Raw genomic sequence first — 144,179 nt, forward strand, 5'->3', positions numbered from 1 at the left:
ATTGAGTGTTGAATATGTAAATTGTGTAAGTGTCATATATGTGTATGTAATTGATCTCATAACTGAAAATCCATAATAAATAAATAAGTTTCGTTTGGATAATGAGATTCGATGGATACAGGTTCTGTTTCCCGAAATGGTAGTGTTTCTGCATATGTTGTGGATGTACTGTAGCTTGAAAGAGCGTCCCGTTACAAGTCCTCTCAAGCTTCCCGTTATAGTGTTCTTGCGAGCTTCTCGTTAAATACTCTTCAGAGCATCCCGATCGGTTGTGACCCTACATGTGTTGTGGGCACACCGCAGCTCTTATGAGCGTCCCATTATATAACTCTTCATGAGCTTCCAGATTAAAAACTCTTTGTGAGCTTCCCACTAGTACTCTCTTGAACTTCTCGTTATATGGTTATCCGATGCTTCCCGTTAATTGCTCTTCGGAGCTACTCGTTGTAAGCTCTTTATGAGCTTCACGTTATATTGCCCGGATAAGTTTCCTGTACAAGGCTCAATGAGCTTCTTGTTATAGTGCTTGAGAGAGCGATTTCTGTTTAAGTTCTCATAAAAGCACTTTCGGATATGAATTGACAGGTTTATAGTATTGTACACTTCAGGTCTACTACCCAAGTATCCATTGAGATTTCAAATGATTCAACAGGTGAAATTCTGACATGAGAACATGTGAAATCAAAATGAAACTATTATATGTATATGTATATGTATGAAATACTTGGAAACCTAATACTTGATAAGCTCACCCTTGTTCTTGTTATTCACATGAAATACATGACTAACATATTTGTTTAGGTTATATGTGTTAGGCTAATTACCAAATTGCTTTGAATGTATTATGCATGTTTATTATATAAGTAAATGAATGGTAAGTTAATTTCCCGTTATACGAACTTACTAAGTATTAAGTGCTTACTCTGTCTTATTTCTTCTATTTTATAGTACTCGGAGGCTCGTAAAGGTTGGATGCTAGTCGAAGCTACATCACACTGTCCCCCAAACTTTTTGGTATATATATAAATAGTAAACTAATTTTGGTAATAATGGCATGTATAGGTTAAATTTTACCATTGATGGCAATGTAATGTTGGTTGAAATTAGCCATTGGAATGACTATTAAATGGTATGTTTTGATGTGTAAATAGTCTTAATATACTTGATGTATGTTTGAAATGGTCAAATGATGGTAAGCACATGGATGAATGAATTAAGATAGCATATTTGGTAAAATATGCATCTATGTAAATTTGATCAATTTGGTAAGATTGAGTATATGAATACATGTGATGCAAATATCATGTATATGACTTGGTTTTAGCTTGGTTTAAATGGCTTGTATTAGATTGGGAATGTGTTTAAGTGTTAATGTAGGTGGAAGACAAGATTGGGTGAGAAATAAGGCTTAGAAATGGTCTTATTTTGTCCATACGGCTAGAGACGCAGGCGTGTGTCTCAGCCGTGTGTGACACATGGCCTAGTACATGGGCGTGTGACATGGCAGTGTGTCTCCTGCATTTTAAAATTTCAAACAGAATACTCAGAGTTGATCACACGGCTTGGCACAAGGGCGTGTGGCTTGGTTGTGTGACTCATGCATTTAAAAGAATTGCAAGTCAGAGAGTTACACGGGCTGGGGACACGACCGTGTATTGAACTTCAAACGCCACACGGCCTGAGACATGGGTGTGTCACTTGGCCGTGTGGCTTGGCCACACGGGCGTGTGTCCCCTGTACCTTAGAAAAATTTTGAGATTTTGCGAAAAATTCTCTGAGTTTTCGATTTAGTCCCAACTTATTTCTAATGTATGTTTTGGGCCTCGAGGGCTCATATAAGGGACGATATGATAAATTTATGACTAATTTCTGATATGAATGTGAAGTAATATGAAATATTTGAGTCTAATCGGTAAACCTTGGTAATGCTTCTAAACCCTGTTCCGGGGACGAATACGGGTTAGGGGTGTTACAACTACTATTAAGCCAATTACTGGAAATAATTACTAATCTACTTGAGTCACAAATCAGTAGTGTTAATTTGAAAGAAAGATGATAATAATAAACTAATTAAATTTAACTAAACCTATATCTACTCTTAGGTTAATGTATCGACTTTTCCTATTCCTTGTTTCAACTACACAAGCTCCTTCAGCCTAAATCCAATTGCTCTACCTAATTAACTATTGATGTAGGGCTCTATTCAACCAGCTAGTCATTAACCTAGTTAGGTCTCTCAACATTCAACTAACCTAATGAGTCGGTAAAAACTACTTATCTCTTGATGTCACATCCCAGACCAGATTGGGGTAAGGTTTTCATGGATAGGCAATACAGATTTCAAGTTCATTCACACCTATATGACTTCCTAAAGTCGTCAAGCCTAGGTTTTAGGTTATTCCTTTCCCAACCAACTGATCTGCTAAGAAACTCTACATTTCAATCAATTAATTAGGTTAATATAATTGAAACATGTGAAATATGTATAAAGCATAAATTGGTTCTAATATTTATACAAGCATTCAATTAACAATGTTAAATAAAGAGATATAAAGAATAGAATAAAGGAAAGAGATGCTCATGGATTTCGTCAATCTAAAAGTGCGGCTCCAACCCGCTTACGATCATCTAACATTGGAATAGGATCTTCCGGTTACATGAACATAAAATAAACTAAGTAAAAACTAAGAACGAAATAAAAACCTAAGATTAATTTATGTCTCCCTAAAATTGTGTGTTTAATCTGATTACAATGGCCTATAGGCTAAACTCGAAATATTAAAGTGCCTAAACTATCCTTGAAGTATTTAAAGTTCGATTAGGAAAAATACTCTTAATTTTCCTAAAAAATGCAGTTGTCATGTGCAGGGATTTTCGGGCCGTGTAGAAGCCATGTTGCAACATAAGTTGGTGTCGTGACACAACAGGGGCGTGCTGTGACACAGCAGGTAGTTTTGCTCCAGGACTTGTTTTTGCTTTTGTCTTCAGTGTTGCAATATCGATGTATTGGTATTGTGACATAGGTAGCAGTTTTGGCCCAAATATGCATCTGTAGCTCCCGATTTGTCCTAAAAGACCATGTAACTTTTTTTAAGTATCTAAAGTATAATAAAAATGATTGAAAAGCATAAATTACGACTTCAAGCATGAAAACATAAATATATACTAAGATGCTTTGATTCAACTATCAAATAAGCTAAAGTTATGTGTAAAAAGAGATGTAAATAATAGTGTAATTTGTGACAGATCAAACTCCACCACAATTAACTTGTTGCTTGTCCTTAGGCAACCAAAACACTATATGGGAAAAAGAGAAGAAAAAAATTAATACAAAAATGACTTGATTTCTTTCTTTAAACAAGCTAGAGTTAGTGAATATGAATGTAAATAAGAATCTAGATCATGGCAGATCACCACTCCCACGCTTAACTTTTTGCTTGTCCTAAGCAAACCAAGTCTAGACACATAACATGCAGTAAGAAGACATTCCTTGGATTTTATGACTACTACGAACATGATTGTCAAATATTAAAGGTATAACGATTCTTATCACACATGCAACTTAATCTTCATAGTTTGATGCCTGAAAACTTTTTAAAGTAAATTAAGATTATTTTACAAAGTTACATTACTAACAACTTAGAAGTAATTCTCATTACCAAATGTTTAACAATATCACTATTAACATAAATCAAATAGATATGTAGCAGACACAATCATGTGAATAAAAAAAATATTCATTAAGTAGAATTGTTAGCAATTCCGGAAGATTATGCACAAGGAACGCTTAAGTCACATTGGTCTTCTAGGCTTGTAACATAGGTTGGTGGCGTGTCGCGACGCAGCAGGTAGTTTCGCTCCAAGACTTATTTTTGCTTCTGTCTTTGGTGTTGCGACATCAGTGTCTTGGTGTCGCAACATAGGTAGCAAATTTGACCCGAATATGCATCTTTAGCTCCCGATTTGTCCTACAAGACCATGTAACTTTATTTAAGTATCTAAAGTATAATAAAAACGACTGAAAAATATAAATTATGACTTCAAGCATGAAAACATAAATATATACTAAGATGCTTTGATTTAACTATTAAACAAGCTAAGGTTATGTGTAAAAAGGAATGTAAATAATAGTGTAACTCGTGGTAGATCACGACGTCGAATGTTGATGTCATGACACAACCGTTGTTCCTAGCATACTTAAGCCCAAATTGATACCCTACATACTCAAATAACTCATTAGTCATGCCCGAGGCCCGAGTTAGCCTTAGAAGTCGTCAAAGCACTAAAAACTGTGTAAAAATACTTATTTTACAATAAAATAAATCTAAGCTAATAAAATTAAAAACGCGATACATAAACATAAAACGACTAAAAAAATAAACTTGTTAAGCACCAAAAAGATTTTAATTTGCCACAATAAATTGTGACAAATTAAATATCTAACGTATATTAGTAATCGAGTTAGTATCATAAATCAACAGAACACCATTTAAAAATAACTAAAAACTTATTACTTCTATAAAATATCAAATCTTAATATAATTGAACAGAAGTGACTATCATCTTTGGAGTTTTAACCCAATTATTTTAACTAAATCCTTATGTAATTTTCATTTAATGTTTCATAAATATATTTGCACATATTTTTTTATCATAAATATTGTGTCATAATATAGTTTAATATTTAATTAATTGTGAGTGTCATTTCAGCTTCTAACCACAGCAAGCACAAGGGCGCACGTGTGAAGTACAAAGTGCATGGTACGGATGGGTCCACAGTGGAAGTTAGGGACACGCGCGGGAATGGTGGTGGGTGCAAAGCCCAAGGGGCCAGATAGAAACGTGAAAACAAAAATTACTATTTCCAGATGGAAGGTGATTGCGCTCAGGAGGCGGTAATGGGTGCGGAGACAAAGGTAACATGCGAGGGAGGCACTTTGGATATAGAAATTTGGGCAAAGGCCGACGTGGTGTATAAACACTGGTGACACGCGCGGCGTCTTTCCCTTTACTCTCCTGTGCTTTTCATTCTTGATTTTCCTATCTTCTTTTAATATATGCATAAATAATATCTCTTTCTTTTCAAAACTATAATAAATTCCTTTTGCCGTCTGTCTGCCCATGCAATTTAAAATTTATTTCTTAAATCTTCTCTAATTTATAAAAAAATATAATTGTTTTTAATGCTTTAATTTGAATATGAAAAATGAAATATAACTGAAGAAAATACTATAAAACGAGATTATGCTCTTCCCTATACTTTAAAAATTAAATTAAATGAAATATAACTCGATTGATATCGGTACTATTATTAGTGTAGGAGGGCATAAATTTAAATATCTGAAATGTATTATCCTCCTATTTAAGACTATGGATAATTCTAAATATTGTATCAAGAAAAGTAAATATGGTAAAAATATAATAAAACTAATATATAAAACAAATTAAATGTACCAAAATCACATCATACAAATCATTATTAGAGTTGGCAAATAGATGGGCTCAGGTGAGTATATTTCAGTCTTGAATTTTTTCAAACTAGGTTGGAGCTGACGGATTCAAATAATTTTAAATTTTATAAGTTATAAATATTTTAATTTTGAATGTAATAATTCATTTTACTTTTATACGATGGCAACACAATTGAATTTACTTTATAAAAGCATAAATTATATATATAATAAAATTATTTTTATAATATAATTAAAGTGCTTATTATAGGTAAATTTTATTGTTTTATGATATTATATGAATTAGTGAAAATAATTTTTATTGTTCGTTATTACATTATACTGACAATTGAATAACTTGTTAATAGAATTTGATGTATATTAAGGTAATAATTGACATTCATGTACCCAAAATAATATTTGATATATTTTAATGTATAAGTTTATATACGAATAATAAATTAAAGATAGTAATTTATTAATAGAATTTTAAAAATAAATACATAATTTTTTTATTTTTAATAAGATAATATTAAGGTTGCTTGAATTTGACCGGATCAATGGTCGGACCGGTTAGATAGGGAATTGACTAGAGTACTAGTTTGGAGAAGGGCATTGAACTGATAGACTCAAAAATCGGTATGGACGAATTGAACTAGGTAAAAAAAGATCGATTTTACCAGATTTTTAATAATTTATTTAATCGAACCAAATAAACTGATTAGAACGACAAATCGATAAACTGATCAATGAACCACTGATCCGATTACAAAAATCTTGAATTATATCATCAAATTTATTAATTATTTAAATTAATAATTTTCAATGCATCAAATAAATATAAACTTTGCATTGATTTCCATTAAATTATGAAACCACCTAGTTTTAATAATTTGAATATTACTTTAGTTTTGAATAATTAACTAGATTTATTTTATAATATAAAATAATATTATGAATTAAAACTTTATGTTATTTATATAAATAAATTTTAGTCTAATTAATTAATATTAATAAGAAAATTATAGCACTCCAAAATTTTAAAATAAAAAGAATTTAATTAGATTTGAAATAAATAAATTTAAAATCAAAAGTTATAAATTGATTTTAAATCATAGAAGATAAAGCAAAAATGATAAATTTAAAATATTGATGAATTCACATCCTCATTTAGCCTTTTAGGTTGATACTTATCCCACTACCCCTTCTGATCTTCATTGCTCATAGTTTCACCATCATATTGAAAATCCCAACGCCTTTTTGGAAACACATTCCATCATTAAACCACTTGCACGCCTTTTGATTTTCATATTTCAGCTTTGGTCTTTTCATGCATATGTGATTTATAAAATGGGTTCATATATTTTACAGCACAAAAGTCTAGTAAAATCATTTAGTATTTTTTTCATTATTTCATTATTATTTAATATGTTTTAATTTTAAAATTATACTGTGTAATTTTACTTATATTTTATTATATCGTATCGTATAAATATCTAAAATTAATAAATTTACAATTTAAGTTGAGTTGAAAATTAAAATTTTATACATGTGGGTAATACAAAGTTTCAAAACTTAATTGGAAAAAAATTCAAATCATTGATTTTCTGAACATCAGAATTATGTTCTTTTTACAATTTTTATGGGTTAACTTTGGATCAGAATTTTTACGCTTTCATCACTTTTTTAAATTAATTAATGATGTTAGAGTTGTGACCTAAATTCTTTTTAAAATAAAATATAGTCCTCGGCTTTCATCATCGTGGATCCCCATGTCAAACATTATACTGCAACAGAATTTCTCAATACCATGAAATTGTTGCATCATCAAAAGATCAACACGTGTGATTTTATCTCAACCAACTCAATGAGATGTCATCAGCATATTTCTTAACAACCTTTGTCAATGATTTGTTGACACGTATCATGGTTTCTCTCTACTATCTTCATGTATAAATCCATTACTGTTTGTAATGTTTGTGAAATGGAAAATGCACAAAAGAATCATATTATCAGTCATCATCTTTATTCTTATTATGTCATTCTAATTTTCTAACTTGGTATATGAGCAGGTTTTCAATGCCTTCCTCTCCTCAGTCTGACCCACCATCGTTGGTGGTGGATGACGGTTCTTTCTCAACCTCTACTGATTCTTCTTCCGGCAGTAAGATGTTCTCCTCTAAGAAACTTACTCTCATTTTGGATGATACAAATTTTCTGCTTTGGAAACAGCAAATTCTTATTGCTGTCAAATCTTTCAAACTCCAGCGGTATCTTGATGGTTCGATTGAGCCACCGCATCGGGTTGTTATGGATCCATCTGGGAGTGTCAAGATCAACCATGCCTTTGAAGTGTATTAGCAGCAGGACAGCGCTCTTGCCTCTTGGCTGCTTTCTTATGCTGGCCCCACTGTTCTTCCTCATCTAATTGGTCTTAATTCCGCCTCCCAAATCTGGAGTGCTCTCACAACTCTCTTTGAAAGCAAAACTACATCACGGCTCATGTATTACCGTCGGCTATTACACTCTAAAAAAAGGGATCTAGCAATGAAGGACTATCTTATGAAATCAAAATTATTTGCCAGCAACTTGCAAGTTGTGGGGAGGCTATAAGTGAACCTGAACAAGTCAGCCATTCTCAATGGACTTCCCTCTGAATTTGACTCTATTATCACTATTATTTCTGCCACTCCTACACCGGCCACAGTTTATGTTGTTTCTACAATGCTACTTGATGCCGAATCCCGTCAACAATCTATGGTAACTGAATTTCCTCCATCGGCTAATATTGTTGAGTCTAATACTGCTTTTACTGCCTCTTCGCCATCTGTTTTTCCAAGTTACAGGCCGTCGTCTGGTGGAGGTTCTCGAGGTAGAGGGAAGGATCGACCGTCATCTCGTCTTCAATGCCAACTTTGTGGTAAAATTGTCCATACTATTGACCGATGTTACCATAGGTTTGATCCATCCTTTAAAGGAAATGCTTCTCGACCATTTCCATCACCACCATCTGTCGTATCAATGCCCACTTCATTGCCGGTTCAAGCTATGTACAGCATGTGTGCCCCTCCATCTCTTTTGGGTGGTTATGCTTCATCTTGGGCTACTCCTGGTCCTTATCATACAACTGCCTTGATGCACACAGGATTAATTGGGTCCACCATGACACCTAGTCCAAATACACATTTGAATACGGGACTTCCTCCACAAACTGGTCAGAATCCATTTGTTTCATCTTGGCCTACTGGCGCTACTACCTTAGGACCAAGTGCTACTACTATTTTTGGGACTTCAAATGCTTCCACAGGATCAGTCTCTCAAACTCCTCAAGCGCATATTACAACTCCAGCTCTCCTAGATGATAATACTTGGTACCCTGACTCTGGTGCCACTCATCACTTGACCAGTTCCGAGACTTTTTTAACCTTTAGTGTTCCTTACCTCGGTTCAGGTAAAGTGTTTGTTGGTAATAGAAATTCTTTACTTATAGCTCATGTTGGTCAGTCATCACTCTTGTCTTCTATTCGTCCACTTTATATGAACTCTCTCCTTCATGTCCCCGGAATAACAAAAAAATTGTTATCAGTGTCAAAGTTTACAAGGGAAAATAATGTTATTTTTGAATTTCATCCTAATTATTGTCTTGTTCGTGATTTGAAGACAAGTGATGTGTTTCTTCAAGGTTCTATTCACAATGGGCTGTATCGATTGCCATCTACACCGTCATTCGCTCTTTCATCTAAATTTTTTTCTCGCTGTTGTGCTGATGAGGCTCGTACTCCTTTGGACTTGTGGCATCAACGTTTGGGTCATCCATGTAGCTCAATACTAAAGAAAGCTTTAAATGATTGTAATGTTTCCATTCATGGTAATAAAGAACTTAGTAACTGTGTTGCGTGACATCTTGGAAAAGAACATAATTTACCATTTTCTCTGTCTCATACGGTGTATAATTCTCCCCTTGAGCTTGTTGTTACGGATGTATGGGGGTCAGCTCCAATGATTTCAAATGGGTATCGTTATTATGTTGCCTTTACGGACGCTTATACTCGGTACACTTGGGTTTATTTTCTTAAGAATAAATCAGATGTCTTGGCTGCCTTTATGAGTTTTCATAGTCAGGCTGAAAGGCTTCTTGGTTGTAAGTTGAAAACCCTTCAATCTGATAATGGAGGAGAATTTAAGGCACTTAATTCTTATACTCAGCAGCATGGCATTCTTCATCGGTTCTCTTGCTCTCATATGTCGGCTTAGAATGGATTGTTTGAACGCAAGCATAGACACATTGTTGACACTGGTCTTGCTTTACTTGCTCATGCCTTTATGCCTCTATCGTATTAGTATGATGCCTTCAGTAGTGCTGTATTTTTTATTAATTGGTTGCCATCTACACCTCTCAGTAATATTTCACCTTATGAAAAACTATTTGTTCGAAAACCTGATTATACTTTTCTTCGTGTTTTTGGCTGTCTCTGTTTTCCAAACCTTAGACCATATAACTCCCACAAATTAGACTTTTGATCGACCTCCTGTACATTTCTTGGATACTCTTCCATTCACAAAGGCTATAAATGCTTAACCTCTGAAGGTAAAACAATCATATCACTCAATGTAACCTTTTCAAAAAATGAATTTCCCTTTAAAAAAAAATCTGCCACCTCTGTCACCTATATATTACTCTACACCCATGTTCCCTTTACCACCACCTACTCTTAATCCCTTTCCCAATACCCTTTTACAACCCCCACACGTTATTCACCCCTCATTATCTCCTACACACAACCCTTCATCCCACATGCATTTTCCTATCTCTACGGGTCACACTACAACACCACCTACCAATCTTCCTACTCCTATGGACCCTATCACAACACCACCCACCAATCTTCTCATTCCTATGGATCCCACCACAATACCATCCACCAATTTAACGTCTCATTTATGCCCCTTATCTTCACCTACACCATCTGCACCTATCACTAATCCCAAGTCTTGCTCATCTTTATTACCCCAACCCAGTATTAATCAACATCCCATGCTAACTCATAGTAAAGCAGGTATCTTCAAACCAAAAACATATCTTACGAAGGCAATCGATTCTTCCATTGATATCCCTACTAACATACATGTTGCCATGAGGTTTCCATATTGGCAGGCAGCAGTTCATGATGAGTTAAGTGCTTTGATGGCAAATGAGACCTGGACTTTATGTGTTCTACCACCTAACAGGCGAGCAGTGGGTTGTAAATGGTTATTTAAAACCAAAAAAAAGTCAGATGGCTCTATTGATCGGTATAAGGCTCGATTTGTGGCAAAAGGTTTCTCATAACAAGCTGGATCGGATTTTGTCGAAACCTTTAGTCCAGTTGTTCGTTTGACTACCATTCGTACTGTTTTAACTTTAGCAGTGATGAATAATTGGCCCTTAAGACAAGTAGACGTAAATAATGATTTTCTTAAGGGTTCCCTTGATGAAGAGATTTATATAACTCAACCACCGGGTTTTGAAATTTTTGATGACAATAGTACTCAACTCGTTTGTAAATTAAAGAAGGCCATATATGGGTTACGTCAAGCTCCTAGAGTATGGTTCAATACTCTTCGTAGTTTTCTTATTGGTAAACTTGGTTTTCAGCCCTCCAAGACTGATTCATCCTTGTTTGTTCGGCTCTCTTCTTGTTCAAAACTATATCTTATGGCCTATGTTGATGACATCGTTATTACGGGAAGTTCTCCTAGTAAAATTTCTAATGTTGTGCAACAGTTGCATGCTAAGTTCTTCTTAAAGGATCTTGGTAATCTCAATTTCTTTTTTAGCATCGAAGTTACTCGTAATTCTTTGGGTCTTGTCCTAACACAACGCAAGTTCATCACTGATTTACTATCTACAGCAGGACTTCTAGGTGCTTCTCCTACTCCAACACCTATGGTTGAAAGTCCATTGCTATCTTCCACTGATGGGTCACCATTTCCTGATGGACACCTTTACCGAAGTATTGTTGGCTCACTTCAGTATATCTGCCTCACTCGTCCTGATCTTTGTTATTGTGTCAACAAGCTTAGCCAATATATGAACAATCCATTGGATACACATTGGAAAGCTGTAAAACGTGTTTTTCGATATCTCATTGGCACTCTTCATCATGGTCTATGTATCACACCGGGTGATCCTGTTTTGGTTGCCTTTTCTGATGCCGACTAGGCTTCTTCGATTGAAGATAGACGTTCTACATTGGGTTTTTGCATTTTCTTTGGGTCAACCCCCGTGGCATGGTCTGCAAAGAAGCAATCAGTTGTATCTCGATCATCTTCTGAAGCAGAATATCGTAGTCTTGTTAATTGTGTGTCCGAACTTATTGGCTTGCAACATTTTCTTGAAGAACTTGGAGTAAAGACTTCTCATACACCCATTGTTTGGTGTGATAACTCAGCTGCGGTTTCAGTTGCTGCTAATACTACACATCATGCTAGAATGAAGCACGTAGATATTGATCTACACTTTGTTCGTGAAAAAGTTCTTGCTGGTCAATTAAGCGTAAATTATGTTCTCTCAGCAGATCAACTAGTTGATATCTTTACAAAGCCAATACTACCTCGCAATTTTTCTCATTTTAGCAATCGACTATGTCTTGTTGACTCCACAAAGTTTGCAACATAGAAAAGAAGAAGACGGGAGAATGTCAAATATTATACTGCAACAGAATTTCTCAATACCATGAAATTGTTGCATCATCAAAAGATCAACACGTGTGATTTTATCTCAACCAACTCAATGAGCTGTCATCAGTACATTTCTTAACAACCTTTGTCAATGATTTGTTGACATGTATCATGGTTTCTCTCTACTATCTTCATGTATAAATCCATTACTGTTTGTAATGTTTGTGAGATGGAAAATGCACAAAAGAATCATATTATCAGTCGTCAACTTTATTCTTATTATGTCATTCTAATTTTCTAACTCCCCAATAAGTAAGATGCTGGATTGGGGTCGGCCCCCGCGATACGGTACAGGCTGCACAAGAAGAATCCGTATAGAAGTTTACTTCCTCTGTTTGATATTGATTTGAATAAGTTGTTTTAATCTTACTGCATTACTTCTATTAGATGTTGATTAGAATAAAGTTTTCTAAACCTATAAATTCATGCAGTCTATACCCCTTGTAATCATTCAAACTTGACATATTAAATTTTCTTCTCCTTTTCCCGTGGTTTTTCCCCGAAAGGGTTTCCACGTAAAATGAAAACGTATAATTTTCTTCTGTGTGTTATATTTTTCTTTCTTTTCTTTGCGATACATTGCTATTATCGACATTCTATTTTAACAAATGAAAACTTATTCTTAATTAAATTTAAATTTATAAAATATTTTTTGTTGAATTATCTCAATATAGGTTATGATCATATATGCTTTTTGATACAATACCTAGAATTATCCATAACTTTTCTCTAACTCATAAAAGGAGGATAACTCAAACATGTCTTCCTCAGATAACAAGAATACTCATACCGATTAAGTTATAACTTACTCGACAAATTTATAAAATATTTTTAAAAGTCATATCTATTTAAATCATATCAAAATCAATTTATAAATTTATATTACATATTTAATAGATGGAGGCATCAAAATATAAGCTAGTTAAATATAAGAAAGCATCCCTCAAGTCGTATCGAACTTTTTGTCATATCAAACAAAAGATGGTAAAGTTATACATAGAAAACTAAAAAAGGGTGGTGTTAGGGAGAGATCCACTCAAAGATGGCATTCACCCAATGATTGATATATTTGAACAGCGATCCCATGGCTACACGTACAGGTTTGAGAAAAAGGTGTGGGTTTTAGGCGCATGGAGCGCTACTGCAAAAAGAAAATTTTGGTATCATCTTCTTCATGCAACTTTCCCAAAGCAGCAAGCTAAGGTTAACCATCCATTTGTTGCCATTTCGACACTTACATAATAACCCCTGTTCCTTTCTTTTATTAAACACCGCCAATCATTAAAAAATGCCTATTTGTCGATATTAATTTATTATTTCTTTCGTGGCCAAAGTTGGGTAAAAGTGGTCGCTTAATTTGATTTTGCCTAAAATAGCAAAATTAAAGAGAGAAATGAGGAAGATGGAGTGGGGCCCACAAACTTCCTTTTTAAGTTGCCTGACAAAGTACGGAGATTACACGTAGTGAGCTAAGATGACGACACGTGTGAGTCCCAAGTCCCGTCTGCTTCCGCCCCCGCACCCTCGCCCTTAGCTTTGGGCCAAGCTCTGAAGACGCCCGCTGACGGAGTTTCAGGTTGTTTTTATTTTTTTTGTGGATTTCAATAACTCCACGTGGCTTCTTTAATCGAGTATTATCACATTTATATTGTTATAATTTCTTTCAAACTAAATAATGATAATTGAGTCTCAACTCTATTAGTATAAATATTATTATTAATATAGAAGAATGTGAATTTGAATGCGGTGAAGCGCATGATCCCTATATTTATAGTTTAAGGCATAGTTTAAGAATGTTTCTCAAAAGTTTTTTTAGGAAAAAAAAAACTCTCAGGCAGAAACTAAAATTTTCAATTTGTGTAAAAGGTATTTTTGGGCCAATTTTTTATTTTAGAGAAGTATTTTCTCTTTCAAAAAGTAACTTGTTTAGATATATAATAATTTATCAATATAATACAAAAACATATAATGATCTATCAATTATGCTCATAGAGTTTTTAGGGGGGGCCCGACCAACACCTGCGATGCCGCCCTTGCTTTTGCTTTATTCTCTGTCCAATATATATTGTATTGATTAAATTCTACATTATAATTGATCCAGCATATATTTGTACCTATAATTTTTAGTTCTTATACTTATAATTGTATTGTTTTTATATTAGTCAAAACTTGCATTCATAAGCTTAAGAAAAACTCTTCAAGTGAGGTTAAAGTTTAATTGCTAAGCCTAAATATTGACCAAAAGTAGAGTAAATATACTTAGTTTAAAGTTTAATTAATACTATAGGATAATCAAGGTAGTTAAATTTTTCTTTATTCTTTTTTCTTCTGTTTTCCCCTTCTCCATCTCTTTAATATGGTTTTCTATGTTTTCATTTGTTAAAATTAAAGGGAAGAAGAAAAGGAAAATAAAGAAATAAAAAAATTTAAATTGGTCAAAAAATAAGTGTAGGGACTAGTTTAACAAATGGAAAACATAGAAAAACTAAGTTAAAAAGATGGAGAAGGAGGAAAACAACGGAAGAAGAAAGAATGGAAAATAAAGAAAAAAAAAAGAAAGTTAAAAGAACATAAAAGAAAAAAATTAATTTGCTCAAAACGAAGAAATATTGGGACCAATTGTATAAATTAACCAAAAATATTTGTTTGAAATGATGATTTTGTTAGAAAAACGGGTTTGGAAAACACAGCGGAAAGTAGAGGTGATCATGGGCCGGGCCGGGTCCAGAAAAAATTTTTGGCCCGTGACCTAGGCCTGGGCCCGGCCCGGCCCGAAATATGGGCTTGAAATTTTGTCCAGGCCCGGCCCGGCCCGTTTTTTCCCTGCCATTTGAATTCTTCAATTTTTTCTAGAAATTTTAACCGAATAAACTTGAGAGGTGATTTAACATAATTAAAACATAACATTAATGAGTAACATGAAGATAGAACATGAGCGGATGAAATTGAGTGAATATTTTCAAACTGAGTATCTTGTGCTTTAGGGTAGCATTTTTGGCCTACAGATTGGTGCATCAGACAGAAAAATATAAAATGCCTCCAACTTAGACATCAAAAATAGATGCTAACCGGAGTATTTTCCAACTTTTTCACTGTCTCAAAAGCCATTAGAAAAAAAACTGTTTAATGCAGTCCAAAATCAAAAGGAAGAATACAAAGTCACCCTTAGTTTATTTCAAAACATTAGGGAGTATTTTTGTACAACTCCTTTTACCCAGGAAAATTAAGTGATTGTAAAGCAAAGGATTTAAAAGAATCGATGATTATTAACATGGCAACTATAGCTAAAACATTACATATGGGGAAAAAAACCCATTAAATTAAGGGAGAACAAGCCAAACATGCTATTACAAAAATTAAGGGTAGGAAATCAAAATATAATGTAGATGAAAACATAGATCGAGGAAAGAAGCATGCGGTAAACAAATGAAACAGCTTAAGGCATGCAGATGATAGTTGTAGAGAACATACCATGCTGTCATCAATCTTAAACCACTTGTTTTGAGCATTTTTAACATAGCACAAGTAGGGACCCGAAAATGCTGCATTCATGATATCCAAATGGACCACTACTCCATAGAGCCTATATATTCATGATATCAAAAACTCAGGGAACCGAACCGCTTTGTTAAGCTTTCCAAATTTACCGGACTGCAACATAATACACACTTAAACTGTAAGAATCTGCAAAGAACAAAGAGCAAAATAACATTCTTTATCGAAAGTTGTACCTGAAATCTCTTCAATGCAATTGTAAGAATATATGGAGCCTCTAATATTGTCAACTTCTTTTTGGCCTTCTCATAAGATTTGAATCTGAACAAAACAAAGACAAAGTGAACAAACCTCAAAAATTGATGTCTTCTAGAAGTAGAGAATTTAGCAATAAGTAAACAAACCATAATATTCATACATTAATCCATCAACATATTTAATTTTATAACAAAATATAAATTGTAAGCTAAATTAAACTTGTCACAAAGTAATACTAATAAAGTCCATTTAGATGCAAAATGCATAATATATTGAAGAATAGCAATTGTAATTGCAAGTTGCAACCTTGAATTTGAAGAACAAAGTGCATATCTTTCATGTTATCAATAAAAATTATGTTAGAATTGATGTAGTATTACACTCTAAGCTTTGATTCTTAATAAATAATGAACATGTTGTCCACCATTTACTTTTGTTTTTTTAACAACTTAATAGAAAATAAAAGCAAATCACATAGAGGAAGTAGCAAAAGAAAGAAAGAAATTAACTTGGAACTTGGAAGTACTGTAAGACAAATTAGAGCTTTTGAGCAGAAGAAGAAACAAGCAAATTCAACCAAAATTGCATTAACTCAAATTGATTTAATAAAAGCCATAAAAGGGATGAAAACAATATTGCAAACAAGATTTGCAGAAATCAAGCATGGTCGCCAGCTGCAAACATCCATTACTAAAATCTCGTTTAGGGACAAGTGAAACAATAGAATACTTTGAAGCAATGACAGATTTCCACCGTTCCCAGAAAAAATTGCTACTATAATAAGCTTAAAATTTCAGATATAAAAAAGAAGCAACAAGGTATAAACCAGAATATACAATTTCAGATATAAAAAAGAAGCAACAAGGTATAAACCAGATTATAAACCAGAATATAAAATTTCAAATATAAAAAAGAAGCAACAAGGTATAAACCAGATTATAAAATTTAAGATAAGAGAAAGTAAGAGAAATTAAAAGAGAGCAGAAGACAGATTATAAACCAGGCACTTGGTACAACAGTCAGTGGATGGAAGAAGCAACAAGGTTTTGATTCTTTTGAACGACTAAACAAATGGAACTGTAAGGCAACAACAGTAAGGCAACAACGACAGATTATAAACAACTAAACAAATGGAACTGTAAGGCAACAACAGTAAGGCAACAACGACAGATTATAAACAAGGTTTTGAACTACTAAGCAGAAAAGACATCAAACAAAAAAGGAACTGTAAGGCAACAACGTTTGTAGCTTCGCTCTAACCTTTGATTCTGGAAATGGGTGGAGCCGTGGAGGTCTGGTTGTAGATCGGTGGAGGACCGGAGGTGGATTGCTGCCGGAGGTGAACTCGAATTGAGAAAAATGGGAAGAAGGCATAGGCTTAGGGTTAGGGAGAAACGTCGAAAAGGGGAAATGGGAAATGGGTTACTGACTTACTGGGATTTGAGATATTTGGGAATTGGAGAATATATTTTAGAAATAAAAAAATATAAGCCAAAAAAATTTTGCCCGAGGCCGGGCCCATTTTTTAAATGGGCCTCGATTTTTGCCTAAGCCCATATTTCGGGCCTATATTTTTACCCAAACCCTCCTATTTTTCGGGCGGGCTGTCGGACCGGGCCGGGCCGCCCGACCCATGAGCACCTCTAGCGGAAAGTAAATTTTGGGGAAAACCAAAATTTTAAAATTTTTTCCCAAAATAAGATCTTGGTTATGATATCTAAAATAATAAACATTTAATTAAAATTGTACTTTTTCGATTCGTCTAGGATGAACACTTCGACCGAGTAGTTTTCTCCGCTATCCTCAAGCTCACGTCTGTCGAGTGTGGGCTCGCTTTAAATTAGAAAAATTTTCACAAAAATTACCAGTGGGGTTGCAATTTTCTAAACTTTTGGGTCAAGTTATAAATAAGAAAAATATCTCTATAAATTTTCTGGAATAACCTCTTCAAAGAATTTCTCTCTACACCTTTCTCTTGAATTCAAGTGTGTGTAAATAATGACCCAATGCTCTTTTTATATAAGGAGAGTTTAGAGAGTTCAACTATTATTAATCTTAATCACATTAATATTAAATTAATATAAATATTAGATTAAATTTAATATTAACTCTTATTAAAAAAATAGAATGTTTATCTACAAGATAAACACTAAATTTAATTTAATATTAAGATAATCACTTTAATATTAAATTAATAAAATACTATTAAGATAAGTATTAAATTTAATTTAATATTAAACTATTAAACTATTATTATTTTAGAATAATTAATTTAAAATCAAATTCTCTGGTAGAGTCCCAGTAGGAGTATAACTCTTCCACTACTCAACCATTGATGACCAACCGCCGCCGGCCACCGGGACATCGCTGTCGTAGCCATGGGCACCGCCGTGTTCGGTGATGCAGGTGCGACACCTTTACGGCACCTCGAGCCGGTTTGGCTGCTATCGATTTAGTCCAGGTCAACGACGACCCGACCGGTCTGGTCTAGCCACCGATTGGACTATCGACCTGGTTTTAAATATTGGGTCTAGTTCGACCAATTTCTGGGTCTTGGTCTATTTTAGTCTCCCAGGCCCAATTTACTATCTCAAATCCAATTTTCAAGTTCAATTACCCATTGGGCCAATTGTTTGACTTGAAAATTAATTAAAAAAATATCATATTAATTTTAATTGATTTGATTAATTTAATTTTACTTGATCAAAATTAATCTTTCCAAAAATCACTTAGACTTTCCTATTTAATTTTTTAAGAAATTTTTTTAATCAAATTCTTTAGTTGAACAATTCTTACGACCACCTAATTTAATTCCACATCAAATAAATCGACTCAATTAAATTATTCCCAAAGGCGTAGAATTTTCTTCTAATTCAAATGCAGTCCGATTGAGCTTTTGTCAAGCTAGAGGAAGGACCAATCAGACATATACAATTGGGCTCTAGTGATTGCAATTATGTCTAGAAGCATCGTTTCGATAATTCGCAATTACTTAATCATGGAGTCAGTCCACAAGAAGTACCATAATTGAAAACTCCTTATTGTATACTCTTTACGAAAGCAATTCATCCAACTGTTTTATCCAATGACCTCGTAATGTGTGTATTACCCTCATATGATATCCTTGATTCTTTTGAGTTAAATCCGTTCTCTCAATAAAATCCTATTTTCTCTTATTATCAACATTGTGTCTTCTTAATGATTAATATGATCACTATCAACAAATGATTGTGATAAATTACTCATTCGAAAACAAGCAACCTGTAGCCACGTTCCATATTTATCAATCCACACAATGCCAATGAGAGGATATCATTAACTCTTTAATTGAGCTATGAATACCACAGTTGCTAGTAAAGTCATACCATACACAAGTCATATACCCAACATACCGGCTATGGGCTCGATCATCTTTAGAGCATAAACCTCCACTTATATCAAAGCACATGAGTTGCATACGCATGGTCAGTGGCTAACTCAAGATTTAGGTAAATCACACTATGAACATCACAAGTGAATTAATTCACAAACGGATTCAGAATTAATTCATCTTGGGTCCAGTCAAATGTATCATTCTACCAATGAATACATCTATTTCTCTACTCATGGAGTCAACTGCTCTGATAGCCAAGACTAGCCATCTCCCCAATTGGAATTGTAGACAACATAATAATCCTTCTCAGTATTTGAATCAAATGTTCATTTTAATTTTTTTACGGGATTACGGACTCATTTAGATTATCTACTGAAGTAAGTTGTTTTTCTCGCAATGTAAATGTTCTTTACAATGTCACTTATCTTCAATTTGAACTTTAGACAATCAATAGGCTAATATTTGCTTGTCACAATTTCGCTATGCATGCAAAATATAAAAGATATAAATACAAAAGACATAATAGTGAAATGTGAAATTAACTTTATTTATTTATTCATCATTCAAATAAATAGAAAATAGTTACATGTTTACTACAATATGGACACATTTCTCAACAGATTTAATGTGCCACGTCAGCTTACCATTATACCATTAATGGCAATTAACGTCTCAGTGACTAAAATATTACAACACGTTAACTTGACTAAAACGTAACATTTCAAACATAAATAACTAAAATGTAATATGAAGTAAACAAAAGTAACTATTTTGATAATTTACCTTTATATAGAATCTTGACTAATAAACATTAAAAATAAAATTCATCATTCAACCGTTTCAAAATATTCAAAGAAAAAAAGTAAAATTATTCACAATAAAACCATACTCATGCTAAATATATAAGATGAAATTTCCATAAAAAAACATACACTTGAAGCTTTGTTTCTTTTATTATTTATTAAATTTTAAATTTTAAATTTTAAATTTTCAAGTGTAAAGTTAAGAAGTTTAACAATGAAAGTTAATGTTTTTATTATTTATTATTAGAAATGGTAAAAATTTAGTAATTCTATATATTTTTTAATATTATTCATGTACTAACCGGTGCATAATATTTCAGCTAGTACGATCAAAATTGGATTGAACGAGACGGTACAAGCGACACATGCCAAAATTTTCACTTGTGTGAAACAAAGAATTGGTTATTTTAGTTTTCTATTGGAATGGAATGCACCGACCAATAGGTCAAAACTGGTGCGGAACCTACTACATTGAAGATAATTTTCTTGTCCAATGTTAGTTAGAAGACTATGGCTTTATTCACAATTTGTCATTGAATTATACCCGTTTTCTCTTTGATACTTATTCTTTTTTTCTACATTGGTACCTTAACTACCATTTTCATCTCATTTTACCCCAAAACTTACTTGAGTCCAATAAGAATATTATTCTTATTGGAAACTTTTTATTGTTGGGGTAAATTGGGACAAAATCGATAATTCAAGTGTCAAAGTGGAAAAAAAATTAGATACCAAAGTGAAAAGACGAATATGGTTAAATAGTTTGTAGATATTCAATTTTGGCTACTAACATTTTATCTCTTCCTCGAGATAAATAATATTATATTTCAAGAAATTATGCTACCAAGCGTGGAGCAACTATATCGTCATTTCACTTAATATTTCTTTCGGAGCAACAACTCTTGTTTAGAATAGTTTTTGTTCAGAACAATTGCTGTTCAAGAATAGTTATGTCCGGAACAGGGCTTTAGTTAGAACAACTTTCATCCAGTGTAGTTTTTACTTGAGAACAGCTTCTGTTGAGAACAACTCTTGTTTAGAATAATGACATTTCAAGAATAACCATGTTTTGAACAACCATTGTTTGGAACAACTTGTATTTAGAACAATTGTGTTTTTCTGGAAGAGTCATTATTCAGAACAATCTTTACCAAGAAAGAAATCATCGCATAACAACCCTTGTTTGGAACAACCTCTACATTGAAAACAACTATGTTAAGAATAATTCATGCTTGGAACAAGTCAAAATAATCATTATTCATAAATAACTCTAATTCAAGAAACAACTATTATTTTGTGTTTCAAAAGATGTTCCATGAAAAATGTTTCACATGGTACCGCTTCACCAAAGTAGAAGTGGAAGTAATACTCTTGGGATGTTCCGGAGAGCTTGGCTTGGTGGATCAGATATGGAAGTAGTTAAGAGTTTTCCTCTTAACCTTTTCTTATAACGTTGAGTGCTTCTCTTTTGTTCCAAAAACATATTGAACTCTTGTTCACTACTTATCATCAGCATCACTAACAAAATCCTTTTATAACAAAAAAAAAAAGAACCATTAATGCCTTTGTAACTGAAAAATACCAATTATTATTATTATGAATTGCTAGCTTTGTAACTCCTATTCTTGAAACGTTATAAATATGAGCTTTCCACAACTAGTGAAAGAACTTTTGACACTTCGAAATTTTTAACTCTCAAAGCTTTTTTTAAAATTCTCTTAACTTATTTCTTTGTTTAGCCTTATCGTTAGTCACATCTTCTTTTCTCCACCTTATCAACCACCACCTATCGTTGTCGTTGTGCTTAGTGTTATCGAATATAGTCCAATCTTCATATCCTATTTATTTGTTTGCAACGCTTCCTCTCTCCTCAGACAAAGATAAATTTTACAATAAATTTTATGCATAAAGATGGGTGTAGATTATTACATGATTTTTAAGTTGAAAAAGGCTTGTAGGAAACTTTTTCGTTTTTATTTTTAGCTGTTAATTATTTGTTAGATTTCATAGAGAAATTTGGGTTCCTTTGTTGAGAATGCTATTAGTATAATCATTAATGAAGTTTATAAAAAAATCATAAATTTACTTGAGTTTTGGGAGTTCCGAGTTTTGGTTTATCAAAATCACAATTTTACATATAAGTTTATCAAGATTTAATTATATCTGTTTAAATATAATAATTATATTTAATTATGTGTATTTGAGGATCAAATTGATAGAATTTGTAAATGTGGATGGTTCAATTTATTGAATTATTTAAAATTAAGATAAAATTGATAGAATGTATAAGTATTGAGGACTAAATGAATTATTATACTAGTTAGAAAATGCCATATATTATTTTGGTTAATCATTTAACAAAGAGTGACCAAAATATAAACGATCTAAAATATAAATGACCAAAATAAAAATTATCTAAAACGTTTTTATTTTAAACTTAATAACTAAATTGAAAATTTTTATGGTTGGTAGCCAAAATAGAAACACGCTAATTGACTAAATCTATACTTTACCCTGAATCTCAAAATAAAACATCCATTTTTGTTGTTTTGATTTGTATAGAGTAATAATTAAAGTTTTTATTAAATGGGTAACACGAATTCAATCTATATAATTTTAATCTCTACCTCTAATATTGTAAAAAAAAAAAACCTTTCCTTTCTCGTCCACATAAAAAAATTATAAATTCGTAGTAACAAATTTAACCTAACTAAAAAAAAAATAGAAACTCAAAGAATAAACAGAAGTGGAGGGCCATATGATTAATGACCAGGAAAATACAGTATAAGGTAGGAAAGATCTACCTAGGGAAAAAATAATAAAGAACCAAAATAAAAATGAAAGACCTTCAAGCAAGGTGTTCCCAAAAACATGGTGACGCCTGTCATCAATCAAGCCCCCCCACCCCTTCCCCTTTCAATGCTATATATATCCCTCCATTCATCCCATTCTTCAAAGTAATTTACCCCTCTGTTCCCCATTTCTCTCTTTGAATCCTCCTTACAGTACTTGAATTGTCACCATGCAACTCCTTTTCTCCTCATTGCCACTACCACCCCACACTTTTCTACCAACTTTCACAGCTTTCTATGGTTGTCACCTTCCCTTTCTCATTACACCAATTGTTTTGTTTTATTTGATGGTGGTTTTGGTGGTGGTGACGCTGCTGCTGTTGTTGTCAGTTCATCAATGGCGGCGCCCCAAGGACAAACCCCTGCCACCTGGTTCCATGGGTTGGCCTTATATTGGTGAAACTCTCAAGCTTTACAAAGAGAATCCCAATTCTTTCTTTGCCAACCGCCAAAAAAGGTGTACAAGTTGTACCTAAAAAGGTTAAAGCTAATGATGTAATATTACGAATTGTAACTAAATTTGGGTTGTTGCTTTTTTTTTTTTTTTGATTGTTTAGGTATGGAGATATATTCAAAAGCCACATATTAGGATGCCCCTGTGTGATGATTTCAAGCCCTGATGCAGCTAAGATTGTGTTGGTCACAAAGGCTCATCTTTTCAAACCAACTTATCCACCAAGCAAGGAGAAGATGATAGGGCCTGAGGCCATATTCTTCCATCAAGGTCCTTACCATTCAAGGCTGAAGAAGCTGGTCCAGGCCTCTTTTTTACCCTCTGCAATTCGAGGTTCAGTTTCTGAGATTGAGCAGATTGTTCTTAAATTCCTACTAGCTTGGGAAAACACCACTCTTAACACCTTGCAAGAAATGAAGAGAGTATGTGTCAGTTTTTGTTAACCATTTTTACCCTTTACTGCACATACATCAACAACCTTAAACAAGGTTTCTTTCTTTTGTGTTTTGTTTTTAGTATGCTTTTGATGTGGCAATGATTTCTGCCTTTGGCCATAAACAAGACAAGGAAATCAACGGAATCAAGCAGCTCTATCAATGCCTGGAAAAGGGTTACAATTCCATGCCTTTAGATCTTCCAGGAACTCCTTTCAATAAAGCAATGAAGGTACATACATATACACATACATATATAGACACACTTAGACCCTTTTGTTTGAGTGAATAATGGGTTCATATTGTTTCACTTTTGCAAAGGCTAGGAAGCTGTTGAATGAGACCCTGAGAAGATTGATAAAAGAAAGAAGAGAAAATGAGAAACAAGGTGGTGGAGGGTTGCTGGGTGTTCTATTGGGTGACAAAAACCAAAAGGTTGATCAACTCAGTGATTCCCAGATTGCAGATAATGTAATTGGTGTAATCTTTGCTGCTCATGATACCACTGCAAGTGTCCTAACATGGCTGTTAAAATACTTGCATGACAATGAAAATTTACTAGAAGCTGTCACTGTAAGTAAACTATTTTTGATGATCATCATCTTTGAATGAAAATCAATCAAATCTTTTTCAGTCTCATTTATAAATCATATGTTTGCAGAGAGAACAAGAAGGTGTTCGACGAGAAATAATCGAAGCAAATCGCAGGCTTATGTGGGATGATACAAGGCACATGCCATTGACTACCAGGGTACATTAAATCATACCAATTTTATTCTTCATATGTTGGTAATCACAGTGGCATATAAGCATATTAATTAAAGTGTGTTGCAGGTGATTCAAGAGACATTAAGAACAGCAAGTATTCTGTCATTCACCTTCAGGGAAGCAGTGGAAGATGTTGAGTTTGAAGGCTATTACATCCCCAAAGGTTGGAAGGTTCTTCCTCTCTTTAGAACCATTCATCATTGCGCGGATTTCTTCCCTAAACCCGAGAAATTTGACCCTTCGAGATTCGAGGTGAGGCTTTATAATCGATTCGAATTATAGGACATGGAATAAGCTAAATCTTTTATTGTTTTAGATTAGATTCGACCCCATTTTACACATCTAAGCAGATTTACTTCATTTCTTTTGTCATTGGGAATATGTGAATCATATATATGTTTTGTTTTGGTACCATTGGCATTATTTAATAGTATAAATGGAGTCCCCGACCAAGTGGTGGGTCAGGCACTATCCAGTTTTAGCAGAAATATAAGGTTATCAATGGTTCATCTCATGCTGCTGTCTTTTTCATTTGTTTACTGTGAATCTTCCCTCTAATCTAAACCATCAATCAAATCTTGCAAGTATCACACCACGTGACTTGATTTTGTAGATAGTAACACTGCAGTTTTAGTCTCGTTGACGTGCCTCTGCGCCTACGGGTCTAAGGGATACATCAACAAATTCGATATTTGATCTTATCGTTTGCGTGGCGATGTTATTGCAGGTACCGCCGAAACCCAACACGTTTATGCCCTTTGGGAATGGAGTACACTCTTGTCCAGGCAGTGAACTGGCCAAGCTTGAGATGTTGGTGCTCCTCCACCATCTCACCACAAAATACAGGTAAACTTGTATTTTAGTTGCCCAATTGCAGAACATAATGATTATTTAGTTTTTGAAAACGTAAGAAGAACATAAAGCCACGTTGATTGGTACAAAACAAGATTATGTTTTTAAAGTGGTTTTGTCTGCTCATTGTTGACTAATTGGTGTATGAAAAACAAAAAGTGGTCCTCTTGGAGTATTGTTCCTTGGGCTGTGGAAGTGGTCCTAATTAGTACCAACACTATTAAACTTCAAATTTTCAGGTTTATCTTTAGAGATGGTAGATTTCTAAGCCAATATTTAATTTAGTTTCTTTTAGTCATATTAAAAAAAAAAAACTTGAAATATGTCAGTATTTTGAGTGAAAGGCAAGTTTGAAGTTGAAGAAACGTAGTCATAAATTTTGCAGTTTAAATATCGGTTTTGACCTGCCATTTTCATTGGGATTTTTGGGGTTGAATGTTTGGATGCAGGTGGCAAGTTGTGGGAGATGAGGATGGAATCCAGTATGGTCCCTTTCCAGTGCCCAAAAAGGGCTTACCTGTAAAGGTCACCCCAAGAAATATATAGGCATCATGAGCACAACAATACACCATTTCTGGATTTGGACTCAAATGAAGATTTAACTTTTTTTGGGGGGCTAAAAAGCCTATTGAGTTTTTCTTTATTCTCATTTTGGTTGTTAAATTTGTCTTTGGGAATCTTTTGTAATTGTTCAAAAGCTTTCTTGAGGAGTAGGGTTTTTTTTTTTTTGGTCCTTGGTTTGTTCAAGGTAAAGTAAATCTGTTGTATAAAAACAAAAAGTAAAAAAATAAAAGGAAATGTACTTGCTTCAATGTATTTGAAAGCAATTTCTTTTTATGAAAAGCATTAAATTAGATAATTAAATTTAAAATTAATTAATTTAGGTTAATAAACTCAAATTAACTAATTAAAATAAATTTGCAAAAAAATTCACACCCAATGAAATTCAAACATGGAATATCAAATTTCATTCGTTTTTAAGGATCAAATTCAAACATGTAAGGGTGGGTGTTCCACATGCTCCAATTCTGCCTTATCAGCTTGGAAGATATTTTCATCACAAACTGCATTGAACTAACTATGAACTTTAGCAAGTTACTTGCTTCATCTCCAACATCCCATGTTCCTCATATCGATTTCCTTTCAACTATGAATCATTAGTGAAAACATTACACCAAATTTTGTCCCAAGCAAAAGGCACTTGGTTGATACCCTCACTCAGTACCATTGAGACTGATATTGTTATACCACGATATTATTAGAACCTACTGTCAAGTCCTATTAATCTTTAACTCAGTTCAAATGGTACAATGTGAGATCGCCTTGCAAGCAGTTCTCGATTGAACTGAATTAAGTATCAAAGAGTGTTTTGGAACATAAGGTGTAGCGCTCATAGCTTGTCTTCGTCTTGCAGGGACCCAATATAATCCAAATCTACCTCCAAACCCAATCCATTACCAAATATATGCTGTGTGTTTTGCTGATTAGTGTTCCATCCTTACAAGGTGTTTGATATGGTAGCCTTCTCTCAATAGCTGGTTTAAGCATTCATTTTGGTTTTCATCTCATATACAGGAAGAATGATAAAAGCAGCTTAAAGAGGGCCAGGATAGAGTCCACCGCAATCAACGCAAATAGCAACAAATACGAGGCAGACCGGACAACCCACTAGCTGAGCATAGCTTGAGGACATGTCCCTCCAAGGTAATACCAATAGAGCAATTGCAGATTGGTACTCATTTCAAATCAAACCCCACAAATAATGGAACCAATTTTAATCCATCTGCGGATTTGGCTGCTATGCAAGCAGAGCATTAAACTCGAACAACATTTTGAACCACCATTAATGGTTAAGATATAAAGACAGAGGCAGAAGAATACCCTAAAAATTGCTTGTTCGGTCAAGCCCTTCCAATGTTCTAGCAGATCTTACTCATCATGTGGAGTTCAATATGCATGTACATACCATACAGAAAAATATGACATCTATGTATAAGAACGTATAAGAATCACATAAATATCTCAACAATCATGGATTTTGCTCTTTCACTTAAATCAGAATGGTACCGCAGAAACTGGATTTTCATATGTAAAATGTGGTGAACGCATGCAAGCTTCGACAGACATAAGAATCCAAAAGGGTCCTATTATTATTGACTTCAAGTGCATGAAAGGGCACAAAAGAAAGTGAGTTGTGGCTTCACCATTTGTGGAAGAAAGAAGCTCTGAGTACCTTTAAAGCAAAAATTATTGCAACAATCTTGTGTTTGGCTGTGCATATGGAGAAATATATGCTGCAAAACAAGGATAAGCTAATGTATTTCACATCTTAATGAGTTGGCCCGCATGCTAGAATAAGGTGGCTTGTACAATCTCTGAGTTTTTTTCCCTGTCTAGAAATCGAGTCCCATGGTGTTTGTCCAAAGGCCTCATCAATCATGGGAATGTTGCTCACCAGTCATTAATATAGAGGGGTCTAAGCAAGTAGGCTCACACTGCAATTATATGCTGGGTTCTGTTTAACAAGAGGCAAACACATCTCACATGAATGCAAAATGGCTTTGTTTGGTTAATAAGGATAGATTTTTTTCACCCTTTTCTTTACCCTATATGAATCATTGTGTGTATTTCTATGGAAGATAAAGATGAGAGTTCTTTTGAATTCAAACATGATCTGAGAACAACATTCTTATAAGGAAATAAGTGTAAACCAACAGCCAGCTAGTCAACAATCATGGAAAGGAGGCATCAATGTCTATCGTCAAACATTAACGGATAAAATTTGTTTAGAAATCCATTATGGTTAGAATGAACCTTTTTCCCCATTGTAATAAACTGGAAAGTAAGAAAGGGATCTAAATTGATGATATGTGGGAATGAGTGTAAGCCTAGCACTTATATAGAGTGACATCCTAGATGTAGGGAACTAAAACTACACATTTCTAGAAACTGTAGTGCAACATTCAGGAAACTACATTTCTATACAGACATACAGCCATTTATCATAACTCATTATAAATAATTTTCTGGACCTTTACTGCCATAACTCATTAGCAGCGCCTTTACCTCACAAGAATGCCATCACTGTTATTTTGATCTTTTCTAGTGTTTCCAGTTGCCACTTATCCATGCCTACATCTTTATTTTGGTTGTGTTCAATGCTCAAAATTGTGGTAGCTCAGGAAAGAAAGATCCTATCAGCCAATACTTCAGCACTTTACAAATTAAAGCACTTTTCAAACTTGTTAACTATTTATTCCATGTTCTTGTAATTTTAAAGCTGCAAAAGTTAGTTCATCCGGTTCCATGAATAATGAACAAAAGTTTTAGATATCCTTCAATGATAATTCTCTAGTCTTAAATATGAACAACTCTATCAAATATGGGCATGGCTCCAATCTCTACATCAAAAGGATCTAGCCAAAACCCAAATCCTAGTTTATGGATACACCTATGTGGTGATGGCTTTCCTTCTTAGGCACCAATCTAGACATCACTATATTTGTTTAAAACTTGGAAAAAGATATAAAATGAAAGTCATGAGGCCCAATGCGGTTTGTCTAGAATGAATACAAATCAGAGAGCTCGCAACCTTGGGAAAAGACACGAGCATTTGTCAGTAATGATGATAGTCCATATGTATATTTCAATAAACAAAGAGATCTTCAACCTATATGAAAATCAACGAGGCAGAGTAAAAATTTAAGTAGAAGCATTGCCTAGCACTTCCTCAATGCCAAAGCTCAAATGGTCTAAACAATTTCATTACATTGCATAATTAACAATTGCATACATGTTTGAAACTAGTACACAAAAGGTAAGAATTTGTACCTAACTTTACTTGCATACTCTGGATAACTCTCCCAGAATGTCTCTACCATTAAAACCTCCTCCAATTTCGCTTTCTGATCATAATATATCGAACAAACTACTACAACAAATATCAAGCTAAGAGGTACTCTAAGTGCAATACAATAAGTTGCAAACAAAAGCATCGTAGATGCATTTATTGGATGCCAAATCCATCTATATGGCCCAAATCGTACAACGACAGTTGGCACCACAACCTTCTCTGAATACTTTGCAAGATACACTGTTGAACTATATTGAATCAACAGGGTTGCCACAATCAATATCCAAACTCCAACATTGCTCCAACTGCCCGGGATACGATGCAGCTCCAGTGCTTCAAATACAGCAAACCAATGGCCAGCCATAACCTCAACACAGCATAAAAGGCGATACCATTTTGGTGGGTTGACACCCCATTTAGGATCATGTGGACGAGCATAATAATCTCCATAGAGTCGTTTTCTTACACTAACATTGAAGAAAGAGAAATAATGGTATACAAAGAAGAAGACAAATGGGCCAACCTTCAAGATAGCCACTGAAATAAACAGGGGCATAAGAGTTAGCCAAGTGAACACTGAAAGTAACAACAACAAGTTGCTCAGTAATGCCTGCTTCACCAATCGAATGCTTGTGGAAACAATATAAACCATAAAAAGCAAGAGCTATAGCTACAAACCACGGCCAGAACATCCAACTCCAGCTAAAATTCATAAAAAAAAAAGGGTTGAAAACTAAATTCACAGTCCATTTAGTAGATGCAATTGCAATGGAGAGTATACGAGCCCATTTGACAATATTTAAAGGCGTCAAATCACAAAGGGTTGTTTTAAGTGAATCAAAGAAAAAGTTTTTGAAGGGTTTAAGCAAAGGTGTTAGAATTAAGTGATCCAAATTCTTATTTAAATACAATATATTGGTAAAATAAAATAAAAGTAAAATTCATATAAAACTACACTTCTTTTATTTTATTTTAGAATAATGTTTTTTAAACCTTATTAAGCTCTATATATTTGATATTGATTAGAATAATGTGTTTCAATCTTACTACACTCCTATTAGACTATGGTTTTACAAGCCTATAAATAGACATAGTCTACTCCGCTTGTAAAAATTTGAATTCGACATAGTGAATTATCTTCTCCTCTGCCCGTGGTTTTTTTCCGAAAATGTTTCCACGTAAAATCTGTGTGTTCTTTATTTTTCTCTCTCTTTTTCTTTGCGATAAATTGTCATTACCGACATTCTATTTTTAACAAATTGGTATCAGAGCTTTCGGGTTGTTCATTTCAATCACGATAATGGCGTATTTGAAGTAAGAAATTCTACTATTGGATCGTAACACCAGTTTCACGTTGTGACAGATAAAGATGCAGACAGTTCTTGCACAGATGGACTTAGAGGAAGCCCTGCTAGAGGTAGATAAGATGCCTTCAACATTGACAGAGGAAGAGAATAAGCGAAATGATCGAAAGACGTTAACACAATTACATCTATATTTGTCTAACAAAATTTTATAGGATGTGATGAAGGAGAAGACCGCCGCTGGATTATGGAAGAGGTTGGAACAAATATGTATGTCGAAAAATCTAACTAGAAGCTGCATATGAAGTTGCGTCTTTATGCTCATCGTTTGGAGGAAGGTGCATCTGTGCACAAACACTTAACAGTATTTAAATAAATTCTCTCAAACTTGGAGGCCATGGAGGTTCAGTATGATAAGGAAGATCTAGTGTTGATTCTACTTTATTTGTTGACCCCGTCTTATTCAACCTTTAGATATACGATTTTATATAGCCGTGAGTCTCTCACAGTTGATGAGGTTTATGTTATTTGACCTCATATGATAAGATGAAGCATCTTGAGGTTAAAACTGACTCTCAGTGAGAGGGTCTCATTGCTCGTGGAAGACAAGATCAGAATGCTAATGATGATCGTGAAAGTACACAGGAACGGAATCCTTGCAGTAAACCTAAAGGTAGATCAAAGTCTTCAAACAGAGGTAAAACTTATAACTTCTGCAAGAAGAAAGGGCACATTAAATCTGAGTGCTGTAGGCTACAGAACAAGATAAAAAAGAAGGCTGCGAATCAAAATGGAAAACAACCAAAAAATTTCGATAAAGCTGATGTTGTAGAAGACTACAGTGATGGTGAACTTCTAGTTGCTTCTGTCAATAATTCTAAAGTGAGCGATGAGTGGATCCTTGATTCGGGCTACACCTTCCACATGAGTCCTAATAGGGATTGATTTACAACTTACGAAACAATGTCTGAAGGTGTTATTTTGATGGGAAATAATGCTTCATGTAGAATTACAGGTGTTGGAACAATTAAAATTAAGATGCTTGATGGAGTTGTCAGAACACTTAGTGACGTACGACATGTTCCAAAATTGAAGAGAAATTTAATTTTGTTGAGTACTATTGATTCAAAAGAGTACAAATACACAGCTAAAAGTGGGGTTTGGAAGATTTTCAAAGGTTCTCTCGTTGTGATGAAAGGGCAGAGAAAGACTGTCAAGTTATATGTTTTGCAAGGTTCTACTATTATTGGTGATGCAGTTGTCGCATCCTCTTCCTTGTTAGACGATGATATTACTAAACTTTGGCATATGTGCCTAGGGTATATGAGTGAGATTGGCATGGTAGAATTGAGCAAAAGAGGACTTCTTGATGAGTAAGGAATTTGCAAACTGAAGTTCTGTAACCACTGTTTTTTTGGGAAGCAAAAGAGAGTTCGATTCACCAGAGGAATCCATAACATGAAGGGAACGTTGGATTATATTCATTCTGATCTGTAGGGGCCATCCAGAGTGCCTTCGAAAGCTGGAGCTAATTATATGCTAACTTTTATTGATGATTTTTCTAGAAAAGTTTGGGTGTTCTTCCTGAAGCAGAAAAGCGATGTGTTTTCCGCATTTAAGTCTTGGAAAACTATGATTGAAAAACAGACGAGAAAACAAATAAAATACCTCCGTACAGACAATGGCTCAGAGTTTTGTTCTGATGAGTTTAATAAACTGTGCAAGTTAGAAGGGATCGTGAGACATTTGACAGTTCGTCATACTCCACAGCAAAGCGGCATTGCAGAACGAATGAACATAACGATCATAGAGAATGTTCAATGTATGTTGTCAAATGTCAACTTACCAAAGTCGTTTTGGGCCGAAGTAGCCTCTACTGCATGTTTTTTATCAATCGATCTCCATCCGCTGCCATTAAGAAAAAGACTCTACAAGAGGTATGGTTTGGTAATCCTGCTGACTATTCTGATTTAAAGATCTTTGGGTGTCTTGCGTATGCTCATGTTGATAATGGAAAATTAGAACCGAAATCCATTAAAAATGTGTTTTTCTTGGTTATAAAGCTGGTATAAAAGGGTATAAATTATGGTGTCTTGAAAATTAAAAAATTGTGATTAGCAGAGTTATTTTTGATGAAACTGTTATACTACCTAACTTATCTCTTAAAGACTCTTGCAATAAAGAAAATCAAAAGTAGGTGGAGCATCAGATTAATCCAGAATCTACAACAAAGTCGACTCCTCAAGCCAATACAAAAATTCAAAATAGAGTTACTTCTTCACTATAATACTCTATCGCCAAAAACAGAACTAGAAGAGAAATTAAACCTCCAAAGAAGTATGCCGAGGCTGATCTAGTTGCTTATGTTTTAAATGTGGCTGAAGATATAGATGCAAACCAAGAGCGATCTAATTATTCTGATGCGGTTAGCTGTGAAGACTCAGAAAAGTGGATATTTGCTATGCGAGAGAATATGTAATCACTCCACAAAAACAAAACATGGGTTCTTGTGAAACTTCCTAAAGGTAAAAAGGTTGTTCGTTGTAAATGGTGTTTAAAAAGAAAGAAAGGACTCTAGGAGTTGAAGAACCCAAATATAAAGCAAGGCTTGTTGCAAAGGGTTATAGTCAAATTCCAAGAGTGGACTTCATAGATGTGTTCTCCCCAGTTGTGAAGCATAGTTCGATTCGAGCTTTGCTTGATATTGTGGCCATGCATGATTTGGGGCTTGAGCAGTTAGATGTAAAAACTGCATTTTTGTATGGAGAACTTGAGGAGGATATTTACATGCAACAACTAGAGGGTTTTACAGTCTCAAAAAAAGAGGACTATATTTGCTTACTGAAAAAGTCCCTTTACGGTTTGAAACAGTCACCAAGATAGTAGTACAAGAGGTTTGATTTATTTATGACTTCTCGTGATTTTAAAAGAAGTAGCTTTGACAGTTGTGTTTACTTTAAGAAAAACAGTTATGGTTCTTTTGTGTATCTACTCCTTTATGTTGATGACATGTTGATAGCAGTGAAAAATAAATGAGAGATAAAAAAGGTCAAAGCCCAACTAAGTGAAGAATTCGAGATGAAAGATTTGGGACCAGTAAAGAAAATACTTGGTATGGAGATTCTTAGAGATAGAAAAACAAGTAAATTGCATCTAAGTCAGAAGGGGTACATTGAGAAAGTTTTTTGCAGATTCAATATGCAGAATGCTAAGCTTATTAGTACTCCGTTAGTAGCCCATTTCAGGCTTTCATCGGCTTTGTCTCTATAATCAGATGATGAGACTAAGTACATGTCACATGTTTCATACTCTAGTGCAGTGGGATCTCTCATGTATGCTATAGTTTGTTCACGTCCAGATTTATCATATGTAATCAGTGCAATTAGCAGGTACATGGTGAATTCCAATAAAAAACATTGGAAAGTAGTTCAGTAGATTTTAAGATACTTACGATGTACTACTGATGTTTGCTTACAGTTTGGAAAAACTAGAGATGGAGTCATTGGGTATGTTGATGTTGATTTTGCTAGAGACCTTGATAGAAGAAGATATCTCACAGGTTATGTATTTACAATCAGAGGTTGTGCTATCAGTTGGAAAGCCACTTTGCAAACTACAGTTGCTTTGTCTACCACTGAAGCTGAGTACATGGCGATTACTGAGGCTTAAAGAAGCCATTTGGTTGAAGGAACTCTTCAGTAAACTCAATGAAGACCTTCAAATCAGTACAGTATTTTGTGACAGTTAGAGTGCCATCTTTCTTACAAAAGATCAAATGTTTCATGAGAAAACAAAACACGTTGATGTTCGATATCATTTTGTTCATAATATTATTGCTCATAGTGATAATGTTGTAAGCAAAATTGGTACTCATGAAAATCCTGCAGATATGATGACTAAGTCACTTCCTATAACCAAGTTTGAGCATTGCTTAGACTTGGTTGGTTTTCATTGTTGAAGTTAAACCCTTAAGGGATTTTATGAAAGAGGTGGAGAACTTGTTCGTCGAGAGTTCGCGATGAAGAACTTGTTCATTAAGAATTCGTGTCAAGGTGAAGATTGTTAGAATTAAGTGACATGAATCCTCATTTAAATAAAATACATTGGTAAAATAAAATAAAAGTAAAATCCATATAGAACTACACTTATTTTATTTTATTTTATTTTAGAATAAGGTTTTTAAAACCTTATTAAGCTCCATATATTTGACATTGATTAGAATAAAGTGTTTCAATCTTACTACACTCCTATTAGAATATGATTTTACAAGACTATAAATAGACATAGTCTACTCCTCTTGTAAAAATTCAAATTCGACATAGTGAATTATCTTCTCCTCTACCCGTGGTTTTTTTCCCGAAAAGGTTTCCACATAAAATCTGTGTGTTCTTTATTTTTCTCTCTCTTTTTTTTGCGATAAATTTTCATTATCGACGTTCTATTTTTAACAAAAGGGTTATGAGAATCTGAGGTTATGAGAATCTGAGCTAGTAGTGGTGGAAAACGAGCATTTGAGAGGATACAAAAAGTGGGTTGTTGTTTGCTCAAGTGGCGATGGTGAAAGACGGAAACCTGAAGGGTTTTTAACGTGTTTAAGGCTCTACTGAGAATTAAAGCCCTTGCTTCAAAAATGTTAGTTGAAATGCCTGCAAGAATCTATTTGGTTGCCTTCCAATTTAAAGGCAAAAGGGACTGTATTAAAGTGAAGCAGCACTGATGCAGTTTCCTTGGATGGTTTTCAACAAGATTAAAAGGATATGGAAAAGCCAATTTTCTTTCAAGCTTCTACATAGCAGCCATTGACAAGTCACAGATTAAAAGTAACGATGGATCCTCGGCTCAATTTCACATCTCTTCACAATGGCCCAATTTATTTTCGAGGAAAAACCAAAGGCCTAATCTTTTATCAAATTGATTTAAACAATTGATAAATTATCATAACATTTACTAATATTTGAGTATTTAAAAGGTATAATAGCTTGAGTTTAATCTCAAGTGAATTACAACTTAAAATTATGATTTTTATCTCAAATTCTGTAAACTATGACAGATTTTAAACAAGGGTTTGAAGAGAAAGATAGGAAGAAGAGCAGGGAAACTTCAGAGGGTGGAAGGGACAATGAAAGATAACTTCATCAATAAGGTTAATGCTTTTTTTATACTGTTAGCTGAAGATGAGTGAATGCTAGAAAGTTGTTAACTAATGGGAAAAACAGTCAATACATATTGATGTAGATTTGTGAACACTAACTACCATAAAAAGACAGCACATCAATATCTTTTTAACAATTCCTCAACTAAATACAAATCATCTTAAACTTCCATTTTGTTCTGTTTTTAATACTATGAAAAAATTCCACATGATCAGATAGAGAAGATAATAGCAAAAATTAGCTTTCTCATGTGAAATTGTTCCCCTGCCTGGAAAAAAACAAAAAATTAGATGTTTTTGGGTTTATTTTTTAGTCTCATATAAATTAGTCCTATTTTAATTTGTTAGAATTGTATTTTATTAAAGTAACCACATTAAGTTGAATAACTACTTTTGCTAATTTATTGTACATAAATCGTTGAATTGTTAATTTACACTAATTTATTACATAAAAATTTTGGAATTACTTATTTCCATATCAACAATTTAATGAGAAAATTTAATAACTTTGTGTAATTAGATTAACTTTTTCAATTTTGTAAAATAAAACAACAACCATTAATCCAAAACATCAAATGTTTAAAAACATCGGAAGAGATTTGAAAGGTGAGTTTACTCATTCCACCAAAAAATGAAATTAATTATACTAATAAATCATGATGTTACCAATCTTTTAGCATTAAAATAAATAATATGGATATCAAAGACCCCTTGTAATCTTATTTATTTATGGCACAAAGTAGAGAATGTGTCAAAAAGTCTTTTGTTATTTTTTTATTTTCTTTTTATTGACCACAATGAGTAAACTTTAAATAATTTGGTCATTTCATATAGCTTGCATCTTTTTCCAAAATAAAATTTAGAAAAAAAAATAGTGAATCCGGTGATAAGGTCGGAAACCAACCTTTAGAATAGAAAAGGGATTGGGGGAGTTTTTTTTCTGAATTACAAGAGGAGGGCAAAGTCTTAACAGTAACGTGACTAGCACAACTCGAATCCAAACCACCCCCAGAACAGTGAACACCCTGACCATCAGGCCAACGCATGAGATTCCTTCTATACTCAATTATGATATGGAATAATCAACTTCAATAGCTAATTAACGACCTATTAATTACAATTTTGTTAATGTTAGTTATTGTAGCAAAATGATGTGTTTTGGTTAAGTTTTTAATTAAAACAACATGCATAAGGGAGGTTATATTAGCACTTAAATGAGTTGTTTAGTGTAAACAATTGTAAGTGATATGGTGCATATTGGCTTATGTTAGGTTGTCCTCTTTGTTACCGTTATTCACCTTTTTAATGGCCAATCCGTTGGAGGGAAGATAGTTAAGGAAATACACAACAATTTTTTCTTCTTCAACTTTCTCTCTTACTCTACTCTTTTCTCCATTCTTATCTTATTATTCTTTTTTTTTTGAAACTCTCATTCTCTCAAACTTTTGATCCTCATCAAAGGTATCAGAACTCGACGATCCTTATAGCTAATGATAGAGTAATGACCCGTTTACAGAAAGAGTTGGGTTGCTGCAACATGAGTTGTCCCAGCTCGATAGCAAGTTCGATGCTAAGTTGGACACAAAATTGGACTCTCGCTTTAAGGAGTTCCGCGATGAAATCAAAGGAGAAATTCGAGGAGAAATAAGATCTGAGATGTACTTGTTTTTTGAGCAAAATTTTAGTTCGCCTTCAACTAATGTCTAAGAAATGGGTAAGGGAATTCTAGGAACACCTCCACTTGGATTTTCACTTAATGAAGGCTTCATTGTATCACCAATTGTAGATTTGGGACACTCGAGAATTTACTTTTGAGCTAGTTCAGGGGATATCATAGGACAGACGTTCCAACTGACATGTCCTCGATGTGATGGAACAGACTTCCGAGGTTGGTGGTCTAAGCTCGAGCAGTTCTTTGAGGCTGAAAATGTGGAGGATCTAACTAAGGTCAGAATGGTGATGCTACATTTAGAAGGGAGAGCCATTGATTGACATCATTTCTTTGCCCAATGACATGGTGGTCTCCAACAACTTACTTGGAAGGTGTATGTTCGGGTCTTACAAGAGAGGTTTGGATCTAGCAAATATTTGGATCCCATGACTGAGTTGGTGGCCCTTAAAAAAACAGATACAATAGATCAGTACCACGATCATTTTGTGAGCCTTTTGAACCAATTGCATTTACTAAAGAATTATGCCCTAAGCATTTTTGTGTATAATCTCAAACCAGATATCAGTCAGTATTTGAGACTATTTAAACTTACCACTCTCTTAGAAGGTTTTGGTATTTTTCGACAAGTTGAGGACATTGTAGGTACTATTTCCAAGAAAAGTACTTTTAAAGGAGGAAATTTTCACTACCCTAAACCCTTATTCCTATTGTTAAAGAGCACCATCAGACTAGTCCTCACACTGATCTGGGAGGTCACTCTCCTACTATTACCATTACCAAAACTCCTGTGAAGGATCTTTCTCAGGTTGAAATGGAGGACAAGAAAGAAATGATTATGTTTCTTGTACACATCAAAGTACACACCAAGACATAAATGTGTCAAGTTTCAACTCTACCAGCTAGTGATTGAGGCATAGGTTGAGCTAGACACTGAACTTAAAAGCTCTACTTCTGATGAGTTTTAGGATTGTCCTAAAAAGTTAGATCCTGCTAAAGGTGAAGTTGATTCAATAGCTCTATTTTTATCACTACATGCTTTTAATGGATAGCAGGGTTACAATATAATGCATTTATCAGCTAAAATTGGTCATTACGAAGCCATTATTCTGGTTGACTCGGGTAGCGCTCACAATTTTGTGGACTGCAAACTGATGAAGAAGTTACATCTATTAGTAGACCCGTCATATAGGCTCAATATGATGGTTGCTAATAGAGTGTAGTTAGCCACTAAGGGAGTATGTGGTTTAGTGTTGTGGGAGGCCCAAGGGTGCTAATTTTCTACTAATTTTATGGTGCTTCCAGTCAAGGGATGTGACCTAGTTCTTGGTATTCAATGGCTCCTTTCACTGGGATCAATTGTTTGGAATTTCTCTTTTCTTACCATGCAGTTTGAGTATTTAGGTAAATTATATACCTTAAAGGTCTTCTTTCTGGGGGTCTACATGTTTCCACTAGTGCACGATTGTCTTAGTGTTTCAGTGTGTTAGGGTAGGGTCTGAGTCTTTATGTTGTTCACCACTTCCACCCAAACAATCTTGACATTACCTACTCAACCCTTGCATAGAGATATTAAGTTGCTCTTGACTAAATTTGAGGATGTGTTTTAACTTCCTATTGGACTTCTTCTTGTCAGATTGCAGGACCACATGATGCCCCTCTAGGATAAGGCTCAGGTGGTCAAGGTTCAGCTATATAGATACCCTACTATTCAAAAGAATAAAATAGAAAGACTCATCAAGGAAATGCTTGATGTTGGAATTGTAAGGGACAACAACAATTTATTTGCATCACCAATTGTCATGGTGAAAAAAAATATAGTAGTTGAAGATCATGTTTGGACTATAGGTAGCTTACCCAACTGACGATCAAAGAAAAATTCCATATTCCTGTGATTGAGAAGCTGTTGGATGAGTTGGGGCAAGTAGTCTACTTCTCCAAGCTATATTTAATATTTGGTTACTACCATATTAGAATGTGGGAAGGTGATATCCACAAAACAACATTTAGAACTCATGAAGGGCACTATGAATTTTTGGTCATGCCTTTTGGCTTGACCAACGCACCTTCTAGTTTTCAATCTCTAATGAATAGCATTTTCAAACAGTTGCTCAAGAAGTCGGGGCTAGTTTTTTTTATGACATCTTAGTACATTCTATTGACTGGTCAAAACATTTGAAACACTTGAGGAAAGTTTTCACCATCCTCAAGCAGCATCAATTGTATGCTAAAAAAGGGAAATGTAGTTTTGGTACTACACATGTAGAACATTTGAGACACATTATATCGAATGGGTTTGTTTTCATGGACCCATCTAAAGTTGAAAAGGTCCTTTATTGGCTCACACCTACTTCAGTTAATGAGTTGAGAGGATTTTTGGGGCTCTCGTGTTATTATAGGAGGTTTATAAGGCAATACGAAGTTATTTCCAAGCCTTTAATAACCTTGCTTAAGAAAGAAACACCTTGGAGCTGGTCTGACAATAAACATGAGGCTTTTAACCAACTTAAAGCAGCAATTACCGAGGCACCAGTATTGGTCCTTTCTAACTTCAAAGAAGAATATTGTGTTGAAACTGATACCTATGGTCAAAGTGTAAGGGTAGTCTTACAACAGAAATGAAGACATATTGTTTTCTTCAGTAAAGGGCTTAGGATCAAACATCAAACCTTGTCCATTTATGACAAAGAGATGTTAGTAGTGTTGTTGGCTACCAAAAAGTGGCACCCCTATTTAGTTGGCAGACACTTCCTTATCAAGACTGACTATAAGAGTTTGCGGTTTCTATCTAACAAACAGGCCATCACACTTTATCAGCAAAAATAGGTTGCAAAAATGCTTGGTTATGATTACACTATCACCTACCAAAAAATGAGGCCAGAACACAGTAGCTGATGCATTATCTTATAGAGAACACTCACAGGAAAGGCAACTTTTGCAGTGTGTTGAGAGCATTTCTTGGTCTGAGGTATGGGGACAAATCTTTAATTCCTATTTCATTGATCCTACATTGCAGCAAATTTGTCTTGATTTTCAAAAAAACCCTTAGTTTCATTCGAAGTACTCATGGGATGGCAAAGTTTTAAGGAGAAAAGGGAAAGTGGTAGTTGGTCAGGATTTAGAACTGAGAATGAAACTTTTTGACTTATTCTAGTTTCATTCGAAGTACTCATGGGATGGCAAAGTTTTAAGGAGAAAAGGAAAAGTGGTAGTTGGTCAGGATTTAAAACTGAGAATGAAACTTTTTGACTTATTCCACAGTGAAGCTGAGGGGACACTCTAGGGTACATGTGACTAGGCACATAATCTCAGGCCTTTTGTATTGGAAGAGACTTTCTAAATATATGAAGAAATGGGTTAAAGAATGTGCTATCTATCAAAAGTGCAAATATGACAACTCAGCTTATCCAGACTTGTTACAACCTTTCCCAGTTCCTGATCGTGCCTGGGCAGCTGTGAGTTTAGATTTTGTGGAAGGGCTTCCATTATCAAAAGGGAAGGACACCATCCTTGTTATGGTTGACAAAATCACTAAGTATAATCACTTCTTAGCCTTATCACATCCATTTATTGCACTTACTGTGGCTTAGTAGTATTTAGAGCACATCTACAAGTTGCATGGCATTCCAAAATGTATCATCTCTAATAGGGATAAGGTATTCATCAACTCTTTTTGGTAGGCTATGTTTAAACATTTGGGGGTTAAGCTTCATTTTTCTACTGCTATAGTGGACAAGAACCTATGAAGCTTTATATGGACAAGAACCTCTTCATCAGTTGCTTTATAGTGGATAGGAGTATCCAATAGAGGGATGTAACTCAAAGTATACTAAAGTTTCATTTAAAGAGATCTCAGAAGTGGATGAAACAAATGACTAATAAGAGGAGATCAGAGAGAGAATTTCAAGTGGGAGACCTAGTTTATTTGAAGCCCTACAGACAACACTCTATCAGGAAGAGAGGGAATCTGAAGCTAGCTCCTCGTTATTTTGGCCCTTACCATGTGGCAGCTAGGAGGGAACATGTTGCCTATACTCTGAAGTTACTAAATGATGCTCGTACTCACCTGACCTTTCATGTTTCTCAACTCAAGAAATACATTGGGTCAGCTCCTAGTTCCACTACACTTCCTCCTATGGATTCAGATGGTGCTCTTATCAAAACACCAGTTTGAATACCTGATTGACGAATGAAAGAGGTAATCAAGCAGCTACGGAGGTGTTGGTTGAATGGGACAATATTTTCCCTAAAGATTCGACTTGGGAACATTTGACTGAGTTCCAGCAGCAGTATCCACTGTTCGATCCTTGAGGACCATGATCGTGTTCGAGGGGGGAGTATTTGATATGGAATAATCAGCTTCAACGGCTAATTAACGACCTATAAATCACAATTCTTTTAATGTTAGTTATTGTAGCAAAACGATGTATTTTGGTTAAGTCTTTAATGAAAATAGTGCGTATAAGGAGGGTTATATTAGTGCTTAAACGAGTCGTTTAATGTAAATAGTTGTAAGTGATACAGTACGTATTGGCTTATGCCAGGTTGTCCTCTTTGTTGCTGTTATTCACCTTTTTAATAGCCAACTTGTTGGAAGGGAGGCAATTAAGGAAATACACATCAATTTCTTCTACTTCAACTTTCTCTCTTCCTTTGCTATTCTCTCTATTCTTATTAATGGTCACTAAACTAACTATAAATACAAAAAAGGCAAGCGCACCTATTGAACAATAGCATAGCTATGGTGAGTAGGGAATATCGTATCCACGAGGACTAAAAGTACTAATAATTACTGTTTTTTTATTATTTAGCTGATAAATTAGAGTGATTGTGTTTTAATCTAAAATTACTAAACTAATTTATCTAAAAACACAACAGAGAATGAATCAAGGAAATAATCGAATATTAACCAATGAGATAGACAATACCCAGGAAAGAATCCACTTAGGCTTCACCTATTATTATGAATTTGAGTTAAACGATTTATTTACTTGTGTCTTGATCCGTAGAAATTCCTAAATTATGTTAATATCTCTTTCGAGAGTAAGAACAACTGAATCTAGGTTGATTAATTGAAATCTCTTTCTAATTAAAACCCCTATCATTGCATTAACTAGATATGGATTCCCCTATTAGATTCAACTCTAATATGGTAGATTTATGTCGTCCTATTTCTAGGATTGCATGCAACTCCACTCAAGTATGCTAGATCTATTCTTAAATAGGGCATTTGCTCCATTGAATTAAGCACATTACACATGAATTAATATCCCGGAAATATTAAAACAAGAAATAAGCATACATAATTGAGAACAAGAATAAAGTATTTATCGTGTAAAAACAAAAATTAAATAAAAGGATTCATCATAGGTTTCATCCTCCTTAGTTATTTAGGGAATTAGTTCATAATCCTGAACGAAAACATCTCAACGTCAGAATAACCACAAGATATAAAGAAACTCAATAAAACTTCGAAAGAAATTAAAAGGAGATCTTCGATCTTGATGAAGATCCACTTCCGAGTTGATTCCGATGGTGTTCTTCGAGTGTTTTCTTCGATCTTCTTTTCTTGCCCCATTATGTCTTCTTCTAATGGGTATTTATAGACTTTAGAATGCTCAGAAATCCTAAAAATTAGGTTTTTCCTCGTATTTGGAAAGTAGGGTGCGAAATCGACACGGGCTATGTTCCAGCCCATACGGAAATGCCCAACCCATGTGGATATTGAAAATAGCTCTTTTTGTCCAATTTTGGTTCGTTTTTCACTCCTTTCGCTCCCAAATACTCTCTAAGTATAAAAACATAAATTTAAAAGATTATGAGCATTAAATTCACTAATTTACATAATTAATCATCCAAAAATATATTAAAAATAGAATTAAAATATATTACTTTTATAACATATGCCTTATCTTCTTATTCTTCTTCTTTGAAACTCTCATTCTCAAAAACTTTCAACGTCAAATTATTACTTAAAAATGGAACCTCCTTTTAAGCATAGATAATATTTTTATTCAAAATTCTATAACGAAGAAAAAAAAATGTGAGTTCATATTTGGATATTGACATTAATATTTTTATTAATCTTATAATTTCAAAGCCAAACAAAAGCACGTGCAACGTAAATCACGCGTTATTATGGTTGGAAAGATATGTTTAGGTCTAACCATTCTTGTGGTCCCTCTACTATATTAAAATTTATAATTTAATTATTTTACTTTAATTCCACTTAGTTTCATCTCTATGCTTTTTTATAATGTATTTGTGTGTCTAAATATATAAGACTGTTAGTTGTCGCGGTTTAAATTGATGGCTTGAAATTTTGGTTATGAAAATCCAATTAATTATATTTAATCAATAATAAATTTATATGTTAATTAAACACTTAAGAATGTTTTAAGATAAATAATCCACATCATCACTTTAATAAAAATAAATGATGTTATCAGTTTAGATTAGTTGATAGCATCATAAAAGGTTGAGGATCAAAACATGTCAATTAAGATTGAGTTCGGTTTAGTTGATTTATTTATTTTTTAATTTTTAAAGCTATCTGTAATAATTTGATTTGATTTGGTTTGGTTCGATCTTCAAGTTTTCATACTAACTTTAGGTTTTAGATTTTTGAACTTTATTTTGACGAATAGTGTTTTTGACTTTTGGATATTATATGATAAAGTTTTCAATTATTTTTAAAACATAATTTTTTAAATCAAGTAAATAAAAAATTTTGCATATATTATTTTACTATTTTAAGTTTTTCCACTAGCTATTTTAAATATAAAACATTTAATTTTGCATCATAAAAATTAAAATTAATTATAAATTAAATAAAATAGAATTTAGTAACCTATGAAAACTAAAACCGTCTGAAGAGAATTAAAATAAAGAGATTAAATTGAAATTTATAACATAATAGAGGACTAAAACTATAACATATATACCTCCTAATTTCTTTCAAAGGTGAGGGGTTATGAGCTTGGGAAACGGTTGTACCTAACCTAAAGCAAACTAAAGAATCTTAATTGGGGGCTCTTTCAACTGTCGTCGTCCTCAAAAAGTTGGTCATGGCAGGCTTGTTGGTCAAATTGATGTTGCCAGTCACTGCTCTCTCTTTTGTTTTCAGACCCTACCAAAACATCATTATTTACACAATTTTCCTATCCCTTTCCTTAACCATCGATGCTTCTATTTCCATGCCCCTATTCCCTATATAAACCCCCATCTTCACCCCTTTTCATATATCTTTCTCCTACAGCTTACCTTTACCCTTTTCATATATACATCTTTCAAGGCTTATTTACATTCCATTGTTCATATAGTTGCTCTCTTGCTGAAATAATGGAGAATGAAAACCAGTATCAGCATGTTGCAGCACCAAAATATGACTGTCTTCTCTTTGGTAAGTGTGTCTTTCTGCAGTATATCAGATCCTTTGGAATTCCCTTAAACCCAGTAACATTTCTGATTAATATATGTTTTATTTTCAGATGTGGATGATACCCTTTATCCTCTGAGTTCTGGTTTATCCAAAGCTTGCACCACCAACATCCAAGGTACTGCATATGTTCGCAAATTTTACATCCTTTTTTCACATATCATGTGTTCTTAACTTCTGCATTAATCTGTGCAGAATTTATGGTTGAAAAGCTTGGGATAGAAGGGGACAAAGTCTCAGAGATAAATCGTGTGTTATACAGAAACTATGGGACATCAATGGCTGGTCTCAGGGTAAATTCTTGACTATTCTTTTGGTTGATTATCGTGGTTCCAGAAAAGGGTGATGATTGAATATGAATTTTGTTGTGTTTTTCAATGATTATATGCAGGCTATTGGCTACAACTTTGATTATGATGAATACCACAGCTTTGTTCATGGGCGGCTACCTTACGAGAACCTGAAACCTGACTATGTCTTGAGGAATCTTTTGCTTAGCTTACCAATTCGCAAAGTTGTAAGTCTTTTCTATCTATAAACATGGTGTTCTTTTTTGGTTGGGCTAGAAATGGTATTTACAGATCACCCATAGAATCAAATCTTGGTGATCTTGGTGCTTGCTAAGGTGTTAATGAGTACCCTACTAAGCAACCCATGTTGGCTATCTATTACCTTTGAAACTTTCTTTGTGATATTTTATTACCATTGATTTTTTTTTGGCCACCACTTTTGAAACAGATATTTTCAAATGGGGATGAGGTCCATGTGGCTAAAGTTCTAAAGAAACTAGGGTTGGAGGGTTGCTTTGAAAGGGTTATAAGCTTTGATACCCTTAATTCTACCAATGGAAGCCATAGTTCAGATGATGAAGAGAGCTCCAAGTTGAGAGACACAAGTGCTGAAATCCTTGATGCTAACAGTGGCCCTTCCACGCCAATCATCTGCAAACCCTTCAAAAATGCATTTGAACAAGCCTTCAAGATAGCTAACATCAACCCTCAAAAAACAGTAAGTCTATCAAATCTCTTCTCCAAGCACTTTAATGGCAGCAGTTAACGGTATTATCTATTTGTACCTACTAATTACACTATAAAAGTACGTATTCAAATTATGTCAAGGAAAAGGACCAAACACCGAATTTCAACACAGTAGAGGGATTAAAACCATAATTAGACCCTTATATATTGACCCTTTTGGCTTTGGTATTTTATTTGTTTTGACAAGTCTTTCTTGTTCACCACAGCTTTTCTTTGACGATAGCATCCGCAACATACAATCTGGAAAAGAAATAGGGCTCCATACTGTGTTGGTAAGAACTGGCAAATTTCAGAAAAAGGATTTGTAATTTGTTGATTTTTTGCACAATTGGGTTTGATCCTTTCCTTTAAACCAATGTAGGTGGGCACTTCCCATAGAACAAATGGTGCAGACTATGCATTGGAGAGCATACACAACATCAGGGAAGCACTGCCAGAGCTGTGGGAATCAGATGCTAAGAAACCAGAAAGTGTGAAGCTTGCAATTCAGACATCAGTTATGGCTTAAGCTGATTTATAGATCACCCTAAACCCAGATTTTACAATTTCAGGATCCCGTCTAACATATTTGTGCTCTTTTGATCTGTATCTAAATCTTGCTCTCTTTTTTCATGTTCCAATGGGGAATTTGTATATTTTCAGTTTAATCATCTATCAATAATAATAATAATAAAAGAATATCATTGTTTCTTTTTATTATTATTATTTTTTAATAAAAGATCTGGCATGTTTTTATTACTTTTCCAAAGCAATTGAAAATAAACAGTCAAAATCAAAGAGTGCCTCTCTGGCATCCACACAAACAAAAACAAGAAAGAATCATCTTCATCCCTCACAACTCCCACGCATACTAGACAAACCCTTCATTCCTCACCATAGTTTCGATGATAAGCTCCGATTAGAAGCGGTTCAAAAAAACGCTAGTTATCCTCTTCTGTTCTAGCACTCTTACCAATACCTCCAGGTCTGTTAGGTGGTTCTGCACAAATCCGGTTCTTCAGCCACCACAGCCCTTTGTATCACCGTTGGTCCCTCTTCCACCCACCTAACATCACGCTTTCGAATGAAGCCCTCCTTCGCCAGCAGGTGAGCCACCAGAATACCTCCTCTTTTAATATGTTAGAATTTGAAGCTCTCAAAACCCATTAAAATCTATTTAGCTTCCCAAATGTAATTACTAAACTCTGATCTGTCTATGAATGGCATTCTGAGCTTTGAAATAATTACCAATGAGTCACCTTCAACCTCAACTTTCCGAAAACTCATCTCTTAGGGGAATCAAACGACCTGTACTGCTGTCATGGCTTCCGTCGCCTCCACAAACGCTATATTCCTGTTCCAACTACATGTCGCACCCATTATCAAGCCTTTGTTGCTTCTAGTAATTATGCTTGAACTTGATGCCTCCAAATCTTTGTAAAAAAACCCCATCGAAGTTCACTTTGACTCATGAATCAGATGGAGATTGGCACATCTCTGTTTCGGTAGTTCTGGGTTGAGTGTCCTCCAGTGCTTCCAATTCTCTAATATACCCCCACAACAAAGGTACATAGCTCACTAGTGGAATGTCTTTTGCCTTCGTGCAACAATTTATTTCTCGATAGCCATAATGCCCAAATTGCTATAATAATAAGTACCTGTTGTTGGGTATTATGTGTAAACAGATGTTTAAGCCATTGAAGTAAAGATTCCCCTGTTTGACTTGGATTCCAATTGATACCCAACTGTTACCACACTTGTATGGCATAGGGACAGCCTCGACAAGCATGTTTTTGCCTATTGGATCTTAAGGCCCTACAACAACAGTTTGCTTTTTGGTTATTCTCTTTGAGGGTTTTGCCTTTTAAGGTTTGGGAAGAATCCTAATAAGTATGTTGTCTTGGAAGGTTGTTAAATTAGTGAATGTGAAAAATCTTTAGTTTGTGGAAAATTAAGGTAGTGGACTAGTTAATTTGGGTCGAACCACTATATGTTATTGTGTTCTTTGTCTCTATCTATTTTCTTGGCAACCACAAATTTTTAAATGGCCAATTCACTCTCTTCTTGACAATTTCGAGTTGATTAATTGAGCTAAAATAAACAAGGCTGATATATTATATGTTACATGAGTTTGGTTTCAATGTTTTTTTTTTAATTTGACACTTGAATTTTTTTTAGTTAAATACTTGAGTTTATTATAGGTTCGACTCATTTCATATTTGGGTCATTTTGAATTTGGATCCTTTCAAGTTGTTTTTTAAGTCATTTTAAATTTAGATTAGATCAATGAGTTAATTCAATTTGGTAAAAAAAGACCAGTTAAAATTTTTAAAAAGGAATTTTTGTTTTATTATTTTTAAAGAAATTTGAAAACTTTTATTAGGTTTTGGTTCATTTTGAACTCTTATTTCAGTAAATAAATTTGTTTACATTTTGGAATTTTAAAAATTTAAATTATTAAAACAAAATATAACCAGAATTATTATGTTGAAGTTATTAAAGTATGAACAAGAAAGTTCACTCATGGTCATCGAAGAACCTCCGCTCTATATTCGAGGTATGTCTAAGGTTTATGTTATGTGTTAATTGCAAGGTATGAGACTTGAATCTCGCGTAGGGAAATAAGGTATTTATTAACGAGATTTATATGAAACTAAGCTTTCTATTGTCAATAATTAATTTTTGGGGCATGATTCTCCAGAAGTTCATATCAATTGGTATCAAAGTCAACCATTATGCTTCTCAATTGCAATCGTGCGGCTCGAGTGATAATGTCGACATTGCAATGTTCGCTCGGGGCTAGATTAAGCTAGCACAAAGCCAACTTGCATGGACATCAGGATCTAATTTTCTTGGTAGCAGATAAAAGGGTATAATCTTGCTGTTTCTTTAAGCTTGTCCTTTTTCTAAAAAAAATAATTGACTTCATATTTAAATTGAATTGATTAAGTTTTCAAATAGAGTAAAGAAGGGTGATCAAGTACGTGATGGTGGTGTTGATTTATGTGGCTAAACGAAACGCGTTCACTTGTTGAATTAAGGTGTCCCCATCACCGCATCTTCATTTCGCCCTTATTCAGACGCCATTGATTCAAAGTCTAAAGTCTTGTGTTTTCTCTTTTCCACCTTCACGTTCTTCTAGATTCTCTCATTTCTCTCCCTTCTCTACTCTATTCAATACCCTCTGTTAAACATCCCTCTCCCCCTTCCTTTCCTTCCTCTTTCTCTCCTTTTATCTTGGCTTTTCATTTATAACTTACCAAGTTTTTGCTTTTGTTTTTCTTCCAGTGTTTGATTACTTGGAATCTGGTAATGTTCCTTTCTTTTACATGTTTTCTTCTCCGTTTTCTGTTTGTTACTTAATGTCTAACTTGAAAGTTTTATTTTTCTGGGTTTATGCTTATATTTCATGTTTCAATGCATTTTCTCTTCACACAATAAACTGGAATCTCTCTGAATCTGGGTCTCTTTCAATTTTCATCACTGCAAAACCCTTTTCTTTTGGGGGTATTTCTAAGATTTTGTGAATCTCTCTGCTTTTTTGAACTGATAGAAGAATTTGATAACCCCTTTTTGAAGATAAAAAATGGAAAATGAAGATCAGATCAACCAGGCCATGGACCCCAAATACGAATGTCTTTTATTTGGTAAATTTCTCATCTTTCCCCTTTAGGATTTTTTTCCTGATCGAATTGGTGTGAACTATATTTAAAAAACTTACAGATCTAGATGACACTCTTTATCCTCTGACTTCTGGTATATCAAGTGAAGTTACCAAGAACATTCAAGGTATTGTCATGGTTTCATTGAAGGGACACCTAGTTTGGCAAAATTGTTAGCTTCCTCTTCAATTTCATAACCTTTTATTTATACCCTTTTTTCTAGAATATATGATTAAGAAGCTTGGAATCAAGGACAATGTTCCTGAATTATGTGTTTCACTGTATAAGCATTATGGCACAACAATGGCTGGTTTAAAGGTAAAGCCTATCATTACTTTCTTTTTAATATAAAAACTCCTTTAAGAAACCTTACAAATTTTTTTCTTTACAGGCTATTGGTTATAACTTTGAGTATGATGATTTTCATAGGTACTGTTTTTCATCTTTGTGCTTTTGATGAAATTTGAGATTTAGTTTATGCATTTACAAGTTAAAAATGAAATCTTCTTACTTTTTTCATTTAATAATTTAGTATGTTAGTATTTTCAGTCAAATTTTATTAACTCATGTTTGGTTCACTGGAATATAGAATTGTAATGGATTGCTATACTGTGAGAATAGAATAGACCTGTAATAGTATTACATTGTTTGGTTGGTAAATAGGAATGGAATAAATTGAAAATGATGATTTTACCCTTGCATTAAACCCAAGATCCTAGATCCATGAGTTATTAATATCTATTCATAATTAATTATTATTTAATTATATTTAAATAAAATTATTAGTATTTATTTCTAAGTTTTTCACTATTTTTGTTTTATTTAATGATATTTCATGTTATTATTTAACGATGGTGCATGAGATTTATGCAATCGACGGTGCATCAAATATTATTCTTTTTATATTATTAATAATATTTCAATAAACTTTTAAATACGTTATATTTATCAATAAAATAAAAAATATTATGATAAAATATTTGTAAATTATTCAATATAATTTATTAAATATTTTTATAAGTGTAATATAAATTGTATAAAATATAATAAATTTTAATATGAAATTTATTTATTTAATAATTCTAAAATATTTTTAAATATACTTTTAAAAATAATATATTAAACTATATAATTATTTCACAATAAAATTATATAATAATAAAAATATTCCAAACTCAATATTTAAAAATAAAAAATTCAAGATATAACATATATAAAAATTATTATTTTATAATATTTTAATGTATACAATCTATTATTTAATATATAATAAAACAGACTATGTTGGTAAGAAAAATAATTTTGAGCTATTCAATAGCTATTACATGGGGGAGGCAATGAATTCCAATTCAGTGTTTTTGATGAAGAGGACGGGAATGTCAACTATTCAGAAGCTAAAATTAAACCAAACAACGAAATGAGTGTCCTCGGAATTAATCCGGACCCGCATTCTAATTCCATCGAAGCAAACATGGCATGAGTTCATAATGATTTGATTTTGAAGTTAATATGATAGTGTAAGACGATATAGTTTTGAATTAAGTACAAGATTTTAGATATGGAGCATACATATGGTTCTAATATATTTATTTACTTGACAGTTTCGTTCATGGGAGACTGCCCTATGCAATGCTAAAACCTGACCCTGTTTTAAGGAATCTCTTGCTTAGCATACCAATTCGGAAAATAGTAAGATTGTTCTTATTATGAATATTGCTATTTATGATCATTTAGAACCCTGTTCCTTTCTAATTATGTTCTGGTTTTGCATTCAGATTTTCACCAATGCAGATAAGAACCATGCTGCCAGGGTGCTCAACAGGTTGGGATTGGAGGACTGCTTCGAAGGGATTATATGTTTCGAGACTCTGAATCCCATAAACAAAGAAAACCCTTCAGCTGCTGATGATATCAAACCAGACACTGCCATTGTTGACATCAATGGATACTGCAGTGCTGTTCTTGATTCTGAGCTTAAGCTTCCAAGTACTCCTGTTGTCTGCAAACCATTCGAGAACGCATTCGAACAAGTTTTTAAGATCGCCAAAATCAACCCTCAGAAAACGGTAACTTAATCAATCCTTTTGTACTTCTAAAAAGCACAATATCCATTGAATCTGTCCAACTTCCAGATGATATCATATTTTTGTTATTGGTGGCTTTGCAGTTGTTTTTTGATGACAGCATCCGCAATCTACAAACTGGTAAAAAGATGGGCCTTCACGCTGTGTGGGTAAGTTACTAAGTATATATCGTGCTGATAATTTGTGTTTGGTTTTGCCTTTTATTAGTTCGAGAATGCTTGGCTCACTAGTTTCCTCCCATAATATGCATACATATACAGGTGGGAACTTCTCACTGGACCGACGGTGTGGATTATGCCTTAGAGAGCATCCACAATATCCGGGAAGCATTGCCTGAGCTCTGGGAAGCTGCAGATGAGAAGACCAAAAACATTCGGTATTCCGGCAAGATCTCCATTGAGACAACTGTTAGAGCTTAGCTCTTTTAGATCATATATATTCACTAGTCTTTCACAATCACCGTTCTATTTTGTAACCATGTAAGACAATGAATCTAAAAAAACGTAATAATAAAATAATATTGCTCCCATCCTATCATTTGGTTGTACAATAAACACAGTTTCGTCTTCGTCCTACCGGTCTAAGTAAAAAGGAACAATCAAAACCTTATCTTAATTATACCCTACATAAGTTTTTGGGCCCTTTTTAAGCGAAGGGTCTAAGTAAATATATATATCAAGTTAAAAGTTTGAATGCAGTCATCCCATCAGTGAATACTTTTTCCCAGTGAAGGCTTGAACTGGTTGTTTCTCTCCCCTTGGTTCTTGACTGCTATTCTTCATGGCAACCTACAACAAGAGTTCCAAATAACTAAATATAAATCGACTTATTTTAGGGAAATATGTATAATCTGAATGGCATCAGTAACTTCCGCCATTAAAACTAGTATAGCACAACATACTATTGTTGTTTTATTTTGGGGCCGATTTCCATTCGACCGAACATAAGCTTCCCAGCCTGTTGACGATTCCCATTCGAACCGAACCCAAGCTTTCTAGCCTGTTGACGTGAAGTATAGCTTCCGGAAGCAACAGTTTCATTACCAACATCTGAATTTTGTTTAAGCAAAGGAGAGACAGGCATTGCAGCCAGTTCGCCATCTAAGCGCCTTGCTGAACCGCTGAAAGGGACGAACTTGATTTTTCTTGGCAGCTCTTCTTCAACTGAAATATGCACGGAGAGGTAATTTGTTGCATGGAATCATTTGTATATTCAAAAATCAAAGTTCAACCATGGCATTGGTTATTACCTTCAAGTGGCCTCTTGTTTGAGTGTAGAGAGGGAGCTGGCTTTTCAAATTCTTTATAATCAAGAGGAGGTGCAAAGTCCACTTCACAATCAGTTTCAATTACACTGACTGCAGGGGAAGGTTTCGCTTCAACTATATCAATATAATACTTCTTATCGTTATAGGGGACCATGATAGTGTCACCGACGGTTAAGCAAGAGTAACTCCTCAGCGTAATTTCCAAGCTGCATGCAAACAAACACAAGAAAAAGAATTTAAGAAACAAATGCGGATCGTAGAATTTGATGTATTCCATAAGTCGGTGCCAATAAGATCACTAACATTGCTTTGGGGTTGGAGATGTCCAAAAAGTCCATAGTGTGTGGTTGCAGCTTCACATAGGTTGCCTTTGCTAAGCTAGCACTCTTCACCAGTAAAATATCTCCCTCTTCAAGGAGCAAGTTCTCCATCATCTGAAAACAAAAAATGTAGGAAAAGCAAGCAGCACGAAATCAACAAAACACAGTCTTCGAATCACAGTATCGAAAGAATCAAAGAAAATTCAAAACCATACCCAGTGTGGTAAGTACATCAGGCCCTCATCTGCAACAAACTCTAGAACCCCGCAATGAGAAACTCGCCCCACAGGAGCATTTGTCAACTCGAATAGCAATGGGAAATCAACATGCAAAGATGCTGGATAACAATCGTTGTCGATATTAGGATTATACATTCATTAACAGAGATACAAAAGAAGGAAAAGTTGAGTTAAATACTTACCAAGGCGATCAAGAGCTGAGGGAGGCATAATAACTGGAAATAACAAGCAATCATGATAGCTAGTCAATTGCCATGAAAACTAAACTTACAAACTGATCTTAGAGGCATATTATCATATAAATTGGTGAAGAAGATCAACAAACCTTTATCTCCTTTCTCTAGATGTGCCTGTAAAGGCTTAACAGAATTAGAATCAAAGTGGAGTTAAAAAAAGCTCATAGAACAATAAAGAACACTTCAGTTGCATATATAACACATTGTAGCCAAGAAAACTAAGTGTAACCCTCTAACCTTATTAATGAAAGAGACAGAGTAACATCGATAACATTGTTCAAATCTCTCATTGCCACGGTCCTGCAATAAACAAATAATATTAAGCAAACAAGAGAGAACAATTGCCCTAAGCTATATAGGCGGTGATCAAATAAGCTAAATCGTCAATACGAGTCATAGAAACAATTTTACAAAAAGCTTATGATCAATCAAATAAACTGAAATTAAAATTAAAACGAGAAGGAAGAACTACAAAATCATTAAACGTACCATGTCTATGATCACAAAGTTTTGAACTAAAAAATCTGCTAAAAAGAAAAGAAGTCAATAAATCTAAAAGATAAGTGATAATAATGAAGCAATAAACAAAACCCAGTACCCAAAACAACTAACTGACATGAATGAATTAATATTTTAACATGCAACAACAATCCCATTAAAAACAACTTCTAGTACAAAGATAACAAAAAAAAAACCCAGTTTTCTTTATGACAAAAGAAAGAATATTGTGAACCGATAATTGAAAATAAAAGTGGAAACCTTTTGAGAAGCGAATTGCTAAGTTTTGGGGTATAATGAAAGCTCTCTGCTTTTCTTGACAAGTACGGCACTTTATATAGGTTTATGAGAGTTGGGAAATCTTACAAGGTTTATTAATTAAAATCTTTAATGAAAATTTTGATTTCTACCGGTTGTATTAATGTGTTTCTCCTTACTTCGACCGGTTCAAATTATCCCAATAAATACATAAGAATATAATACTAAAAAAATGATATTTTTATTTACTTTAATTATAAGTATTTTATGTTTAATTTCATTTATTAGATATTTATAAAATATCATTAAATTTAAAGTGATATATCAAAATAATCTCATACCAAATCAAAATAATCCATGAGTATTAATAAAGAAATTATACGTTCACCCTCTTTATTTTGAATCCCTAATTGGCTCATTTTGATTGGGTTAAAGACCTAAATTTAAATTCGTCGGCCAAAATAAGGATCTGTTGGATGCCCTAAATAAAGAAACACAACGAATCCAAATAAAATTGTGTTTCCCCCTAATTTCTTTTCGGTGTTAGTGTTTTCCCCTAATTAAGTGTTAAGAAATATAACCAGAAAATTGACTCAATTCAGTATTTTTAACAGTGTATTTTTCGGGAGGAAAGTTTCGCTGTTAAAATGGCGAAACGAGAGCTCTCGAGTACTTTGAGGGGCTTGAAGGTAAGCTTGCAGTACAAAAAATATTCTTGCTTTCTTCCTTGAGTTTATACCGACTTGAGGTTTGAGCTGGTTTTCGCTTTAATTTTATATGGGTATTCATTATTTTGTTTATTTTCCTTTGAATTTATATTGAAAAAAAGTTTCTTGAGCTCCTTATATGGATTATGGCCTTATATTAATTTTGTTCATTTGAGTTCCTTTATTTTGTTTTTTTTTTCAGTTTGAAAAATAAACTGGGAACTGTAACTTATATGAATTTTGTTTCTATTTTATTTAATGCATTTAATAGTTCATGCAAAGGGCTGCTCAGAGAGAGGATAAAGTTAAGAAAGAAGAGGTTAAACCTGAAGAGAGTAGTGCTATTACTAGAAAATGGTACAATTTTCCAACTCTGTTTTTGAATGATCTTTTAATATATGAAGTGTATTCAGCAATTATTTTTCTTCAGTGCTTGTTAGATTTCAGTTATGGTAAGCTATGAACCTTTTGACATTATGCTGCTGCCTATTTTGTAACATGTACTTATATTATAAGGTTAGAGAGAAGTAACAGACCATATGCTTTTTGGTTTACTAGGAGTTGAATCATTGAAATAGAGCAATGGTGGTTTTGGTTTTTCTTTAGTTTTCAAATAGTAATTTAGAGGGCTAAGAGCATTTTGTCAATTGTTGCCTTCAGTATATTGGTCAAGCTTGATTGCCCTCAACCTGCAGAAAGCCAAATTGTTTACTTGTAGTATGAAAAATATAAGAGGGATACTTGATAGATAAATTTGCTAGGATGTAACTACTTGTGAGATCTAGTTATTTGCTTCAAATTTTTTCCATATTTCAAGTTGTTTAATTCCTGTTTGTATTTGCATGCATTCAGTGTGTTCATTATGGAAGGGGATCCCCATCCAGGAGCAGTTGTCGGACTGATGTCATTTCTTAGTTTCAATCCTTCTATTGATGTGAGTATAAACTATAAAGGTCAAGCGACTTTCGAATTTTTCCCAATGATTATTCTCTTTCTGTGATCTTGAGTTGCTTCTGCTCTCATAAGAAAGCCTTGTCTTCATAGAAACTAAATGAAGAAGCATCAAATGCGTGCCGGCCAAAGGCCTCTGGTGGAAGAACTTTATCTAGGTGGGTTTTTTTTTTTTTTTTAGTTGAGCAGATCTTGTTTTATTGTTCTGGTTTTGTCCTGAAAGCTTTTGAAAATTATTATGTAATTTGTGTTGGAACTACAAAATGGTATTAAGAAATGAAAGATTTTAATCGGAAAGATAAATTTTGAAAGGAAAATCCGATGTTTCGCAATACCAAGGGACATTGAATGTAAGAAATATGGGGATGTTGAGATGGGAATGCTATAAGACTTGCGTGCAACTTTGCTTCAGATTGTAGGGTAAGTTGAATTGAACACGTGTTTGCACAAGATGCATGTTTTTTATCTGACCTTTTGTCCTTGAATTGGGGGACAGTGAAAATGGATCTGTATCCGAAGCGGCTAACTGCTCGAAGGTCGGCACAGAATCCACAGATAGTGGAGACCTTAAGAGAAAACAATCTGAAATGGATTCTGAACCACATAAATCACGAAAAAGAGATCATGGAGTTCAATCGTCACCAAGCACTAGTAAAGCCTCCAAGAAGCAGTCAAAGCGTGAGAAGCTGGATTGAAATGTTCTCAGGCGACCAAAGTCTCCTAGGTGATCATAGTTGGGAAATGTTCTTCACCATTATCAGTCCGTTAACATAAGTTTTCAGGTTCCTGCAGTTGAATACGTAGCCTTATTATGAAATTATGGAAGCTCAGCCTTTATAACTTCCAATTTTTGTTCCTTTAAGTTAATTTGCTCTTTCTTTACCCCTATCCTCCGATGTGCATGTCAGCTCTTATGGATAGCTGAAGTAGTTGCCTGGAATGTAAATTTATTATGACAAACAACTTGAATGAACTTCCAGTTGCATTCTGCTTGTGTTGAATTTGCTCTCTTGTGAATGCCTGTATACTTCTTCAGAACACTAAATGGTGAGTAAATGTGGTTCTAGTAGAATTTGTCTTCAGTCTAATATGTGTTTTACATTGAAGTTTTTCAGTTTCCGTCTATTAAATTCTTTCTAACAGCTGAATAACTGCAATAGTGAGCCATCCTATATCATCTCTCCATCCCTTTCTCTTGGCTGGGAGCTGGATATCAGACCGCTGTATCAAAGTATACTATTATTCTATACCTGCATCTGATAATGAACAATGTTATGAGAGAAATGATGAAGCTATTGTGAATCCAGGTTGCTGTTAGATATGCTGAGTGTTTCCTTGAAATGACGTTGCATTTGCAGCCCCAGGAACCTTTCGGTGTGTGCTTATATGAAACACTGCCTCTGGAGACGGCTTTCCGTTTCCAGGAGACCAAGAAAAGCAAAGGGTTAGTCATTTACATGCTTATTCTGAATGCAATTGAATTCATTCGAAGTAGTATATTGGTAATGATGAGCTTCAACAATCAACACACATGAAATCTTTACTTCTAGGACTCTATATTTACATCAAATAGGATAGTGAGTCTCAGTCTACTGAATAATCTACACTAATCTGCAATTTGCTCCCTATAGTTCCTCATGACCTTTAATTCTTCATAGGTTTCCAACATGAAAGGGCAAAAATAACTCTCCCCTTCCATCCCTGCAGCATCCAGCGGCCATCCACATCTATGATAAAATCCCTATGATAATTGGATTGGACCATATTTGTCACTTTCTTCACAAGCTCCTGATCCAATGGAATCTGCTTGAACCCTGCCCTCAGTGTCCTAGCCTGCCATTGCTTGTATGTCTCTGGCCTTTCAACCCTCTCGATTCCCTCACATGCAACAACATTCATTATGTCCCTCCCAAGTATTTCCCTCTCAAACATCATCCTTTGTGGATCATCCCGAGGCACATTTGCCTCAAATATATCAAAAATAGCTGAGAAATGGAAGAGTGCCTCCCGGAACCTTGTGACAAAGAAGGGAGCATTATAAGTCCCATTTGAAATCCCATGGATGAAAAACTCTGGGTTGATGCTTCTGATCAGTTTCAGAACAATGTCCCTCGCACTGGTTGATGACAGTGTGTCATCGGGGAGGTTCTTTAGCCGATACATGCAGTTCACGATGACAACTTCATCTTTCTTGATCTTTAGTTCTTCCAGTTGGATGGTTTCCCATTTCTTTGCTATCACGTTGTACTCAAATGGGACTTTGAATCTCTCACAATATCTTTTCAAGCGACGTCCGGTCTCTTCAACCCTTTCAGCTGGTCGGAATCCCGGTTGTGGGAACTCGATGCCGGTAATACGAAGCTTGGGAGGTCCACCAGCTCTTGCTGAGAGACGCTGTATGAGGCAAGGCCATTGAAAACCATAACAAATGCCAAAATCAACGATGTGGAGTGTGGTTGCCTTTTCTGCAACCTTCATTATCTTCTTATTCGCATAGAAATGCATCATTTTCTTAAAAGGGCAAGCTAAAACAAGAACTCTGTAAGCTTTTAAGATATCAGCAGCTGATGTCCTATTGCTTACCAATGGTGAATACGATGGTGCCCCCATCCCAGCCAAACGTGTCGTAAGTGCATCTGCAAAGTAATTAGCAAATCTTTGGGTTCCGTCTCCAGTTGTAGAAGAGTTTTGACTTATTTGTTTCAACAGCTCATTTGCGGTCCTTTGGTCATTAATGGCGACAGCTTGTGCACATTGAGTGAGGAGACTCCACAGATCGACCACCTCACTTTTCTTGCCGTTCTTCCTGCGTGCTGTTCCACCTTTGGATGTCCCTTTCTGCGGCCAAACATGTTGCGAACTCTTATTAAGAGAACACCTTGGATCATCCTCGTTTTCACCTTTGCAAAGCAGTACATCATCAAACATATCTGTTTGCTCTGAATCTTCAAGAGAAACAGCAAATTGCTTGTTGCTCCTACCTTGTTCCAAGTCATCAACATCTCCTCGTTCATAATTTTTCCTTCCCTTTGACCCTAATAAGCTGCTGCCAGAAGGCTCTATTGATGGGGGGATCCCTCTTTGTAAATCTGGGAACAAAGAGGTCCTTTCAAGAGTATCAACAAGAGATGTTTGGATCAAAGAGGAGTTGAAATCACCTGGACTACCACCATTTTGATCTGTATATGCAGGGATGGGATCCGTTGAAAGTGGATATTCATGGCCAAGGACTTCATAGAACGATTTTTCAGCGGCTTGGAGAGCTAAGCAATCCTGCAACATACAGGTCTTTTCTTCCATGTCTTCTTCCATTAACATCTCATTTATGTACTTGAGCATCTCATTGGCAAAAGGGATGCTATCAAGGGGATGTGCCTCTGAATTCGTCGTTGTCCCTGACTCAACAGGTGAGTCTGGACTCGGAACAACCTGTGGAGGACTATCTTTAATAAACCCATTATTATTACTGACGAAGTCGTGAATTGAATATACTGGTACTGCTCCATGATCGAGTTTGAACCCATACATGGAACTGGGAAAATCTTGGAAAAGGGTAGTATCCATGGAAACTTAATTGGCTGAGAAAGGGATTATTGAAAGAGTGATAAAAATGAAGGAATTGAAGGACACCCAGAAATGATATATGAAACAAAGAAGAAAGGAAACCCAGAAAGTGGTGAAGAAGAGTAGTCAAAGGAGGTAAGCAGAAAACCTGGATTGTTCCATAGTTAGAAGAATCTGCCCTTCACTTTATAAAGGTCAAGCTTATTCAAGTGTTGCGCTGTCCTAATTGAAACTTCCCAGAAACTACAGTTAATGACAGAGCAGCCGCCACTACAACTCGCCCTTTTATTAACAGATTTTTAACTGGACCCGGAGTCTAGAAGTAAACTTTTTTAATTAAAACCGATTTTTGAGATTTGAGGTTCGAGCCTCGTTTGGTTCAGATTTCACTTTGATTGTGTGCTTTTGTTGTTGTTGATTTTGATTATAATTATTTATACGAATATTATTTGTGATTATGTTTGTACTTATATTGAAAATTTTACTTTTTGGATACAGGATATAAAAGACTAATTCTATGTTGCAATTAAAATTTTAATCTAATTTTTCACTTGTTTAATCAAATAATAAATTTATATGTTAGTCGGAATGCTAAAAAGAATCTTCACTTCAACAGTAGAAACCAAGGGTGTTATCATAGGGATTAAAATGATGTATTAAATCCCAAATTTCAGAGACTTAAAAACCAAGTTAAAAAGTTGCTTAACGCGCAAGACAATTTGACTTCAGCTTTCACCCAAGTGGGAACGCAAAGTTGTCCAGAACGTGGGGCTGACTGAATTTTATGGTGTCTCCTCCCCCCTTCATCTGAATGCCCCGACCCTACCATTTAACGTTGTCTTCGATTGAAAAATCAACGAAATTTACGTTTGCCCCACTTTGTGAATAAAACTCCCGTGAATTTCTCAACAATACCTGTTTGATTTTTCTGATATTTTCTCGAGAAAATTATTTGTTTAATCATTCATTTGTTTACCTAATACTTTTTGCTGACCAATCATCTGAAACCACTGGTTCCCTGTCTGTCTTTCTTGTTTGGAATCTTGGGTTGGGATCCTTTACAATTTTATATTTGAAAATGGGGTTTTTCTTTTTTCTTTTAGATCTTATTAAACTTAGAGTTAAAAGTGAGATTCTTAAAATGGGTAAAAGTTTTTTAATGCTTTTTTTTTTACAAGATTTGAAATCGAACTTTTATTGAAGTCACTTTGATTGAATAGAGGTGGATAACAATATAATATTATGATGAACAAATAAAATTCATCCTATCAGGACTTTAACAACAGGGATCAATGATAACAATGAAGGCACAGTGGCTGGTTTACAACTACACTACGCGCTTAGCATAATCACCCATAGTTTTCAATAGCCAATGGCGAAATCAGCATAGATTTTTGTTGCTCAAGTTGAATAGCTAACCCTTTTGTTTCATACTTAAAATTAGTCCCTTAAATTATGATCTGAATTCTGAATAACTCGGATTTGAATTTGATTCATCTTGATTGATAGAATCAAAATCAATTTGAGCTTGAAACCATTCAAAATCTAAATGAATCGAATTAGTAACCTCAAAATAATTCGAACTTAAAGTGACTAAAACTTAAAATGATTTAAACCTATAAAAGTTAGATCTTCAGATCTAATTTATCTAAACTCGAAATAAACTTAAATTTAAAATTGATTGAAGTGAAACTAAACCGAAAATTTTAAAACCCAAATTAATTCCAAAAAGGGACAATCATGTACATTGATAAGTTGAGTAAATGACTAAAGAATAATAGTGAGGGAGCTATTTTAGGATTCAACCGTGTTGGGTGTAGCTCATTAATCTGGTTTGAATCAAAGTTTAAAAATGAGAAAAGAAGAAAAATCAATTCCAAGGGTCAATGCAGTGAATCTGATCCACTTTTATTAAAGTTTGAAAAAGATCACAATTATTATAATTTATTAACCAACAAAACACTGATGTCTTTCAAATAATGGGGCATTTTTAATTTTTGTTTGTACCCTCCAAGCATTTGACCCTTTTTTTGGGGTCAAAGCTAAATCGCTGAAAAGACCAACAAACAATCCTAAACCAATTATTATATTCAAATAAATCAAATTTAATCCAAATATAATAACCATGTAAATTATCTATTATGTAGGCCACATGCATCATCTAGACGTGCTCATCCTGTGTTCGGGCTGAGTTCGGATTGGATCGGATCTATCTAAAGTATTTAGATTAATTTTTTAAACTTAAGTTGAGTTCAATCTAAAAAATGAATTTACTTTTTTTTTTCAAATTTGACTTAATTTAATAAAGGTAAGCTTAGGCACCTTATCTATTCATATTTGATTTTTTTAGATTAATTTTTATTTAAAAATAATTTTTTTAAATATAACACACTAAATGCACTAAAATGTTAAAATAAAAATATTCTAACACATTAAAAATGCATTAAAAGTATTTATATTAAAAAATTACCATAATTATAATAAATGTTTTATTATATTAAAAACACAAATAAATATAATAAATATTTTATTGTGTTAAATAAAATTTTAAAATTTTATATTTTGGGTTGGGTTATTTAGTTGGGTAATTTTTTAGGTTTTAGGTAATGGGTTTAATTGTTATTGGGTTAGTGATTTAATATAAATATAAATATAAATATAAATAATTTAATATATATAATTAATATAATTTTTTTATAAAATAATATATTTGGACTGAATTGGGCTCGAGCCAAAAAATCTTGCCTAAGGCCTGACCCATATAAAAAACAAGCCTTAAATTTTACCCAAGCCCATTTTTCGGGCCTCGTATTTTGTCCAAATCCTCTCATTTTTCGGGCAGGCGTTCGAACCTGACCGAGTAGCCAACTCATAAGCAGTTTAATCTCATCCCACCTGAAGAGGAAGTTTCTCTTGCATTACTTTTCCTTATTATTATAATATAATCTATATTATTGTTTTAACATTTTACTAAGTTAATGTCACAAATTATCTGAGCACCAATTTGATTAAAGAAATTACGAAAATGTTCTTCTATAATTAAAATATTTTATTTCATTCGAGGGTACTTTAGTTTTTTATTTTAAAAGTCAATATAAAAGTTGAATGTCATGAGATTTGAACTAATACCATTTGCATTGATAAAATTTTAGTTTTACCACTTAACCAAAGTTTTATTTTAATTTCTTTTGTACATTTTAATTGATTGATTTAATGGGCAAAATCCTAATATGAAATAATCTGAACTTGAGACAAACTATTATGAAAATGTACTTGAAATACATGGATATGATTTGTATATGTTATATGAATTCATGATGTGGAAAGTATATGTATATGAAAATTTTGTTATTGTTGAGCCCATACATATTTCTTGCTATTTGAATGAAATATATGACTAACAAGAGTGATGAGGATATGTGTTAGGGCTTGTGACCAAATTGGTTGATTGTGTCTTGCATGTTTATCTTGAACATGAATGAATGGTAAGTTAATTACCATGTTATACGAACTTACTAAGCATTTCATGCTTACTCTGTTTTATTTTTCCCTGTCCTATAGTAATTTGGAAGCTCGTTGGATTGGAAGCTTGGCGGAGATCACTCACACTATCCATCAGCCTATTTCGATATATATGGTAAATCAATTATGGTTGTAATGGCATATATAGGTTAATTGGTCAATATTGGCATGTATTTTGGTTATAATTAGCCATTGGTATGGCTTGTGATGAACATGTTTTGATTTATATAAAAGAATATGTCATGTTTGATATGTGTTTGAAATGATTCATTTAAGCTAGTATATTTGATAAAATATGCATAAAGGTGAACTTGATATCTAGGTAAGTATGAGTATAAGATTGACATGATAATAAATTATCATTTGAGATGCCTAAAGGCACATTGGTTGAATGTTTGTATTACATTATAAATATGTAAAAATGTTGGTGTAGGTGGAAGACAAATTGGGTGAGAAATGTGGCTTGGAAAATAGCCTATTTTCGTCCACACGGCCAGAGATGGTGTGACACACGGCCTAGCACATGGACATGTGATTTGGCCATGTGTCCCCTGCATCTTAAAAATTGAGAAACAAAATGCTCAGAAATTGATCACACTGCTTAGCACACGGGCGTGTGACTTGGCCGTGTGACCCAAGTCAGAGAGTTACACGGCCTGAGATACAGGCATGGCCCTTGGCAGTGTGAACCACACGGCCTAACCACAAGGGCGTGTGTCCCCTGCACCTAGGCAAATTTTTTATATTTTCTGAAAAATTTTCTGAGTACCTAGTTTAGTCCCGATTTGATTTTAATGTATATTTTGGGCCTCGATGGCTCATATAAGGGACATTATGATTGATTTCTGATATGAATACCATAAGACATGAATGTATATGTTTATCTGATCTGTAAATTTTGGTAATGCTCTGTAACCCTGTTCTGACGACAGATATAGGTTAGGGGTGTTACAGGACACACGCATGTGTAAGCCACACAGGCTAGACAAACGCCCATGTGCCACCCTACTTCCCAAATACGCGGAAAAATCTAAATTTTAGGGTTTCTGAGCATTTTAAAGTCTATAAATACCTATTAGAAGAAGACATAAGGGGGCAATCAAATAAAATCGAAGAAAACACTCGAAGAACACCATCGGAACCAACTCAAAAATGGATCTCCCTCAAGATTGAAGATCTTCCTTTAATTTCTTTTGAAGTTTTATTGAGTTTCTTTATGTCTTGTGGTTATTCTGACTAATTGTCAGCTAAATAATAGAAAAACAGTAATTATTAATACTTTTAATCCTCGTGGATACGATATTCCCTACTCACCATAGCTATACTATTGTTCGATAGGTGCGCTTTCCTTTGTCGTATTTATAGTTAGTTTAGTGACCATCAAGTCGTGTCAGATGTCAGGCACGTAGCTGATTTAGAGAAGAATCTCATCCCCTTTTGGTCTTTAAGACTCGAATGGTTCGCAGAGTGTTTGAGGCAAGGTTGGTCGCAGAGGGTTACAATCAGGTGGAGAGAGTTGTTGTTTTCTCTCCTGTTTGGGTATACAATTTTAATTTAAAGATTAGGAGTCTTTTAGTTTCCAAGTTTGAGCACAATTTAGACTGAGTTGACATTCTGTAAAATTCGAGTTAGGCCCGTGATGGAGCATGAAAAAGGAGGCATGATAAATACGAGTCAAGGTGGAGGTTTGTGGGGTTTGCCTTGAATTTATCGGGCATGTTGTAGACACTTCAGACGAGAATTGATTAGCAACCGAAAAATGGCCAAAATAGGCCTGACATCAAGACAAGGAGGTCCCTTACGTCAGGACGACATGACGGTTTTTGGAAATGGACGTGGCGACGAGGAGAGTCGGCACGTCACGACGATTCATGATGTTATGTAGCCACATTTTGTATAGCTCAACAAGACTTCTTCTCCCAGTTGGACTTTGATTACTTCAGGGTTATTTTAGTCATTTTAGCCCTCAGTATTGAGCCATTTAAAGGGCCTTTGTAACACTGATTTAGACACGCCAATCAACAAAGGCTTTTCTTTAAGAGCAACAAGATGTAGTCGCATATGGAGTTTTGGTGAGAGTTTGAGATAATTTTGTGAAACCCCTATTGTGACAGCGTTGGGTGTGAGCTTTGTATTTGGGGCTTGGGTTTTGTATTCTCATTGTGCTCTCGTTTTGTTTACTCTATTAATGTTAAGCATATGCCTTCTTTGCCCGTGGTTTTTATCCTCTTCGGAGGAGTTTTTCACGCAAAATTTGTGTTCTTTCTTCTGCACTTTTTCTATTTCATTATTTATACAGGTCGATCCCCAACATATATATTGATAAAATTGTTAATTAAGTTGGTGTCACAAGTAGAGGTGATCACGGGCCGGGCCGGGTTTGGGCCAGGCTTTTAGGCTCGGGCCTAGCCTGGCTCGAAATATGGGCCTAAAAAGTTGTCCAAACCTGGCCCGAAAGAAAATTGCTAAGCCCGAGCCTGGCGCGGCCCGACCCATATTAAATATATATATTTAATTTGTATAAAATATATATATATTTGATTAAAAATAAAAATATATATTTGATTAAAAATAGTATGTATTTAATATATAATTCGGGCTAGGCCAAAATAGTTTTACCTGAGGCCCGACCCATTTTCTAAATGAGTCTCGTTTTTTGCCCAAACCCATATTTCGGGCCTATATTTTTACCCAAACCCTCCCATTTTTCAGGTGGGCTGTCGAGCCAGGCCGGGTAGCCCAACCCATGACCACCTCTAGTCACAAGTTAACTCGACACAAACTAAAGATGGATGACAATACCAGAATAAACAATTGTACTTCAATCCATTTAGTATTCTTAATATGATATATTTACATGTTTAAATTTCATTTTACTCGCAATTTTATCTATCTTTTCATGTGTTGTTATTAATTAGTTTTAAATCATGCATTTTGTTATTTATTATATGTTATTTTTAAACACAACTGTGTGTTCTAAGTATATAGTTTCCACACACATTAACGTATAATAGAATTTCTAATTCTATTTGGAATTGTCCATAAATCAATTCACTCATCCAAGTTTAAAGATTCATTTGAAGTACAAAAAAATTGAGTAAAATATTAAGCTTGGAAAAAATATTAACAAAGTAAAAAAAAATTCAATTATATATTTATTAACAATTAGATTAATTTTTAATTTTGTAAAGCTCCCAATTCTTTTATTTTATCCTCTTAAAATTTGTAATCATGATATTTGTCATTTTTAATGCGTTTTTTTATTCTATCAAAAATTCAAATGGCTCTAAAATTGTCCATTTTATCAATTTGTTTGATATTTAAAGAAAATTTAAGGGTAAACTACCTAGTGATCACCCAACTCTTAGGATGATTTTATTTTAGTCACTTAATTGTTAAATCTTTAACGACGGTTGACTGTACACGCCACACCATGTTTTCACTTTCATTTTGGTAACCTAAAAAAATATTTTTTCTTTTTAAATATTGATTGGGGTAAAAAAGAATAAAGATTAAAGTGAAAGTTGTAGAAACTAAAATAATACATTTAAAAATAATGTCAAATTATACTTGTTTATCACATTGCCAAAATTTTAAATTTCTTTATTTTTCAATATTAAAATTTTAAATTTCAAAGCATCAAAATCAATCAAAATAAATTTTTTAAAAAATTGATCCCTTGATAATGTTAACCGATTTGTTATTGTAATGTAACAGCTCGTTTTTAGTGGTGTCGGAAATTGTGGTTTAGGGACCACAATTCTGATGTGTGAGTTCGTAAATATTATTTATTTAATATTTATGAGGTCATTATCGTGTCATATTGAAATTTAGTCTGGTAATTTTGATGTTTAGTTAGTTAATTAAAGAAAAAGAACTAAATCGTAAAAACTATAAAAATTAATCGCTATAAATTTATAAGGGTTAATTGAGTATAGAAACATAATGAATGGATTTAAATGATAATTAAGTCATTCTTGAAGTTAGTGGTTGGTTATATGCTCAATTAATTAAGTTTTATGATTAAAAAATGTATATTAAAATAACGTTCATGTATTAATAATAAAACATAAAGAAACCAATATCATCTTTCCCATTTCTTTCTATTTCCAACCGAAAACTCCATTGTTGTTAGCTAAGGAAGCTTTGGCCTTGCATAAACTCATGCATGTAAGTCAATTTCACACTTATTTTGTATGAATTTTATGTTTTTGAAATTGTTGTAGCTTAATTTAGCTAGCCTAGAAACTATTTTGAAATATTGTCAAAGTTTTGAAAACTTTCTATTAATGTTCTTGAAGCTTTTTAGATGTTAATGCTTGAGTTTGAAGTTTGATGATGAAATAGGACAATTTTGTAAAGTGATTTTGAATAGGTTTTAAGTTTAGGGATTAAATCAAAGTATGTTAAATTTGTCATGGGTTTCTTGCGAAATTTCAATACTTGAGGGTTGTATAGGGATGGATATGAATTCAACATGTTAGCCTAGGGCTTAATTGTGAAAATAAGCTTGTTTTGGTTTTAGGGACTAAATTGAACAAAATGCAAAAATTTTAAAAAATTGTGAAAATATTAATAGGAAGGGAAGTCTACAAGTTTGGCACTCGGTGTCTAGGCGTGTTTTGGAGGGATGTTAGCCTTCGGGCTAGGCACTCAATACTCAGACGTGTTCTTGGTTGGATTAGCTTGATTAAGCATTCTAGCGTGTCTTGGATGGATAACTGCGTATCTGTATCTGTTCATATTGGTTCATCGGTCTGAATAGTGATTTTTAATTGGTATAATGGCTTATATTGATGTGTGGTAATAATGCCTTGATGAATGACTTGTAAATGTGCTCAAACTTATCGATATTATATTGTGACTTGGTATTGAATGAACTTGTATAGCTTGAATGATATATTACTTGCATAAAATGAACTCACCCATTGGAAATGGTTGTGATGACAGGACTAAGTGCTTATTCATTTTGTTAATTTTAAATTGTGACATTAAGGTATGTTATATTGTTTTTTTTCAATATATGAACTTACTAAGCTCAATTAAGTTTTCTCTATTTGGTTTTCCTGTAGTTGTCCTGTTGTGGAATCAAGCGATCGGATCACCTAAAAGATCACACTATCCAACTATCTTTTGGTAGACTTTGAAAACATTATATTTTAGTTTTGTGGCATGTAGTAGGAGTATTTGGTATATGTACTTAAGTGTTCATGAAAATATATATGTTGTGTTAGTACAAATTATATATTATACTTATGATATTGAATGTTTGTTGTTTAATTGCATATTTAAGATGAATTTGTGTATGGTAAATGTTGTTAATTGTCATAGCATCTTATAGCTCAGATCCGGCGATCGAACCGGGTATAGGGTGTTACATGTAATATCGAAATTAACTAAATTAATCTTTTCTAAATTTTAAAATTTTATTTTATGTTTTTAAATTACTATTAATAAAATCAACTCAATAAGCCAATTTAATAATTGCCAACAAAACTAAATTTTTTTGATTATGTAATCTCAAATCTTCCATAGTAATATAAAAGTAAAGAAAATCATTGCAATTAAATAATTAATTGCTTGTTCTTCATTTCGGTAAAGATGTGATGAAAAATTATGGATTTTGTTTGGTATAAAATTAATTAATTTAATTTATTGCAAAAAAATTTATTTGCTTCTAGCTTAGTATAAAAGACTCAAAATTATATAATCAAAAGAAATTTAGGTTTCAGAGGTAATTATTAAAGATAGTTATTTGAGTTGATTTTAATTTGGAAATATAAAATAAAATTTTAAAATGTAGAAGGAGATTAAATTAATTAAGGTATTGTTTGATAAACTGAAAAATTAAGTGTCGAAAAAAATAAGTGTTGAAAAATTAAATATTGAAAATTTAAGTATTGAATTTAAGTTATAAAATTGTTTGATATATTACTTAAAATTAATTATGGAATATAATTAGGTTGTTTGATAAATATATATTTTAAATTATAAAAATTATTCTATATTTTATCCTTAATTTTTAAATATTTTTCTTATTCTAAAGAAAAATCAAATTTTAAACCTAAAGTTTTTATAAGAAACTATAATATAATATTATATTAAACTAATTAATTAAAAATATTATCCATTAAAGGTCAAGTATATGTTATCTATTTATTATTTAAACAGTTTTTTATAGAAAAAAATCTATTAGATAGTTTCATTTTAATAATCAAACATGTGTAAAAAATTAAATAATTAAAATATTAATTTTCAGCTGATTTAATTTTTTCAATGGTCAATCAAACAAGGCTTAATCTAATTAATTTCAATACTATAGTAACAAATCGGTTGATATTGATGATTTAATAAACTTTTCAATAATTTATTTAATTGATTTTGATGATTTGAAATTTAAAATTTCAATATTACAAGAAAAAATTATATATTTAGAATTCGGAAAGGGGGTAAATGAATACAGAATTTTAAAATATTAATTTAGTTTCTATTGCTTTTTCACTTTAATCCTTAGTTTTTTTTACCCCGGCCAAGACTTAAAAAATGATATTTTTTGGGTGACCATAATGAAAGTGTGAACATGATGTGGCGTGGACAGTTAATCGCCGTTAAAGATTTAATTGTTGGGTGACTAAAATAAAAGCACCCTAAAGGTTGAGTGATGAAATTGTAAAAATTTCATTTTAGTTACCCAAAATAAAAATGCCCTAAAAGTTAAGTGACCAACTAAATAGTTTACTCAAAATTCAGCCTCAGCTAATTAATTAATGCACTTTACGTGATACCAAGGAAAGCGCCATGTGATTTGATGTAAAATAATTCAAAAAAATTGAAAAGTAAGAATTCCTAAAATAATTTTAAAAAATTAACATAACCTTTTAAAATTAAAAAAAATCCAACAAAATCCTCAAACTTCTTCAAAATTATGATAATGAAATTGTTAAAATTCATAATATTATGTTGACGAAATTGATAGGATTGCAAATTAAGGTAAGAAGATTCAAATTTTGAAATTGAATTACGTGCAAAATTCTAACATCATATTTTAGAAATATATATTTAGAAAGAATTTATATGTTAGATGATATATATTAGCCTCCCAAGAAAATGAAAAGGAAATCAGTGATCACATTATTGTTATTGTTTTCACAAACCATTCATCTCTCTCTCTCTATTAAGAAATGACTTTTTATGGTAGGCCATTATTTAATTTTTGGGTAAATGATCTTTATTTTGTTATCTAAATAAAATAATTATCATTATAATACTTTATCATTTTGATTACTCAATCGTTAAATCCTTAACCACAGTTGGAGATTGAATATGTTGAAGAAACAGAGCCAAAGCACATATATTACGTAATGTTCTTATCTCCCATACAAGCATCAACTGACAGATTCATTATGTGCTGTTTTTACTTACAACAAGCTCCCCTCAAGCACATACAAGAATCATACAACAATGGTGAACTTGTAGATAAGGTTGCAAAAACTTGTCTTCAAAATTTCAATTTCATGGGCTAATATTTGGAACAAATGCAGTACACTGTACAACAAACATAAATATGTACAGACAAGATGCCGAGATGCCTCCCCACGGATGAAAATAAAGTCAGATCCTTACTTATGTCCTAGCCTACTGAAAAATAATAAACGAACTGACCCCTAACACACTGCATTAATCCTACTGCAATGTCTATCAACGCATGCGAGTATTACGTTTATTGTCTTTCCAGAAAGAATATCTTGGTCAGGTTCTCGGTTCTAGCTGAGATGAGATTCCAGGCAAGACTCCTATGCAGGTACCCAACAGGAGGAACCATAAAGAATCCTGCCCTTCCATCCCTGCAACATCCAGTGGTTGTCTTCATCGATTACGAAATCTTTGTGGTACCATGCCTTCAACTTATCCCTAATTATCTTCATCAGTTCCTGGTCTAATGGAAGCGGCTTGAACCCTTCCCTTAATGTACGAATCTGCCATTGCTTGTATGTTTCCGGCCTCTGGACCCTTGCTGATCCCTCACATGCTATGACATTCATTGCTTCGCGACCGTAAAACTCCCTCTCGAACATCAACCTTGCCGGTTCTTCACGAGGTAATGTGTTCTCGAATACATCAAATACTGCAGAGATATGGAACAGAACCTCCTTGAACCTTGTAACAAAGAAGGGAGCATTGTAAGCTCCATTAACTATGGAGTGAACGAAAATATCAGGTTTCATTTTCCTGATCAATTTTAACATAGCATTCCTCGGACAGTCCACATCGGCAGTCTCATCGAGTAGATTGTGAAACCGGAAAAGAGAATTCACGGCAAGCATCTCATTGCTATCTATCTTGATGTCCTCGATCTGGATGGTTTCCCAATGTTCGACTGCTATAGGATTGTACTCGAACGGAACATTAAAACGCTCACAATACTTTGCCAAGCGACGACCTGTCTCCTCAATTCTTTCAGCCGGGCGGAAACCTCGTTGGGGAATCTCTATTCCAGTGATGCGTAGCTTAGGAGGCCCACCGGGTCTTGTTGAGAGATGTTGGATAAGAATGGGCCATTGGAAACCATACAGGATACCAAAATCTACAATATGAAGAACACTCGCTTTCTCAGCCATGTGGTAAATCGATTTGTTTGCAAACAGAATGGCTAGCTTCGTAAACGGACAAGAACAAAGGTAAGCTTTGTAAGCTTTCAAGATATCAGCAGCTGTTGTCATCTTGGAAGCCAGGGAAGCATAAAAAACGTGAATTAGGGCTCCGCTTCCATCCAAGCGAGCCTCAAGGCCATCTGCGAAGATATAGGCCAACCTCTGATTTGCATCACCAAGAGGAGAAGAGTGCTCTTTAATCTGCTTTAGCAGTTCACTTGCAGTCCTACGATCATCAGCAGAAACAGCCTGTGCACAGAGAATCAGAAGAGTCCTCAAATCTACCACTTCTTTCTTCTTCCCCCGTCTTTTAGAACGATTTCTTCCAACAATGGATCCATCCAACTGTTCTTTATGCTGCGAGCTATCGGTTTCCCCATGCCGCACAGTTTGATCAATACCACACATAGTTTTCCCTTCAGTACAAAGTAACACCTTATCAAATACTTCAGATAAATCACTCTCTTCTGTATAAGTTGCCGATTGCTTGTTACTCCTCTCGTCTTCCAATTCCCAATCATCCCGTTCATGGTTCTTCCTACCCGTCAACCCATTGGACGAAATCTCCCTCTCATCCTTCTCCACCTTGACTACAACTTTTGGAACATCTACCTTTTTCCCCACAGCAAACGTGCTGCTCTCTAGGTCAATTACCAGCTGTTCACTACTAGGGATGAACTTACTGGCTTCCTCAAACCCTCTCTGGAACTGCAACACAGATTCCTTATCACTGAAGATGTTCTTAACCAGAAGCTCGCTAACAGAAGATTCCATCAACCCATTACCAATGTTACTCAAGCTATTAACCGAGTCAACAGAAAACTGTGAACTGGACTGTTGCAAATCGGGCTGCAAAGAGTAAGGAGCTTGTAACAAGGAAGGATCGGGCCATCCGCCTTCCCCGATACCACGAGGATCGATATGATCACTAGTCCCACTACGAGAGCTAATACTAGCATCTGAATGGCCATTAGTACCAAAAAGATTACTATCAGGACTCTCCACTTTGACTGGTTGGATGATATTGCTCACCAAGGCATCATATAATGATTTCTCAGTGTCTTCGAGAGCCAAATAATCATTAAACATATAGGGCTTATCCTCCATGTTCTCTTCCATAAGCATCTGGCTTATGTATTTGAGGACTGGATCTGTGGAGTCATTGTCACTTGGAGGTGAATAAGACTCCCCCAATGGACTCCACCCCGAGGAAGCTGAAAATGAGCTACCATCTGAACTTGCAGTAATGGATGGAACATTAATACCCGGGTCCGAGTCAGGTGGTATAATGGGAACTTTCATGTTCATAAAGTTAAGATCTGGGGAGGGGACATTGAACTCAAATCCATTGTGGAATGTATGATCTTCAACTTTGAAACAGTTCAGGTAATCAGAGATTTCAATGGAATTTGGATCCATGGTCATCTAAAAAAATCCCAATTCTACAACCCAAAAAGAACAAAAAAAAACAAGTCAAACACTTACCATGCATCAAAGGAGAAAGCTTTATGGTGATCACTAGACTAATACCCTTTAAAGATTCAAACTTTCTGAGATTTAAAACAAATAAGATCACAAATTCACCAACAATAACACAAAGAAAGGCCGCAATTCAACTAAAGTGGAGAAGTAGAACCAAGAAACAAGAGTTAAACGTACCTTAAAGAGAGAGAGACAGAGAGCCAGAGAAGAAGAGAAGACTTTCGAGATAGCTGCGGGGGATTGAAAGTTTTAAACAAATAGGACCTTTCCTGGAAGAGACTGACACTAATATATATATAGGAGGAGAACATGAAATGAGATACATTGGGACCCTGTTATTTCAGCGGCTATTGGTCGGTCAACATGATATCTGCAGCATCATATTTATTTACTTTTCTTTCTTTTTCCCTTTTTTGACACATTCATTGTATGTATTCCATTTCTGGTTTAATCCTATCCAAGCAAACACTTGCTGTAAAATATTTACTAGAAGTAACTTTCTCACGAAACAGTATATTACAGTATATTGCTGTATTAACGAAGATTATATTAGTTTCAACCTCACATAGAAAATTTGCATGTAAACATAACTAACTTCAACATAAGCCCGTCCAAAGGGTATATTTTTTCCTTGCAGAATTTGACCGAAAAGAGTGCTGTGGTTTAGTTATACGAATTCTTCTCGAGTGCCTATCTATATTATTACCAATATGTACATATATACACATAAAGGATTGCGGGGCCCACTCCTACATATCTGAGGTTGAAGTTGAATAAACAAGTGAAAGGAGCAGCAGCAAGATGTCAAGCTTCAATGGGGCCAAAATCACACGCGTTGAGCTTTCTGTTAGCTCATATATGACAACATATGTATATATTCTATTATATTTAGTTATTTACCATCACAAGAATTTATTTATTTCCTAGTCTAACAGCCACCACCAATTTCACCATGGGATTGCTTGGAAATCAAGGCTTTTCCTTTGTTTCCAATCACTCACTTTGGATTTTGGAATGGTTTTCAGAAAGTCAAAGCTTTATTTTCTAATTTTCTATATTCTGGTCTATTAAACTTGAGAAACAAGAATCTCCAACTTGGGAGATTAGACAATAACTAAGCCAAGAAAAAAAAAATGTTAGAGAGTGTTTTTTTTTTTTTTTTCAATTGCATACAAACTAATTGTATTTTCTACATTATGCTACAAAAATAATTGCAATGGTAGTAATTGCATTTGCCAAACCATTTATCATTTATTTAGAAATGGTTATTTTGCAATAGCAGTTTGGTTGGTTTTGCTTATTATTTAGGAGGATTATTGAAATATAAGATTTATTATTGAGTATGTTATATTATCTTTTTAGTTCATTTATATAGAATGTAAGATTTTATTATTTAGTTGACAAAATATAAAATTATCTAAAAACACGTTTTACCTCTATTTTATTACCATACAAAAGTTGAAACTTATAGCATTTTATTTTAGAGTAAATTACTGATGGGTGTCGAACCCACCAATATAAACCTACGCCTTAAATTGCAAATTACGCAGTATAGGGAGTAGGATCGATCCCTCAGAGACTGGTTTACTGTAAATTGTTGCTCTCTTGACCAGATTTATGTCGGGGCAACTATCGTGCCCAAGAAATTCGGGGGGATAAAATTTGAAGTCCTGAAATAAACAGAAAAATAACAAAAAAAAGTAAAAGTTGAAAACAGGATAATAAAAACAGTGAAATAAATATGAAGAAAAATTAATTAGAATAAGCTTAGCTTTAGGCACGAATTTTCCTCGTCTTTGAACCGATCCTCGAAATTAGATGAACTCCTCTTTTCCAATAAGCTAGTTATAGCTACCAAGGACGCCTCGGACACCAACTCTTCCTTGTGTAAATTAGTTATGGAACGTCCAATAACTAATCTTTACCGATCGAACAACCACGAAACGTTCGTGATTTAGAACTCCGGCAGCCTTGCGTTCTAGAAGAGCCTAGCTCGAACCAATGCCTTCAACTACGTGGGACATTTAAATCTGGTTACTACTTCCCTTGACGGAACCAAACAGCAATCTCCACTTGGCACGCCAATGTGTTCACAGAAAACCAATTAGAAACATTCCTTTCGGAATTCCAATTGTACGTCCAATCACACTAAATCAAACGATGTCTTTTTTGACTTAGTGTTGATCTGACTTTGTGAGTTGACAAAATCATACTCTTAATCCGGAGAAGTAAAAAGTACTGAAATTTTAGGAGTTAAATGGCTCGGGTTCGTAACTCACGGGTTTTGACAAGGCTAATTTCGGCCTAAAGCTGAAAATGGGTTTAGTTGGCTAATGTTTGGGGCATGTTGGTATTGGAATAATTAAATAAGTTTGAATAAATGAAAAAAAATGAAAGTGAGTGGTGAAGGTGACGCAAGGTTGGAAATTAATTGCTGACAAAAAAAAGAAAGAAAAGATTGAATTGCAAGAGATAAAAGCTTAATTTAAAAATGAAATGATTAAAAACTTGATGGAAAATTTTATGAAAAGACTTGATGAAAAGTTTTAAAAAGAACTTGCTGCAAAACTTGATAAAAAACTTGGTAATTAAAAACTTGATAAAAGAACTAGATGAAAAATACTTGAAGAAAGAAAAACACTTAATGAAAGACTTAATTGAAAGCTTGATTTTTGAATTGATGAATTGATTGATGATTAAAATGAACAATGTAGCCTCTATTTATACTAGTGGCCTTGCTAAATTAAGAGCCAACTAGTATAGAAAATCAAGGAAAATATTTCATAATATAAAAAATATCCCAAAATAATCTCCCACTAAGTCAACAATTTTAGCTAATTAATCTTGGAAAAATTCTTCTTTGGCCCTCCTTCTTTGCTTCTTTCTTCAATCTAGCCCAATTGTTTTATTTTTCTTTTATTTAGCCCCAAATTGCATTCCTGCACAAAATTCAATAAATATGGCAAAATTAGTGGTGCATTCTCATAAATTAACCAATTTAATTACATAAAATATGTAACTTTAGCATTTAATCAAATCCCCCTACTTAGCTTATGCTAGTCCTCGAGCATTTGTATGTATCTGCAAAAGGAAAAATTTTCTCCAAAATAGGACTTGACCCCCATGGTTTGCACAATTCAACAATTTAATCCTAGCACATTAACATCTCAAATAACCTAGCCTAAGAAGTAAGTAAATATATTTCAGAATTTATAAGAGCTTGATAGGCTTACCTTTCATTTTATTATTTTTGTACTTAAGACATTTTTGAATTTTTTGACGCGAGACATGATGACAACACAAGCACCATGTTCCGGTTACTCAATTCGGACGTCTTTAAGCGGGTTATTTCGCCCTACTCATGATAACTTGTTAGCGGAGTGAGTGCAAAGAAATTAGACAGTCACACAAACCTTTTTACGCGAGATGTAATGACAACCCAAGCACCACATTCCGGTTACTCGGTCCGGTGTACAGCCCCAATTTTCACTCTTAACATTCATATCAGAGGAGTATTATTATTATTTTTCTTCCCCCTTTTTTTTTTTGAAAGATAAAAGCAGTCAAGCAAACTCACAATTCAAAAAATTTTTACCCACTAAGTCTAGGTTATTGAAAAGTTGTATGTGTAAAGAACTAAATAGCTAAATAGGTCAAACCATAAGTGTACCATCCCAACTTATTAAAAGAAAAATTTTACCTTTTACCGAAAACATACAAAAATAACGATGACAGATAAGCAAATTAGAACCAATTTATATTTCCCTCCCCTATTTATTTTACATTGTCCCAATGTAATTTAAAGAATAAAAGTAAAGATAAGTAGGAGAAAGAGAGAAAAAGAAACTCCCCATGTATTTCAACGTCGTAGAGGGTGGTCTCGTAGGTAGAGTGGGCCTTGGCTGAAGTAAAAAGAATTTTGTGGGTTGACATGTGGAATTTAATTTTGTCTTGGAATGTTTCCTGCAAAATAAAAATGAAAATAAAATAAAATAGTAAAAATAAATAATAATAATAGGAAAATTAAAATGTTTTTTTTTTCAAATTTATTAGCTAAGCTATAAACTCGAGAAATAAATTATTAAAACCCAAGATTACGAGATTTGGTAAAACAGTCGTGATAAATGCACCAAGTAAGTTCCCAGGAAAGAGAGGTGAGTCACAATGGACATTCTTAAGTACCAAGTCTTTCCTTAGACAGAACTAATCCTTGACATGCATTTTCATTTTCCATTTTACCAAAAATTTTATTTGCATAAAGGAAAAGAAAATTTGGATTGCCTCCTAACAGCGCTTTGTTTAACGTCGTTTAGCTCGACGACCTGTGTTATTCAAATTCTTTATCCTTTTGTAATGGACTGCAAAGCGGTTACATGATCTTCAAGAAGTCTTTTATGAATCGTCTATAAGATCCATACACCGTGAAGTCATTCACGAAGACTTCAATGATTTTCTTGACATAATCAGAGAATTTGCTCGACATGCATCTCTGGAAAGTGGTCGGAGCATTATAGAGACCAGACGGCATTCGTCTATACGCAAACATTTCGAAAGGGCACGTGAAAGTTATTTTGTCTTGATCCTCAGGCGCCACCGGAATTTGGAAAAATCCTGAATATCCATCGAGACAACAATAATGAGTCTTACCAGCTAATTGCTCGAGCATTTGATTGATGAATGGAAGTGGAAAATGGTCTTTCCGGGTAGCTGCGTTCAACTTCTTGTAATCGATGCAAACCCTCCATCCATTCTGGACTCGGGTAGGAACTAGCTCTCCTGACAAATTTTTAACCACTGTCACGCCAGTTTTCTTGGGCACGATATGAACATGGCTAACCCAATCACTGTCGGAGATCGGGTATATCATTTCAGCATCCAACGATTTCTGGTTTTCTGATTCCATTCTGACTTTTAGATCAGAGATCTACTTTTCCCATTCGTTGTCTTGCCCATGACTTTTGTCTGGAACTGTTTCCAAAACTTTTCCGCTACAAAGAGTTATTGCACTTACATTCTGCCTAGGATTCGGCTCTATCTGGGAAGGTAATTTACCTTGAGACTCTAAACGATTAACTGCCATCGAGAGTTTACTAACTTGATTAGTTAACTCCTGTATTGATGCATCTGTCCTCTGTTGATATTTTACAGCATCGACGGCAAGTCTTTCCATAATAGCTTCTAGAGATGTGCTCGGCTTGGGTGGCAGTTGCGGTGGTTGCAAAGGTCTTGGTTGGTATGACGGATTATATCGGGGATTAGCTCCGTAATTCAAGTTGGGATGATCCTTCCACCCGGGATTGTAGGTGTTAGAGAAAGGATCATAGCGTCTTTGCGGAGGTCTCAGAAAACCTCCGACATCGCCAACATATGCCGTTAAATTTTCGTTAAGGATTGGGCACAAATTCGTCGGATGTTCAGATGTAGTACAAATTCCACACAGCTGGGTCAGATTCTTCTTTTCTGTAAGCATAGTTTGAACAATATTAGTGAGCTTATCCAATTTATCTTCTAAGGATGAAACGTTTACCCCATTAACCCGTCTTGTGGGTTCTGAATTTGGCCGATATTGTTGAGAATTTGCTGCCATGGTGGATATCAGTTCTCTTGCCCTTTGAGGAGTCATATTGACAAGCGCCCCTCCACTAGCAGCGTCAATCATTTTCATTTCCATAGGGAGCAAACCCTCGTAGAAATACTGAAGAAGTGATTACTCGGTCAAACCGTGTTGAGGACAACTTGCACACAGTTTTTTGTATCGCTCCCAATAGGATTCACTCTCCATTTGTCGAATTCCCACTATGTCTCTCCTAAGTTCAACTGCTCGCGATGCTAGGAAAAATCTGTCAAGAAAAACACGAGATAAGTCATCCAACGTTGTAATAGAACCAGGGGGTAAGTAAAATAACCATTCTCTTGCTGTATCAATGAAAGAAAATGGAAAGGCCCGAAGTTTAATTTCATATTCGGTTACTCCCTGTGATTTCATGCTTGAGCAGACCATGTAGAATTCTCTCAAGTGGGTATGTGAATTCTCATTCTTCAAGCCTCGAAAAGTAAGCAAAAGGTGAATCAGGCATGACTTCAACTCGAACGGGGTTTCTCTGACTGGATAGTTGATGCATAACGGTGTTTGCTCGTTGGGAGCAGCGGCTAGTTGACGAATGGTTTGGTTCGCCATCCTTTCTTGTTCACCGAGGTTGTCTCCTGCCTCTTTTGTTTCACAAAGTGGTTTGGTCTCAGGTTCAACCACTTCGACTTGTTTTCCACGTTGAATTGCTTCTACACGTTTAAGAACGTCGTGCTCGTACTGATTTTTTGATCTTTGGGTCGTATTCGAGATCTTCGGATGAAGATCTGCTCATAAAGATAATCTAAACAATTTGTAAATGTTGCCAGTCCCCGGCAACGACGCCAAAACTGATGGGTGTCGAATCCACCAATATAAACCTACGCCTTAAATTGCAAATTATGCAGTATAGGGAGTAGGGTCGATCCCTCAGAGACTGGTTTACTGTAAATTGTTGCTCTCTTGACCAGATTTATGTCGGGGCAGCTATCGTGCCCAAGAAATTCGGGGACATAAAATTTGAAGTCCTGAAATAAACAGAAAAATAACGTAAAAAGTGAAAGTTGAAAACAGGATAATAAAAACAGTGAAATAAATATGAAGAAAAATTAATTAGAATAAGCTCAGCTTTAGGCACAAAATTTTCTCGTCTTTGAACCGATCCTTGAAATTAGATGAACTCCTCTTTTCCAATAAGCTAGTTATAGCTACCAAGGACGCCTCGGACACCAACTCTTCCTTGTGTAAATTATTTATGGAACGCCCAATAACTAATCCTTACCGATCGAACAACCACGAAACGTTCGTGATTTAGAACTCCAGCAGCCTTGCGTTCTAGAAGAGCCTAGCTTGAACCAATGCCCTCAACCGCGTGGGACATTTAAATCCGGTTACTACTTCCCTTGACGGAACCAAATAGCAATCTCTACTTGGCACGCCAATGTGTTCACAGAAAACCGATTAGAAACGTTCCTTTCAGAATTCCAACTATACGTCCAATCACACTAAATCAAACGACGTCTTTTTTGACTTAGTGTTGATCTGACTTTGTGAGTTGACAAAATCATACTCTTAATCCAGAGAAGTAATAAGTATTGAAATTTTAGGAGTTAAATGGCTCGGGTTCGTAACTCACGGGTTTTGACGAGGCTAATTTCGACCTAAAGCTGAAAATGGGTTTAGTTGGCTAAGGTTTGGGGCATGTTGGTATTGGAATAATTAAATAAGATTGAATAAATGAAAAAAAATGAAAGTGAGTGGTGAAGGTGACGCAAGGTTGGAAATTAATTGCTGACAAAAAAAAGAAAGAAAAGATTGAATTGCAAGAGATAAAAGCTTAATTTAAAAACGAAATGATTAAAAATTTGATGGAAAATTTTATGAAAAGACTTGATGAAAAACTTTAAAAGGAACTTGCTGCAAAACTTGATAAAAAACTTGGTAATTAAAAACTTGATAAAAGAACTAGATGAAAAATACTTGAAGAAAGAAAAACACTTAATGAAAGACTTAATTGAAAGCTTGATTTTTGAATTGATGAATTGATTGATGATTAAAATAAACAATGTAGCCTCTATTTATACTAGTGGCCTTGCTAAATTAAGAGCCAACTAGTATAGAAAATCAAGAAAAATATTCCATAATATAAAAAATATCCCAAAATAATCTCCCACTAAGTCAACAATTTCAGCTAATTAATCTTGGAAAAATTCTTCTTTGGCCATCCTTCTTTGCTTCTTTCTTCAATCTAGCCCAATTGTTTCCTTTTTCTTTTATTTAGCCCCAAATTGCATTCCTGCACAAAATTCAATAAATATGGCAAAATTAGTGGTGCATTCTCATAAATTAACCAATTTAATTACACAAAATATGTAACTTTAGCATTTAATCAATTACCTCGTTAGCATAAGAGTCGTTCCTATTTTACTCACTCCATTTTTTTTGTTTTGTTAATTTGGTCACCCAAAACTAAAAATTGATCAATTTTTTCACTCCACTATTAAATGGTAATAGAATGTTGACTATGTAATTCAGCGTTAGTCACTCTAAAATTAGGGCAAATGGCTGTTAGTCACTCTAACTAGGGGTTGTTCCTATTTTGGACACCCTAAAACTATACGTGAGAATGCATCATTAATATTTTCGTTACCGTTTAATGGTGGAGGGATCAATTTTTTTGAGTGATCAAATTAAAAAAAAAAATAGGATGACCGAAATAGGAACGACCACTATTTAGAGTGACTAACGAGATAGTTTACCCTTTATTTTACTAATAAATAAATGCATTTATGTAGTAAAATAGTTTCATATTTATTTTCTCAAGTAAATAAATCGAAGCTTGGGAGAAGCAATAAGCACTTAAAGTCTCTTTTGATCAAAGTGACAGATGGTTATACCCTCATTCGCGTCAAGACACGTGGCAAGTTAGAAAGACACCCAAATGCTAAGTTTGCCACCAATGAATCGGGAGGTCACCTACGAGTTTTCCCTTTCAGGATGACAATTCGGACAATGCATGTCATTCGTTGTCCAGGTCTTAGAGTCTTCATTGGGAACGTGAAGTTATTGGTCACCAAATATCATGTGGGCTCAACTGCTCCATATAATCAAGTTAGAAAAAAATGATGAAATATGTCCCACCACAAACGTCTTTATCCGATCGAAGACAACCACCCCACACGTTCTGATGGGTGTCGAATCCACCAATATAAACCTACGCCTTAAATTGCAAATTATGCAGTATAGGGAGTAGGGTCGATCCCTCAGAGACTGGTTTACTGTAAATTGTTGCTCGCTTGACCAGATTTATGTCGGGGCAGCTGTCGTGCCCAAGACGTTCGGAGGGATAAAAATTAGAAAACCTGAAATTAATAGAAAAATAACGTCAAAAGAAAAAGTTGAAAACAGAATAATAAAAAACGTGAAATAAATATTAAGAAAAATTAATTAGAATGAGCTCAGCTTTAGGCACGAATTTTCCTCGTCTTTGAACCGATCCTCGAAATTGGATGAACTCCTCTTTTCCAATAAGCTAGTTATAGCTATCAAGGACGCCTCGGACACCAACTCTTCCTTGTGTAAATTAGTTATGGAACATCCAATAGCTAATTCTTACCGATCGAACAACCACGAAACATTCGTGATTTAGAACTCCGGCAGCTTTGAGTTCTAGAAGAGCCTAGCTCGAACCAATGCCCTCAACCGCGTGGGACATTTAAATCCGGTTACTACTTCCCTTGACGGAACCAAACAACAATCTCCACTTGGCATGCCAATGTGTTCACAGAAAACCGATTAGAAACGTTCCTTTCGGAATTCCAATTGTACGTCTAACCACACTAAATCAAACGACGTCTTTTTTGACTTAGTGTTGATCTGATTTTATGAGTTGACAAAATCATACTCTTAATCCGGAGAAGTAATAAGTACTGGAATTTTAGGAGTTAAATGGCTCGAGTTCGTAACTCACGGGTTTTGACGAGGCTAATTTCGGCCTAAAGCTGAAAATGGGTTTAGTTGGCTAAGGTTTAGGGCATGTTGGTATTTGATAAATTAAATAAGGTAGAAAGGGTGAAAAGATGGGTGATGTGATTGAGTATGGGGGGTGGAAAAAATATATATATTAAAGTGGGGTGGTTGAAAAAGGGAATTTGAAAATTGAGTTGTAAATGGTAAGTAGTAACAAGCTGGAAGTTTTAGGAATTGAAAGTTAAAGAAACTAAAGACAATAAATAAATTTGTGAAAAGTTGAAAATAAAGGTGAAATGGATGGTAGGCTACTAGAACTAATAAATTGAAGGAAAACAAACTAAAGAAACAACAAAGGCTACGTGAGAAAAGAGAGAATTGATAGATAAAAGCTTAATATTTGTTATTGATGAATAAATGAACAATACAAGCTCTATTTATACTAGTGGATTTACTAAATTAGGAGCCAACTAGTCATAGAAAATTAAGGAAAAATATCCCATAATAAAATAAATCCCAAAATAATCTCCCACTAAGTCAAAAATTTCAGCTAATTAATCTTGGAAAAATTCTGCTTTGGCCCTCCTTTTTCGCTTCTTTCTTCAATCTAGCCCAATTGTTTCCTTTTTCTTCTATTTAGCCCCAAATTACATTCCTACACAAAATTCAATAAATATGGTAAAATTAGTGGTGCATTCTCATAAATTAACCAATTTAAGTTACATAAAATATGTAACTTTAGCATTTAATCACGTGCAATAATGATGATTTAATGGCAAGTCCAATGCGTTAATATGACCTTACATGGAACCCCTACCTATAAATACCTCCAAGAACGGGGAAGAAAGGGTCAACTCTCCAAGATGCCAAGCCGACACTCTATTAACTCACATTTAGCCCTCAGCCTTCCTACTCTCCTTATTTTCACTTTTTATAACCTTCAGCTTACCGCCCCAACTGGGTGAACCGGCCACCATAGCAACCACCACTCTCCTTCACATTCTCTTCTTGTTGTATCAATAATTGGTGTGGTGAACTTGGAAAAAATGGCTTCACAATCTCAAAGTGGTAACCCTACTAACTTGTAGCAGCCAGTTTTCGGTAAAATCGGAACAGTGATTTTGGGACCACAAATCTGATTCCAGAAGGGAAATTTATTTTAATATTATTTTATGATCTACAGTACGATAATAATGTTGTATGAAAATTTCGTAAAGAAATTCTACAGATTGCATGTTTAATTTGATAAAGGACCAATTTGCACAAAGTGAAAAAGTTGAGTTCTAATAGCTAAAAGGATTAAGTCGTTATAGAACTTTAAAGTGGAGGTCCTTATATGGCAAATAGACCATTAAAAATTCTTAGTGGTTAAGGATGATGATTCATCCATGAAAAATAAAATAAAGAAAATGATGAAATTGGAAAGTGAAAAAAATAAAAGATGATAATTAATTAAATAATAAAAATATCATCTTTTTCATCATCTTTCCCAAATTATTTCTATGGAAACCCTAGCTAAAAGAAAGTAGCTCAAGCAATCTTACTTTGATCAATTAGGTATGTTTTCTTGTCTCGTTTCTAATGATTTTTATATTTCTGAGATCGTAATAGCTTAATTTAGCTATCTCGGGGATTAATTTGTAAAGATATCAAAGTCATAGGGTTTTTCCATGGATGATTATAGTTGAATTATGAAGTTTTATGGTAGAAAATGAAAGGCTATTGAAAGATAAACAACTTTTGCGAAGTGAATTTTGATGAAATTGAGATTTAGGGACTAAATTGTAAAGATGTGAAATCTATGAAACAATTTTGAATTTTATGAAATAAATGGGCTGAAAATTTTACTTGTAAACTTTGACTAGGCTTGGAATAAGGATTAAATTGCATGAATTTTATTTTCCAAGCATAGAGACAAAATCGTCATTTATTAAAAGTTTAAGGGCAAAACAGTAATTTTTTCTAAGATATGAGTATGAATTGTATTAAATTGATGTTAAATTTACTTGTATAGATCTGGATAGACCAAATTCGGAGTTAGAACGAGGAAAAGAGAAAATGTCGGATTAGTAGATTTTATGTACACGAATATTTGTCGAGGTAAGTTCGTGTAACTAAATTGTGTATATTTATATGCTTGAATTGAATGTGTTTATGTGAATTGTATAAATGTCATAAATATATGAAATGATCACCTATCTAACAATGCCCGAAAAATGTCAAGTCCCGTTTGAATAGATGAAAGTCGATGGATACAAGATTTCTCGTATTAGTTGTGATCCTATATTTGTTGTGGACACACCTTAGCTCTTATGAGCATCCCGATTATAGGCTCTTCGTGAGCTTCCTGTTAAATTGGCTCTTTGTGAGCTTCCTGTTAAATTGGCTCTTTGTGAGCTTCCCGATAGTGTTCGCTTGAACTTCCCGATGTATGGCTATCCGGAGCTCCCGTTATATGGCTCTTCGTGAGCTTCCCGATATGGTTCTTTATGAACTTACTTATTATGGCTCTTATGAGCTTCTCTATTTATATATCTCGGATAAGCTTCCCGATAGGCTCTTTGTGAGCTTCCTGTTATATGGCTCGAAAGAGGGTTTCCCGATTATGTGCTTTAATGAGCACTCCTGAATATGAATTGACGAAATTCTAATTTGTACACTTCGAGTGTACTACTTGTGTATCCATCGATTTTTTCAATGATTCAACAGGCAAAATCCTAACATGAAAAAATATTAACATGAAATGAATTATTATACGTATCTGCCTGAAATACATGAAAATGATGATACATGATATATGGAAATGCGAGATGATGATATATGAACATGATATTTGTTTGATGAATATGTTCATCTATGATTATAGATTTGTACACCTCGAGTGTACTTCCCGTGTTTCCATCGATATTTTAATTGATTTAATGGGCAAAATCTTGATATGAAATTATTCTAAACTTGAAGCAATTATTATGAAATGTACTTGAAATACATGGATATGATTTGTATATGTTATATGAATTCATGATGTGGAAAGTATATGTACATAAAAATATAATTATTGTTAAGCCCATACATGTTTCTTAATATTTATATGAAATATATGACTAACAAGGGTGATGAGGATATGTGTCAGGGCTCGTGATCAAATAGATTGAATGTGTCTTGCATGTTTATCATGAATTTAAATGAGTGGTAAGTTAATTACCATGTTATACGAACTTACTAGGCATTTCATGCTTACTTTGTTTTATTTTCCCTTGTTCTATAGTAATTCAGAAGCTCGTTGGATTGGAAGCTTGGTGGAGATCAATTACACTATCCATTGGCTCATTTTGGTATATATGGTAAATCAATCATGGTTATAATAACATGTATAGGTTAATTAGCCAATGTTGGCATGAAAATGTTTTGGTTATAACTAGCCATTGGAATGGCTTGTGATGAACATGTATTGATATGTAAATGAGGCTATAACATGTTTGGTGTGTGCTTAAATGGTTGATTGATAGAAAGCATGTTGGCATATTGATGGTTAATTTTAGCATATTTGGTAAAATATGCATATAAGTGAATTTGATACGCTAAGTAAGTTTGTATATTTGGTTACATGATGGTAAAGTGTCATCTGAGGTGCTTAAGAGCACGTTGGTTGTATGTGATGATATGTCATGCGTGAGACTCGATTTTGACTTGAATTAATTGTTTTAAAATGGTTTGTGAATATGTTAAAGTATTTGTGTAGGAGGAAGACAAAATGGGTGAAAAATGTGGCTTGGAAAATAGTCTATTTTGTCCATACAGGCAGAGACATGGGCGTGTGTCTCAGCCATGTATGACACTCGGCCTAGCACATAAGCATGTGATCTGGCCGTGTGTCCCCTGCATCTTTAAATGTCAAAACAAAATGCTCAGAATTGATTACACGGCCTGGCACACTGGCATATGGATTGGCCATGTGACCTTTGCACCCAAACTCGGCCTAGCACATGGGCGTGTGGATTGGCAGTGTGCCCTAAGTCAGAGAATTACACGGTCTGAGACACGGGCGTGTCGCACGGCCTGACCATACAGGCATGTGACCCCTGCACCTAAAAAATATTTTGAGATTTCGCAAAAAATTCTCTGAGTACCCGGTTTAGTCCCGACTTGTTTCTAATGCATATTTTGGACCTCAAGGGTTCATATAAGGGACTTTATGTTTGATTTTCGACATGAATATTGTATAAAATGAAATGTATGTTTACTTGATCTGTATATTCCGGTAATGCTTCGTAACATTGTTTCGGTGACGGATACGGGTTAGGAGTGTTACATAACCAAACCAACCAGACCAACAACCCCGCCAACCAGATCAACTCCTCTACTCCACTCATCACCCCTATTTCACCTACTTGAAGAACTCCCATTGGTTTGAACTCTAACTAAACTCTTTCTCCTTTCACACCGCAAGAACCCTTCTATAGTATGTATCATTCTCCCCACCCTAGAACAATTGATAAAAGCTCCGAAGGATCCTCTAGTTTCCAATCTTGTCACTCCTATTGCACCAACAGGAACCATTTCCTCAACTCCTCTAACTCCACCAGTTATCGCGGTGCCTCAACCGCAACCTGGTGTGTCCTTTCTTGGACTCTTGGACCAGATAACTTATTGTTTGCAAGGGGCCATAACTTGTCTCACAACCACGCTTGCTCCACCAATTGTGACCCTTACTCCTTTGGAATAGGGTTTTTACTAACATGCGTTAAGTTTTCAACCTCATGTCTCAGAAAATTAGGAAAAGTTGTGACACCTGAAAGAGCAATTTTCCTAGCAATAATGTCGCTTTAAAGAACATGAAGAACAACAACACCTTCTCGATCAAAGGAACACTCAAAATGAGGAGCTTATTATTGAGCTGAGAGCTACACGAGAGGCTCCTAGGTGAGAAAACCCGGATTGTAAAAAAGATGAAGCTCAGCTCGCACTCCATGGAGAACTTGAGCATAATAATTTGAATGACCTCAATAGGAACAATGCTAACCTCCCAACGGTATCCCAACATTTTTAGGGCAACAAAAACAACATTTATGTAGAAGAATAGCTCAAAGTCTTCAGTGCAAAGCTAATGCAAGAAGTAAATAGAGCAAAAACAAATGAATATGTTTGGAATTACTCCAACGAATTGTTAGCTTCGAAGGTCCTCGATGATCATATCTTGGCATCCTTGAAGTTTCCAAAGTTTTTCTATTATGGATCAAGTACCATTTATCCCTATAAAATAATCATATGAACATACTAAGAGCATCCGATGAAGTTAAATGTAAAGCCTTCTCTATGACCTTCTTACAAACAGCTCGACAGCGGTACCTATCGTTGCCTCGAGGCTCTGCTTACTCTTTCAAGCAATTATTTGGAAAATTCATGAGTCATTTTTTGTCCAACAAAATGCTCCAATAGTCTCCAACTTATTTGATGACCATTCGTCAAGGGGTGGATGAGTCCCTCCGCGATTATGTCAAAAGATTTAGTGCCGCCACTATGATCACGAAGATAGTCACCGATTTAATTTACCATCAAGCATACATATATATAATTCAAATTCATACAAACCAAGTTATAATACCATATGCACTTACCTTGTCAAAATAGCAAACAAGTTCATCTTCAAGGACTAATCAACAAATTTGGCTTTTCCTCGATTACCTCTAGTTTGATCCAATTCTTAATCTATTCAATTATTCCATTTAATCCATCAATATTAAACATATATGCATTATACTATGACATGTATGACCCTATGAAATCTCAATTTTGATATCCCTAAAATCTTACATTTTATTCAATTTAGTATCTGAAACTGAAATAACTATAGCTTTCAATTTTGAGCCTTGATTTGAAAACCGATTTCAATTCCATCCCTTAGGGACCCTATATTATCTATTTATACCAAAATTTCACGTCAAATTTTCATTTTATTCACTTTAGTCCCTATGTACAAAACTATCAATTAAACATTACATTTTAGTCATTTTCATAATCTAAGCTTAAAATCTATCAATTTAACACCAATTTCTTTAAGAAATCAATAATGGAAACTATCAAAAACTTTAACAATTTTGCAAATAGGTACATGGACTAGCTAAATCAAGCTCTCATGACCTCAAAAACAAGAAAATTACATGAAAAGAACTAAGATTTACTTACTAATTTGTGATCGAATGCACACTAGCTTCCAAAGGTTTCTTTCTTTCAATTACATTAAAATCAAATATAATGGTTTTCAAGCTTTCCTACTAACTTTAGTATATATAGTGTAATTAGGACTTCATTAACCTTAGTTTATTAACTTAATTAATCACTAATCATCTTTTTAGTGCATTAATCACTAATCATCTTTTAGTGCATAACCCATCATCATCCACTATCATATATTAGAAAATGATTATTTCTTTATATGAACAAAGTCAATAAAAGAATTAACATTTATCAATTCAATTATTTAAACTCTATAATTTAGATACAACAAGCACATCTTTCAAAAAACAACTACAATTTATTGTTAAATAATCATGTTTTTCATGTATCATATTAACTAGTTTTTTTTTATCTTCTACCATGTACAGATTTAATTACATATATCAATTAAAATGTATTACATTTATTTATTAAAATTTGTTGCAAAATTTATAAAATTTTAGAAATACTATGATTGAAAAAGTATAAAATAAAATAAAATAAAATAAAATAAAATAAAAGTTTAATTTCTAAATCTTGATAGTTTATGTGGAGTTATGCTCGTATTTTTCGACTTTTCTTCTCCTAGTTAAACTCTGTTTTTAGTTGATTGATTAGTGTCAGTTGTTTTAATATTATTTGACTTATGAATTTAGCTTATAAATAGGCATTTTCCACTCTAGAAATATAATATATTATACATTTAGGTATTAGCTTTTACAAGCTTTTAGAAAATTTTGTGTTTACATTTTAAGGGTTCTGATTTTTGGTTTTGGGTTTAGTTCTATCTCCATCTTTTGTACTATTCATTATTGTCGTTTTAGTGAAATTATATTTACCCGTGATTTTTTATCATATTCAAAGAGGTTTTTCCACGTAAAAAATTTGTGTTCGTGACTTGACTGAGTTTTCCCCCTACAGTTTATATTATGATAAATTTGGATCAATTTTTAATTTATTTTAAAAAGTTTTGTAAGGTAAAGAATAAAATAAAATAAAATTGTTTGTAAACCATATGTAAGTTCACTATTTATAAGGTGAATAATGTGAAATTATTCAAAACAAGTTTAAAAAGTACTGAATATCCTTAAATTATTTTTATTCGAATTTCTCTTAATTTTTTATTTTAAATTATCAAATATGTGAAGTTATATTTGATATTACTTGCATATATTTGCAATTAATTCAAAAGTTTCAAAAATTTAGTCTAATCCTGTCACTAAATAAAAATAAAAAATTAATTTAATGCATTTAAAATTATTTCTTTACTTTTCACTAATTTCTAATATACAAAAAATTAAGGTAATTTAAAGGGATTGTTATATATATATATATATATTTGTTGTCATAATATGTATATAATATTCAAACATTTTGAGGAACAAAATATTGTTTTTATTTTTATTTGTATATTAAAGCACCAATATTTATGCCAATTTATATATATTTTAAACATTTAAACTATGCCACCTAAGCCTACTTGTCAATTTTGTGTATACACTGTTGAAAATATTTCATATTGATCATTTATTATGTTCAGCAAATTCTAAGTTAAATACATTTAGCAAATTGGTAAAGGATTTCCATTACATGTGTCATCTTTTACTATGACAAATGGCAAGCAGAGAACTATGCCAATAAATTGTAAGTTCCTTTTTGTGTCCTACCATTACTCTTATATATATATATATATATATATATATATATATATATATATTAGATTCCTTTATACCATTTAGTAAAAAGATCCCACTAAAACTTTGATTGTTCTAAGGCCTAGGGTTACATCACCACCTATTTGTGTGTGTACATATATATATATATATACTTCAATTAACTTAACCTAAAATGCTTGCTTTTTCTTCTTGATATTGGTAGGATCAACAATGAATCTGATGCTACCTTTTGTATACAACTTTAATCGTCACCATAATGCTTTGATTCCCATTAAACCACATCAACCTATTTGTATGTGTACGTTTGTATATTGCCTGAAAGAAAACCATGAACCCGGCTTTCTAGTTACCCTTTCCTCTTCACAGCTAGATCCTCTTTTTAACTTTCAAGAGAAACTTTCTTTGCATTAAAATATATGCCAATGACCCTTATTTCTGCCTCATACATTGAACACTATCCCCACTGCTTAAATTATTCATACCAGTTCCATTAATCCCATTCATTTTACTCGATTGCATTTGCTTATGTCTCAAACCGAGAGACCAAATCCTCTCATCTCTTCAACCATGTGTCTAGTTGATTCTACTTTGCTTATAGTTTAATTCTAGCAGAAATTGTGACATGAATTTTTTTATTTAAAAAAAAAGAAGCTAGCAGGAACAGCCACTGCCACCATTTCTATGCTGTAAGAACCCTGGCCATGGATTATAAATAAATTATAGTACTGTATCATCTTCATCTTTGGAGTTATACTAACTACATTAGGGTACAACAATAGGTCAAAGGCGCCAAAGAGCCCATGTACGTAGTCCTGAGAGCTCGATGTCACTTCCCGGCATAATGATGATGGCAGTAAGCTGTCTCTAAAGTGGACAGACCTCCATTAGTTGGCCCTCTGCTAGTAGTTATTATCTTATGCAGGTATCCAAGCAGAAGATGCATAGATGATTCGACCCTTCCATCCCTGCAACATCCACCGGCCATCCACGTCAACCATAAAATCACTGTGGTAGCGTGCCTTCACCCTCTCTTTCACTCTCTTCATAAGTTCAGGGTTTAACGGAAGCTGCACAAACCCAGCCCTCATGTTACGAACCTGCCACTGTTTATATGATTCAGGTCTCTCTACTCTTTCTGTGCCTTCACATGCTATGATATTCATAATTTCCCGCCCATAAAACTTCTGTTCAAGCATCGACCTCATGTTATCTTCATGAGAGACATTTGTCTCACACATATCAAACAGTGCAGAAAAATGAAAGAGTGCCTCCCGGAATCTTGTGACAAAAAAGGGGGCATTGTAGGATCCATTAACAACACTATGAACAAAAACATCTGGGTTTATCTTCCGAATCAAGTTCAGAACAGTATCCCTCGGACTATTTAACACTACTGTCTCATCAAGTAGGTTCCTAAATCGACAGAGACAATTGACAGCAATAACTTCATCAGAATTAATCTTGAGGTCCTCAGTTCGGATAGTCTCCCATTTCTGAGCTATAGCATGGTACTCAAACGGAACATTGTAACGTTCACAATACTTTACCAATCGACGCCCTGTCTCCTGCACAGCTTCAGCAGGCCTGAAGCCAGGTTGGGGAAACTCTATTCCCGTAATGCGTAACTTTGGAGGACCACCAGGTCTGTTTGCGAGGCGGTGAATTAAAGCAGGCCAATGAAAACCATAAAAAATACCAAAGTCTATGATATGGAGCTTTGTTGCTTTCTCTGCTGCCTTCGAAATGTAGTTGTTTGCAAAAATAATAGGCACCTTCACGAATGGGCAGACTGAAATATAAACTTGGTAAGCTTTCAACATATCAGCGGCTGACGTTCTTTTAGCAATCAGAGAGGTATAAATTTGAGTTCCAGTGCCAGCTAAGCGTGCTTCAAGGGCATCAACAAAGTAATGAGCTAATCTCTGAGACCCGTCACCATAGGGCGAAGAATGCTGCCTAATCTGCTTTATCAGTTCCTTAGCAGTCACATTGTCATTGGAAGTGATAGCTTGCGCGCATAAGATCAGGAGAGTCCTCAAATCCACTACTTTCTTCTTACCCTGTTTCTTGCCACGCGCCTTCCCACTATTGGATCCATTTGTTTGCTCATTCGGCAGCAGCGTCTTGCTCGGTCCATTCGGCAAAGTCTCATCAGCAGTGGAAGAGGAAGACTGCCCTCTTCTCCCAGCACAAATCAACACCTTATCGAACATGTCTGATAGCTCACTCTCGTCCCCCAAAACTGCCGACTGTTTGTTATTCCTCTCTTCTAAATCTTCATCTTCTCGCTCATGACTCTTCTTTCTGATCAAACGAGGTGGTGAGTACTCCTTCCTGTCACTCTCCACTTTAACTACCGTGTTTGAAGCCTTCTGCTTCAACTCTGAAGTCAATGCATTGCTCTTGAAACCGACATTCAGTTGATTACCTTTTGGTAGGAACTTACTAGCTTCTTCAAACCCCCTCTTGAAGTGCAATGCCAATTCACTTTGACTAAAATAATTTGGAACCAAAAACTCACTCGCAGGAGATCCCCTGAATCCATTCCCATTATTAGCACTACCATTTTGAGAATGAGATGAAAACCGTGAACCCGGATCCACAGTAGACTGAAAAACAAAGTTTTCAGGAATGCTTGTTTGTAACAAAGACGGTCTGTTGTTGTTTTCGCTAAAATCACCATTCCACTGAGACTCAATCGAATAGCTAGTACAGGAACTAGAACCACTATGAATGCTATGATCACTGGAAGTACCAAAAGAACAGTTATCCGGGCTCTCAACACTTGGATCGACACAAACAGGAGCTTGATCTCGAGGAGGATAGCTTTCACCAAGAACTTCATAAAGAGACTTCTCTGCAGCTTGCAGAGCCAAGGAGTCATGGAACATGCAGGGCTTCTCTTCCATGTCCTCTTCCAAAAGCACCTGACTTATGTACTTAAGAACGGTGTCCGAGACATCAGTGTCATCGGTCGGAGAAAAAGTATCTCCCTCTTTACCCATGCTACCCATGCTCAAAATTGAAGCAAAGCTAGAATCACCCAAACCTAAAGAAGGTAAAAATGGGACACCTAGAGAGCTGAAATCTAAAGATTGGTCATTTGATCCAACCCCATCAGAAATTTCAAATTTTGGGTATACGTTTGGATTAGGCAAAAGATACCCATCATTAATCTTGAAACCATTAACTGTGTGAGGGAATCCAGTGAGATGAGAATCCATAATTACAGGCCAAACTTACAACCACAACAAAACAGGGTTTTCTCTCTAATTTCTATGAAGAACCCAGCCTTGGAAAAAAAAACCCATATAGAGAAACCTATCAAAATTTGGAGACTAACAATAAAAAATCAGATCTTTCCCCATAAACTAACACAAAGAAGCTTACAACAAGAAACCTTGTAAAAAAGAAAACAAAAACCAACTAAAATTCCAACACAAAAGGAAAAAAAACTTAGTTCATTCCAGAGTGAAAACAGAGAAGAAAAACCTCGGATCTAGAGAGGAGCTGCAATAAAGGAGGTAGCTTTTTATTTATTTATTGTTTTGAAGAAAGTGTCTTTATCTTGAAAGTTCCCCGGCATAAAAAGACAAAGCAACTTTTTTATTTGTAAGATAAATAAAATGCATTTATGTGAAAAATACTAGGACGCAAGTGGCAATGTCACCGCACGGTCCAGGCATGAAGCTGACATTGGTGGCCTCTTTATTGGGAATTGGCTTCTAATTTGGTGTCATCCAATGGACGTTGTTGCGACTGTTTACTCTCAGACCACGAGTCAACAAGGTGGGACAGCAGAGCTTTATGTGCGGAACACGGCTTGTGTCTTAAAACCAGTAATTCTTAGGAACTCAAACTTCAACAGTTAAACCATGTTCTGAGACAATCATTAAAAGTTACTGGAATTCGACCACTTTATATATGTACTTCAAAGTTCAAACCTTTTCACCTTTTTTTTTTCTTCTTTATTTTGATTCTTTTTACTTCAATACTTAAACTTGATATTTTTTTCTTATTTAACATTAAAGTTTTTTTTAATTCGATACTTGTGCTTATTAAATTATATGATTCAACTTTAAATTCGATATGATTTGATAATTCATTTTCGTTATTAATTAATATTATTATTTATATGATTAAATTGATATTACGATTGAGTCAATTAATAAAAATATCAACAATCTAAACTTTATACAATTAATAAATATTATTAAAAGATATTTTTATATTTTCACACCTTTATATAAAATTTATAACAAAATGATTTAAAATGAAAAATAGAACTTTAACCTAAAACCTTAAGCATCTTATGCCTTTATCATTGCTACCAAAAGCTGATTCGTTTGTCACACACATAATGTTGTATGTATTAACTTTTCTTTTTACAACCAAAGTTTCGTTTGTTATCGTTATTCTCATTTATTGCATCTTGTTTTTAAATACATGTATATGTTTTAAATATGTAATATTTATATATATATATATATATATATATATGCGTGTGATAAATTATTAACATATTATAAAGGGTAAATTACATCATAGGTCCCTATTTTAGTTTCTCTAAATTTTTTTATCAATTTAGTCATTCTAATTAAGATAATTGTTCAAATTGATCACTACTATTAAAAATCTCATTAAGCCGACGTAGAATATTAGCCAATTGAATAACACTTTTCTTTTACTTTTGACTAAAGCTTAGTGACCTCTCTCTAATTATTTTAAAATAGATTTTTTTTTCTCCTCTCTATATCTAGAAATGAAGAAACCATAACTCCTCCATTTTCTCAACAATGGATCAATGGCAACTATCAACAATAATGGTGGCCGTGAAAGTTCTTCCTTCCTCATGGGTGCTTCTCATAATTGTGTTATTCTCATTGTAACTATTATATCTTCATGTCCATAAATGAGTTTAGAATCTATTCTACTTGGATCTTGCTCAACTATCAATCCAATCAATCACAATTTCTATCTTCTAAGAGTCATCCACTTCGATACCCAAAATAATTTATTTTCCCAATTTGACTTGATAGACAACATATTAATCTTTTAATTGGTTCGCTCATTTTTTATTAGACTAAAGACATGTTTAGATTATCTACTAATATAATTTGTCTTTCTATATTAGTATCTGTTCACATACTACCGCTTAGTATTAGTTAAACGTAATATGATCTCATATGCTATGACTAACCTAACGAGGGACTGATCAGTTGAGCTGTGCTTCTTCCAAAACCCGCCTCCTATGGTGGCAGCATTGATTGAGCAAGACAAGGACGGTGCCACTGCTGGTGGTTGTTAGATAATCTGACTAAGTCTTATGTTCCGACTTCCACATTTATACAAAAGAAAAAAAATTAAACCATTACAACATCTAATACAAATTTTGCATTTGCCTTTTAATTAAGGTATTGTGTTTTTCTTTTGTAATGTAAAATAATCTATATCAAATTTAATTTTTTTTAATTTTGATCATTTTACTTAATATATATTTTAACACTTTACCTTTTTAACAAATTCATGTAGTGTTTCCATAATCCCTTTCGACTCTTAAATAAAAGAATAAATATGTTAGAGTATGTTCAAACCTATGTCCTCCTGTATTAGTAATAATGTCGATACCAACCGAACTAAAACTAAAGTCAATATAGATTAATGTTTTATACTCAAATTATTTACCTTAAAAAAATAATCTATACTAATCGAACTAGGACGGAAGAAAATTTTATAAATTAATTTTTTATACTCAAATCATTTACCATCAAATCAAACCAAGCTTGGATGACAAAAATTTTCTTGTCTAATAACACTTTTGGAATTGCTTTAGTATTAACAAAATATTTTTAACTTTAAATACAACTTAGAATTAAAATTATATAAAATATATTTTATAAAATTTTCATAATAAATTTAATTTTACTTTAAATATTTTTTATATTTGTTAAAATACTTTTCTGACTTTTTATATTTGCTTCAATCCTTGCGACTGCTTTAAGATACTGAAAAAAAAAAAAAGCAAACTAGTTTGAGATTATAATTAATTAGGATGTGTTTGACACTGATACTGAAGTGTTATAGCCGAACCCTCGTCCTCTTTCTTTTTACAAAGAGACGTTTCAAGACCTTGCATTTGTTGGCTAAAACGTGAATCATGTCTTCTGTTTTGTTAATTTGGCATGTTTTGTTGTTATGTTATACTAATTAATTTTAACATTTATCAACTTTTATTACTTTTTTTTTATTGATTTTATTACTTGATAGAATTAGCAATGTAATTTAGCAAAGCTCTTATTCCATCAATAGCAATTTACAAAAGGGCCATCCATGCCTCTACATTGTAAGAGAAGAATCAGTGCTAGAGCACATAAAATATTACATATTTCTTGTCATAATTTTTTTTCCTTTTTTCTTTTAAATAATCACAAGAAAATACAAGGAAAATGATAAAATAATAATTAGACAAATCCTTCCCTAAAAACCCATCATCATCATCAACCAAAGTTTTTTTCACCACCATCACTTCTGCTACTAGCTCTTACTGTTGAGTTATAAAGGAGAAGGCAGCTCTCAGGCTGCTGTTGCTGCTTCAGTTGTTGCTTGGCTTGCTGCTGTGACCAGTAGGCATGCGCAGTTAGGACCCTGTCCAGGAGCTCCTGAGGCACCGGTTCTCCCCGCCTTTGCTGCGGCGATATTCTCGCTGTATGAACAAGTGTTTTCCACTTATCCTGCACGATTCCAAAAAAGATACCATCACATTCATGCAATAATGCTTATAAAAGACCATACATTGCGTTTGTTTTCGTTTTCCAGCTGAAATACCAAAAGCAGCAGAAAGCTCTAACCAGTCGTATAACTAATACACGAATGTATTAAAGCTAAAACCTAAAGGGGGGAAGTGCCATTGGGGTCACAGTTGGTAAAAGGATAAATGAATAAATCAGGAGAAAATACCTCATTGAAGAGTAGGATTCGAATGATTTGTTCTAGGGTAGTTATTTTACAGATAAAGCTACAAAAGTTGAGGAAAGCTTGTAAAAGATTTTCTAATCATTTTACCTGTTGCACAAGCAACTATGTGCCTGAAACAGATTTAAACTATGTGCTCTGGTTGGTCCAAGACATAAAGTGGACCTTTTGAATTTTAAAACAAAGGGTTTAAGACAAAAAAAAAGGTTAGGAAACAGACAATAACATAATAAAGGGTTAGAAATACGAAATACAACGAAAGATGCAGTTTTATCAGCAGGTGTAGAGTTTTAACTTACCTTTAAATCTACGTAAGTTCGGTGCTTCGCGTTATCAAAAGCTCTTAATTTAACATCACGCCACCTGCAGATTAGTAAAGCCATTCAAACCATGACCATCACAGCATAAAGGGGATGTCACGTTATCAAAAAATAGGAATGGCAAAGATGAAAGATCCTTGTTGCTTCTTGAGTAAGGTTTGAAACATACCTTCCAGTTCCAAGTTTCTCAACAGCTTGAACCAGGGCTTCAACTTCAGCAACAGAGAAAGGTCGACGAATTCTACGTTGCACAACTTCAGATCGCTTTGATTTCCTATGGGCTGGAACCACATCTAGCGCCTCCACACTCATCGCTGGTACAGCTACCAGGGCTTTAGAATCCGTTGTGCTTTTGTCAAGTGACATGTCTGTAGGCGAGGGTGCAGAATCATGATCGCTTTCAACAAAGTTGCCCAAATTATGCATGTGAGGCTCATGTGAAGGATCATGTGTAACCCGAGTAACTAAACCAGGAGTTGCTGGATACCTGGCAACAAAGTATTACACACATAAACTGAATCTACAGAATAACAATGTATCATTTAAGCGTTAACAAAATGGGACCATGGGAAACTATCACTACAACTTTATGAGACTAACAAGCTTCGTATCTCGAATCCATGCAGACTAATGAAAAAGAATGTAGTTTCCAACAAAAAATCAGCCTCTTCTTGAAAGCTGCATTTACGAGAACAATGTAGATCCTAGATGATCATCGTTCCGGTAATTGCTAGCACTTGCACCATTTTCATTTTCTCCAACAAAAGAAAAAAATGAGAAATGATAGAAACAATAAAATCAGATCATATTTTAAACCATCAGATGTGTGTAGATAGATATCTGCCAAATTTGTAAAACTATTTTTGTTACCTAGCTAAAGGTAGAGGTGTGTCACAGGGAAACTTCAAGGGAGAACCTCCAGGACAGTGCGATGGAAAGGTTTGCGAAGGGTTCGGCTCCAGGCTAAAACCCAGTGCATCCATCTGGTTATCACGAGAAATTCCCGTTTGCAACAGAGTTTTATTGTCATCTCTAACCTTTTTTCCTTGAAGAAGTACACCAATGCGTAATCCACCTCCGAGTATCGCTGTCACTGCCTCCATAACAGTCCTCTACAAAAAAAAAAAACAATTTAACATCATTAGAAGGAACTCTAATAACCATGCATCTATATGAGACCAATCACTAGATTACATTTTACATGAGATACTATCAAAGTATTCATCATTGTCTGAAGCAAGATGTTATGCCTGGAAAAGACATAAATAAACATTCACACGGTGAAACAAATAGACCAGACAAAAATCTTCAAGGTCCAAATGTAGCAAAATGTAGCAAGTGTAATTGGTAGTCAAATACCAACCTTTGAATACGATGAACAGCAACCAAACAATTTTACCAAAATGATCAGAATCATAGATCGTTAGTCATTACCTTCAATGAACCAATAGTTGCAGATTCTGGAATTTCAATAAACAATTCTGGCACCCTGAAAGATTTGATCCTAAACTTCACTGAGTAAAAGGAAAGATATTTTGATATAAGAACCTCTTTGAATGTCAATACGTGAAAACAGTACATATGAATGACTCCATCAAAGGCTCTCATACCGTGAGAATCCCTAGAGTGGAATGATTTGCGTTGGTCTGCTAGCGAAGGTGATTCTCCAGTGACTAAATAAAGATTTAGAAACAGTTAGCAAAGCTGCTGTTGTTTGCTAAAACACCAAGAAAGTAACGGTGAAAAAGTATGGAAATCACCTCCACGCATCTTTGGATATACGCCTGAAGCATTTCCATTGATGCTCTGCTCAGGTGAATCGGAAATACCCTCACTGCTGATTCCTCCATCTGAATTTGATACTGAGCTATAGTGTAAAAACTTCCTTTTTTTAAAAGGGTAGTTCCTTTCGGATCTTATGCGCTTGTAAGCACTCCTATCGCAGTAAGCAGATTTCAAATTCTCATCTGAAGGATATTACATAGTTGTCAATATCCCCATTCAACTGTGCCAAACAATTTACTCAAAGTTAAGATGATTTTAACTTTAAGAAGCCGCGTACCAGAATTGGATAGTGTCACATCATTCAATCTTGGAGCAACTTTCAAGTATTTAGAAGTCATTGTCTTCCTTATTCTTCGGTCTCCAATAAGTGGTGTTGGCCTAAATGGTTTCTTTATGGGGCCAAGGTAAGTACACCCTGAAGATTTTTCATCATCATCTCTACTAACTATCTTTAAATCATCTCGCTTACCAGGAAAAGAGCCAAGGTGATTATTGAACCCATATGAATGTGTCTTGCCACTACTATCTGAACTAACTAGAAGAGGAGGTTTACCATCCACAACTACCGGATCCTCTAAGGGGCATGTATCAGCCACTTCTCTAAAAGATAACTTATCAGTTCGATCCAGCTCCTCATGTATAGGCCCTTTATTTTCAAACTCTAGTTTAATACGACCACCAGAAGCCCCGCACAGAAAGGGACCAGTCTCTACCTTACAAGGCAAACTTCCCATTTCATTCTTGATTTTGCCATTCATTAACTTCAGAACACCAGATCTTTCTGAGCAATCAGAAGTTGTTACGACAGAGGTAAGTCCAAAATGGGTGTCATTTTTAAGGCTCGGTGATTTTCTAAAACTACAGCTTCTTAGGTCATTAGTTTGTGAGACAAGTTGAGAAATTATGAATTCCCTATCATTGCTGTATTGATCACATGTTTCTAGCTTCGATGACTGGTTTCCATCCCGCCTTTCTTCTTTAACAGTATTCTTTTCAACTTTAGACTTATCTTCAGCACTTGACGTATTACTAGAGACAGGAGTACTTTCTTTATCTAGTAATAACTTCCCAGCTACGGTGGCCAGTAAGTCGAAAGCACTTATTCGCTTGTCTTCAACTCTCTTTTTAAATGGAACCCTTTTCTACAAATAAGTTGACAACAATAATTTAAAAGAGATCAGTGCTTTTGCAACAGGAAATAAAGGTAAATATGAAATAGAATACCATCATAGTAATATATATATATTACCCTGGCTGATCTGGTTGCTCGTGGAGTAGCAGGCACCTGATAGCCATTGAATCCATAATCTAACCTCTTCTGCAACTCCATGCTTCAAAGATCATAAAATTAAGAACACATCATATGCAATTCACCAACACCCTTGAATCAGTTCCAAGAGACACAAGTATTTCATCTCAGCTCAGCTTAGACCCTAAAAGGAGATGAATAGGAGAGTTAATCCTAAATGAACATATACTTAATGTATAATCAATTATAAAGATTACTTTCATTTAAGGAATAAAATTCAAAGAACATAAAATTTCATTCTCAAAACAAAAGGCAATCCTTTAACCAATAAAAAGTAATTACAAGATGGAAACATGTATATGCCAAAAGCCACTACATTTGGATCCACAACAAGTCATCAAAATTAAATCTAAACCACAAGCTATGCTTATGATTTTCAAGCTTTCACTGGTTATCTTCAAATTTTACATAGAAATTCAGGCCTCCAACTCCATTCATTCCCCCCCCCCCCAAAAAAAAAAATTGAAAAAGAAAATAAAAACAATATAGAGACTTTGTTACAATTGTGAGTAAAATCAGAAGCAAAGGGCTTTTTCCTAGAATTATAACTTTAAAAAAAAATCCACATGATCTAATGAGAAATGAATAATCCATTAAAATGGGCTTTCTATGAAACTTTAACATTCAAGGAATGATGTGACTTTTAAAAAAAAAAGTTTTCTTTTTTTTGAATTCTCAGTTCAAAACATCAAATTTTTACAAATTCAAAAGAAAGAACTGGAGAAGAAATCAAAGAGGTAATCAGCAAATTAAACTAAAAAAGGAACCCTTAAACCACAAGAAAAACCTTGACAAAAAGATCCCCAATCCCAAATAACCAATTCAGGCGTCTATATGAGTAATTCAACATAATTTAGATTTGTTTTTCTTCTTATATGAAGATCTAAAACCCTGAAAAAAGATTCATCTTGAAAAAACCCAAAAATGAAAATTTTAGAAATAACTCATAAATGAGAAAGAATATGAGATCATCTCTTCGGCTTTTCCAACAAATTGCCTCCAAAATCCCAGATCGAATACGTTATAACCCACAGAAAAAAGAATTCAACGTTAAAAGGTGACAAATTTTAAGAATTTTCCAAAGAAAAATAAAAAGAGAGAGGGAGAAAAAAGTACATGCATTTGATTGCATAGAAACTACAAAAGATTAAAAAGAATATAACGTCGGTGCCATTGATCAACTTTCTCCTCAAATTAGAAATTACCACTCAAATCGGATATTTCCTTCCACTTTCTAACCATTTCTCGGCAACCAAACACACACACGCCAAAAGAAAACCCGTGAAAAAGATCAAAACCTTGGGCGAATTCGCAAAAGAAAATGAACAAAAGCTCGTTTTTCTCACCTCTTAAACAATGAAATGTTGGATCAATATACGAAATTCTCAGCCAAACATAAGATCACATAAAGAAAATAACAGATTCGAAAAAGTTGTCTTCATAGCAGAAAAAAATAAAACAATACTTTCTTTTATCCCATTATCTTCCCGACAAAACAAAAAGGAAAATCCTAATGTGCTTTCCAAACAAAACCCATTTGAGATTTTCTCACACAATTCTAAATTTCATTTTTAAAAAATTTTTCTTGTCCAAAAAAATTATAAATCTCTTTTTTTAATTCTCTCTCAGATAGCCGAAAACCCTCTGAAAACCACCCAACTTTTTGCTTAAACCCCAGCGCCTTATAACATTGACCTTGTTTACCGGACGTATTGGTAGTTACCATAAACTTCACCGGTTATAGCCGGTAAGAAGGAAACCCCACCTAAGACTAGTTCTTCGTTGATGGGTGACCCACACCAGTGTTTTCAGTCCCCCTCTGATCTTGTAACAGGTGGATCCATATTCAATCCTACGGTTATGAGAGAGTAGCAGGATCGATAAAAACGTTGGGTCACAAAGAGAGTGACTTTATTTTAGTCTTTTTTTGGATTGGGTTTTTAATTATTAATAATTTTGTTGAAGGTAAGGTAAACCGTTCACACCTCCACTTACATTTTCATTCTTTTTTTAATATTTTCATATTTTTTAGTTTTTCTGAAATCTTTTGCCTCAAACTTACCTCTCACCAATCTTTTACTCATTTGTACAAAGGGTGTAATTTGATTTCATCACTCTACTTTTTTTCCTGAAATTTGGGAAATTTAATCATTTTTATACAACAAATTCAGGTCTTCATCAATGATTGAATTAACTTATCCATTTTCATAAAATACAATAATGATGAATTAAAATTAATTTTTAAACATTAAAATTACTATAGATTAATATAATTTGCGTGATTAAATACTTTAAGGTATTTTTTATGTTTGTTTTATTATTTATAAAAATTAATTCTTTAGAATAATGTCATATTTAAAATGATAAAAATAAAATTTTATACAATTATATCAAAGCATTTTTCAATTTAATTGTTAAAAAAATGATAAAATCTTCACCACAGCAACCACACCGTGGAAGGAAGGAAGCGAGTTGAAGGGTGGAGCAGATGAGTACATTACGTACTCTCTTTTCTTTTTTTTTTTTTGAAATTTGTGGTTGGATTTATTTATAAAGAAATACGGGTGCCACGTAGGAAAAAGCCCAATGGTCCTACGTGGCAAAAAGAAAGGCTTCCATTGGTCTGTTTTTGGTGCGTGTTATCGACAACTTGTGTGTGGTCTGCTTTTTATTTTTTTAATTATGGGTTAATTTCATTGGAAGTCCTTCAATTATGACTCAAATTCTATATTAGTCTGAAATTTCAAAACTGTGTAATTAAGTCCTTTTGTCAGTCTAGTCTTTAATTTGAATATTAAATAGTACAATTAAAAACACTTTAATAAAATTATAAACATATGTGTACCTATAAATTATTAACTTAAAATTAATGCATTAAAAAATAGCTTTCATAAATTTTATTGACAATATCCGAACTCACATTTAATGTGATATTTTAAAATTCATATTTGAGGATGTCTCTTGAAATTAACCTTTTTATTATTAAAAAAAAAACTTAAAAAACTAAAATGGGCCCGCCGGACTAACGGCGATATGGAATCTCCGTTATATTTAACGTTGACGGCTTGGGTACGTGGATAATTCGAAGCCAAGACGGGGAACAAAAACAATTGTCGAAGTATGAGGATAAGGGGTGTGGGGTCTGTGGCGGGTCCAACACCAATGGTGGCCCCACATTCTTAAAATATGATAAGTTAGGTGACACGTGTGTAGCGTGCGAGAAGAGCGGTTTTAATTAAATTAGGGAATGTGATGAATTTCTCCTACACGTGGTGAGAAGGGAGTGAGTGAGCAGTACAAAGATTCTATTCACTCGGCGTGAGTTTAGAATGATTATGGTAGTTACATGCACTAGGCGAAGAATGGCAGAGAGAAGAGTTAGTTTAATGACGAAATCAGGACCGCTTATCTCACATACAAGAAAATGAAAATCATGTGTCTCCAATTAAATGTATAATAATTAGTTTTTTCTTTAATAACAAAAATTATCATACTTTTAACTTTTTTTTCCTTTTGATCCTTAGATGTTAATGTATTTTCGGACACAACCCTGTTAATTAATTAATTAAAATATTTATATGAATACATAAAATAATTTCTTTTAAAAATCAAGAAATTATTAAAATTTACTTACTAAATATCATTAAACATATTTACAAAATAATTATCAACAAACTTGGATTAATGTAAATAATTATTAAGATAAAAAATAAGTAATTATAGCAATAATATAAATATTATGATACTTATTATTATTTTATTACTAAATTTATAATGTGACACATTTATTGTAACACCCCTAACCCATATCCGTCGCTGGAATAAGGTTACATAGCATTACCAAAATTTACAGATCGAATAACAAACATTTCATATTATCTAGCAAACATATCTTAAATCATTTATAAAGTCCCTTATATGAGTCCTCGAGGCCTAAAATACACATTAGAAATAAGTCGGGACTAAACCAGGTACTCAAAATTTTTTTTAGAAAACATCAAAAAAAATTTCAAAGGTGCAGGAAACACACGCCCGTGTAACGAGGTCGTGTGGTTCACACAGTCAAGAGACACACCGGTGTCTCAGGCCATGTGGGCATTCGAAATTGGGGCACACGGTCGTGTCCTACCCCATGTCCAAATTAGGGTACTTACTGACTTGGGTCATACGACCAAGCCACACGCCCATGTGCTAGGCCGTGTGAGCATACTGACTTGTAAAATTGAAGTGTGGGGTCACACGGCCAAGCCACACGCCTGTGTGCTAGCCTGTATGAATATTTTGAGCATTCTGTTTCTCAATGTTAAATATGTAGGGGACACACGGCCAATCCACACGCTCGTGTGCTAGGCCGTGTGTCACACACGGCTGAGATACATGTCCGTGTCTCTGCCCGTATGGATGAAAATAGGTCATTTCAACGCCACATTTCTCACCCATTTTAATTTCAACCTAAACACAACACTTTAACACATCAATAAATCCCAAACCAGCAATCAAAACAAGCCAAAATCATGTTTTAAACACAACATAACATCATGTATACCCAAATACCTAAACTTACCTATTTAATCCACCTAACTTGTCTACTAAAGTTAACCACAAATTGAATACAATAAACATATATCATTCACATAAACATCACCTATATGTCTCATTTCCAACCTAACATCTATGTATAAGCAAAATTATAATTATTAACATTTACACCAGGCAAACTTAGATTAAATCCACACAAACCTTATACATGCCATATAAACCGTATTGAACGTACAAAAACTACCAGAATAGGCTAGATAGTGTGACTTGATGTGCTGATCCGATCTTCCGACCTCACGAAAAATCTACAAGGACATTAAACCACACAAGTAAGCTTAATGAAGCTTAGTAAGTTTGATGGGTTAAACATAATTCTTACCGAGCCTACTATAACACATCAATTAAATAAATTCATTCAATGTAAACTCCCTGCCAATCACAACTTCAGTCGATGAATACACCTATTTCAAATCAATACCAATAACAAATAATATGTCTTTCAATTTCAATTACATAGTCACTTACCAAATCTTCCTAAATTGGAGAACGACTTACGGATAAGAGTACATCGTTTAAATGTAACACCCCTTACCCGAGACCGTTGCCGGAGTCGAGCACGAGACATTACCTAACTTAACTTGCTAGTTCAGAGCATAAAAAATTTCTTTTAAAATTAATTCACTCACGTTCATTCAATGTCCCTAAAAAGGAATCTCGAGACCCTAAATCATGCAATAGAAATAGTTCGAGTCCAAACCGGGAACATTAATAATTTTTCGAATACTAAAACAAATCAAAGCAATTTATTTCACTATTCAAAATAAAACTGTCCACCTACACAACAGTCACTAATTTAATTATAACTGAAGTTACGAAACTCGAAATTTAGATCTGTAAATTTTCCATAAAACTAGACTCATATATCTTCTTACCATAAAATTTTCAGAATTTTTGGTTTAGCCAATTAGTACAGTTTATTCTTTAAAGTCTTCCCTGTTTCATTGTTTGACAGCTCTGACCTCTCTTCACTAAAAATTAATTATCTCATTGTACAGAATTCAGATAACATTTTTGTTTGTTTATATTGAAAATAAACTCACTAAGGAATCTAGAAATATAAATTATAGCTTTCAATTATTTCTATACAATTTTAATGATTTTCTAAAGTCAGAACAGAGGATTTCAAAAACTATTCTGACCCTATCTCACTAAAATTCAAATATCTAAAAATATACAACTCTTTTGCTTACACTATTTCTTTCATGTGAAAATAGACTCATTCGGCTTTAATTTCATATCTCACTCAGATTATAATTAAATTTCCACCATTTTTGGTGATTTTTCAAATTCATGTCAATGCTATTGTCCAAAAACTGTTTTAGTAGAAAATGTTGATAACTAAGTTTATAACACATTCACTTTCTTTCAGTTAAACCCTATACATGCCATATAAACCTTAAGATGCACAATAAAATTTATCGAAGTAATCTGGATAGTGTACCCTGATGTGTTGATCCGATCCACCGATTTCACATCAATCTACAAAGAACATTAATGACACAGGAGTAAGCTTATGTAAGCTTAGTAAGTTCATAGGCATAGAAAATAATTCTTACCGAACATCTTATAACAATTATACAATATATAATTCCACTAATTCTTCCTTTTCTTAATCAATTTAGGAAACGGTTACGGAATTGAGTACTTCGTTTTTAAAATGCCATAGTATAACTATGGTATTGCACATAATCTCATATCACACACCGAAGCCATAGCCCAACCATGGTCTTACATGGAAGCATATATCACACCGATGCCATATCCCGAATATGGTCTTATACGGAAATCACATATCACATATTGCCAAGGTCCAACCATGGTCTTTTCCGTCAATGCGTATGAGTCACTGAACGAAAGTACTCAATCCAAGGTTCCACTAAATTAGAACTTTTATTCAAACATTTATATTTTCACAATTATCTCAGTTTAATAACATTCATATAAAATAACATACCATAGCATTCATGAAATTTCAAAGTATAATACAACATTTCCTGCCAACCACAATCTCAAACAATGAATTTACTCAATTGAGCTCAATATCAAATATCAACTTATACTCCAACATTTAGCTTCAATTGCACTTACAAATACTTGTCAAATTAAGGATCGTCTTACGGATTTGAGTACATCGTTTGCCCGGTGCCACGATTTGCTTGAATATTTTACAATGCTATAACTCAGTATGGTTTCCTTCATTGAAATACCATACCTACTTTTCACAACTCAGTATGGTTTTCTTCGCTGAAACACCATACCTACTTTTCACAACTCAGTATAGCTTTATTCACTGAAACACCATACCTACTTTTCACAGTTTTCCATGGATTCACCATGGGCTTATTCGTCAATTCATCATTGATTACAGAACGTATGTACTCAATCCTGCGTATCCCTTAATTTAAACTAACAACCTCATTTTTTTTCTCATTTTTACCATAATCGTAATTCAACAACAATATACGAATTGATACAATATATCATTCCCACATTAACAATTAATCATAAAAATTCAGCCGTATGAACTTACTTGGGCCAATTTGTAGGATTTGTAAAAGTTCAGAGACTATTTTGATACTTTCTTTTTTTCTGCGTTTATTTTCGGATTCCCGATATGATGAAAAATATGAAAAACCAGCTTGAAAACTCTCTCCTATGGTGTTTTGGCTGAAGAAAAATGATGATATCTCTAGATTTTTCAATTTTGTCTTTATTTTATATGTTTAATTTGCAAAATTTCCAATTTTTCCCTTATTTCTCCTTATTTTCTTGCTGATTTTCTTGCCCAAACCGTCCAGCCCATATACTTTAGGCCTAATTGCCTTTTAAATCCCTCCTTATTAGTCACTTAAACTATTTAATCACAATTTAACAAATTTTGTACGATTTTTAATTTAGCCCTTTTAATTAATTGACTATCCAAACGTTAAAATTTTCTAACGAAACTTTTATACTAACTCAATGACACTCCATAAATATTTATAAAAATATTTATGGCTCGACTTATGAATTTGAGGTCTCGATACCTCGTTTTAGACCCAATTTACCAATTAAATTCTTTTTAAATCACAAAATTCACTAAATCACAGAATTCACTAATTCAAAAATTCTTCTAAATTCACACTTGACCCATAATTATTAATTTATTAAATTTTCAAGCTTACTTGTCGGATTTAGTGATCCCAAATCACTGTTTCCGATACCACTAAAAATTGGGCTGTTACATTTTTAGAAGCTCAAAAGCTGAACAGAAGCTCATGAGAGCTAAACAAAAACCTATAAGGGTTGAACGGAAGCTTGTAAGAGCTAAAAAAAACTCATAAGGGTTAAACAGAAGCTCGATAGAGTTGAACGGAAACTCATATGAGTTAAACAAAAGCTCATGAGAGCTAAACGAAAAGTAAAAGTTCACAACAAATGCTAAACCTCGGTTACTTGGGTAATTTGCCAACATCTTCCTCCAATGTTGTCAATTCATCAAATGCTGAATGTACTCAAATCCCGCGTTCCATTTGATCGAAATATTAAATTCAAATTTATAACTTTAACAATAATTTATTTTCAACAATAGAATAAATACATAATATCATTTATCACATCAATTTAAGTATTAAAGTTTAATCGTTCGAACTCACCTGGGTTAAATTGTAATATTTGTAGGAGTTTAGGAACTATTCCGCTAATTTTCCTTTTTCACGAGTATCTATGAAATCTTGATATGAAGCAAAAAAAATATGGAAACCAGCTCAAAGAGCTCCCCTATGGCATTTTTGATAGAAAAATTGATGAAGAATTGCCTAGAAACCTTTTAATTTTCTAATTTGTATGTTTAATTTCACTAAATTTACCATTTTGCCATTAATTCTCATTATTTTATTATTTTTTTCACACTTATGCCGTCTCAGCCATCTTTTTTAGGCTTATTTACTCTTTAAGTCCTCCCTTATTTACCATTTAAGCCATTTAATCACTATTTCTTATAACTCACAAGTTTTGCACCTTTTTCAATTTAGTCATTTTTAATTAATTAGCTATCAAAACGTTAAAATTTTCTAACGAAACTTTAATACTACCTTAATAACACTCCGTAAATATTTATAAAAATATTTACAGCTCGGTTTATAGAATCGAGGTCTTGATACCTTATTTTCTAAACCACTTGACCTAATAAATCCTTATAAAATACAAATTACTAGTTCAAAAATCTTTCTAAAACCACATTTGACTCGTAAATACTTAATAATAAAATTTACGAGCTTACTCGCCAGATTTGGTGGCCTCGAACCACTGTTTCCGACACCACTGAAAATCAGGCTGTTACATTTATAGCACTCATAAAATTAAACTAATTTAAAACTTTAATTATATACTATTTTTAGTCTAATAGCTTTAATATTTATTTTTTATTCTCATTTCATTGTTATAATTACATTTAAATCCAACACATAATTAATCATAGACTTTAATCTCATCACTACAATAATCATCTTCATCATTACAGTGATTAATCATAGACTAAAGTTTTAGCTCTCTTAATTCTTTTTATCTTTCAATTGGTAGCAAAATTAACATTGATTTTTTATCTTTCAATATGTCTATTAATGGGTTTTAAATTCATCAATCTCCATCTCATCCATGAAAACTACTCCATCATCTTTATCTCATTTGCAACAACATAATTTTCAAGTTTGAGATCAATACTATCTAGAGAACCCAACAAACAATGGTTTGCAATGGCTATAAGGTGGGTTGCATCGAGTGTATTTTAGATGTCCCTTTGCTGGTGATTTATTATTATACTTGAAAAAAAATAGATCTCAAATTAGAAGGTCTCTTTAAACAAACCCAGAAAAAAGTGGTTGGTAAGGTAAGATTAGCAATGGCTTTACTAATATCATCTACAAATCTAAAGTAAAGCTAGCCCCAAGGTCTTTATTCTTGTCTTCATCTCTAACCAATGTAAGAAACAAGAAAAATAAAAGTCTGATTGTGGGTTCTAATAGATGAAAAGAAAATTTTAGGAGAGTTGGAGGGCTGCAATGGGAAATCAAATAGCTAGGCTAGATGAAGGGGATAGAAACCCAAAAGATTCTTTGATTTTTTGGGTTTTTCTTTCACTCATTTTTTCTTTGTAATAATCAACACCGACAAACTCAAAAGGAAAAGATCAAATTTCAGAGATGGAATCATGGACGTCATTGAACGCTTATTGGTCGGAGAAGATACCGGTGAGCAATGGCATCAACAGTGGGAAAATGCGACTAGGGCTTTTTTGTTTTAGATAAGAAGATTGAAGAGGATGAAGATATTTGTCTTTTTCTTTAGTAATTATTAATTTTTTATATTTTAAGTAATAATAAATATTGGGTAAATTAGCTTTTAGTCCCTATAGGTTAGACCTGATATGGGTTGGGCCACTTGTCCAAGCTTGAAGGTCCGTCTGAAAAATAGGAGGATCTAGGTAAAAATATAGGCTCGAAAAATGGACTTGTATAAAAAATAATACCTGTTTTCTAAACGAGTTGGGTCTTGAGTAAGATTTTTTTGGCCCAAGCTTGGCCCGACCCAAATTTGCCTAAAAAAGTTTTTTTGTTATTGATTATGAATGATTAGCTTGCTTCGGTAATCCCCAGCAACTATAGTCTCGGGTTCCTCATCAATTAATTAGTCGTTACCCTAGCAGGATCTTTCGATCTTCCACTAACATAATGACTTAACAAGAACTACTTATCTTCCGACCTCACAGTCCAGACTGGCTTGGGGTGAAGGTGTTCACATATAGACATTACCATTTTTGGGTTAATTCCCACATTGATGACTTTCCGGGGTTGTTAAGCCTGGGGTTTGTTTCACATTTTTCCTTTCCCAAACACTTGATCCATTGAGTAACCCTACAAAATAGTTAATAGATCATACCTCCACTTGCTAATTCCCCTTAAAGGGATTAGTTCCTTATGGTTTTCATAAACAATATAGAATCAATATAAAGAGAAAGCATGTTAATTAAATTGACAGTATAGAGTATATGAAAGAACCTGATTGTATTGAGATTAATCACGAATCCACAAATTTTGAATACTTTCCATAATTCAGATATCTTGAGAACAACGAAAAACAACTGAAATAAATTTTAAAACCTAAAAATGAAAGAAAAACTAAACTAAATTTGCTAAAGAAAACCTAGGCTAAGTGAATAATGTCCATAACATGTGCCAAAAGAGCCTATTTATAGATTTTAGGTGGTTGTCGTCCTTAACCCTAAGTTAAATGATGTCCTCGAGCTTTAAGTTTAATTGTGCAGACTAAAACGCCCTTGCTTTGTATTTAGTTCTCGTCACAGAGTCGATGTCGCGACACACCAGGACCTGTGTCACAACATGGCAGTCAATATACTTCTCTCAGGATATCTTTAAAGGTATGTCATGACACTCTCAGTATGTGTTGCGACATCGAAGGCAATCTTGAGCTTTTTCTATTCTGCTCCCTATGTTACGACATCAAACATCCTGTGTTGTGACATAGCGACCAATATAGATTTAGTATGTCATTTAAAGGTCTCCTGCATGTTCATAAAGTGCGTTAGCTCTCTTTTAGGCCTTATTTGGCCCCTAAGGTCAATAAAAGACTTAATTTGAACATTTTATTGAATATAAATAAAACTAAGAAAACTTAACTAAAATATAATGAAAATTCCTGTATTCAAGATCCTTAAATATGAAAACTAGTTTAATATGCTACACCAAATTATGACATATCAAACTCCACCACACTTAAGTCATTGCTTGTCCTCAAGCAACATAAAAAAAAACAAGAAATAAAATCGACAACCCTTGAGCAAATATCATACAAGTATTGACTTCAGAGCATATGACTTAGGCATTTCATGCTTCCTAACAACTTTAACATGATGAGTAGTTGACTTACTACTTTTGATCATAAACATTTAAGTTCAATATGTTATAAAATATACAAGTATTAAGGGTCTCGCCTGTAGGAATTCATCAACAAATCATACAAGTACTTTGACTATCCGAGCAGAATACAAATAGTCGTTTATGTGATTGTTTAATGTAATCTCTATTCATGCATAAGGATATTTAAGTCATATAGGACTTTTCAGCTTGTAATATTCTAAAGCTTAGGACAGGTGTGAAACTAAAAAATAGTATGCATTAAAAGGATTACAAACACGAAAATAATTTGGCACATCGTATTGATCCCTATTCTTCTCCCTTAATGACTCTTACTCGCTCGCAACCTTATTTCTCATTCTCTCACCTTCCTTGTCTCTCTATATATAGGAAATCATAGCATGACATAGTAACTACGGCTAGCCTACAAGTTTGTGTGCACTAATGAATGAGTTTCTCTTTCTTTTGTGACTTTGTAACTTTCTTTTTCAGCTTATCTCACTCATGAATGCTTTGTATTTTTTGAGAACTTTTTCTACTTGTATTACTTTTGCTTTTTGGATTTTTTTTTGTTTTGCACTTTCAGGTTAACCTATAGTTTCCCATATTGTACTAAACTTTCCTATTTCACTCTGTTTTTATAAACTCCATCGTGATGTATCTACTTAGCCTTCAATACGTATGGCCAGACATCTATAGTCGTGTAATGCAGGACCAAAGAAAAAGGACAGATACAAATTAACATTTTTAGGCTTGAGGTTTGTAATAAAATTCATCAAGAAGTGTAAATAGGCTTAGAAACCTCTTACTTTCTTACCCCTCTTTTTCTTGTTCCATATTTGTTGGCCCAAACATGTCAAGTGTATAATTGAGGACCTGAATGTTGTTTTGCCTAGAAAATTCTTGAAAATTTGGTCTTGACTCTTGCATCCACTAACTCGTCCAATCTAACTTTGGATGATTGCTCTTACCAACTTCCTATCGAGCTTGTGGCAACCTTTATAACGAAGTTGGAGTAGTTGTCACTTCTTGCTATCACTTGTTTCAATCTTTTATCTGTTTGGCGTGTAGCTCAATGTATTGTTGGAACAAGGTGTCCTCGATAATACTTCGGGAAGGTTTCAACGATTGCCCAGTGGATGTCATAGGTACACCCACCTTTTTGCATAAGGATGTCACTAAGTGGGGAAAGAAAACTCCCACCTTCTGGCCACTAATGTATCTCTTCATGTTTTGGTGGATTCATTTGTCGATATAGACTTGTTTTTTCTACAAAATAGCATAGAGTAAAATTGCTCTAAAGGTGTTAACATGAGAAACATTTAAAGCAGGTTCTATTCTTATACAAATAAATTGAAGCCAAATCTTAGCCTCTGGAAATAGAATAGCTTGATGTAAGAACACGAGAACATTGGTACCTGAGCGATATATCCATTCACCCTTTCATTCAGTTAAAAAGTTTATAATGTTATCCATATATATGTCCCGAAAATATTCTAAATTAGTTTCATAAATAAAATCATTCTCATAGTATGGAGCATTATAAAAGTCACAAATAATTTAAGGGGTTACTCTCATCTCTTTCCCTCGCACAAGTACCGATTCACACGTATGACCTTCAGTGTTCCTTGAATTTTGGTCCCGTAATGATGCATAAAATTCTTGAACAACGGGGACTACAACACTATCTTTAGGGATTTTCTAGAAACGTTCTCACATATGATATCTGACTAAAGACTATATTTCCTTACACAAAATCATAAACGGATCAAATCCCCTCTCTTGGATAAAGGTTTTTCCTTGAAGTTCAATACAATATTTTTTAATTTTTGGGTTTGAAAATTTAGAGGGATTTAGAACTGTCGACGGTTTTGGTTCATTAGTTTGTCTAACTTTTGTAGGTGGCATGATATCGAACGTCACTAACTAATGAACTAATCAAACAGTTTATTTCAAGAGAACAATAAAAATTAAGATAGGAACCCTTAACCTTGTATGAGCCATTAGATTTCTTGTCACATTTTTGTTTTCTCGTTCTTCCTTGGAGTGGTTTCGTTCTTGCCCTAAGTAAGATTGAAAGAAATAAATTTTCCAAACAAATTAAAAAGAAAAAAAGGGAAGAATGAATGTTAGGGTTTAAGGTATTTGGGAATATTTAAAAGATTAAAGGAGGTAAAGAGTATTTAAATAAGAGTTAATATGGTTTTAGGTTAAGAAATAAATGTTTTGGGAGTTTAAAATTGGGTAAATTAAGGGTTAGGTCGCCGGGTTGCACGAATGGGTCGGGTTAACCCTACAGAAAAATTACAGCGATGTCTCGAGAACCCCTATGTCGCGACATCCCTAGCAGCTTATTGTTGTCTCGACACAGCGGTTCTGTGTCGTGACACATTTTTCAGTTTGGAAATTTGGGGAGACTATCATCCATGTCGCGACATAGGAGTGTGGTGTCGCAACGTTGAGTTGGTTTCTTCAGTTGCTGCATTCTGCATAAAGTGTTGTGACACGGGGTTACCGTGTTGTGACACTACTCTGTGTCAGCCCAAATTTCATTTTTGAGGATGTCTCGTCTTTAATGAACATCTATCAAATAAAAGTTAACATCTAAACTCTACGGTTAGTTAAATATACAATAATTTACAACAATTAGGCAATTGAAATATTTTAAAGTTTTACTGTAGGATTCATCCGTTAGTATCATCAGTTCATCGATGGATGATTCTTCTGTTCTGTCAGTATTAGTCTATCATCCATTGTGCCATTCCACCTGTGCCTGCTTGTCCATTTGCTTAAACCTGTTTATTCTTTTTGCATGCATAAAAGGAATCATGTCCTTTGACTCGAGAATGTTAGAAATAAATAATTTTTTGCATTGCTCCCCTAACTTCCTCTTATCTTCCTCGCTTGGTTGATGACCACATTTAAAAGTTTCAGTCTCACACAATTAATTTTCATAGTTAATTCATTTTTCTCAAAATTAATGGTAGATCTAGAAGTGACCAGGAAAGGTTTACCTAATAAGATCGATATCTTACGATCTTCTTTAAAGTAAAGCACCACAAAATCTGCTGGAATAATGAAACCGCGCACTTTGACTAACACATCCTCTAATACCCCTCTTGGATGAATTGAAGATTTGTCAACCAATTATAGTATTATATGCGTATTTTTAAGATCCCCTAACCCGAGTTTTTCAAAAACATAAAGACATCAAATTAATATTAACTCCTAAGTCACATAGAGCTCTATTAAAATAAATACTCTCTACCTCATAGAAATAGTAAAACTTCCTAAGTATTTTAATTTTTGGGGGACTTGTCTTGATATAATAGCACTACATGAAGTGCTTATACTAACTTGTTCACCTACCTTAATTTTCCTACTCCTAGACATAATTTCCTTTAAAACTTGGCGTACTTAGAAACTTTCTCTATTAATTTCATTCGATTAAGGGCAGATTAACATTTAATGCTTTGAACAAGTTCAAGAAACTTACAAATTCATCCTCATCCCGCTTTTATTTTTTCTCTAATCTTGAAGGGAATGGGATTTTTACACCGGTAGAGTATTTAGTTACTTCCTTTTCTGTTTTCGCTGCCGGTGTGGTTACCTCCTCTGGCTCTACCTCATCTTCAGCCTTTAGGGATTCCTCTTAAGGATCGTCATTTTTCTTCACAATTATTTCATAAGTAGTGTCTTCTAAGCTACTCAGTACTTAGCCTGATCAAAGTGCAATCCCTTTCACATGCTCTTTACCTTTCCTACATGGATTGTCTTCTGTAGTGATGAGAATACCTGTGTTAATTTGTCTTTTGATTTCACCCATCATATCATCAATTGACTCATTTGATCCTCGAGTTTAGTTAATATTCTTATTGAATTGGTGTACTCAAACTACACCTGGATCTGTAATTGGTACAACAGGGGTGCCCTTACTACGAGTCATACACTAAACCCAGAAAAAGACAATTAGTAATGATAAATAAAATAAAATCGTATCCACAACTTAAAAATTTCCTAATTATTCTTTTACGTGCAAAAATTAAATTTAAACTAGTAACGTTGCCTCCCAGGCAACGACGTCAACAACTTGACCACCTCCGGACATACTAACGTCCATAGTGTGAATACTGCAATAAAATAGAGACTACGAGGCAGTATCAGCAAGTATACGGGTTGAGTTGTAATATAGTTTTTACAACAGAGTAGTAAGTACTCTGAAGATTGTACCCAAGGGAGGTGAGTGTTAGATCAATTCTAACTTAAACACTAAAAGATCTAATTAGCTATTTAAATCAATTATAGTATAAAAACATGATAACAGGGTTTTTAAGGTTTTATAATAATAACATAAAAGAAATGAACATTCAAGAGATAGAAAGGTAGAATGAATCAAATATTCACTATGGGTGATTAGCTTGCTTCGGTAATCTCTATCAACTATCATTATAGGTTCCTTGTCAATCAACTAGTCGTTACCTTAGCGGGATCTTCCGATCTTCCACTAACATAACGAGTCAGCAAGAAGTACTTATCTTCCGACTGCACAATCCAGACTAGCTTGGGGTGAAGGTGTTCACGGATAGACAATACCAATTTTGGGTTAATTCCCACATTGATGACTTCCCGTGTTACGACATAGAGGCCAGTATCAGTTTAGTATGCATTTTAAAGGTCTCCTACATGCTCACAAGGTGCGTTAGCTCTTCTTTAGGCCTCATTCGACCCCTAAGGTCAATAAAAAACTCAATTTGCACATTTTATTGAATATAAATATAACTAAGAAAACTTAACTAAAATATAATGGAAATGCTTGTATTCAAGCTCCTTAAATGCGAAAACTAGTTTAATCTGCTACACCAAATTACAACAAATCAAATACTTTCACTAATGAAATTCATTTGTTCTTCGGCTCTTTTACCTATCTTGCCAAGACACGAACAAACTGTTCTTCATAAGACAAATTATGTTCAACCTCTAATTATTCAATCTGTACAACATGATCTAGATTTGATCTATATCTTCTCAACATAGATACATGAAACACGTTATCAATCTTTGATAACTCAAGAGGTAGAGCCAACTTGTAAGCTACATGTCCTACTTTCTCTATAACTTCATAAGGTTCTACAAATCTTGGACTCAATTTCCCTTCTAGCCAAACCTGATGATCTTCTTCCAATAAGAGACTTTTAGAAATACTTTATCACCAATTTCAAAATAAATTTCTTTTCTTTTCTTTTCAAATCTACATATGCTTTGTGACGATCCCGAGCAGCATTTAAATGACTAAGAATAACAGAGACTTTTTCTTCAGTTTCACAAACCAATTCAAAATCCATTAACTTTCTTTCACTGAGCTCTATCCAACAAGTAGGTGTTCTACACTTTCTATCATATAAAGCTTTAAAGCGATACATTTTCAAACTAGTGAAAACTTTAGTTGTAAGCAAACTCAACCAAAAGCATATACCTTTCCCAATTCATTCCAAAATCAATTACACAATATCTCAACATATCCTCTAAGGATTACAGATGTCATCACTGAATTTAGCCCGGTTAGGGTTTTTGGGCCGGTTTGGTCTCGTATGGGCCCAATGATTGGGCCCATTAGGATTTAATTTTGGACTTATTTTACCCTATTTTTAATTTTTGTTTTAAATATTAATAAAATAGTAATAATAAAATTTAAAAAAAAAACAAAAGATACAAATTACATTTTAGCCCCTGAACTTTTCAAAAATTACATTTTGACCCCTAATTTTTTTATAAATTTACATCTTAACCCCTAATAACTTGTAAATTACATTTGGGCCACTAAAATTTCTAGAAATTACATTTTGGCCCTATATTTTCCTATAATTACACTTTTACCCTAAAATTTTGCATCTTCTGCAGTTTGGTCCTTCTGGACTTGTCAAATCGCTGCAACCAGCTGGCCAGCTCCAGCAGCCTCTCTAGGCCATGATTGCTCCACTGCCACCTGAAAACAAAGAAGAAGAAGACAAAATTGAAGGATTTTAAAGAAGAAAATGAGAGAAAGAGAGGGGGATTCGGTTTTTTGGGCAGCAAAGAAAAGAAAAAGAAATTTTTTTTAAGGAAAAAACCAAGCAAAAATAGCAGTAAAAAGCCCACCGCCTTCGTCGATCTCGCGCCACCGTACCACCGCCGCATCACTACCATCCCAACACAAAGCTACCAAGAAGTAAAAAAAGAAAAAACAGCAAGGAAAAAAAGAAAAAAAAACAAAGGAAAAAAAGAGAAGAAAGGAGAGAAGGAGGAGCACCACTGTGGCCATCACACTGCTGGGAAGCAAGGTGTTGGCGATGGAAGCAGTGGAAGGGGGCTGAACGGGGAAGAAAGAAGGAAAGAAAAAAAAGAAAGAAAGAAAGAAGGGAAAAAAGAAAAAAAGAAAGGGGGAAGAAAGGGAAGAAAAAGAGGGAAAAAACTAACAATCGGGTCAAACTGACCCGACATGATCTAGCAACCCGACCCGCAACACCTAGCAGGCTCAGGAGATGAGGCCCAAACAATAGGCCTTTTAAAAAAAGCTGCAACAAAAAAAGCAAGCAAGAGCCATTCCAAAGAAAAGCCTAGCAGTCTCCAGCCCAATAGCGCTCCAATGGCCGGCTCCAGCAACCCAGGCCCATTCCAAAGAAGAAGCCAAAGATCCAAATTTCAGCCCCAATGCCCAATCAAACAAAAAAAGAAAAAAGAAAAAGAGAAAAGAAAAAAAAACAAAAAGGCCCCAATTGTGTAACCTGTTGGATCAAGCCCATAACTTTGGGCTTTTGGTAATCTTTTTATCCTCGTTTTAAATTAGTCCGTATATTTAATTGTTGTTTCATTTCAATTTAATTAGTACTTTTAAATAGCATATTTTACTTGCATTTTTAAAATTAGAAAAAAAATATTTTAATGCATAAGGCAACGAATCGATTTAACATTAAATCGTTGATTTCATCGCTATATTGGGTGAATATCACCGGTTTGTGTTAAACACGATACGCCCTTTTAAAAAAAAATTTCTCGTGTTTTAATAGAATCACGATGAAATATTAAATTGAATCGATTTGACACTAATTCGATGATTTCATCGCTATGTTGAGTGAATATCAACGGTTTTTGTTAAATACGTCCTTAAGAAAAAATCAAAAAATTCTCATGTTTAAAAATTTTCGTGTTTTCAAAAAATTCTCGTGTTTAAAAATTTTCGTGTTTTTAAAAAATTTTCGTGTTTAAAAATTTTCGTGTTTATAAAAATTTTCGTGTTTCAAAAATCCTAGTGTTTTCCAAAAAAATTTCCGTGATTAAAAAAAATTCTCGTGTTTTCCAAAATTTCCGTGTTTCAAAAATTTTCATGTTTTCAAAAATTATCGTGTTTTCAAAAATTATCGTGTTTTCAACAATTCTCGCGTTTCATAAATTTTCGTATTTTAAATTTTTTTTGCTTTTTAAAAAATTCTCGTGTTTCAAAAATTGTCATGTTTTAAAAAAATTTCCTGTTTCTAAAATTTTCGTGTTTTAAAAATTCTAGTGTTTTCAAAAATTCTCGTGTTTAAAAAACTTTCGTTTTGTTTAAAAAATTACGTGCTTCAAAATTCTTGTGTTTTAAAAAAAATCATCGTGTTTTAATCGGATCACGACTAAATATTAAATTAAACTCATATTTTTGAAAATTGAGACAATATGCGTTTCACGAGATACCAATTTTGGGTGTCGCAAGGGTGCTAATACCTTCCTTGCGCGTAACCGACACCCGAACTCTAATTTTCTCTAGATTTTAACGTAGACCTAAAATTACCTTTTTTTTAGAAAAGTTTTAAAAATAAATTTTTCTTCTAAAAAGAGAATTTTGAAGGTGTCCGATCACACCTAGAAAAAAGATCGGTGTCGACTCCCTTTTTAAATAAAATCGAAACTCTATTTTCAAATTCTCAATAATTACTTCGACTAGCGCCAGTGCCCAAAAATTTTTAGGTCGCTACAGCTGGCGACTCCACTGGGGAGTTTTTTTTGAGAGTCGAGTCTGATGTTAAACGCATGTTGTTAAAATTTTCAAAATTTTCAAAATTTCTTGTTCAAATTAATTTTTAATCGTGATAATTTAATTTTATTTTTTAAAAAAGTCACGCATTTGCATTCGGTTTTTAAATTAATAATTTTCTAATGTGTTTTATTTTTCTTTTTTTTTCAGCTCTAAGTTTTACGTTTTTTAGTTTGTTTTTTTTAGTAAAAAATAAAAAATAAAAAGGTTTGTGAGTTTCTCCCCACACACTGTGCACTTGAATTCTTGCATAACATGAGCTCTCTACCCGGGCTCCGTCAGTTTAAGTGGAAGTAAACACTACGCCTTCGTGAGTTAACTCGTCCCTCCGCACAGGCTAGTAAATTACTTTCGGGTTACATATGACTTATGCTTTCGTGAGTTAACTTGTCCCTCTGCATAGGCATAAGTAAATGTAATCTCTCGAATTGAGCTTGTGAGCCTGTAATGGGTGATGACCGAGGCTCCATACTAACCTTAGTAGGTGACAGCATGGACAATTCGAGTACCTTTCTAGAACCAAAACCACATATAGTGAACCGTACGAGCCACCCAATTAGAGCCATGCCGAACATTTGTCCGTTTGATAGTTACCAAAATAAGTACACGGGAGAAACGTCTTTTACCTTTTATTTCTTTTACATTTACACTCATTTGCAAATGAATTGAGTCTGTTTAATAAATTGGGCCGGATAGATTGTTTGATGGTATGTAGGGTAGGTTTCTTGTAAAGCATGTTGGGGCAAAAAAAAAAAGAATGTGTGGTCTGTTCCTCCAAATTGCATGATTGAATAGTTTAATTTGTTAAAATTTCCATAGTCTTTATTGTTATTTTTATATCTATTGTGATCTCTAACCAATGTTATTTGTTCTTCATTTTATTTTTTCATCATGCATCGTAGACATCTCATAGGAAGGTGTTGGTTAAAGATTGGTTGCCAAAAACGGGTTTCTGATGGAGGAGTCAATTACACGAGTAACCGAGAAAAATGCTGTAGTCCGAGATTGGTCTTTGGGGACTCAAAAAGCGAAAGGGGACAGTTTAAAGGAAGGATACACCTCTGATCTTCCCAAACGTATGACTTCAAATGCTCATTAGAACGATCTCAAAGACTTGACTGGGATTTGGAAGAAGTGGGACTCAGATACTAGAGGCATCTCCACTGAAAAGTACAGGGATATAGCTTACTTGATAGCAATCAATGTGAACGAGCAGTTGATTCAAGTCATGATTCGATTCTGGGACCCAGCCTATCAATGTTGTACTTTCAATCAAGAAGACATGATTCCGACCATAGAAGAGTATGCCGCTTTGCTTCGCATTGACAATGTACAATTCAACAAGATATATGTGAAGGAGCCTAAACCAATGACCTTTAAGAAAAAGTTAATGAAGTTGACGGGAATGACTGATACGTGGGCTGAAAAACCAGATGTTTTGAAAAGAGTAGATTTGTTTGCCTTGGCAGTTTACGGACTGGTCGTCTTCCTGAAGTTTCTTGGGCATATTGAAGTTGCGGTTGTGGATTTCTTCGAAAATTTAAGGCAAAGAATCAACCCAGTCCCAACTATCCTGGCTGAGACTTTTAGATCTCTAAATGCTTGTAGGAGAAAAGGGGAATGACATTTTATTGGATGCGCTCAGTTACTAAATGTTTGGATCTTTAGCCACTTTTGGAAGGTGGAGCGCACGCCTTTCCACATGTTTTCAAAGACATTCGCTCCGTTGGAAGCACACCTTGAAAAAGATTGGCCAAAGGATGTCACTGAACAACACTTGGTGGAAACCAAGACTAGGTGCCTTTACTAGGATTATGGGGAGGAGTTGGATATGCTCCATTGATGGTTCAAAGACAGTTCACTTCGCAACAGTTTGTACCAGTTACTAATGGATTGGCACAATCAAAGTTTACCTTTATGGGTAAGGGTTACATGAAAACGGTTCGAGATACTGCTAATTCTTGGTGGCAAATCTACCTAATGGAATTGGCTCTCTATGCTGATACTATCACTGTAGACTATGATATATTGAGGCAACGACAAGTGAAGAGTCAAATAACCCCACCAATTGATGAAGCTTACCGGAATCCGTTCTCAGAGGAAATCTCATCCGAGCTAGAAAATGCAAGACATGAATTTGAACGTGAAAAAGCCAAAATGTTGCGAAATATTAGCTCTCTCTAGGAGGAAAACTACCAGCTGAAGATTGATGTCCAAATTGAAAAATCCAGAACTGAGAAAGTCTAAAAAGAAGTTGAAGTTACGAGAAAGGATTTAAGGGACCTTCATTTGGAAAACAAGAAATTAAGAGGCACTATAAGGAATAGTGGATTGGGTAAATCATCAGCAGAATGGAAGGAGGAACTAAGTAACATCAAAGGTGGGATGGAGTTCTGGAAAGTAAAAGTAAAGAAGGAGGAGGAAAAAGCTGCACGTGCTATGATAGAGTTAAGGAAGAAGAATGTTGAATACGAAACTGTGTCTGCAGAATTAATAACTAGTCAGTCTGAGCGTGAAGAGCTAAAAAGAAGAATCCGGAATCTAGAAAGTACACTGTAAACTCATCAGCAACATTTGGATGACCTCCTGAGAGCTCTAGAAGAGAAAAATGGTCAGCATGATAGAGACATTCGTTCCTACGAAAGAGCCCTCCAAGGAAAGGACATGCATCTCAGCAGTTTGATAATGAAATTCGCAAGGCGGCTGTGCAGGTAGTGCAATTATCAAATGAAGCGGAAGTTTTCAATTGCCAATACCCACCTAGCCAAAGGTCAAGCATATCGGAGTTCCTGGAACGTATAAAGAAACAAGGCGATGTGGCTAAGAAGTTTGTGTAACTGTTAAAACTAAGATGGTAAAACTTTTTATAATGGACTATTTTGATAAACGAAACGCCCAAATATGGGGCCATTTTGGAATCAACACCTATTTTTGCATATTTACGCATGATTAACATTAATTAGTTACTCATTCATTTATTCATTGCATGCTCATATCACCCTAATCATTTGCTAAAGTTAAAACCGTCTAATCTACAGTTGCTACTTTATGAGTCTGGAATCACGTCACTCTTATAGGACGCGCTTAAGAGCTAGAGCTATGGATGCCGAACTCAATGAAAGGATGGAAAAGATGGAAAGGACCCAAAAAGAGTTACAAGAGCAACTGGCCAAGTCGCAGCAAGAGGTGAGAGATTTGATGGTGAGGTCTCGAGAAGAATCACTCGAGCAAAGAGATCAAATGACCAAAATAATGGAAATGATGACGGCCTTAGTCAAAGGAAAGGGACCTATGCAGAGCCCTGATATCGTAAAGCCGCCTCAGGCAAGAGCTATTCAAGATCCGCTTTATCCCCCGGGATTCACTCCACCTCATGTCCTTGCAATGCAAATATTATATCCTCAAAGGGAACCTACAGTCCTAGAACAACATCCTGCTCCATCTGCTCATCTAGGGCAAGGAATATTTGTATCGAACCATGGGGCTAATCCCTCGGATCCAATTGATCCAGACCTAGATGATCCAGTAGAAATAGCAAGGCTGAAAATTGATGACAATAACGCTCAGGATAAGTATAGTATCTTGGAAGAGAGGATCAAGGCGGTAGAAGGTGCCGAAGTTTTCTCTGCTTTGAGTGTCAAAGAACTCAGTTTGGTACCCGATCTGGTTCTACCCCCAAAATTTAAGGCACCTCATTTTGAGAAGTAGGACGGGACAAGATGTCCAAAGGCGCATCTGATCATGTTTTGCCGAAAGATGACTGGTTATGTGAACGATGATAAATTGTTGGTACATTGCTTTCAAGATAGTTTGGTTGGCTCAGCTCTTCAATGGTATAATTAGCTCAGTAGAGAGAGAATCCAATCATGGAAAGATTTGGAATCAGCATTCTGTGAGCAATATAGGCATGTATCAGATACGGTGCCTGATCGACTAACTTTACAAATGATGGAAAAGAAACTGACAGAGACTTTTCGACAATATGCACAAAGATGGAGGGATATCTCTGCTCAGATGGAGCCCCCGTTAACTAAGACAGAGATAACAGTTCTTTTCATCAATACTCTGAAAGCGCCGTTTTACGATAAATTGGTAAGAAGTGCCATAAAAGACTTTGCGGATATTGTAATATCCGGGGAGTTTATTGAAAAAGCCGTCAAGAGTGGGAGAATGGAAAGCCCCGAGAGTTCGAAGAGGTTAGTACCCGCAAAGAAAAAGGAGGCAGAGGCCCATATGGTTGGAACCGAGAGTCAATGTACCTCCAATCCGTATCCCGCCCAATCACGACCTCGTTATCGCCCACTTTCAAACTTCTACTTTCCTCCTCAAAGTCCTTACTATCAAGCACCTCCGTCTTACCCCGTGTATGCCATGAACAACCCAAGACCATTCACCATGTTCCCACCAAATACCATGCCTACACAAAGCCAACCCAAAACTGAACAAAAACCAGCGAGACCCAATTCCGAAAGACCTCAGTTCACACCAATTCCTGTATCATATGGGGAATTATACCCGAAGCTGTTTGAAAAACAATTAATATCTCTACATTATACGGCACCCCTGAAACTCCTGTACCCAAAGTGGTATGATCCTAACGCGAGCTGCGTATATCACGCTGGGAATCAGGGACACTTTACAGAAAACTGCCATACTTTTAAAATGAGGGTTCAAGGTCTTATTGATGCCGACATTCTGCGATTTGATGGTGTTAGCAATGTGACTGGAAATCCTCTTCCTAACCATACTAATGGGAAGGTAAATGTAGTGGCAAGTGAAGACGGTTGGCGAGCCAAAAGTTATGTTGCCGAAGTAAGGACATCTTTGCGGAAGGTATGGGAGATGATGGTTGAAAATGGCTTGCTCTGCCCGTCTAGTAGAATTCTCAAATAAGAAAGTACAAAAGACCAAGGTTTTTGTGATTTCCATGGCGTCGAAGGGCATGACATCCAATCTTGCAAGGAATTTAGAAAATTACTTCAAGACATGATGGATAACAAGGAGGTCAAAGTCTTTGATAGGGTGGAAGAGGCCGAGGAAGGAGAAATATGTGCCTCTGATAATCAATCGATGGCTTCCCCTTATAGCGTCGATAGACCTTTGGTGATTTATTACGAGGCAAAGAAGGAAGAAGTTAGTCGAGAAGTTAAACCAAGTTTGATAATCGAAGTACCTGTTTCTTTCTCTTACAAGGACGACAAGGCAGTGTCGTGGAAGTACGATGTCAATATCGTTGTGCCTGAAGGTGAAAAGTCAAAAGTTATGAATGAAGATGTCAGCGGAGTAGGACATTTTACTCACAGCAAAAGGTGTTATTCTCCTAAGACGGTTGAGCCAAAGAAGAAGGTTGCTAGTCCGAGCCAAAAAGGAAAAGCACCAATGTATGAGGTTGAGGACGATGTTGAAATATCGCCCGAGCAAGAAGTTAAAAAGGCTGTGAATGAGGAGGAAGCACTTGAGTTCTTAAAGTTCATTAAGCATAACGAATATAACGTTGTAGAACAATTAAACAAGCAGTCGGCCCGAATCTCGGTACTATCTCCATTGTTGAACTCGGAGCCACATCGAAACGCCTTGCTAAAAGTGTTAAATCAAGCTTAAGTGGGGAACAATGTATCTGTGGAAAAGCTTGATAGGTGGGTAAATAATCTGAATGCAGATAATTTCATCTCTTTTAGTGATGACGAAATACCGCCAAATGGTAGGGGCTCCGTAAAAGCATTGCCCATCACAACCAATTGCAAGGGCTACATAGTACCAAATGTGCTCATTGACGATGGATCTGCACTCAATGTTATGCCTTTGGCCACGCTTTCTAGGATGCCGGTTGATATGTCCTATCTGAGGCCTTGTCATTCTATAGTAAGGGCATTTGATGGGACATGACGAGAGGTCATAAGAAAGATCCAAATTCCTCTAAAAGTGGGGCCATGTGCATATGATATCGAGTTCCAGGTCATAGACATCACGCCATCATACAATTACCTCTTAGGAAGACCTTGGATCCATTCTGCTGGGGCAGTTCCTTCATCTCTCTATCAAAAATTAAAGTTCATCATGGATAGCCACTTGATTATTGTCGCTGGTGAGGAAGACATCGTCGCATCTATCTCTGCTGATGCACCCTACATCGAAATAAGCGAAGATGATGTAGAATGTTCTCTTCACTCCTTGGAATTTATTAATGCTGTATTTGTTGCTGAAGGGAATAAAATCCCCATTCCCAAGCTGTCGAGGAATACCAAGATGGGAATTAAGCTGACTGTGGGAAAATGAGCTCGAGCGAGGAAAGGCTTGGGAAAATATCAACAAAGGATGGTTAGAGCTTTGAAACCAACGCACCACAAGGGTCGATACGGTTTGGGGTTCAAACCAGATATACATTAAAGAAGAAAACAATTGCAAAAAGATTGAGAAAGAAGAATCGCTAGATTTTCAGGCTGGGAATTAGAATGGGAGCTGTTGGCGTATCCTCTTTTGTCAAGAACATTTACATCAGCAAGAGTGATGTACCTAGGGTAGGACAATCCGCAAGTCACATTATTGATTGAAAAGGGTTTTCAGAATATCAGTCTAAATGCTATTGACAATGAGAATGATGAAATTAAGAATGCTTCAATGATACGCCCTTGTCCTCCTGGATTTACTTTGAACAACTGGACTGCTGTGGACCTCATTGTAGTTTTTAAGTCCCCTTCAGAGTAATGCCCAATGTTAACCCTTCATTTTGTGTGTCCTTAAACAGTAGGGTTCCTTTTGTAAGAGCTTATGTTTGCTCTTTATCATTTCAATGAACATTAATGAAGATGCATTTTGTTTTATATTGTCATGTTCTTTTCAGTTCCATTAACTTCGCGACTACTCCTTCTATTCATATCCTTTTCCGGCATATGTCTCATATCATCTCATATCATTGTGTGTTGATTCCAATACCTCAATGCTCTTCTATAGCTTTTTTCATTCACCTTTCAGGTGCTCAGATATCAATGGCATGAATAATCCCGTTATGAATCCTGAAATCAATTTTGAGAAGGCTGTTTGTTTAAGAGAGTTCGTCGATTTAAAATGTTGAAGATTGTGTCTCGTCTCCTGAATTACTGAGAATGGTAAAACAAGAAGAGAAACAGATCCTATCCCATCAAGAATCTGTTGAGGTAGTGAGCTTGGGGAATGAAGAAAAGAAATAAGAAGTGAAGATTGAGACTTCCATTTCAGAAAACACTAGGCGGGATTTGATCGCCTTGCTCCATGAGTACAAGGATGTGTTTGCCTAATCTTATCAGGATATGCCAGGTTTGAACACAGATATTATGGTCCATAAACTCCCACTGAAACCAGAATGCAAACCTGTTCAACAGAAGCTAAGAAGGATGAGACCCGAAAGGCTGTTGAAGATAAAAGAAGAAGTCAAGAAACAAAATGATGCTGACTTCCTACAAGTTTCCAAGTATCCAGAATGGGTAGCTAACATAGTCCCGGTACAGAAGAAAGATGGCAAGGTGTGAATGTGTGTGGATTATCGTGATCTGAATCAACCAAGCCCTAAGGATAAGTTTCTTTTACCACACATCGACACTTTGGTGGATAATACGGCAAATCATTCTCTGTTTTCTTTCATGGATGGTTTCTCAGGATATAATCAGATAAAGATGGCTCCTAAGGACATGGAGAAAACTACATTCATAACAATGTGGGGGACCTTTTGCTACAAGGTAATGCCGTTCAGATTAAAGAATGTTGGGGCAACATATCAGAGAGCCATGGTGACGCTATTCCATGATATGATTCACAAAGAAATAGAAGTTTATGTCAATGATATGATTGTCAAATCTCGGGAAGAAAGAGAGCATGTTGGGAGTCTCAGGAAGCTGTTTGAAAGATTAAGAAAGTTCCAGTTGAAGCTTAACCCGGCCAAATGTACGTTTGAGACTACCTCAGGAAAACTGCTAGGGTTCATTCTCAGGGAGAGAGGTATCGAAGTTGATCCAGATAAGATAAAAGCTATACAAGAACTGCCTCCCCCGCGCACACAAAAGAAAGTTAGAGGATTTTTAGGAAGGTTGAATTACATTGCTCGATTCATTGCTCAACTTACCAATCAGTGCGAGCTAATTTTTCGACTCCTTCGAAAACATAACCCGGAAGAATGGAACGAGGAGTGCCAAGTGGCCTTCAATAAGATAAAACAATATCTATCTAATCCTCTGGTACTAGTACCGCCGACCCCTGGAAAACCATTAATATTGTACCTAACCGTGTTTGAGAACTTAATGGGTTGCGTACTGGGATAGCATGATGAGTCGGGGAAAAGAGAAAAGGCAATTTACTACCTCAGCAAGAAGTTCACAGAGTATGAAGCAAAATACCCTTCAATTGAAAAATTTTGTTGTGCATTAATTTGGACGGTTCGAAGACTCAGACAATATATGTTGTATCATACGACATGGTTAATTTCAAAACTGGACCCAATAAAGTACATGATTGAGTCACCTGCACTCTCAGGGAGAATGGCACGATGGCAGATCCTATTAATTGAGTATGACATTATATATGTGAGCCAAAAGTCGATAAAGGGAAGCACAATAGCTGACTTCTTGGCAAGTCGAACAACGGAGGAATACGAGCCTTTGAGATTTGATTTCCCAGATGAAAATTTGATGTGTATTTCAGAAAAAGAGGGCGAGTCATCAAAAGAGAAGTCATGGAAGATGAGCTTTGATGGTGCATCAAATGCGTTGGGGCATGGGATCGGAGCAGTTTTAGTGTCACCTGAAGGGGACTATTACCCGCTTACTGCCAGATTGAATTTCTTCTGTACCAATAATATAGTAGAGTATGAATCTTGCATCATGGGACTCCGTGTAGCTATCAGGAGGAAAATTGAAATTTTAGAGGTACATGGGGACTGCATTAGTCATATATCAAATTCGTGGAGATTGGGAAGTGAGAGATCCAAAATTAGTCAGGTATCACGATCTAGTTGCGAAATTGGTCAAAGAATTCAAAGAAGTGACTTTTAACTACTTTCCCCGATAGGAGAACCAATTGGCTGATGCCCTAGCCACCTTGGCTTCGATGTTCAAAGCAAACAGAGAAACTGAGATAATGCCCATCCAAATGAGTATATATGAGACCCCCGCACACTATTTTAGTATTGAGGAGGAGTCAGATGGACGACCATGGTTCCATGATATTTTGGAGTATATCAAGAATCAAAGGTACCCCGAGCAAGCAAATGAGAATGACAAAAGAACAATCAGGAAATTGGCGATTGGATTTGTTCTTGACGGGATATCCTATGCAAAAGGGGAAAAGATCAAGTGCTCATGAGATACGTGGATGCTGTTGAAGCTAGAAAGATACTTGAAGAGGTTCATGAAGGAATTTGTGGAACGCATGCCAGTGGTTTCACTATGGCTAGACAGATTATGAGATTTGGTTATTACTGGCTGACGATGGAAACGGATTGCATTAGCTACGCACGAAAGTTCCACAAATGTCAAATTTATGGCGATAAAATTCATGCAGCTCCATCGCCCCTTCATGTCATGACTTTTCTGTGGCCTTTTTCTATGTGGGGCATGGATGTTATAGGGCCAATTTCCCCGAAAACTTCCAATGGACATCGATTCATCTTTGTGGTTATAGACTACTTCACAAAATGGGTAGAAGCCACTTCGTTTGCTAATGTGACAAAGGCTGTAGTCTGGAGGTTCTTAAAAAATGAGATCATACGTCGATACGGTCTGCCTGAAAGAATCATTTCAGATAATACTTTAAATTTGAACAACAAGATGATGAAAGAAGTATGCGAGCAATTTCAGATAAAGCATCATAATTCTTCACCCTATCGTCCGAAGATGAACAGAGCATTAGAAGTGGCTAATAAGAGCATTAAGAGGATTATTGGGAAGATGACTGAGACATATAAAGATTGGCATGATAAGCTACCATTCGCTTTGTACGCATATCGCACCTTTGTACGGACGTCTACGGGGGCAACTTCTTTTTCTCTGGTTTACGGGATGGAGGTCGTTTTGCCTATCGAAGTAGAGATCCTATCCCTGCGCGTTTTGATGGAGACAAAGTTAGAAGAATCAGAATGGATTCGAGCTCGGTATGATCAATTAAACCTTATTGAAGGGAAACGCGTAGGTAATTTGTCATGGACTGATGTATCAGAAAAGAATGATCGCGGCCCATGATAAAAGGGTGCGGCCAAAAGAATTCTGCGAAGGGGAACTGGTACTAAGAAAGATCCTCCCGATACAAAAAGACTTTCGAGGAAAATTGTCGCCAAATTGGGAAGGGCCATACGTTGTAAAAAAGGTATTCTTAGGAGGGGCTCTGATTCTCACTGAGATGGATGGGAAAGAATTGCCTAATCCAGTGAACTCAGATGCTGTGAAAAAATATTATGCCTAAAAAAACAAAACAAAAAAAAACAAGAAACAAAAAAGAAAAAGAAAAAGCAAGATGAAAACCCGAAAAGGGCGTCTTGATAAACAAAAAGGATTAGGATGAAAACCCAAAGAGCGTCCTACTGAAGTGGGCTTGAGCTTAAGGAGCAAGATGACTTGAATGGGGAGTCGAATGGCTAAGATATAATATTTGAAGCATTCTCAGAAGCTCGAAATCTTTTGCACAAGAAGCTGTGCTCGGAAAGACCCAGGATGAAGAAATGTAGAGGAGTTCATGCATTGGATATTTAGAGCATTTGTGGCCATTGAGTTCGCTTTCTTTTCTTTATGGCGATTTATTTAGTAAAATTTCCTTGTCAATTTCCTTTGTTTGTTGCTTTTGAAAAAATATGAATGTGAGGTATTTCTTTCAAGTCTACTTTGTCTTTTTATGCATCCCGTGTTTGATTCATTTAAATGATAAATAGTAAGATGACATACTCTAAACAAAAGAAATGTTGAGCATTACCTGGATGAGAATTTAATAAGTATGAGGGCCCCAAAGCAAGAAAAAAGTTCAACAGGGGGCAAGATAGTGATATACGAAGAAATGTGGATTATTCGTGAAATTTGAAGATGAATACAAAACCTGAGAGAAAAGTCAAGGATTGAAGCAATGAATGTGGTCCCTCACGAAAAGATGGGGCATGTGACAAACAGCCCAGGGTGCATGGCATGATCATGTAGGCATAAAAGGATTTAGGGCAAACACGTGCATATCATGATAACATTGTACATGACATATACAGGTATCCCAGTAGAGCAAGGAATAGTGGGAGAAAGTTGCACAGAATCAATGAAGAAGAAGGCTTTTAGTTTCACTTGATGTTTTCTGAAACCCTGTTTTTTCAAGAAATATTTTTCAATTTCTGTTTAAAAAAAAATCAAATTATAATGCAAGAGGTGAGTTGAGCCTTGGGCACATGCCAAGGTATTTCTCAATTTCTGTTTTTCAAAAATCAACTTACAATGCGAGAAGTGAGTTGAGCCTCAGGCCACGCTGAGGTATTTTCAATTTCTGCTTTTCAAAAATATCAACTCATATTGCGAGAGGTGAGTTGAGCCTCGGGTCACGCTGAGGTATTTTCAATTTCTGTTTTTCAAAAAAATCAACTCATATTGCGAGAAGTGAGTTGAGCCTCAGGTCACATGCTGAGGTATATTTTAATTTCTATTTTCCAAAAAATCAACTTATATTGCGAGAGGTAAGTTGACTCTTGGGTCACAAACTGAGGTTTTTTTTCTTCAATTTATGTTTTTCAAAAATCAACTCATATTGCGAGAGGTGAACCTAAGGCTACACACCAAGGTATTTTTAATTTCTTTTTTTTTTAAATCAACTCATAATGCGAGAGGTGAGTTGAGCCTTGGGCTATACACTGAGGTATTTTTAATTTCTGTTTTTCAAAAATCAACTTATATTGCGAGAGGTGAGTTGAGCCTTGGGTCATATGCTGAGGTATTTTTCAATTTCTATTTTTCAAAGCTCAACTCATAATTTGAGAAGTGAGTTGAACTTTGGATCGCACACCAAGCTATTTTCAGTTTCAGGCTTTCAAAAAAATATAAACAAAAAAATATAATAATTTTAGACAATCGAACAAAATTCAGTGTTTTTAAGTCTTTGCTCTATCCCTGTTTCACAGCGATGAGCAAAGAGGGGCAGCTGTCATCACTGAATTTTGCCCGGTTAGGATTTTTGGGCCGGTTTGGTCTCGTATGGGCCCAATGATTGGGCCCATTAGGATTTAATTTTGGACTTATTTTACCCTATTTTTAATTTTTGTTTTAAATATTAATAAAATAGTAATAATAAATTTTAAAAAAACAACAAAAAATACAAATTACATTTTAGCCCCTAAACTTTTTAAAAATTACATTTTGACCCTTAACATTTTTCTAAATTTACATCTTAACCCCTAATAATTTGTAAATTACATTTGGGCCTTTAAACTTTCTAGAAATTACATCTTGGCCTCATTTTTTCCTAAAATTACACTTTTACCCCAGAAATTTTGCATCTTCTGCAGTTTAGTCCTTCTGGACTTGTCAAATCGCCACAACTAGCAGGCCAGCTCCAGCAGCCTCCCTAGGCCATGATTGCTCCATTGCCACCTAAAAACAAAGAAGAAGAAGACAAAATTGAAGGATTTAAAAGAAGAAAATGAGAGAAAAAGAGGGGGATTCGGTTTTTGGCAGTAAAAAAAAAGAAAAAGAAAATTTTTTTAAGCAAAAATAGCAGCAAAAAGCCCACTGTCGTCGTCGATCTTACGCCACCGTACCACCACTGCATCACTACCATCCCAACACCTATCAAAGCAACCAAGAAGTAAAAAAAAAAAAAAAAAACAACAAGGAAAAAAAAGGAAAAAAAAAACAAAGGAAAAAAAAGAAGAAATGGGAGAAGGAGGAGCACCACCGTGGCCGTCACACTGCTGGGAAGCAAGGTGTCGGTGATGGAAGCAGTGCAAGGGGGCTGAACGGGGAAGAAAAAAAGAAAGAAAAAAAGAAAAAAAGAAGGGAAAAAAGAAAAAAGAAAGGGGGAAGAAAGGGAAAGAAAAAAGAGAAAAAAAACTAACAGTCGGGTCAAACTGACCCGACCCGATCTAGCAACCCGACCTGCAACACCCAGTAGACCGCAACACCCAGCAAGCCCAACAGATTAGGCCCAAGCAGCTGGCCTTTTAAAAAAATGCAACAAAAAAAGCAAGCAGCAGGCCTTTCCAGAAAGGCCCAAGAGGTCTCCAGCCCAACAGAGCTCCAAGAAGCCACTCCAGCACCCCAGTGCCTGCTCCAAAGAATAAAGCCAAGATCTCCAGCCCATACCTGCGGCCTAATTTGAAAAAAAAAAAGAAAAAAGAAGAAAGAAAAGAAAAACAAAAAGGCTCGAATTGTGTAACCCGTTGGATCAAGCCCATAACTTTGGGCTTTTGGTAATCTTTTTATCCTCGTTTTAAATTAGTCTGTATACTTAATTGTTGTTTCATTTCAATTTAATTAGTACTTTTAAATAGCATATTTAAAAATATTACCACATTTATTTTACTTGCATTTTTAAAATTAGAAAAAAAAATATTTTAATGCATAAGGCAACGAATCGATTTAACTTTAAATCGTTGATTTCATCGCTATGTTGGGTGAATATCACTGGTTTGTGTTAAACACGATACGCCATTTAAAAAAAAACTTTCTCGTGTTTTAATAGAATCACGATTAAATATTAAACTGAATCCATTTGACACTAATTCGATGATTTCATCGCTATGTTGAGTGAATATCACCGGTTTGTGTTAAATACGATACGTCCTTAAGAAAAAATCAAAAAATTCTCGTGTTTTCAAAAAATTCTTGGGTTTAAAATTTTCTTGTTTTCAAAAAAATTTTCGTGTCTAAAAGTTTTCATGTTTTCAAAAAAAAATTCGTGTTTAAAAATTTTCGTGTTTCCAAAAATTTTCGTGTTTAAAAAATCCTCGTGTTTTCCAAAAAAATTTCCGTGATTAAAAACAATTCTAGTGTTTTCCAAAATTTCCGTGTTTCAAAAATTTTCATGTTTTCAAAAATTGTCGAGTTTTCAAAAATTTTCGTGTTTTCAACAATTCTCGCGTTTCACAAATTTTCGTATTTTAAATTTTTTTTGTTTTTTTAAAAAATTCTCGTGTTTCAAAAATTGTTGTGTTTTTAAAAAATTTTCGTGTTTCTAAAATTTCTGTGTTTTAAAAATTCTAGTGTTTTCAAAAATTATCGTGTTTAAAAACTTTCGTTTTTTTAAAAAAAAATTTGTGCTTCAAAATTCTCGTGTTTTAAAAAAAATCCTTGTGTTTTAATCGGATCACGACTAAATATTAAATTGAACTCATATTTTTGAAAATTAAGACAATATGCGTTTCACGAGATACCAATTTTGGGCGTCGCGAGGGTGCTAATACCTTGCGCGTAACCGACTCCCGAACTCTAATTTTCTCTGGATTTTAACGTAGACCTAAAATTACCTTTTTTTTTAGAAAAGTTTTAAAAATAAAATTTTCTTCTAAAAAGAGAATTTTGAAGGTGTCCGATCACACCTAGAAAAAAGATCGGTGGCGACTCCCTTTTTAAATAAAGTCGAAACTCTGTTTTCAAATTCTCAATAATTACTACGACTAGCGCCAGTGCCCAAAAATTTTTAGGTCGCTGCAACAGATTTTTACATTTCGTGTGCACCACCTGTGTATCTATCGATATTATTAATGATTCAATGGGCAAAGTATGACATGAGAAATTACAAAATTGAGGCGTATTGTTACGAGTATATACTTGAAATACAAAGATATGATATGTATATGTTTCATGGACACTTGATGTGATAAATATATGTATGTGAAAATTGAATATTGATGAGCTCATACATGTTTCTTGTTATACATGTAAATTACATGACTGACATGCTTGATGAGGATATGTGTTTAGGCAATTGGCCAAATTGGTTTGAGCATATTTACTTGTTTACCTTAAATGTGAATTAAATGGTAAGTTAACTTCCGTTATATGAACTTACTAAGTATTAAATGCTTACTCTATTTTAATTCCTCTGTCTTATAATACTCGAAGGCTCGTAAAGGTTGGAAGCTGGTCGAAGCTACATCACACTATCTATCGGACTCTTCGGTATATATAGCAAACTAATTTTGGTTATAATGACATGTATAGGCTAAATATGACCTATTATAGCAATGTAAATGTTTGGTTCTAATTAGCCATTGGAATGGCTTGTGAATGACATATTTTGATGTTTTTATATATGGTCTTAATGTGTTTGATCAGTCTTTGAATTGGTTAAATGAGGAAGATTAAATAGGCTCATAATTAATTGAATTGATTTAGTATAATTGGTAAGATATGCATGTATGTGAATAGGGTCAATTAGGGGAAATTGAATACTTAGATATATGGGATGTTATAACATGTACTAAACATGGTTTTAGCTCGATTTGAATGGTTGATATTGTCTTGTGAATGTGTTAAAGTTTTGATGTAGGTGGAAGATAATTTGGGTGACAAAAGTGACCTTCGAAATAACCTACTTTCGTCCACACGGGCAGAGACACAGGCGTGTGTCTAAGCCGTGTGTGATATACGGCCTAGCACATAGGCGTGTGATATGGCCGTGTGTCCCCTGCATCTTAAAATTTGAGAAACAAAATGCTCAAAATTATCCACACGGCCTAGCACACGGGCATGTGACTTGGCCGTGTAACCCCTGCACCTAATTAATGCAAGTCAAATTGCTCACACGGCCTGGCACACGGGCGTGTGGCTTGGCCGTGTAACCCAAGTTAGAGAGTTACACGGGTATAGACACGGGCTAGGACACGACTATGTGTCCCTATTTTGAATACCCACACGGCCTGAGACACGGACGTGTCTCTTGACCATTTGAACCACATGGCCTGGCCATACGGGCGTTTGTCCCCTGCACCTAGGAAAAATTTTGACATTTTGCAAAAAATTATTTGAGTATCCGATTCAGTCCCGACTTATTTCCAATGCATATTTTGGGCCTAGAGGGCTCTTATAATGGACATTATGATTGATTATGATTAGTTTCTGATATGAATTAGAAATGGTATGAAATGTCTGTATTTGATCTGTAAATTCTGGTAATACTCTGTAACCCTATTCTAGCGACGAATATGGGTTAGGGGTGTATACTTGTTGGTATCAAAGCTACGGTTTAGCCAATTCTCAGACTAATGTAGCGTATACGAGTCTAGCTATACAAGTCATTATATAACCTTTGATAGTGTGATATCTCCTGACCATTTTAAATTTGTTTTTCATATAGTAATGTCATCCAACCGAGCTGAATCTGGAGAAGCTGAGAGTAATGCTCAAGCTTCAGTTCAAAGAACAACTTCTAGTAGTAGAATGCCCATATCTGAGGGCAGAGGAGGAGAGGCTAAAGAAGTCTTCTTCCAAATGATGAACGAATGGTTTACAGAATTTCTAAGAACAAATTTGGCTGTACAACAACCTCCCCCTCCTGTCTCTCAATTGATTTCTGATATGCCACAAGATACAAAACTTGTTAGAACTAGTAATCTTCCGGTAGATAAAATTCGTAAATATGGGGCAGAAGAATTTAGAGCTATCGCTGAAGACGATCCAGAAATAGATGAATTCTGGTTGGAAAACATTATCAGAGTTCTTAACGAACTATCTTGTACATTAGCTGAATGCCTGAAATGTGTTGTATCTCTGCTAAAAGACTCAACATACCAATGGTGGAATACACTGATTTTTGCTGTACTAAAAGAAAGGGTTACATGGAAATTTTTCCAAACTGAATTCAAAAAGAAGTATGTCATTCAGAGGTTCTTGGATCAAAAAAGGAAGAAATTTTTAGAGCTTAAACAGAGGTATATGACGGTATTTGAATATGAAAGACAATTTGTCCGGTTAAGTAAGTATGCCAGAGAATTATCCCGACTAAAATCGCCATGTGTAAGTGGTTTGAAGAGGGTTTAAATGAAGACATCAAGTTGTTAGTTGAGATTCTGGAATTAAAAGAATTTGTTGTACTGGTTTACCGGGCACATAAAGCTGAAGAACTAAGTAGAGAAAAGAGACAGGCAGAGATGAAAAGCTAAACTTCAAGTAAATTTTTTTTGAAAAAGTCACAACAATCGTTGTTAAAGAAATCGAAGAAATATCATGACCGTTTTACCACCTCTATAGGGTATTCTGGAAAAGGCAAAAGTACTCAACACTCTAATCTGAGATCTTAGGCTACATCTGTAAGAAGTACAGGCAGTGTTGGAAATCTCAAACCCAGATGCAAACATTGTAATAAACTGTATTTTGGTTAGTGCTCCATGAGAAGCGGAGCATATTTTAGATGTGGTTCATTTGACCACTATCTCAGAGATTGCCTGAAAAAGATTGAAAAAAATACTGTTCAAACTTTAAGGCTGAGCAACCCCGCCACAGAGGTAGACCCACTCGTAATCCTAACAATGTAAGTAGTAGTCAAGGTAAGACAAAAGATTCAACTGTCAAATCTGAAATACGAGCACCAGCCAGAACATATGCTATTTATACACGTGAATATGCTTCTGTACCCGATGTTATTACTAGTACTTTTTCTCTATTTGATATTGATATAATTGCTTTAATTGATATCGGTTTAACTCATTCGTATATCTGCACGAATTTAGTTTCTAATAAAAAAATTATCTGTCGAGTCTACTGAATTCGTGGTTAAAGTATCAAACCCTCTAGGCCTGTATGTGATGCTCGATAAAATTTGCAAGAATTGTCCATTAATGATACGGGGTATCTGTTTTTCGGCTGATTTGATGTTATTACTGTTTGATAAATTTGATGTGATTCTAGGTATGGATTGGTTAACTTAGTATGATGCCGTGGTAAATTGTAAATAAAAGTATATTGTGTTGAAATATCAAAATGGTGAAATGTTCTGTATTGAATCTGATAAAGTGAACTGGTTATCTAATGTGATATTAGCTGTGTCAGCATAGAAATATGTCAGAAAATAGTATGATGCTTATCTTGCTTATATGTTGGACACTAAAGTATCTAAGTCAAAGATTAAGTCAGTGCCAGCAGTCTGTGAGTATTCTGATGTATTTCCAAATGAGTTCCCAGATTATCACCAGTCAGAGAGGTTGAATTTTCTATAGATCTTGTTCCGGGAAAAACACCGATATCTATAGCACCATACAAAATGACCTCTACAGAATTAAAAGAGTTGAAAGCACAATTGCAAGAACTGACTGACAGGGGTTTTACTCGACCTAGTTCATCACCTTGGGGTGCACCAGTTCTGTTTGTTAAGAAGAAATATGGATATTTGAGATTATGTATTGATTATCGACAACTCAACAAAGTTACAATCAAGAATAAGTATCCAATGCCTCGTATTGATGACTTGTTTGATCAGTTAAAAGGTGTCACAGTGTTTTCAAATATTGATTTCCGATCTGGCTACTATCAGTTACTGGTGAAAGACTCAGATGTACTAAAAATAACTTTCAGAACTAGGTACGGACATTATGAATTTCTTGTAATGCCATTTGATTTGACAAATGCACTTGCAATATTTATGGATTTAATGAATAGAATTTTTAGACCATATCTGGATAGATTTGTTATTTTATTCATTGATGATATTTTGGTATATTCCTGAGATGAAAAGGAACATGCTGATCATTTGAGAATTGTTCTACAAAATTTACGTGAGCAATAGCTGTATGCTAAATTTAGCAAATGTGAATTTTGGCTTCGGGAAGTTGGTTTTCTTGGACATATACTATTTGCTGAAGGTATCAGAGTGGATCTGAATAAAATTTCAGCGATTTTTAACTGGAAACCACCGAAAAATGTGTCTGAAGTCAGAAGTTTTCTGGAATTAGTTGGTTACTATCGGAGATTTGTAAAAGAGTTTTCGATGATAGCTTCTCCGATGACACGGTTGTTGCAGAAATATGTGAAATTTGAGTGGACCGATAAATGTCAGTACAATTTTGACATATTAAAAGCTTTGTTGACTGAAGCACTAGTTCTAGTTCAGCTTGAATCGGGTAAGGAATTTGTAACTTATAGTGATGCATCATTAAATAGTTTAGGCTGTGTTTTGATGCGAAAAGGTAGAGTAATAGCCTATGCTTCTAGACAACTAAAACCATATGAAAAGAATTACCCAATACATGACTTAGAATTGGCAGCTATTGAATTTGCCCTAAAAATTTGGCGACACTATCTGTTTGGTGAAAAATGTCATATATTCACTAATCATAAAAGTTTAAAATATCTGATGTCGCAAAAAGATTTGAATCCAGGACAACGTAAGTGGCTTGAATTGTTGAAAGATTATGATCTGATTATCGATTATCATCCGGGAAAAGCAAATTTGGTTGCTAATGATCTGAGTAGAAAGTCTCTATTTGTCTTACGAGCAATGAATACCCGATTGTCATTGTCTGATGATGGTTCAATCTTAGTTAAGCTAAAAGCTAAACCGATGTTTCTGCAGCAGATCTGCAAAGCTAAAAAAAGTGATGATGAGTTGCAAGCTAAACAGGTACAGTTTGAATCGACTTCTGATTCAGAATTTCAAATAGGACTTGATGATTGCCTGTTATTCAAAGGCAGAGTATGTGCACCGAAAAATTCAGAGCTTGTACAGAAAATTTTACACGAAGCCCATAATGGTATTATGTCTATTCATCCGGGAAGTAATAAAATGTATAATGATTTAAAAAAGATATACTGGTGGCCAAGAATGAAACACGAGATTTCTGAATTTGTGTCTAAATGTTTAGTATGTCAGCAAGTTGAAGCTGAACATCAGGTACCTTCAGGGTTATTACAGCCAGTGTCGATACCAGAATGGAAATGGGATAGAGTTACTATAGATTTTGTATTGGGATTACCTCTATCTCTGAAAAAGAAAGATGCCATATGGGTTATTGTCGATCGGTTGATGAAGTCTGCATATTTATTCTGGTACGTATGAATTACTCCCTGGACAGATTAGTAGAATTATATGTTTCAGAAATTGTCAGATTATATGGAGTGTCAGTCTCCATTATTCCTGATAGAGATCTGCAGTTTACATCCCGGTTTTGGAACAAGTTGCAAGAGGCTCTAGGTACGTAATTACATTTCAGTACTGCATTCCATCCTCAAACTGATGGTCAGTTAGAACGTATGATTCAGATTCTTGACGATATGCTTCAATGCTATATTTTAGAATTTGGAGGCAATTGAGAAAAATATTTGTCATTAGTCGAATTTGCATACAATAATAGTTATCAGTCAAGCATAAAAATGGCACCGTTCGAAGCTCTATATGGTCGTAAATGTAAAAATCTGTTGTATTGGGCCAAGCTCAGCGAGAAAAAGATATACAGAGTTGATTTGATTCATGAAACCAAAGAAAAAGTAAAAGTGATCAGAGATAGTTTGAAAGCAGCTTCTAATCGTCAGGAATCCTATGCGGATCTTAAACAAAAAGAAATAGAATTCCAAATTGAAAACATGGTATTCGTGAAAGTATCGCCTTTGAAGAAAGTTCTTCAATTTGGCCATAAAGGAAAACTGAGTCCACGATTTATGGGGCCATATGAGGTTATTGAAAGAATCGGACCTATTGCGTACCAATTGGTATTACCGCTAGAGCTTGATAAAATTCACAATGTTTTCCACGTTTCTATGTTGCTACGATATCGATCAGATCCTTCACATGTTATATCTATAACAAAGGTTGAGATTCAACCTGACATGACTTACAGTGAGGAACCAATCAAAATCCTGGCATGTGAGACGAAAGAATTGAAAAATAAAAAGGTAGCTTTAGTAAAAGTCCTCTAGCAATGACACAGAATAGAAGAAGCTACCTGATAACTGGAGGAAACTATGAAAAAGCAATATCCAAGCCTCTTTACTGGTAATATTTTCGAGGATAAAATTCTTTAAGGGGGAGAGTTGTAACAGGCCGTATTCAGTGAAACCGAAACAGTGGTTTCGGGACCACAAATTCGAGTCTGTAAGAAAAATTATTTTTATATTATTGCATGGTCTGCATAATAACAGAAATGTCGTATAAAAATTTCGTAAAGAAATTTTTACCGATTACATGTTTAATTAGATAAAAAGGACGAAATTGCATAAATTGTAAAAAGTTGAGTTCTAGTAGCTATAGGTATCAAATAGTTATGAAATTCAAAATTTGAGGTCCTTATATGACAAATAGATCATTAAGAGGAGTTAGTAGATAGTTATGATGATTCATCAATGGAAAATTAAATTTCGAGATCGTAATAACTTAATCTAGCTATCTCGGGATTAATTTGTTAAGTTATTAAGGTGTTAAAGTTTTTCCATGGATGAGTATGCATGAATTATGAAGTTTTATGGTAGAAAAGTAATTTTTTGTTAGATAAACAACTTTTGTAAAGTGAATTTTGATAAATTTGTGATTTAAGGACTAAATTGTAAAGATAAAAATTTATGGAAAAATTTTGAATTTTATGAAATACATGGGCTGCTAATGTTATATATAAAATTTGTTAAACTTGGAATAAGGATTAAATTGCATGAATTTCATTTTTCGAGCCTAGGGACAAAATCAAAATTAATTAAAAGTATAGGGGTAAAATGATAATTTTGCCTAAGATGTGAATTGGATTGAATTGAATGTAAATTGTAATAAATTGATGTTAAATTCATTCTTATAGATCCGGATAGATCGAATACGGAGTTAAATCGAGGAAAAAATAAAGTAGTGGATTAGTAACTTTTGTGTGAACGAACATTGTCGAGGTAAGTTCGTGTAACTAAATTGTATATTTATATGTTTGAATTGAATGTTGTGTATGTGAATTGTGTAATTACCGTGTATGAAATTAATTACATATCTGACGATAATCGACAAATATTAAGTCCCGTTTGAATAAATGAAATTCGATGGATATAGGGTTCCCGAATTGGTTGTGGTCTTGCATGTGTTGCGGACACACCACAGCTCGAAAGAGCGTCTGTTATTAGATCTCATGAGCTTCCTGTTATATGGTTCTTGTGAGCTTCCCGTTAATAGCTCTTCAAAGCATCCCGTTTGATTGTGATCATGCATGTGTTGTGGACACACTATAGCTCTTATGAGCGTCCCAATTTATGGCTCTTTAGAGCTTTCCGATTAAAGGCTTTTTCATGAGCTTCCCGATTAATGGCTCTTTTGAGCTTCCTAATATTTGGCTCGCAAGAGCTTCCTGTTATGTAGCTCACATGAGCTTCTCGCTATATGGCTCGAAAGAGCTGACGAATTACAAATTTTTACACTTCGTGTGTACCACTCGTGTATCCATTGATATTATAAATGATTCAATGGGCAAAGTTATGACATGAGAAATTATGAAATTGAGGCGTATTGTTACGAGTATATACTTGAAATACAAAGATATGATATTGATGTGATAAATATATGTATTTGAATATTGAATATTGATGAGCTCATACATGTTTCTTGTTATACATGTAAATTACACGACTAACATGCTTGATGAGGATATGTGTTTAGGCAATTGGCCAAATTGGTTTGAGCATATTTATTTGTTTACCTTAAACGTGAATTAAATGGTAAGTTAATTTTCGTTATACGAACTTACTAAGCATTAAATGCTTACTCTGTTGTAATTCCTCTGTCTTATAGTACTCAGAGGCTTGTAAAGGTTGGAAGCTGGTAGGAGCTACATCACACTATCCCTCAGACTCTTCGGTATATATAGCAAACTAATTTTGGTTATAATGACATGTATAGGCTAAATATGACAAATTATAGCAATGTAAATGTTTGGTTGCAATTAGCCATTGGAATGACTTGTGAATGACATATTTTGATGTGTTTATATATGGTATTAATGTGTTTGATGAGTCTTTGAATTGGTTAAATGAGGGAGATTATATAGGCTCATAATTAATTGAATTGAGTTAGTATAATTGGTAAGATATGCATGTATGTGAATTGGGTCAATTAGGGAAGATTGAATACTTAGACATATGAGATGTTATAACATGTACTAAACATGGTTTTAGCTTGATTTGAATGATTGGTATTGCCTTGTGAATGTGTTAAAGTGTTGATGTAGGTGGAAGATAATTTGGGTGAGAAAAGTGGCATTGGAAATGACTTATTTTCGTCCACACCGGTAGAGACACGGGCGTGTGTCTCAGTCGTGTGTGACACAACCTAGCACATGGGCGTGTGATCTGGCCGTGTGTCCTCTACATCTTAAAAATTAAGAAATAGAATGCTCAAAATTATCCACACGTTCAAGTACGCATCACCCAGATGAAAAAAATGACACATACTTGAACAAATTACTTTTGTTGGGTCGATTTTTGAAATCCAGATTTTTAACATAAACAGTTTTCTTCTTATGCAAATCTCCTTACGAAAACAATCTGCACTAAATTTCAATGTGGAACCTCTACAGAATGTATTCATTATATAGGTAATAA

General features: G+C 34.5%; 10 protein-coding genes, 1 long non-coding RNA gene and 1 pseudogene across 19 annotated transcripts; 5 read left to right on the top strand and 7 right to left on the bottom strand.

Annotated features, from left to right (window-relative positions):
• Positions 1-15,053: 15,053 nt before the first annotated feature.
• On the bottom strand, positions 15,054-17,343 carry LOC105788799 (uncharacterized). The gene is made up of 3 exons (XR_001132161.2): positions 17,184-17,343; positions 15,902-15,986; positions 15,054-15,821 (listed from the first exon to the last, which is right to left on the bottom strand). It is a non-coding gene; the product is annotated as an uncharacterized LOC105788799 (long non-coding RNA).
• Positions 17,344-22,929: 5,586 nt separating this feature from the next.
• On the top strand, positions 22,930-26,296 carry LOC105788803 (abscisic acid 8'-hydroxylase 2). The gene is made up of 8 exons (XM_012615844.2): positions 22,930-23,408; positions 23,509-23,827; positions 23,922-24,071; positions 24,161-24,412; positions 24,501-24,590; positions 24,674-24,859; positions 25,335-25,453; positions 25,909-26,296. The coding sequence occupies exons 1-8, from the start codon at positions 23,122-23,124 to the stop codon at positions 26,003-26,005; spliced, it is 1,500 nt and encodes a 499-aa protein (XP_012471298.2). The 5' UTR covers positions 22,930-23,121; the 3' UTR covers positions 26,006-26,296.
• Positions 26,297-29,262: 2,966 nt separating this feature from the next.
• Positions 29,263-30,130, bottom strand: LOC105789694 (uncharacterized; annotated as a pseudogene).
• A 14,531-nt stretch (positions 30,131-44,661) lies between these two features.
• On the top strand, positions 44,662-46,650 carry LOC105788804 (suppressor of disruption of TFIIS). The gene is made up of 7 exons (XM_012615845.2): positions 44,662-44,839; positions 44,928-44,993; positions 45,071-45,168; positions 45,267-45,392; positions 45,614-45,883; positions 46,119-46,184; positions 46,274-46,650. The coding sequence occupies exons 1-7, from the start codon at positions 44,779-44,781 to the stop codon at positions 46,418-46,420; spliced, it is 834 nt and encodes a 277-aa protein (XP_012471299.2). The 5' UTR covers positions 44,662-44,778; the 3' UTR covers positions 46,421-46,650.
• Positions 46,651-46,750: 100 nt separating this feature from the next.
• On the top strand, positions 46,751-52,166 carry LOC105788807 (uncharacterized protein C24B11.05). Of its 7 annotated transcripts, XM_052627526.1 has the most exons (11): positions 48,264-48,761; positions 48,853-48,932; positions 49,180-49,200; positions 49,471-49,538; positions 49,615-49,680; positions 49,777-49,871; positions 49,945-49,982; positions 51,155-51,242; positions 51,329-51,619; positions 51,721-51,786; positions 51,898-52,166. In XM_052627526.1, exons 4-11 carry the CDS (start codon positions 49,478-49,480, stop codon positions 52,054-52,056), a joined length of 864 nt encoding a protein of 287 aa, XP_052483486.1. In that variant the 5' UTR covers positions 48,264-48,761; positions 48,853-48,932; positions 49,180-49,200; positions 49,471-49,477; the 3' UTR covers positions 52,057-52,166. The 7 variants fall into 7 exon arrangements, with proteins under 7 accessions (XP_052483488.1, XP_052483486.1, XP_052483484.1 ...); XM_052627524.1 differs by having other exon boundaries at positions 48,264-48,932; XM_052627527.1 differs by lacking the exon at positions 48,853-48,932.
• On the bottom strand, positions 52,132-54,560 carry LOC105788806 (uncharacterized). 2 transcript variants are annotated; one of them, XM_052627529.1, is made up of 10 exons: positions 54,459-54,560; positions 54,189-54,223; positions 53,937-53,999; positions 53,789-53,813; positions 53,646-53,678; positions 53,440-53,561; positions 53,208-53,338; positions 52,887-53,110; positions 52,539-52,800; positions 52,132-52,425 (listed from the first exon to the last, which is right to left on the bottom strand). In XM_052627529.1, coding segments are annotated over exons 2-10 (864 nt in total). In that variant the 5' UTR covers positions 54,192-54,223; positions 54,459-54,560; the 3' UTR covers positions 52,132-52,424. The 2 variants fall into 2 exon arrangements, with proteins under 2 accessions (XP_052483489.1, XP_052483490.1); XM_052627530.1 differs by lacking the exon at positions 54,189-54,223 and having other exon boundaries at positions 54,459-54,493.
• Positions 54,561-54,843: 283 nt separating this feature from the next.
• On the top strand, positions 54,844-57,114 carry LOC105788809 (uncharacterized). Its single transcript, XM_012615857.2, has 5 exons — positions 54,844-55,144; positions 55,434-55,519; positions 56,015-56,096; positions 56,207-56,271; positions 56,610-57,114. The coding sequence occupies exons 1-5, from the start codon at positions 55,103-55,105 to the stop codon at positions 56,806-56,808; spliced, it is 474 nt and encodes a 157-aa protein (XP_012471311.1). The 5' UTR covers positions 54,844-55,102; the 3' UTR covers positions 56,809-57,114.
• On the top strand, positions 57,017-57,648 carry LOC128039245 (uncharacterized). The gene is made up of 3 exons (XM_052627531.1): positions 57,017-57,160; positions 57,274-57,344; positions 57,421-57,648. The coding sequence occupies exons 1-3, from the start codon at positions 57,130-57,132 to the stop codon at positions 57,646-57,648; spliced, it is 330 nt and encodes a 109-aa protein (XP_052483491.1). The 5' UTR covers positions 57,017-57,129.
• Positions 57,575-60,048, bottom strand: LOC105788808 (scarecrow-like protein 30). Its single transcript, XM_012615856.2, has one exon. The coding sequence runs from the start codon at positions 59,675-59,677 to the stop codon at positions 57,758-57,760; it is 1,920 nt and encodes a 639-aa protein (XP_012471310.1). The 5' UTR covers positions 59,678-60,048; the 3' UTR covers positions 57,575-57,757.
• A 10,628-nt stretch (positions 60,049-70,676) lies between these two features.
• On the bottom strand, positions 70,677-73,656 carry LOC105788810 (scarecrow-like protein 34). Its single transcript, XM_012615858.2, has 2 exons — positions 73,510-73,656; positions 70,677-73,292 (listed from the first exon to the last, which is right to left on the bottom strand). The coding sequence occupies exon 2, from the start codon at positions 73,273-73,275 to the stop codon at positions 70,993-70,995; it is 2,283 nt and encodes a 760-aa protein (XP_012471312.1). The 5' UTR covers positions 73,276-73,292; positions 73,510-73,656; the 3' UTR covers positions 70,677-70,992.
• Positions 73,657-91,374: 17,718 nt separating this feature from the next.
• Positions 91,375-94,280, bottom strand: LOC105788811 (scarecrow-like protein 33). Its single transcript, XM_012615859.2, has one exon. The coding sequence runs from the start codon at positions 93,981-93,983 to the stop codon at positions 91,674-91,676; it is 2,310 nt and encodes a 769-aa protein (XP_012471313.1). The 5' UTR covers positions 93,984-94,280; the 3' UTR covers positions 91,375-91,673.
• A 2,748-nt stretch (positions 94,281-97,028) lies between these two features.
• LOC105788813 (telomere repeat-binding protein 5) lies at positions 97,029-102,796 on the bottom strand. 2 transcript variants are annotated; one of them, XM_012615860.2, is made up of 10 exons: positions 102,492-102,796; positions 101,086-101,269; positions 100,114-100,978; positions 99,812-100,018; positions 99,662-99,724; positions 99,486-99,565; positions 98,922-99,163; positions 98,221-98,538; positions 98,031-98,094; positions 97,029-97,490 (listed from the first exon to the last, which is right to left on the bottom strand). In XM_012615860.2, exons 2-10 carry the CDS (start codon positions 101,164-101,166, stop codon positions 97,257-97,259), a joined length of 2,154 nt encoding a protein of 717 aa, XP_012471314.1. In that variant the 5' UTR covers positions 101,167-101,269; positions 102,492-102,796; the 3' UTR covers positions 97,029-97,256. The 2 variants fall into 2 exon arrangements, with proteins under 2 accessions (XP_012471314.1, XP_012471315.1); XM_012615861.2 differs by lacking the exon at positions 102,492-102,796 and adding an exon at positions 102,351-102,478.
• Positions 102,797-144,179: the final 41,383 nt, after the last annotated feature.

The sequence above is a fragment of the Gossypium raimondii genome, chromosome 2 (assembly GCF_025698545.1).
Source record: "Gossypium raimondii isolate GPD5lz chromosome 2, ASM2569854v1, whole genome shotgun sequence".
Lineage (NCBI taxonomy): Eukaryota > Viridiplantae > Streptophyta > Magnoliopsida > Malvales > Malvaceae > Gossypium > Gossypium raimondii.

Coding starts and splice junctions, on each gene's coding strand:
- LOC105788803 (XM_012615844.2), top strand. CDS start 23,122: ATGCAACTCCTTTTCTCCTCATTGCCACTACCACCCCACACTTTTCTA. Junction 24,072..24,160: donor CTTTCAATAAAGCAATGAAG/GTACATACATAT, acceptor ACTTTTGCAAAG/GCTAGGAAGCTGTTGAATGA. Junction 24,591..24,673: donor ACATGCCATTGACTACCAGG/GTACATTAAATC, acceptor AGTGTGTTGCAG/GTGATTCAAGAGACATTAAG.
- LOC105788804 (XM_012615845.2), top strand. CDS start 44,779: ATGGAGAATGAAAACCAGTATCAGCATGTTGCAGCACCAAAATATGAC. Junction 44,840..44,927: donor ATATGACTGTCTTCTCTTTG/GTAAGTGTGTCT, acceptor TTTTATTTTCAG/ATGTGGATGATACCCTTTAT. Junction 45,169..45,266: donor CATCAATGGCTGGTCTCAGG/GTAAATTCTTGA, acceptor GATTATATGCAG/GCTATTGGCTACAACTTTGA.
- LOC105788807 (XM_052627528.1), top strand. CDS start 49,478: ATGGAAAATGAAGATCAGATCAACCAGGCCATGGACCCCAAATACGAA. Junction 49,539..49,614: donor ATACGAATGTCTTTTATTTG/GTAAATTTCTCA, acceptor AAAAACTTACAG/ATCTAGATGACACTCTTTAT. Junction 51,243..51,328: donor GCATACCAATTCGGAAAATA/GTAAGATTGTTC, acceptor TTTTGCATTCAG/ATTTTCACCAATGCAGATAA.
- LOC105788806 (XM_052627529.1), bottom strand. Junction 53,562..53,645: donor CTCAGCTCTTGATCGCCTTG/GTAAGTATTTAA, acceptor ATTGTTATCCAG/CATCTTTGCATGTTGATTTC. Junction 53,339..53,439: donor TGATGTACTTACCACACTGG/GTATGGTTTTGA, acceptor TTTTGTTTTCAG/ATGATGGAGAACTTGCTCCT.
- LOC105788809 (XM_012615857.2), top strand. CDS start 55,103: ATGGCGAAACGAGAGCTCTCGAGTACTTTGAGGGGCTTGAAG. Junction 55,145..55,433: donor GTACTTTGAGGGGCTTGAAG/GTAAGCTTGCAG, acceptor TGCATTTAATAG/TTCATGCAAAGGGCTGCTCA. Junction 55,520..56,014: donor AGTGCTATTACTAGAAAATG/GTACAATTTTCC, acceptor GCATGCATTCAG/TGTGTTCATTATGGAAGGGG.
- LOC128039245 (XM_052627531.1), top strand. CDS start 57,130: ATGCCTGTATACTTCTTCAGAACACTAAATG. Junction 57,161..57,273: donor CTTCTTCAGAACACTAAATG/GTGAGTAAATGT, acceptor TAACTGCAATAG/TGAGCCATCCTATATCATCT. Junction 57,345..57,420: donor TATCAGACCGCTGTATCAAA/GTATACTATTAT, acceptor TTGTGAATCCAG/GTTGCTGTTAGATATGCTGA.
- LOC105788808 (XM_012615856.2), bottom strand. CDS start 59,677: ATGGATACTACCCTTTTCCAAGATTTTCCCAGTTCCATGTATGGGTTC.
- LOC105788810 (XM_012615858.2), bottom strand. CDS start 73,275: ATGACCATGGATCCAAATTCCATTGAAATCTCTGATTACCTGAACTGT.
- LOC105788811 (XM_012615859.2), bottom strand. CDS start 93,983: ATGGATTCTCATCTCACTGGATTCCCTCACACAGTTAATGGTTTCAAG.
- LOC105788813 (XM_012615860.2), bottom strand. CDS start 101,166: ATGGAGTTGCAGAAGAGGTTAGATTATGGATTCAATGGCTATCAGGTG. Junction 100,979..101,085: donor GAGCAACCAGATCAGCCAGG/GTAATATATATA, acceptor ACTTATTTGTAG/AAAAGGGTTCCATTTAAAAA. Junction 98,539..98,921: donor ACACCTCTACCTTTAGCTAG/GTAACAAAAATA, acceptor CTTTGTTGCCAG/GTATCCAGCAACTCCTGGTT.